General features: G+C 39.2%; 1 protein-coding gene and 2 long non-coding RNA genes across 6 annotated transcripts; all 3 read right to left on the reverse strand.

Annotated features, from left to right (window-relative positions):
* Positions 1-24973: 24973 nt before the first annotated feature.
* ZFAT (zinc finger and AT-hook domain containing) lies at positions 24974-101943 on the reverse strand. 3 transcript variants are annotated; one of them, XM_039715469.1, is made up of 16 exons: positions 101750-101943; positions 91737-91907; positions 85959-86219; positions 76396-76569; positions 68364-68508; positions 66613-68087; positions 65181-65413; positions 58802-58889; positions 54887-55036; positions 52870-53043; positions 49645-49733; positions 47078-47216; positions 41106-41224; positions 39594-39720; positions 37375-37505; positions 24974-26203 (listed from the first exon to the last, which is right to left on the reverse strand). In XM_039715469.1, exons 1-16 carry the CDS (start codon positions 101766-101768, stop codon positions 25964-25966), a joined length of 3735 nt encoding a protein of 1244 aa, XP_039571403.1. In that variant the 5' UTR covers positions 101769-101943; the 3' UTR covers positions 24974-25963. The 3 variants fall into 3 exon arrangements, with proteins under 3 accessions (XP_039571403.1, XP_039571404.1, XP_039571405.1); XM_039715470.1 differs by having other exon boundaries at positions 24974-26222; XM_039715471.1 differs by lacking the exon at positions 24974-26203 and adding an exon at positions 36583-36818.
* Positions 81816-83577, reverse strand: LOC120505188. The gene is made up of 2 exons (XR_005628181.1): positions 83447-83577; positions 81816-82160 (listed from the first exon to the last, which is right to left on the reverse strand). It is a non-coding gene; the product is annotated as an uncharacterized LOC120505188 (long non-coding RNA).
* Positions 101944-119011: 17068 nt separating the features above from the next.
* LOC120505194 lies at positions 119012-136031 on the reverse strand. 2 transcript variants are annotated; one of them, XR_005628187.1, is made up of 3 exons: positions 135057-136031; positions 130576-130754; positions 119012-120960 (listed from the first exon to the last, which is right to left on the reverse strand). It is a non-coding gene; the product is annotated as an uncharacterized LOC120505194 (long non-coding RNA). The 2 variants fall into 2 exon arrangements; XR_005628186.1 differs by having other exon boundaries at positions 135039-136031.
* Positions 136032-144179: the final 8148 nt, after the last annotated feature.

Genomic DNA, 144179 nt, shown 5'->3' on the forward strand with positions numbered 1-144179 from the left:
AGAGTGGATGAACTACCAACAGACTGTGACGGTCAAAAGCATTCTCAGTCCTGATAATGGCAAACAGAGAGGACCTGGAGGAAATACAGACCTTTCAGCTTGGCTTAAATGCACAATAGATTTCTTGATCAAATAATCAGAACAGCCATGTATAAGAATCTGGAGAATAAGGAGTGAGAGAAGAAAAAATACATATGTGCCAAGAATTAAATCATGATAGAACCTGCCTAGTTTCCTTCCAAAGCTAGACAGAAGTTCACACGTCATCAAAGAAGTTTTGGATTGGGACAACTGTATTATAAATAAGAACAAGTGCAGTATAAACAAAATCATACATAGCAGGTGCAGATATAGTGAGACACCTGCACTTCACCCTAATAGTGTTCACAGGTCAGGACTTTTATCAGTAGTTCTTGCCAATTTGAAAAAAATGCATTGGGCGTGGTCCCATCCTACTGTTCAGTGTTTAACTGCAAGACTTAATGAATTTCAAGTGGTGTGAAGGCACTGCTGAGCCTCTTTGAGAGCTGTTATGATCTCATTATTGAGAGATGCCTCTACCAGAATTAAGGTGCAAATGAGACCACATGTCGAAGTCAATAGTACAGATTTTATTTAACAGTAAATTTTAGAGGTGGTATAGATAAATCAAAAGAAATTGAAAATGCGTGGAGGGAGAAATAGAGTGTGAGAAAGAGACAGATTAGGTAGATAGATATCACAGCCTGTGGATCCAGCAGCATCCTGTTGGTCCTTCTTCTCCCTGGGCTTCTCTATTGGGGATCCTGAGGTTGCTCAAAACTTTTCAGAATTTATACATGTTAGCAAACAATGGAACTAATGCTTATTTGCTAAACAGTTCTATTGGATACATTATTCCCTCATTTCTAGCACTGATTAGCCCCTTGCTCAATTTTTCACTCGTCCTGACTGAGTTTCTTTGAGTCAGTGAGTTTTGGGAATCCCTTCCTGCTGGAATTACCTTTCACCTCCTCAGGACTGATTTCAGCACAGTTGCTGAGCTGCTTCCCTTGTGGGATCATTGTGCCCACTACCAGTGCTCCCCTAGGCCTGAGGTAGCACTGGGACAACAGCAGCACCTTTGTCTTATTCCCAACAGGTGGCTTAATTTACTGTCCCAGTTCCAGGAATCCACAGAGGCAGATTTGAGGGGAAGGGGTGGGAGCGGGGAGGGTTCCCATGGTGGCAGGTGCCATCTGGCCACAGCTTGGGGTGATACCAGCAACATGTGCACACACAGTTTGGCACAGTGGGAACCCTTGCCTGGATGCACCACCCGGGATGTGCCAGGCCCAGAGCCAGCACCACCCTCCTGCTCCATTCTGCAAAGTCCTTCTGTGGCCCTAGCAGTGTTTGAGACAGGCAACTGTGATTTTTTGAAGTCCTCACAGAACAAGGTCAAATTTGCAGATGATCTTGATCTTTGAAATATGCAGGGTGTAGTTCAATATGAACACATGCAGGACGGGAAGAATTGACTGTACAAACACACCATATGGACCAAGGCCCCAGGGAGCAGCTTTCAGAAAAGGGGATGGGGATGTGGTGAGTCACAAGCTGGAGATGAGTCAACAATGTCCTGGTGTGTGAAAAAGCAAAAATTATCGTGGGCTTTGTGCAAAGCAGCATGCAGCCTACAGAGGATGTGAGGCTGTAGACCCTGCTGAAGATATTGATTAGTATTTGTAATCATATAAGTGCTGGCTACCAGGTAGTAAGAGCAGCTCTTGCAGAGGATGTGATCACAGTTTGCCTAAGATAATGCCATGGAGATCAGGAGGATGTCACAGGGAGAACAGTTCTGCAAAACCAGGGTAAGGGAAACAAATTTATTAAACACGGGGTGTGCAGCACCCTTTGCCAGGAATGGAATGTGTATTTTTCTAAATTATTCAAAATAACATGGGATTGTTTTTACTGGTATAGAATATGAGGTTATAGGATAAAAGGCTTTTCTGCACATGCAGAGAGGACCCCAGGTGCACAAGGGCAATGGGAGAGCCCCAGTACATGTCTTGGTCAGAGGCACGATCTGCACAACATGTGATGAACTGACCACAGTGCCCATTCCCTGTCCCCTGTGCAGTGCAGGGGAGGAGGAAGAGAATTTTGGAGTGAATTTGAACCTGTGGAGAAAGGAGGAATTGGGAGGAAGGTGTTTTAAAATTTCATTTTTATTTCTCATTATCCTACTCTAAATGGATTCATAATAAATTATTTTCCCCAAGAAAAATATGTTTTGCACATGATGGTATTTGGAAAGTGTTCCTCACTCCCTGCCCTTATCTTGACCCTCAAGCCTGTTGTTATATTTTCTCCCCCATCCAGCTGAGGAGGGCAGTGACAGAGAACCTTTGGTGGCCACCTGCAGTCCAGCCAGAGTCAACCTCCCAAACCCATAAACCATGTTTTTTTGCACCAAACCATGCCTGTGGCCATGCTGTGAAAAGTAAGACCATGGGTCAATGAACACAGAACACTGACAGCAGATGACAAGAGCCACAAGAGGACATCTTTCCTCATGCAGCCCTTGTAGGACCTCAGCTGGTGACTGCTTTGGGTAATTTAGGAAAGAAATAGGTCTGATGGGGGAAGGAAAAGGAATGCTGGGTTTTTAATTTCAGCACGAGCTGTTCTGGCGAGAACACTGCCTGTGAGAATTGTAAAGCCCATATTGCTCAGAGATGTCTACAAGCAGGTTAGATCATCATCTGCCAGGATGGCTTAGCTAAAGCTGATCTTGTCTTTGGTGAGTCAAAACATGCTAAAAAGTTGATAAGATTCCCAGTCACTGACAGACTGCAGTGAAGACAGACACCAATTCCCTGCAACAGCTTTCACAGAGAATGATGATACAAAAACAGTCATGCAAGGAGCCAGGGCAGGCTTGTCCTGATGGGAAACATTCCTAATTGCATCTGGTTTCAGACCTATGCGAGGCAGGCTGCCTTCCTTGCCAAAAGCATTTGAGAGCTGCAGTAAATTAAAGCAGAAGTATCCAAAGTTCAAACCACACAATCTTGAAAATCATATTTCATGTACACCAAGCACGTTGCAAAATCAATGACAACCATCTAAAGCAGGCAGGAGATCATTCTAAAACTCACAACTGCAATGGATTTATTGGCTCAAAACTACACTGATATGGAAATAATGTTTCATATTGCATAATATAGTCTATCAATTTCATTTCTGAAGAAATATGTTATTTATCTCAAATCCTACATACAGTGGAACAAAATATGTGATAATAGATCTGGGCCAGCAAAAAAATGTATATAAGTAAATTTGGCTTTTTGCCTAGGATTTGAGAGGACTGTCAGAAGATGAAGTAAATGCTAGGGCAGCCAATGCTAAACCCAACAAAGAGTGCAGAGTATTTCTTGAAGAGTATTTTACACATTTAAAAACCAGAGTATTTATTGCAGAGTACTTTACACGTTTAGAAAAACAGACACACTTCTGTCTCTTTTTTGTTTAGCACCAGCCTCATGTGAAGGTACAGATGCAGCTTTAGAAAGAAAAGTATCAAAATATCAACAGTGGGGTAGGCAACACAGACTATATAGCCCAGCCTGAGCTCATGATTTCCTTACAAGGTGCTCAGGCTCTAATTTGTGAAAAGGACACTCTACTCTGTACAAAAACTAAAAGGTTGTAAAAGGTCAGACAGGCCATTAAATGTTGTCAAGGAGTACCCTGTGAAATTGTCTGTAGCATCCTATCTGATATCAGACTCTGGAAAGGTCTTTGCAGCAGGGCCCAGGGATCTGCCCACCCCACACAGCAAAGCCTCACACGTTTGCTCTCCCATGTGACTTTCACAGAAAATGCCACATGCAGGTGATGGGGATGCAGGTTTGAGTCCTCTCACCCTGGGGAGGGAATGAATGGAGCTCTCCCAGACTCTGGACATGCTGTGGAAGATGCAATGTCCAATACTGGCCCCACAGAGATGAGGCAACATAGCTGCTGCCTCTGCAAGAAGACCAAGTGCTCTGACCAACAAGGATAACATGGCATCAGCACTTTCACTTGCTTTGTTTGCCCCCAGTCAGCATTAAATCATCCTTCATCTCCAGCAGAGCTATTCCACCCCCCAAGAGAGAGAGCCTGCTCCCAGAGATGGTATTTTGTGCTATCTCTGTCCCCTGGCCATACAGATCTTAATGGATATCAAACAAACTGTTCTAAGAGAGTTTAATCACTGCAGGTAGGGAAAGAACTAGTAGGAAATAAACTTTTTTTGGCCATGCCTGGCAGTAAGTTAGGAGAAATCAAAGGTCCTCATCTCTGCTCACCTTCCCAGCAGAGATGAACAGTGAAAATACCAAACAAGACACATAAACGGTAAAAAGCAAGATTTTTAAAGCATCAGTACAGTTTTAGTAATCCCAGGTGTTATTAATAGCATCACTATGGGCATTTATTTTCCCCACACTGAAAGAAGAACTTTAATCCCCTATTGATTGAAGCTAAAGTGCAGGACACACTGCCATTTACATGATTGATTCACATACCTTGAGGGAATCAAGTCATCTGTAAACCAAATTTTTTCTTCCTTTACAGGTCCCTGTTAGATAAATGTCTCTGTAAGCAAAATATCTTTAAATTAAGGGCAAGAGGTGAAATACATTGCTAGCAAAAGCAGGCAGGGCTTCAGTGAAGTCCAAGTGGAAAATGTGACCTGATAAACACATTTCCTTGAGTTGTGAGAAGGTCTCAAGAAAAATAATCTTAAGACTGAGAAATTACGTGATTCCATGCAGAAGATACACTTGGAAGAAAGTGATATTCATGTATTATGTATATTAAAAATGCATTTCCCCAAAAGAACAGGTTATTGAAAAAGCCCAATGTAGTGTCTAATTCAAAGAGCTGGGATGTACTCTGATTTTCAGAAGGTGATAAACGTTGCCCCTACTAAAACAACTGTCTTCACTCAGACATAAAATGAGAAGCTTGAATATCCCGGTCACTTCTTGAAAGGAAGACTGGAAACCTGTTCAGAAAGTGCAGATAAATCACCTAAGGAATAAAGCCAGGAGGAGGAGAAAGCCCCAGGGGCCTCTGGTGTGTGTGTTCATGATCGACATCTCCTAAAGTGTTCTCTTTGAAACCTTCATGTCAAAGTTTCTCCAGTCTCTTGACAAACAGCGTTTTTACTACATTCAGCTCAGCAGGGAAAGTGTGATAACTTAGAAGGATGAAATTCAAAAGCATTTCTGGTTCATTTGAAATAGCAGCAGCCATGACTAGGTAATAGAAAATAAAGTTCTTTTCATTGCTGTGAATCCCAATGATGCCATCTCAGGCAGGAGCAATAATGTTTGATTTTTCTTCCACGTTTGTCATGCAGGGACTGAGTGCCTTGAGGGAGGGAATGAAACAACAGCTCCCAGCATTCAGACATATATATATTTATTTATATGCTGAACAACAAGGCTAAGGAGTTGTGGATTTAATACAAGGGGGCTTTCAACCTACAGCTCTCAAAGCCACGAGCAAAGTAATTCAATAATGTAAAGTTTTGATCTGGTTTGTGTAAAAATCAAATTTAAATTTTCTCATTGAAGGGCAAGTGGGTGACCATTGTCCACCCCAGGAGTGGACAGCAGCCTATCTGCTTCCAAGGCTGACCTGTGCTTGTCCTACCACCAATGGATCACGTCAAAGTGGTGAAGAATGGTGTCATGTTATAGAGACACCTCTTTACCAGCTGCACGTGCAAACTGGTGTGAGCAAAAGATTGCTCGTTATAGAATTTCCCCCCCACACTTTTTTATGTATTACTGATGGCAGAGGTAAAGCAATTGAGGACTGCCCTGCACACAGTATCTTCCCAACAGGGTAAATTGCAAGGAAATTATTATTATTGGAAGGCACTTGTACAAAACAAGGTAAACAAACCACTTCTTCATTTTCCTAGAGAGAACAACTTTCACTTACTACACCACTACAAAGCACTCTTGTTAAATTTAGCTACGAGATGATTTCTCTGCCTAGCCACACCAACGTTCTGGCCACTGGGCCAGGGGGTAGAAGTGGGTGAGGCAGCTTTTAGGAAACTACCCATGTTTGCAAAGCCATGCTGGAAAGAGCCTGGTTATTTCGTTCAATTCCCTTCTTCCTAAGTAAGTTTTCATTTTCATGCATTCCTGTGCATTCACGTCTCAGCTGGATATTACAGTGCCAACATTTTGAAAGGAAAATTGCTTTCTGTTTCTCATAGTCTTTAATCTGTAAAGCATCTCTTACAATCCAAAAATGCAACTCAGGTCTTCTCTGCTTTTCCAGATCTATGGTCCTTATTGTCATGTCCAAGGGATCAGGAATTACACTGGCATAGGGTAGGACTGAGAAAAGAAGGATGGCATTTCCATCTACCTTCTGCATACTCAGGAGGACTCATTTAATTTTAAAATTATTTGGAAAAAAGCAGGAAGTATCTGAAAATTTAGTGCAATTAAACTAAATTGAACAAATGAAAAAGTGTCAGGTTTTTTCCTGTAGCTGGCTGCACTGTTATGTTAATTTCTGCTTGTTTGTCACTCGGAATAAATCAAAGAAAGCTTTATTATCTACTACCAAGAATGGTTTATCATGTCTGTTTAAATGGCTGTAAAAGAGCTTTTGGAGAAGTGTGAAGCTCTATGTTATAGGCAGCCCTGCAGTAGCAAAAGGCACATTTCTGCAAACTTCTTGTAGGAGGTGAAGATTTTATTTTTCCTTTTAAAACACATCTGTACTTAACATTGTCAGAAGGCACCAGACAATGCCATGACATAAATCCTATGTTCATCTGTCCATAAAACACCCCCATGCCTGGGGACTGCTCCTCCTGGCTTGCTTGCCCTCCCTGGTGGAAGAGCTTGCAGGCAGCATCTCCTCCTCACAGAGAGATGCACTGTGCTGGTGCAGGACTGTGTGTTTTGGCCACAATTACCCCCTGCAATGTTACAGGCTGGGGACAGTGTGGCTGGACAGTGCCCAGACAGAAAGGGACCTGAGGATACTGGTGATAGCCGGCTGAACATGAGCCAGCAGTGTGCCCTGGTGGCCAAGAAGGCCAATGGCTCCTGGCCTGGATCAGGAATGGCGTGGCCAGCAGGAGCAGGGAGGTCATCCTTCCCCTGTACTCATCACCGGTGAGGGCACACCTCGAGTGCTGTGTCCAGTTCTGGCCCCTCAGTTTGGGAATGACGCTGAGACACTTGAGCACATCCTGAGGAGGCAACGGGGCTGGAGAGGGGCTGGGAACACAAACCCTGTGAGGAATGACTGAGGGAGCTGGGGGTGTTTAGCCTGGAGAAAAGGAGACTCAGAGGCGACCTTATCACTCTCTACAGCTCCCTGAAAGGTGGCTCTACTCAGGTGGGGATTGGTCTCTTTCTCCAGGCAGCAGCTGGCAGGACGAGAGGTCACAGTCTCAAGCTGCATCAAGGGAAATATGGGTTGGATATTAGGAAAATGTTTTTCATGGAAAGAATGATAAAGTACTGGAATGGCCTGCCCGGGGAGGTAGTGGAGTCACCATCCCTGAATGTGCTTAAAAAAGACTGGATGTGGCACTCAGTGCCATGGTTTATGTTATAAATAAAAAATGCGAATTAGCCAATTTTAATAAAAATATGAAAAATAAAATTTATTCCGCGACCATAAAAACAGTCTTGACAGCCACCACCGAAACGGACAGCGTACCACCCCCGGGAAGTGATACGGGTGAACGTGAAGTATGGACCAACTGGTGCCTATACTTCCCCGTCCACATTTACGCTGTTTAACCTAAAGGGAACGAAGATTCCCCCCCCCTTTTCCTCTCCCCAGTTCACATATATATTTTTATATACTGTTTATCTCCATGAATTACTACTTATATTCCTAACAGTTTAGTTCAGGTGTCAGGGAACAGGTTGGACTCGATGATCTTGAAGGTCTCTTCCAGCCTGGTGATTCTGTGATTTCCCTCTGGGTGCCTCCCCTGTGAGATAGAGCACTGCCAGCTGCTCTTTGGTTAGCACAGGTGTCTACAGCACATTTCACCTCACTCTGATTTATATCACAGCCTTTTCTTACACTCCTTTGAAGATTATCCTCACTGCTCCTAAGGGAGGTTATCCGGAGCCCAGTAAAACAAGTCCTCGGAACGAGTGTAGAGTATGAACTTAATATCAAACCATCCCACCCAGGGATCCTCTGCAACCTCCAGTGGGGCTGCTGCTGCCATTTTCTGCATTCTCCCACATGGTTACACCACAGATGTGCTCAGATGCCTGTCTGCAGCTGGATGGCACAGGAGTGAGGAGGAGATGGAATATGCAAGTTATTTTGTAAACTGAGGGTTAGAGAGGACCACGACCAAACAAATGCTTGACAGAAAACCAACTTGAACTGGAAGACAGACATACAGAACATCTCCCTTGAGGCATCCAAGATGAAACATTCACACCCCAAAAGGGTCCCCACAGTGACCCATAAATGGCAATTTTGGGAATGATGAATCAGAACTTCCATTTCCCTCGTGTTTCACTGGAAGCAGTTATAAATCATCTCCAGCATTACAAGTGCACCTCAGACACAAAGGAGGTGGAAAAGGGGCTAATTTTAACCCATTAAGAATTTTCAGGCTGCCAGACTAAAGCTGTGTGTCTTTGTGAGGGTGAAATACAAAGAAGGCACCTAAGAGTACTTGAGAAAATTAAAGGCTAGCACAAGCACATCAGAAATTCAAAGAAATCCTGCAGCTGGGATTTAGAAGAGCACTGGTATAAAGTAATAGCTTATAAATCCTTGATTCCCTGAAAAATACTAATGCCAGTCATCTCGAGCTTTTTACTTATTGTCTGACTACACAGCTGCCTTTCAGTTTGAGTATTTGAGGAGAAACTCTGGACAACAGAGTGCGATTAAACTTTAAAATCAAATTCATGACACAATCTTATGTACTTTTTGGAAAGAAAAAAAATAGTATTCCGCTTAAAATTTAAAAACAGAGCAGGCCCTTTCTTGCCAGTTTGCATAACATGAGAAATTTTTTTGAGGGGAAAGAAAAAGAGAGAAATTACATAATTGGAAGGGGCTGGCAGGGTAGGGAGAGAAAAACTTTGCTGTGTTTAGGGTTTTGTAGAGGCTTTTATAAAGGGAGAAAGATCCAAAAACCTATTTTGGGGAAAAACTGTGTAGAATTTGTTCAGAACCCAGGCTGTGCCACTCCAACCCTGCTCACTTATTAAAAGAGGTGGAAGCAACCAGGCAAGAATGCTCCATCTTCTGATTAAAAAAAAAATAAAAGAAGAGTGGAAGGAATTGTTATCACTGTATTTGCAGCACAGCAGGCTGACTTTTTTCTTCTCTTTTCCTCCTAACTTACTCGTACAAGTGCTCCATTAATAATTCATGCTGCTTCTAAACGGCAGGGCAGCCCTGCTGCTTTGTCACATCTCACAATGGCTGAGTGACAACTGGCTCTGACTCCAGGCCACTATCTTTGACTATCTGCCGGGAGAGACACATCACTGTCCTTCCTTTGTCATTCAATCCCTGACACGTGGTGACAAGTGCTGGCCTGGCCTGTCATTGCCTTCACCCTCCCACAGCAGAATCTGCCACCTTTCAAGGCAGGGTCTGCACTCCTGTGCCCCAAAGGAGGAGATGTATGTTAATGCTGCTGCTGACTGCTGGTCTGCTTCTGCTGGTTGTTTTTCCTCTGGATACAAATTTGGATTGACCATGCTTCAAAAAGCACAGAGTTTAAATGCTGCTCTGGGAGCAGCACCCAGCTAAAGCCCACAGGATAATGGTGTCCCCAGGGTGCTAAGAGCCGGGGGGGAAAGAGGCTCTTTTTTTGGGAAAAGTCCCAGGTGACAATGCCAGATTTTAGGGCAGACAATAAGGGATCACACATGGAAATAATTACATGTTTCCTCTCTGTGCCAAGGAGCTCTTGGGCCTGAGCTGGCAGAGCACAGTATTACCCTTCCAGAGTCCTCCCAAAACACGTGCAGGGCACTGCAGGCAGGACACAGCACACCCATTCCCACCGAGCTGAGCAACACAAGCTGCTTCCAAAGGTTCCCGAAGAAAACAACTCTGCTCTCTTTTTCAGATGCTTGGAAGTTGTGAGAAACAACTGCTCACTTTTTAGAATTTCTGAAGGTTTATTCAGCTTTAAAAAAAAACTCAACAAAAGGACTAAATAAGGAAAAATTACAGCCTGGGAGCTCCCCATGTGACTAACAGCCACGTGCTCATCTTCAAAGTGGATATCCACCTTTTATACTTCTAGCTCCTCCCAAAGTCTTGTCAGTGGACTCCTTCCTTGCCATCCAGTGATGGAGATCACTTCCTTACATCTTGATTGGAGGTCAGGTTACCATAGTAACAAGCCAACCCTCCCCCAATGCCCGGACTACCAAGGCCATCCCACGATAACAATGCAGGGACGTATTACAGTAACATAACTATACATCTACAAGAACTTAACATACATACAGTGTTCACCCATTAACTGTGAGGGCCAATCACTTCATTACTCATCTATAACAGAAGGGGTGGGGGTGGTTTTGACAGGCACCAGAAAACCTCTTGGGGCTCCCTCTGACTCTGCCAGCAGCAGGGCAGCAGTGATCAGCCAAAATCTGTCTGTGCACTCAGTGTGCAGCACCCCTCACAGAGCAGCCAAGCACCTGTGTGAGTGGCTGATCCCAGGAAAGGGCCACGAGCCTTAAAGAGTTTCCTCATTTCCAGCTCTTTGATCTTCCCAGATGCAGGGAGGCAGACAAGTGCAAAACAAGGATTAAGTTGTGGGCAGAGCTGCCAAAGCCAGCCTCCCAGATGCAGGGAGGCAGACAAGTGCAAAACAAGGATTAAGTTGTGGGCAGAGCTGCCAAAGCCAGTCCTTTGTCTCCACCTCTGTGCCCTCAGAGGAGGCATTCCCAGCATTCAGCCAGCACCCTCGGCAAAGGTTCACTACACACTGCTGTTACAAACACAGGGGACAAAATATTACCCAAACATCCTTTTCTCCATGGGGATCCGAATTCTGCTTCATTTATCCTTCCCTGCTGCAGCGCTGTTACCAATTACAGCCATTAAAGAACAGCTGGCGCTCGCTCGAGTAGAGAGCTCTCTCCAAAGCCCACAGAAGCTGATGAAAAAAAAAAGATTTCCTTTCTTCCACTGGATTTTGGATCAGGTTCAGAGAGACCTGACGGTTTAGAAAGCAGGGGGTTGTTATTTTTTTTCCCCCATTCCTATCTTACTTCTCCATCTCATGTTTGTGACTAGGGACCATTTCTTTTTCCAATCTATACAGCCAGTGACAGCAGGTTGGGGCTGCTTGACCCCCTCCCCTCCATTTTTTAGAGGAGATTTTAATTAAAAAACTCCACAGCAGGGCTGAAACTACTAGAAACTAGAAAGGAAGAAAGAATGAGGCAGAACAGCAAACAGCAGCAGACTTTCAATGTCCTTTGCTCATGATGTTTTTTTGCATTTAAGTCTTTCACGGCTGTTCCATGCATTGCTCAAAGCTCAATTTGTCTTGCACACAGATCTTACTGAAAGGTAATAAGCAAGTCCTAGCTAGAGAGTCAATTAACATGTAATCTTTGACATTTTGTATCAGCAGCAGCTGCCAAACGAGTTTTTTTTCTTTATACAGAATGAAATATATTCCTTATGAGTGCTTGAAATTTTGATTTATGTTACATTTTTTAGATATTCACTTAGGATGCTCTCTTCCAGTCCCATGGAAGAAGTGCACTGAGTTTTGCCTCTGAAATTATCAACCAAACTCTTCTTGAGCTCAGAGAGTAACAAATTAATCCAGCAATTACTGTGTTGGGCAAAATTACCTTTCCTTTCACCTTGTCCTTTTGGGGCCAAATTTTCATTTTCACACCTGTAAGGCTGTGACCAGTGCAATGGTGGTGTGTTTGGATGGCCACAGCAGCTGCTGACACTGCCTTCCATTAAACTGCTCCCTCTCCTACTGTACAAACAGCTCAGCTGCTCCTGGAACAAGTCCTGAACCCACCCCACAACAGCAACTTGATCTGAGATTACCTGGTGTTGTCAGAACGCAAATCAGGAGAAGTTCAGCTGCTGTTGCTTCATGAGACAAAAACCACCAGGGGAGTGTGAAAGGTTATCTTTCTGCTAAGCATACATATCTGTGAGACTTTCTTGTCAAACTTTCATCCTTCCCAACAAGGTTGGGCAGCAGAGACCTGTCCTCTCTTTCCTTCCCAAATTGCCAAGACACCAGGCCTTTATTTGCAGTGCATTAACACCTGGAGCAGCTCTGGCAGAAAACAAGACAGGTGAGGTGCTTTATTGAACCATGCAGCAACCTCAGAATTCAACTTGCTGACTGGTTGGACAGGGACTGTAATTTCTCAGATAACTGTGAAAGAATCCAGCTGAGGTTTCAATGCTGCAGCTACAGAAATATTTAATAATGGTAATTATATTACTATCACCGCTCTGTAATTTCATAATGTGTAATAAAATGGTGTCTGTTAGTTTAAAATATGCAGGTAACTAAATGTAGCAGCTGCAATAAGCTCCATCTTGCTCACCTGTCTGTATCACTGTTGAATCCCCACCAGTCACAACATGTCTGAGATTCCACATCAGTTCAAAAAGCTGTAATTATCTGTCTTTGAAAGACTAACAAGTAAGCAGGATTATATAAAAGGATTAAGCACACACATAAAAATAACATACTAGAAACTGTAGGTGGACTAATCTCTGAATCACCTGAGAAGGTTGAAATTTCCTCTTTTATAGAGCTGCATGTTTTCTACATCTTGTTTAGCTCTGTAGAATGATTGAAATAAACTGCCACCTGTGCCCAGCAGAAAGGCTGCAAGAATGTTGTCATCAGAGCTCCAGTTCTGGGCCACTTGCCTGAAACAGTCACAGCCCTGCAAGAGGCCCTGTCCATCTGAAGGTCACGCAGACATGGGTCAGTTTCACATCAAGGGCTACCTTCACTGTTTTCTCTTAATACTTGTGAAAATCAGATAATAGCAAAGCTCAGAAAGAGTGATTATCATCATTGTGTTAATGATGGTCACGGAAGAAAGGCTCCAGCTCAATGAGCTCTGGCATGGAAACAAATATTGCAAAAAAAAATTTAAAAATAGGCATAAATGGGAGAATCTGAAACCCAAATCCACAAGGAAGTGATTCACTGCAGTGCTGTGTAGACTGTGTAATCCTCAAGCAGAGTGGAGTTCAAGCCTGTAAAGAGAGATTCCTGCCACTTGAATGTTTGGTGCATCCCCAGCACGAAGGGGCCGAGCCCACTGAACCTGCTGCCCTCCCACCAGCAGAATGGCTCCACCCCAGGTTCACTTCACAAGATGGACAATTAAATCAAGCTGATGAAGCAGACAAATCCAGCCAAAGGACAAATTAAGCTGCACAGAATGTCTCGTTGCCAAGGCAGAAATGTAACACAGGGAACAGATGCAGAGGGGCTGCTGGACTCCCAGCGCCAGGAAATGCTACCAGGAATTAATGGCAATATGGTCTCCATGCTGAAAGGAAAGCCATGCCATGGGATGCATGATCCAAACACTGAGGCTGATTGTCTTAGGTTGCAAAGGCTGGGGTTGTGTATTCTTGCCATCTGTTAGAGGTGGGGCAGTTATCTTCTGCTAATTGGGCCACCTGTTAAAGCCAGGTGGGGCAGTTTTCTTTGTCTTTTCCAGGATCCATCCTCCCTCCTGGGAGATCTCTTCTGTTAATGGGCCATTGAGTCTCACTGCATGACTGATAAAATTACATCATCCCATTGTGAAAAGCCCTGCCCAGAGGGAGGAGCCAAGCATTCCTACCTGGATATAATCTGAGATTTGGAACACCACAGCAGCTTTTTCCCACTGTATTCACAGAGAAGCAGCTTTCTTCTCTGCTGGATTCCCAGAGGAAGACCAGGCCCATCTACAGCACCACTGGACCTTCAGAGGAAAACTCCGCCCTTCTCCAGGATCCCTGCTCCAACAGAACCACAGCTGACACTGCAGGAGGGCTGCAGCCACCATTTCAATTGGATTCCTACCAACACCCTGACCCACAGGGTGTCAGGTTGTATTCTGACTCTGTATTCTGTCCCTGTGTTTTTGTATCACTGTGTTTTTATTTTTCCTAATAAAGAACTGTTATTCTTACTCCCATATCTTTGCATGAGAGCCCCTTAATTTCAACATTGTAATAATTCAGTTGTCTTAGGTTGCAAAGGCTGGGGTTGTGTATTCTTGCCATCTGTTAGAGGTGGGGCAGTTATCTTCTGCTAATTGGGCCACATGTTAAAGCCAGGTGGGGCAGTTTTCTTTGTCTTTTCCAGGATCCATCCTCCCTCCTGGAAGATCTCTTCTGTTAATGGGCCATTGAGTCTCACTGCATGACTGATAAAATTACATCATCCCATTGTGAAAAGCCCTACCCAGAGGGAGGAGCCAAACATTCCTACCTGGATATAATCTGAGATTTGGAACACCACAGCAGCTTTTTCCCACTGTATTCACAGAGAAGCAGCTTTCTTCTCTGCTGGATTCCCAGAGGAAGACCAGGCCCATCTACAGCACCACTGGACCTTCAGAGGAAAACTCCGCCCTTCTCCAGGATCCCTGCTCCAACAGAACCACAGCTGACACTGCAGGAGGGCTGCAGCCACCATTTCAATTGGATTCCTACCAACACCCTGACCCACAGGGTGTCAGGTTGTATTCTGACTCTGTATTCTGTCCCTGTGTTTTTGTATCACTGTGTTTTTATTTTTCCTAATAAAGAACTGTTATTCTTACTCCCATATCTTTGCATGAGAGCCCCTTAATTTCAACATTGTAATAATTCAGAGGGAGAGGGTTTACATTTTTTACTTTAAGAGAGGCTCCTGCCTTCCTTAGCAGAAACCTGTCTTTTCAAACCAAGCCACTGATAAAAGCAAAAATTAGAGAGAGAAAGAGATTATTCAAAGAATGGTCCAGCAGGTAACAGTTTACCATCTTTTATGAAGAATGGATCAATACAAGAATGTTCCCAATGAGAGAAGAAATTAATTCCAGTCAGTGTTGCTGGTTTCAGAGCAGAAAGGTCACCAAGGGTCTGGAGCAGGAGCTGAACAGATTGAAGTTTGCATTACACGGTGTTAGATGGAAATGCAGAATAATTACTTTTGCAAGCTTGCAAAGGATTAAACTGACTTAAATGGGATGAATCTAGCTGCAGCCCACTCCATCAGCTGTGTGACAGTAATTAATATGCAGATTAGAAAAAAAAGCCCAAAACCCAGACATTTACTCTGCACTAAGGCAACATCCTTCTTTCAAAGCTTCAGTGACATCTCAGGCTTTACCACAATAGTGGCCAGATGTCTTCCAATGCACAAAGATATTAATGTACAGATTAATTAATTTTTCAGGCTTTTTTTTTAATGCCAAACAAGTTAATTTGGGACTGTAAACTGAAGTTCTAGTTTCATGCTACAAGTTTAAAAAGTATGTAGGAAAACAATATTGAATTTACTTACAGCCATACATAATAAGGTTCATAGAATCATAGATTGGTTTGGGTTTGGAAGTGACCTTAAAGATCATCCAGTTCCAATGCTCCTGCTATGGACAGGTATCCCAGGTTGCTCAGAGCCCCCATCCAGCCTGGCCCTGAACACATCCAGGGATGGGGCAGCCACAGCTTCTCTGGGAAGCCGGAGCCAGGACCCATCCTCACAGGGAAGAATTTTTTCCTAACATCCAATATAAACCCTCATCTTTCAGCTCAAGGTTATTCTCTCTTGTCCTATCACCCTCTAATTTTAAAAAAAGTCCCTCTCCAGCTTTCTTGTACCACCTTTAGGAACCTGAACATGCTATAAGGTCTCCACATATACTTCTCTTTTCCAGGCTGAACAATCTCAATTCTCAGAACCTGTCTTTATACAAAAGGTGCTCTAGCTCATTGATCATCTCTGTGGACGTGCTCCAACAAATCCATGAATGACAAAGGATGGCAGGAATAACTCTGTAGGATTGTGACTCCATTTGCACTCAGTAGACAATTCTATCATAGACACCCTCACAAGTTTTGTGTAGCCAGATGTAAGAGAGAGCTGCAGCTAGGGAGAAATGCTTCATTGTTAGCTGTGTGTTTCTGCTAGGATCAGTACGTATTACAGGTGAAAGTTTTAAATTTGTAAAAGTTTTACAACTCCTGTATGTGCCTCTTTCTCTGGACTGACTTCTTCCGTGCTCCCCTCCTGCCTGCAGCACCATAACCCCAAGGGCTCTTGGCTCAGTCACCACAGCAGGCTGGAACCTTTGTGAGCCATTACCTGCCCAAAGAGCTGCTGCAATGCTGTGGTTTGTGCAAACCAGGCTTGACCTTTGGATGCTGTGGATTGCGGGTGCAGCTCTTCAGCAAGTACTGAGCAGCTCTTGTGCATCTGTTTTCACGGCAGCTTCATCTCCTGTTCCACATACTGCAAGATTTCCCCAGCCACCCACATGTCAGGAGTGCTCCCCACCCATCTCCATCCACATCCAGCTGGATGCTCATTTAGTTGCAATGAACTCCCAGCCATTGGCAGAGGAGAATTAGTTCTGTTGTTTGTCTGCTGATGCTTTATAATGTCTACATATGCACAACTAAATTTGTTTTTAACCATACTTGCTGTTCCTCTCAATCTCAAAACCTCCTGAGAAGTGGTATAATCCCATTGGTTCCCGTTTCCATGACACATGCTCCTAAGCACACTCAATTACTGCGTGCATAATTGCCAGCTCACATAGGCTTAATCATTAGTTTCTAAATCAGGTATTTAACTAACCCTTCTAAATCACTGGGAGGGTGATTTAAACCAAATTCATATACCCTTGTGATGTCAGGCTCAGTGAAATGGTTTGGGTTTGCAGTAAATCACACAGTATCCAAGCCTTAGTGCCTTCTGTTTTATAGGCAGGATCTAGAACAAGCACAATCCTCTAATACACAGAATCCTGTTACATTTCTGAGAATGGGGATAAGGCAAACTGCCTTCAACAGCAGTAGAAAACTGGACAAAACAAAGCATTCAGCATAACAAAGGAGCACCAAGGGATCTGAAAGCAGAGTGAGAGAGGCAAGGCATTCTTCTGAATATAGAGCACCAGGGAAAAAGTGTGAAAGTCCAATTCAGACGGACCTGGCTCAACTGGGAAATATGCAATTAAATGACAATCTGGCTTCATGTTGAGCTGTGACATGGGACATCCTGACATCCAGCCTAGAAACTTTATTGGTGCCTCACAGTACTCAGTGTCCTCAAATCTCTGTGAACCAACATAAGCATAAAGTACAGACTCTAACAGCTGGTGAACAAGGGTGTGGAAAGAGAGAAAAAAGTCAAAACCACAGTTTATAGCCTAAGACAAAACACTTTCTCTGCTTTTAGGTGTGGTCAGGAGGAAAGAAGTCCCAGTGGCTTCCCTATAGGAAATTATAAATATAGAATTTTGCTGATAAACACATTAATATTATTAATTCAAGACAGACTTCTAGTTTGCAACACTACCAAATCAGACTTTTCAAGAATATCCCTTGTGCATGTTTTTGAAAGCTGTGTTTATGCTTACCCTGGTGTCACACTGGTCCCTGCCAAAGCATCTACAAAGTCTCTCATTTGGGGCTGGACTTTAGTTATATGACAAGACAGCTAAAATCAGTGTATCTAAAATTCAAGATGTTCCCATGCGGAATCTTATGCTGAAAATACCAAGCAAAGCCATAACTGCTTGAAAAACAGCAAAACTGAAATCATGTTGCCATCACTCAGCCAATGTCTGTCCTTTTGTGCTTCCACTCATCTGCCAAGGAAATACCAGTTTCTAGAATTTATGAAACTTTTTTTCAAGAGGAAAGACAACATGAAGCTACCCAGCTTCTCTTGGCCCTATCACAGAATTACAGCTACCCCCTACTCTAATTCTCCATTTACACACATGGAAAAACCCTGTATTTTAAGAACTCATATCAATCCCACCTACTTGGAGGTGATAGAAATTAAGACCTTCAGGGCAAGGATTTTTGTTGAGATTTTACAGTACCTACTACAACCACTGACTAAATTTTGAATTCTATTACATATGAATAGTAAAATAAAAAGGCCAGAATGTGACATAGTAAAATATATTTTTTTAAGTATTTGTCATAACTTCTGTTATACTTGGCTTTCTTTTGTAACCGTTTTTAAGGTAATGATTAAAAAAATCATACCAAATCAACCAACCAGTCAAAAAAACCAAAACCAAAACACACCAAAACAACAACAACAAAAAAAAAACCAAACCAAACCAATGAAAAACCCCACAAAACCTTAAATCCTTAATAAGCTTTACTCATGGTGCATCCTCATCCTCCATCCTCCTTAGAATAAAATACCAGGGATTGCATTCCATGCTGAGTGCCTGTTTAAAGTAAGACTAAAGAAATATTAGGTTCACTCAAAAGTAACAGCAACTTTACACAAAAGTCTAAGGTTTACTTTTTTCCCTCACTTCAGACGAAGCTGTGGAGAGGCTCTGTAGCTAAAATCATGGTGGTGCAGCTTCAGGTAAAGTAAAATAAAAATATCATTAGACTAATCCCCAAAAGGTGGAATATAATAATTGTGGCAGTCCCTTTATTTTCTGCTAAGTTACATAGAAATTTAAATTTTCTGTCAGCTTGTTGGTTTGGTTATTTTTTTTTAATTCTGACCCAGGAAAATTAAAGCATGAGAGTGGCTAAAGTACACCATCTACAGCTTTGTCCATGTTTTCAGTTTAAACAACCCTTAAGAGGCAGAGAGAGAACTACAGCAGGCCACATTTCTCATGCAGATGCATTATGTTAGCAAAAACCTTTTGCCAGAAAAAAATAATCTACTTATGCAAGTGGGAAAAGAATTTAAATAAATATATTCAAGTAATATAAAATTAAAACATAGAATCAGGATATCCCAGCATTAGCCATACCAGTGTAAGGAGTTTTATCCTGTCACTGTTGTGCTCTTTTCCAAAGACATAAATCCCATATTGGCTGATATCAGTGAAGTCCCCAAAATGCTCGTGCCCAGCTGGCTCCTTGAGCTTGCCCAAGAGCTCTGGGAGCAGAAGGCTTGGGTGAAACTCCCCAATGTGCTTCAAGGGAAGTGTAAGGCATTAAGTTAATGCTCCAGTTCCCTTGGGGTATATTAGGAAGCTCCTACATGACCTCTTGTTCTGGTTTGACCCTGGCTGGACACCAGGTGCCCCCCGGAGCTGTTCTGTCACTTCCCTTCCTAGCTGGACAGGGAAGAGAAAATACAACACAAGGGACACTGAGCTGAAATAAAGGCAGGGATGATCACTCACCACTTACTGTCACAGGTAAAACAGACCACACATGGGGAAATTAATTGGATTAATTACTAAGGTTAGTGAGAAGTAAAACAAAACACCTTTGCCCCCATGTCTCCCTCCGTGCTGGGCTCTACCTTCTCCCCCTCAGAGCTCAGGGGGGTGGAAATGGGGGCTGAGGGGGGAATGGGGGCTGAGGTCAGTTCATCACACCTTGTTTTGTCTCTGCTGCTGCTTCCTTCTCCAGCTCAGCTCCAGCACAGGGTCCTTCCCATGGCAAAATCCTCCATGGATTTCTCCAGCCTGGGTCCCACCCCTGGGCTGCAGCTCTGCACAAACTGCTCCAGCCTGGGCTCCTCTCTCCACAGGGACACAGCTCCTGCCAGGAGCCCAATAGGCAAGGGCTTCCCATGGGATCACATCCTGCTTTGGGCTTCTCCCTGCTCTGGTGTGGGCTACAGGATCTCTGTGTCCTGATGGATGTCCCTGGGCTGCAGGGACACAGCTGGCTCACCATGGGCTGCACCAGGGGAACCTCAGCCCTGGCACCTGCAGCACCTCCTCCCCCTCCTTCTTCACTGACCTTGGTGGCTGCAGAGAGGTTTCTCTTGCATATTCTCAGTCTGCCTGCATTTCCTTCTGCACAGTAGGTTCCCCTTTATTAAATATATTATCCCAGAAAAACAATTATTTCCCCCTTATTGAATATTTTATCCCAGAGGATTTACAGCCATCACTGCTGGGCTCAGTCTTGGCCAGTGGCAGGTCTGTCTTGGAGCTGGCTGGCACTGGCTCTGTCAGATATGGCGAGAAGTTTCTCACAGAAGCCAAATTGTGGCCCCCCTGCTACCAAAACCTGGCCAAGCAAAGCCAACACATCCATTCTGCTGGCAAAGCTTTGAGTCAATGCTGGGAAATGGAGAGAGCAGCTCCTGAGGATGACACAGTCCTGGTGAACATTTCTAGGTTCAAAAGTAGACAACATTTCTCTAGCACTTCAGTGAGTAATTTTTGTAGCATCACAAGTTCTGACCTCACAAAAGAGCACAGCTATGCCATAAGAATTGTAAGTACTACAACTGGTAGTAAAAAGCTCTTGTGCTGTGGCACTCAAACTCAGGAGTTCAAGTCAACACCCAGCACAGGGGAATGACCTGAACAGAAATGGAAAACATCTCTGAGTGAGCAGGACTACACTCTACAGAGACAAGGCTTCACGTGCAATTCATTTAAGGCTTGAAAATGCAACCTGAATAGCTAAATCCAAATTCTAAATAGAATGTCACTGTCTAGACAAACTCTGTGGCAAGTGAAGGGTGGTTGCTTCTGCTGCAGAAACTGGCCTTTGACCAAGAGGTAAGAAAGAGGTATGTACAAAGCATAGAGATTTTCTGATTTGGACCTTTTTATCATATCTTGCATTTGAACTCAATCAGGCACCATTAGATGAAAGGAATATTTGACCAATACTATCTGAACATGTATTTGAACAAGCTATCCATCCCTAAAATATTCTGTACTCTACTTTTAATACCCTGGGCCAATTCAGCTCCCAGAAAGTATTTTCACTCCAAATGGCAGTAGCAAAATAAATGCTATAAAAGCTAATCAAAAAGGGGAACCATTTCCAGAGCAAAGTGTAAAAACACTGACTGTCTCTGTAATCCACTGTGATATTTTGTCCCTTATTTCACTGCTTGCCCATAAAGAATATTACCAATGCAGAGCTCCTGTGGTCTCATTCTCATATATCTTTATGTGTTCCTCTAAAACACACTTGCAGTGTGTTTCATTTGGGTACACAACACAAAATGATCCCCTATCTTCCAGAAGATAACATTCCTTGAACTGAAGAAAAACCTGAAGCAAGGCTTGCTCTATAAATTCCCATTGTTTGTTTTCATTCCAAGACAGTGAAGACTTTTTGATCACTTTCAATTTACCTAGGCTGATAGTTATTTCCACTTTTCAGGAAAATTTGCAACATTTCAAAAACCAGGAAAAGCGCTGTGAAACATATTGACTGTGATTTCTCTCTTTAACCCCCTTTAGCAAACCAACCTGTAAAAATACTTTTATAGGGAATATAAAGGTCATTTATAGTGTTGTCAGAAACATTTATTTTGTTTTTCTGCTTTACTGGCAGCCACTACTCACTTCAAGCTTTGCACTGAACTTTTTATGAAGAATATGTGACCTAAGAATAAGGAAATGTAAGTGATGATTTTGCTCTCATTTAAGATCCCATGAAAGCCCATCCCATCAATTCCTTCAGAGTGAGCTCTGACAAGCATTCTTGTTAGGTGTGGTTCTGAATATAAAAAAGGTAGTTTGTCAGTTTTTTCTCTTTTGCTGTTATTAAATGCCCAGAAACCTGAGGTGTCAGAGAAATTTTGAGGTCAGCTGCCCTGTTCTTCCCACCAGGCTCATTCCCATTGTTTGGCTGTATTTTACTCAGTGCAAAAACAGAGCAACTCAAGATAAGCTTTAGGTATTACTTTCTAGGCTAATAGATCTTCCCAACAGGATGTTAATTCCGTTAATTTACCTTATATTTCTTTTCCTTGATGATTTTATTCCAAGGTTTTGTTTCACACTGAGCTCTGCTCCTTCCCCCCGGTGAAATCCTTAAACATTGCTATCAGGGTTACACAGGCACTTCACAGAATCTCAGGTCAGGGTGGAAAACACCACATTGGGGCACCTGGTCCAACCTCTCTGCTCCAGAAGGATCATCCCAGAGCACAGGGCATGGAATTGGACCAGACCTGGTATCAGACACAGACACAGCATTTTTGTCCATCAGTGTTTATCAAGAGAGAAACATGCCAGCTTCCTTTCTCTGCTTCAACCATTTTGAAGGTTGACAGGATGGGGAACACAATGGACTTGAACAGGATATTTTGTTTGGCAGATATGAGAGATCTGTAATTTGCACTGTCCTTTGAAATGTGTGTTTTTAATCACTGTTTTCAAGCACTGTTTTAATCACCTAAACCACAATACAGGCAAATTGAGAACAGGAACTCATAAAAGATCACCTTAATCACTTACCTGGTGGAACTATAGCAGGAATGGAGATGATACTGCATATTTATGTCTAATAGCAAGTCTGATCTTCAGGATGAGCCAAAACACATCTCTGTAACTGAGTGAACATGAAAGTCTTCCCAGATTAAAGTTGCCCTCATTTCAAGGAAGAAAAAAGACAAATGGAGTAGTGCTGCTATTGATGGAAATAATGTCTGCTATGATGGAAAAGCTGAAAATGCAAATTGAGAAGCTGTCAAGGCACGTGCAGCACCACTCAGTAACCTCACTGTCATTGTATCACAAAAGGGAACAGAACATCTGCAGTTCACACAGAATTGGCATTACCTAAACAAGCCACACTTTTGTTAATGATGCCATCTGCAAATGAGCTCATGTCACCCCCTGTTCAAACTTTCAGATACAGCTCAAACGTACCTGCAAATAGCAAAAATTGTGATCTGGTGTAAAGAAATCCAACCATCAACACAAACCCAAATATAACCATCCATAAACTATGACTTTGTGCACACTATCTGTTTCACAAAGCTCTGCTCTGTGAGTGCTGATAGCAGTCATCCTTATTAACAGATCAAAAGAATTACAAAATAAAAATGAACCTTATTTTTATTCAATACTAGTAGCAGAGTCCTCAATTGAGTCTCACTGCTCTTACATAAATACAACCCTAGGTGTAGGCAAGGCAAGACAGGCTTGCAGTCTTTTAGGGCATAATATGGGTTGATAATTCTACCTCCATAAAATATTAGGTGGGACTTGGGAAAGAAGTTCTCCCTGAGTGGTCAGTCTCAAACATTCAGTATGCTTTTGTCACAAGAGTTAGATTTTTACAAGGGTCAGAAAGGTAAAACTTCCTCACTGGGTCAATTTCCGCATTTCCATTGACACTTCACTGAACCTTCTGTGATCAGACTCTTCCACAGGTGAAGAATTCAAGTCAAATATCCTGATCCTGCAAGTCCTGATCATGCAAACACAGCTCCAAAAGATTCCCTCATACACCAGATTTTCTGCCCACTTGGATCTTAAATCATTTGAAGAATTGAATATCTTGCAGTATGATTTTTGCTACATTCTTCCTTTCTCTACTAACTGTGCTAACAGGACTGCTCATTCTTGAGATGCAAGAGGTTTTTTTCTGTGTTTTGGGTCTGGCTTCAGTTTTTTAAAATTTGTAAAGCACATGTCCATGTTGTAAGCAAATTATTGGAATGTGAAATCATTTTCCTTTATTAATATTGAATGGTTGTAGTTCATTTTCTATACAGCAGTGCTAAGATGCTGTGTGGACTAAGAAATCTATAACTTCAGAAGAATTAAAAATATTGTTTTGAAACTCTGAATTGTATCAATGTCACTTCTGTAATCTTGTTGGAAAACATGCCATTAAAAGTAAAAACAATTTGTTCTGTTTAGGTCATGGGAGGCAGAGCTGGGGAAAAAAGACCTGAATTGAAAAGTATTTTTAAGACAATAATAAAAAGGAAACAGAAAATTCACGTGTTTATGATTTAGTATAGGAAAATGTAATATAACTCATCAATTAGATATCAAGCCTTTAATTACATAGGTATGTATGGCTGTGATATACTGGAATTAAAACAAACCCCCCAAGCTCTTTGTCCAAATACAGCCACACCTCTTCCAGACACAATTACTCAGTCTATCTGAAACAATGGACTTCAGAATTCTTGAGTGATGCATAGAAAAATATTTCTGTCCACTTTTCAGAGATGTTTTACACTAAGTTCACCACTTATGTAAACCACTTACATACCACCATATGGAATCAAGAGGCTCTAACATGGTTTTAACAGTAAATGGGCTGTTTCAAGAAATTGTAAGTTTTTTGAGACCGCTTTCTTCTCTTCTAGATAACAGCATTTTTCTTGTAAACCAACACTGAATTTCAAGCAATAATTACAAAAACACAGTTTCTTATTAATCATACTGATACACTTGATGCATTGGTTTCTATCACCTTTCAAATGTTACTAAACATTTCATGGCTCGCTCTTGCCAAGTTTACTGAACATACACAGAATCAACCCTGACACTTGTGACCAGCTCTGGTCAGTGACACAAAATGGCAAAAAGGTCTCCACCCTACAAACCCAGCATCCCTTGGGCTCCTGGTGCACCCTCAGGATGAAACCAGAGGAAACAAAGCTGCCATCCAAGTCAAGCAAGTCTCAGTTCTTTTCCATTAACAAATTTAAACTCCCCATTGCCAGAGCTAAGGGAGAAAAAGTCACTACAGGTTTACACTCTGATTTTGCCCAGCACCAAGAGAACCCAGCAGACTCAAAAGATGCTGACAACCAACATTACATCCACTTAGTAAAAGCTTTTTTCCACTTTTTTACCCAGGACACCCATAAGTAAGTTAAATCACATAGAAAGGTCTGCCTGTATTTCATGGTGGTACTTGCTTGATAAGAGACCACTAACTGGAGGAATAACTTGTCACAGTGAATGCACACCAGCACTTTTTAATTAGCTACAGAAGGGAAACCAACACTTAAGAAATTGAAGCATTAGAAGAAAACATTAGACAATTTTTAATTTATTAATAATTTTTATAGCTCAAATTTAAAAATATTAAACCAGAAACAATTCAAGATTCATGAAGAAAAATCTGGAACTATATACATGCATAATTAAGAATATCTTGATTCTCATCAATATTTACTTAAGCTTTTTGTACAAATTTTTTCACACAGTCATATTTACAAGCATGTCTGTTTAAAACATAAGAACATACATCTCTTATAGCATTTACAAATCTTTTGAATATATTTTTTTCTTTAAAACAAAAGAATATTTCCTTGATTTGACAGTTTTGGTTTCACCTTATATATACCAGATAGGTATTTATTCAGTGGGATGGAAACAGTTATCATTATTCAAATAGCTAAATAACAGTCATCCCTACTGATACCCAGAATTATCACATATGGCTTTAAATACCTCCCAAACTGAAAGGATCATCTCACAGGTATAAACTACAGTCCATCTGTGGTGTGTTTCTAATTAAAACTCAAGCCCTTGTTTGGGCTAGATCCACAACTCAGCAGACACTTTCTAAGCATGTACTCAGAGCTAAGAGGCCCTTTTAAATTATAGAAAAAAAACCTCTGCTTCCAGCCAAGTCAAGAACATATGAAGCATGTATAAAATGGGAGGTATGGACTTTTCCAGACACTCTAGCTACCTTTACAGATGGTTTTTATCATGGGATACCACAGTTTTGAACAGACAATATTTGTGCAAATTTACAGGAATCAAGTGAGAGATCTTCTAAGAAGGGGAAGAACACTTTTTCCTTAAAAGCATTTTCTAGAAAAAAAACAAGTCTGAGAAGGTTTTGCACATAATACATCTAAGCTACTGATACTATCCAACCAGTGAGATCACTTCACAAATCAACTGAAAATCCATCAGCTTGCTCACTTTTGGCTGGGACAAAAAGCCCCAAACCTCTGGCTTTGGCAAATCAAGAAATCATCTCCTTTGAGCATTGTTCTCTAGAGCTCCTGCACTGATTCTTCCACAGCTTGCTCCTCCACAGGCTGCACAGCTTCCTGAACATAAACAATGAATTCTGAGGCCTCCCCTCCCTGGGTATAGACAGTGACTGTCTCGATGCCCTCCACCTCATCCGAGGACACCACCAGGTGATGTTGCTCCGACAGCTCCACCGACGCCTGCTGCAGCGTCTCCTGGATCATCAGCGTGTGGTTGGCTGACTGCTCCTCTTCCTTCACCTGAGGAGACAGTGGAGAGCTTACAGAAATTTCACCTTCCCAAGAAGTACCTGGTGTTGTGATGATTAATGGAAATACAGCACACAAATCAGCAATCGCGCAGTTTTGAAAGAAAACGTCAGTTTTGCAGAAAATGCGGGCACTGTTGATTAATGAGTGTGTAGCTAGGCAGAATACTGAAAGCACCAACACAGCATCTCGGTTCTGGGCACAGAGAGCTGCAAAGTTTCAGGAACACTGGTCTTTAGAGATAGCTTTAATCTCTCAGAGTCACTCCTTCAAAACTGCTTTTATTTAAATAATCTGAAGTCAATTCCTCTAGTAGCACTGAGTTGAGAACCCATCCAAAGCCATGTGAAAAAACACCTACTGTACCCACTTTTCTTTTTCTCCCTAGTCAATGGCTGCTCTTAGAAGTGCAAATTTCACGGTAAACCTTAAGGGATTTTATTAGAAAAATGTGAAATATAAATATCACTGAAATAGGTTCCTTAGGCCTACTGTTTGTGCGGCAGCAATGTTTACATTATTGAAAGGAGAGTGACAGAAACAAGTAAAAATAAAGGATTTTTTACTGAACATTTTGTTTCTTGTCAAAATTTAAAAAAGCAACACAATCTGGTGCTGAATTCCAAATTCATACAAGTGCCTGTCAATTACTGAAATACACTACATACTAGAATGCAAAACCAAATCTTAATCCTCTAGCAGACCCATATAAAATTCCTATGCAAAGTACTCCCATCCCGACAAATATAAATAAATCAGGAAACTGTAAGTCATAAGGAAGAAATGCATTCTCTCATGTATTACTGATAAAATAATCTACTTTTAAGGAGAGAATGGAACAGCAATTTTTCAGTATGCAGGACATATGCAAAAGCATTTGTTAGGGGAAGTGTCCCTATCCATGGCAGGAAGGTTGGACTGAGATGATCTTTACAGTCCTTTCCAATCCAAACCATTCTAGGAATCAATGGTTCTGTCTGCTGGAGCACAGTGTGCTCCTGCAGCACTGAACTCTTGGGTGATCTTAGAAAGAAGATGTCAGACATGGTAGATTCCGTGAATTGTGGAATCTAAGTTACAGAAGTTAGAAAGAGTTAGAAAGGGCTTTTGCTTTTTTTTTTTTTTTTTTTGTTAGAAGCTGGCTCAAAAGTAAACAGAGGTAGCACAACTGAATTCAAGTAAATAAAGTTAAGATCATTAATGCTGTTTAAGAAGGGGGTGGGAACAGAAGGGAAGAACTACCGTGGAGATTCTAAGGATTATTTGGTCCCTTAGAGACAAGCAAGGAGAAAAATAGGCCCTATATGTTTGTTTTCCTGATGGTCTTTGCTCATTTAATTTTTTTCCCTAAGCAACCATTCTCTTTGTTATACAGTGACTTTGCTTATGACTTTTCTATTTCATGTTAAAAATACCTGTCAGAAGAAGATTTCAGAGATTCACAAGCCCCTTAGGACTTCACAGCACTCTGAACTTTCACTCAATGAATAAGGCTATAGAAAGCTTTTTCTTGAACAATAACGAGTATGTCCAGCTGTTAAATTATTCAGAGGGCCCAAAGTCAGTATGGCTGTAATATACTAATGAAATAAATGTGGATTTTATCTGGTGAAAGATTTAACATCTAAAGGGAATCTGGCCATTGTCACTGATCTTAATGCAACAGCACAGTCATACCCACCAATGCCCACTCTGGCTTCATGCACAGGATTCTGTTTATGGGGATAAAAAATACAGGAGCAGAATTAAGTCCTTTTCACATTCTTTTATCAACATATCTTAATGTTGTATTTGAAATACAGTTTAAACAGCTCCTGCTGAAGTTCATGCTCAGCACAAGAGGATGATGCTGGATGTTTTCTTGACACAGTAAAATTTGCAACCAGCCTCAGAAAGAACAATTTATATTGTCTCAAAATGCAGGTATCATAGAACTAAAGAACAATAGACTCAGAATGGTTTGGTTGGAGATGATCTAGTTCCAACCCTTCTGCCTTGGGCAGGGACACCTCCCATTAGATCTATCCAGCTTGGCCTCAAACACACCCAGGGATGGGGCATCCACAACTTCTCTGGGCAATCTGTTCCCATGCCTCACTACCCTCTGAGCAAAGAATTTTTTCCTAACATCTAATCTAAGTCTCTCTTTTTTGAGTTTATAAACAAGCCCCCATGTCCTTTCCCTATCTGTCAAAAATCACTTGCTCTTTTTATAAGGCCCTTGCACCCCTCACTAAAGGAAGCATGAGCCTCTCTTTGAAAAGCAAGAAGCTAAATCATGAAAAAAACCTATAGAAATGTAAATTTTTGTCTCTTGCTGCTCTTAATGCACCCTTTTTTATTTTTTAATTATTAAAGAATGCCTAAATCCTATTGAAAGCAACTGAGCTTTAGTGAATTCTTATACCAAACTCTCTTTTCAAAACTGTCCTCTCCTCTTTCCTGAGGGTACTTGCTCCACTGTCAGCTCTATAGAAGTTAAGGACATATACAAGATCTACCCATGAATATTGCAACAGGCCATGAGAAGTCTAATCACCATTGAATTCAGATAGGAAGCTGCAGTTAAAAATGTTAGATAATTAGAATCTTACAGCCTGTTATGAATCAGCTCACAATTACAGCCCCTTGATCTAGAGATGCTGAAACAAATACAGAAACAGGGGTGTCTAAAATGTGGCCCTATAATTATGCAATATACACTAATCCCTCTTGTTTTAGTGTACTACACATAACCCTCTGACAACATGCCTCAGACCAGAAAAATTACACTACATTTGCTACGAGCTGCAAGAATGCACAGCACAGTATGAGATGGATCTCACTGTTGTCACTCCAAATAAAAGCCCATAAATAATTTTAAATATAGGTCTGTGAATGTACATAAATAATGAAGAGAGGAAAATAAATAAAGCATAGTTGACACAAAAATGAAATGAAAGCAGAATCTCATTCAATTCAATAGCAGCAATCTAATACTTATTTAGTTTTATATCCTTTTGAAATGAAAATGGCCAATAAAGAAAGTTAATTTAAACTCCCTACCTGAGTTTATTGATGTGGGTTTATTACCCTTGTCATGCAGGGTAAAGAAAACTAATGCCTTTATTTCTGGTGTTTCTAGCTTCCAGTATCTTTTTTTGGACAGCTATCTGTAATCCCTTTAGTTTGACAAATCACCACATTATTTGGGATATTTACATTTCAAATCAGTTCAATGTTTACATGCTTCTGCTTGGTTCCTATTAGATTGTTCCACAGGGAATAATCTCAAAATGTTAATTTACATCCCTCAAATTGATGAAACAGTGGGACAGCTGCCATCTGAATGAACGAAGTCACCACACTCAATTCTCTTTATTGGCTTCTGAAATCTTTTGAAGAGCAGCATCCAAGACCTCTTTTCTGTTTGAGAGTCAGCTGAAAAGCATCTGTCTGCTTATCCTTCATTAAAGAATGACAGCAAGGAGCTGAAGCCACACACAGCTGGCACATTAAATCAAGTCAGTACCTGCATAAATATTCTTTATTAACTAAATCTGTCTCTCGCAAAAGCCAATAGGACTTTCTCCACCATGCTTTCGGAAGAAGCTCAACATCTCTAAATTCCAAATGTTCTTAATTTACATATCCAAGGATCATCCAAATACATGGAAGTATTCATTACAAATGGGTCTCTCTTAGAAGAATCTCTTTCTCTCAAAACAAAGTATTTTTAAATTTGAAATAAATGAATCCAAGCCATTAAGGAAAACATATGTCTTCCCTTTCCTGAAAAGGAGTAAGAAAAAATATTTGCAGTAAGATGCTAAAGCCTTTTCCTTACTCTAGAGCTCATTTTGTGAAATACTGTAGTATCTTCAATTTTACTTGAAGTCAGCAGGACTTCCAGATCCATTGTGCTCAAAACAGTTTTGGTGGGCCTGTCCCCAAATCCTCAGTGGGATTGCTCTCTTGATTTCAGATTGAACACTGCTTTTCAGTTCACCATGAAGCAGAAAAGTTAATCACAGAGATCTTTCAGATTTTCAAAACTTTAGACTAGGCTGCAGATGCTCCTATTTATATCATAAAACATTAGTAAGAAAATATACAAAATATCTGCAGAAAGGATTAAAATTAAAGCATTTTAGATCACAGAGAGCACCTGGATATGTGATGTGTCAGCTTACATTGGTGCCTACAAGCTTTGTTCAGCATCATTTGAATAATTTCAGCTCTTTCTCAGTTCTGGTTTACATACAGTTATATTGTGTGAAAAAGACACAAAGAAAACTCTGTAATTTGATCATTTGAATCTCTATAATGAGCTACAAAACAAAGACAATCTGGTGCATAATGGTTTTGGAATAATAAGAGGCTTGAATATGAAAGAGTTGCTTTGCATAAAATAAAAACAGCAAGAGGACAAACAAATCTTCATACTGTTGATGCAGATTTTTTAAAAGTTTTAGCAATTGGCTGGTTGAATATATCCTGACAGAGGAACTGTGGCTGGACATGGCACTCATCTGGCAAAATGCTGAATCACCCCACCTCCTTTTGAGGCAGAATGGCAACACTGCTATTGTTTTAGGAGCTCTCACAGGACAGGGATCTTGACTGAGATTTTATCTATACCTTACAGAGATGAGAACTCCTCAGCCCCATCTGCCCCATTTAAAACTTTCCATTGCTGTTACTGCCACAGGAAGCATCAGACTGCTCTGTGTTCTAAAGCAACTACAAAATTGACAATCAACATGTACATAGGCCAATTTTCTAGATTACCACCAGGATTACCACCAACACCCATCATCACATCAGGACCAATCCAAGCAGACTGAATACAAGGTGTGCTGCTGAAGCACAATGCTCAGCAGCTTCTGATGTGACAGCCATGCTAATAATAGGTATTTACTTTTGAAGATGTGCTATGCTATAAAATTATTTTCTGTGATCTGCTTTGAGCTGATGTATAATCTTTGCTCTGCCTTCCTACTGCTGTCACTTTGAAGAAAGTGACTTATCATGGTAGGCTTTTACTGGAGCCTGAAGAGATCACAGAATAAAAGGATGAAAGCAACTAAAATAAAGGGTGAAACACATAGAAATCCAATATTTTCTGGTTATCTTCTGATAGAGATCTGTTTAGTTATTGTAATAGCTGATATACTTATTCTCCAGAACATATTATGTCTAAATTAAAAATAGATTACTATCCTTTTCAGAAATAGATTTAACCTTTCTCTTCAGTGTACAGAAGTAGTAAAAACGTCAGTCCTGTCTCATCTTTCTGAGTGGAAGGAAAAGAAAGAGAATTCAGCAGCCAACTCCTGCACTTTATTGTTAATATTTACGTAGTGCTTTGGATCAGGACTTGGATTGCATCAGCTATGCTACATGAAAAGAGTAGTTCATGCCCCAAAGGCCTTATAATTTCAGTATCATTTCAGCATAAAACAAGACAAAGTAAGCAGACCTAGGAAAAGGGAGGTGAGAGAGTAAAGCATAAATGAGACAGTGGTAGTTCAGTGTACCAGGCATTAGTGTCAATATACAACAGCCTATTCACAGGTAATTGCTGCCATCACATTTTTGACAAATATTTGAGAGAAGACAATGAGGTACAAATTGCTCCTCATTAAAAATCCACACAACTAAGCACAATATGGAAGAAGGCATTAGAAATATGTTTGAAAAAAGCAATAAGCAACTACACCTTCATGGACTGAGCAAAGGTAGGAGACAAAATCTTTACAGCTAATGAGAAATGGGACTCTAAGTCGGAAAGGAGTAAAAAATTCAGGAAAGGAAAACAAGATTTTGTTTGATGTGGGATAAAAAGGAACATCAAGTAAACAGGATAAGAGAAGGCAATGACAGGAAGAGAGAAAGTAATCTTTGAGGTTTTTTCTGAAAGCATACAAAAGGGACAAAACATAAAACTCTGAATGTCAGAAAAAGCATTATCAGAGTCAACTGAAGCATAAAATAATGATGGCTTGGACGACCATTGTAGATAAAAGGTTGAAATGAGAAACCATAGAGGAGTCATCATTCAGAACAAATTGGCACCATTTAGGTATGCACCTGCAGGCAAGGCCCCAGAATGGTCCTGAGGAGGAAATCAGCTCTCTGGCTTGAAAAATAGCAAAGACATCCTAGAGAGTTGAGAAATAAAGTGGACTTCTGATGAACAACTGTGCAGAACGGCTGATACAATCACCTTAGTGATTAATAAAGACTAGTGATTTAACACAAACTTCTCAGCCATCTTCAGAGTGAGCTGTAAGTGATGGTTCTAGAGCACACAAACCCAGTGCAGTATCACAGGTGTAAGAAAGAAACAAATTAGCAGCAAATTTGTCTATCACTGTTTAAATGAGGAAAACCCTAAAAAACAGATCACATGCAACTAAATTTAACTGGTTACAACAGTGCATACCAGTGTAAACCTTTGGTTTGCAATTCAAAATTCTACTGCTCTGTAGTAGTAATTTGAGGCAAAAATAAAACCTCACATTTGGATAGAGAACCCTACATGCTTTCAACTCTTTGCTTCAAAGGGATCTGATACAAGAAATAAACTGCACTTATGAAAAAATATTAATTATATCAGGTAGCATCTTGCTACCATTAAACATTCCTGCTAACAAACATTGGAAATGGAAGAGCAACAACTAGAAGAGAAACTGGAGCTGATGGACACAGACCAAGACGAGGAAACACTTCTGATGTTCTGGTCAATGCAGTGAGGGATTCAGGAATTAAGCTTTTAAGGATATTCTTCATATATTGTGAAACCAAGAATATGCACTTTGAATATTGTTTCCTTGGAGTTACTTACAGCACTAAACACTGAAAGAATCTCCTCTGCAAAAAATAACCTATCAGGGCTGTTCATTTCTGAGGGTAATGTTTCCTCATAAGAAATTCAGTATTTAAATCAAACAAATGTTTAACTTGGAAGAAACTTTTTATGGAACAATTAATATCCTTGTTTGATGTACATTCTGACAGAAACAACTAAACATCAAGGCAGTTTGTAGTGAAACACTATCTCTAGTCTACTTAGCACACAGATTTTGTGTGAAAAACCAGTCTTTGAAGACAGGCCTGCAGAGACTGTAAATCAAGGGTGTGTGTGATACTGGCCTGACTGCTTATGCTTTGCATGTAAGCCAGGAAAATAGTCCACCCCTATAAATAATGGATTGAACAGCCTCTTCTAGCAAAATAAACAAAAAAAACCCCAAACAAATGAATCAATCTCCACCCTAAGGCACAGGGGCAAAAGTACATGTGTAATGGGACACAGAGAGTTGAATGTGCAGAAAGTGTCTCGTTTTACCCTTCCAGTCCCTTCATCTTCCCATGTGCTGTTCCCACAAGTCTCTTGCCTATATTCACCATCCATTAGAAGAGTATTTCCTGGCTTTTCTAAGCGTTTATTAGCCTCTTTCCTAGTTGTTCTTCAAACTTAGCACTCTTTCCTCTCTCCTTTTTTACCTTTAAGCAGAGCAGAACAACTCAAATGTCCTGCCATGAAGAAATACCTTCATCAGCTCTTTTACAGAGAAATCCAGAGTGGATCCCTAGTAACTGAACAAGGATGGACTTCTCCTGCCACGCTGTGATCAAACCGTCAAAGGGGATTTCTGCCAGTCTCAGATCACACTGGTAAAAATTAATATTACTAAATTTTTTCCTCAGGCATTTGATGAGATATTTATATTACACTCCTTAGCAGCTGCACATTTTCAGAGCTCACACAACTGGATTTATCCCAAATTAGAAAAACTTTAATAACAGATTAGTATATTGACTCACAGGCAAAATTAAGATAAAATTATTTCAGGCTCCAGACAAAAACCTTGGAATGGTCTCATACATGTGACACTAACAGAGCCAACAACTATTCCTATTTACCAAACATAATCCAAGTTAAGCAGGGCTAACTTTGCATTTTTGGGGTTTAAAATAGTAAGTTAAATCCCAATTCTGGCTGGAATTGGTTGCAACTATATGCAACTATATGCATTTTCTTTAATATAATCATTCAGACAAACAAGAAATATGAAGTTTCCTAAGTCAGAATTGAAATTTTGTTCTTGACATGCAATTCAGGAGCTGTGAAGGACAATCTGATCTTTATTTCACCTCCATTATAATGTGCACTTATAATTTAGTGTACTTGCAGTAAGACTACAAGCAGAACAATAATTTAACAGAAGAACCCTCAAACATGATATCCTTTATGTCCTGTGACCTAGTAGAAAACAATTTTAAAATTACACCAGTTAGACCTATATAATACACCAGATACTAATTAATACACCAAGATGCTGAAAAGGACTTAGGGATAAATACAGAGCGTGACCTAGTAGAAAACAATTTTAAAATTACACCAGTTGGACCTAATTAATACAACAGATATCTTCCAAGATACTGAAAAGGACTTAGGGATAAATACAGAGTTTGTTTCTGGAGGCAAAATTCTTGCATTAACCTGAAGCTCTACAAGCACAGCACACTGAAGGTATGTGAGCACACAGTAACGAGCTTAGCAGCATTACTGAGAGTTTGTTTCTGGAGGCAAAATTCTTGCATTAACCTGAAGCTCTACAAGCACAGCACACTGAAGGTATGTGAGCACACAGGTTAGGGAAGTGCTAAAGCATGAGCAGCATTACTGAGATACAGCTGGATTTATACAGGATTTTAAGGATAAACTGTAAATGGGAATTTTATGAGTTAAAGTAAGGACGAGGACAGCTGTGGGAGAAAAAATTTCCAGAGAGAAAAGAGGAGACAAAATAGGAACACCATAGTGTAACACTTAGAGCAAAAAAAAAAATCCTTTCGAAACATTCTAGTAGTTTAGAATTAGAAGAGATTTCTTGGTGCAAATAGAGAAATATGAAGGAAAGTTGCCAAAAATGAGATTTGCAAGTAAGAACTGATGTAAGAAATGGGTAATGTATGTCCTTAGAGAAAAAGAAAAAAACAAATAGCATAAAAATCAGGACAACTACAATAAATGTTGTTAAGGAAAGAAAAATGGATCCAAGCTGCTAAGCAAGGACTCTGTGAGGCCATTAAAGAACAGGAGTGGAAATTCAGTGACAGATGATGTCGATAGATTGCTGACACCCTGAATGAATTCTTTGTCTCACAATCCACAGGAGAAGCTGAAGGTCACAGAAGAAAGTGTGGAATACATTTTCCAGCAGGAAAGTGAGATATGAACATATCTAAAGGTCACTTCAAGGTTGACAATTAGGAACCTATGATAATTAAAACCCAACCAAGTCATAGCTACAAATGAGGGGTATCCCACAGAAAGCAACTCAGTATTAAAGGAAAAAATCCTGACTGTTTCTAATAGGGGAGAATTAAAGTCAAGCTAATAACATTTAAAGACCTCATTCCCTCAGATTAAAATTAGGTGTTCTTGTAACTCTGGAGCAATTTTATGGTGGGAAGACAAGAGCTGGAAAGTAACTACAGCTGTATAACACACCAGACTATGATAAAAAACCCAATTTCTACAGAAAAAAAAATAGAAAAATGAAAAGAAAAATTTTAAAAACATAAAAGATTCTAAAGAGAGGGGGATAGGGGGCAAAAAAAGAAAAGTAACAAAGAGATTCTGTGCTCTGAGAATTCAATATTTCATTTAATATAGGAGTGGCGCTTGTAAGAGTTTGATATCAGTAAGAATCACTGAATGTATACAGGGAAGAAGAAATGAATAAGGCTTGGCAGTCTGCAAACTCAAAAGGCTAGAAATATGGATTGAAAAGTGAAGAAGAAAATTAATTTGGAATATAAATATTTACTTAGCAAAAGTTACCAGTAAATTCAGAGGGTCCAACAAAGAAGTTAATAGATTTTATGATGACTCAGATATTGATCAGAGTTAATACCCGTATATTTAAAGCTTAACACTCAGATATCAAAACATTCTCTAGGCAGCTCTCCCTCAGAAGCCACTTCCTCATAGTCCTTTAGTACAACAGCCTCAAAAGATTAATTTCTTTAGGGAAGAACTAATTTCAATAATATTGACAAACACCAATTGCTAATACTGCATTCAACCCCTAAACAGGTCATCTCTATAGCACAGCATGCACGTTGGTAGTGGCTGTACTATAAAAGGCATAACTGGACCACACTGTCTCTTCTCTTTAATGACTGAATTTAGTTTTCAAGTTTGGGTATGTTATTCTACAAAAAAAGCCCTAAACTCTTACATAGTTTCTAGTCAACATACCTGTTAAGTATTGCAAAGGAACATCTGAAAATGCTCTGACTTCAAATTCTGCCTTGTCTTTGTGACATTTGGGCAGCAAGCTTAGGAACTATCCAAGCACTTCAGAGACCATGAACTTCACACTTCTGTGGAACTCTCATGAACTCAATGTCCAAAACACTACCAAAAATGCTGAACTCAAAAGTTAGTTTTAGCACTCAGAATAATCAGTTCTGGTTCATTTAAATAAAAAGAGTTACTTCAACTCTTTGAGAAGTTAAAACTTCTCATGTACTTTCCTCACCTGTCAACCACTGAGTGCAGAGACCCCAGTGAATCAGTGGGGAAAGGGAAAAGCAAAGAGCTGTGCTGAAAGAGAAGGAACAAACATAATTTAAAGAACACTGAGAGGAGAATGAAAAATGGCAGTTAGCAGACACCTGTGATGAGGAAATACTGAGCAGAAGTCTTGACGTTTGAACCCAACAGGCACCTCAAATTGAAAATTATTTACTTCTGCTTGCTGCACCAAGGACCACCTGAATCCTTTAGATGACGATGGCATTAAGTGTCAATGCACAAAATAGAAGTACATTATTTTATAAAGCCTGAAAACACCTGCTAGAAAAAAGTTGTATTTTCACACACATACCTACATACACATACAGGTGTATTTATTCACTCATATTTTAGATACATACAAAACTATATGCATTTTTAGATGTATAAAGATATATGTGTATATATGTATAAACATGTACCTCTGTGTGGGCATGTAAACACAACACCCAGTGAAAAATCAGGAAAAATTCTCTATGCGTCTTGAATGATCATTTAAGATTTGTCCCGTGCAGAGTAACCCCCATTTCACAGTAAATATATGAAAATGAAATGTGGCTGGTTTAGAGAAGAAGAGAGCCCTTACCTGCTTCACCACTGTCACCGTGCCAGGCGCCATGGTAACGACAGAAGCCACTGCGGTGGCATCGTGGGACTCCGAACCCAACTCAATGATCTGCTGCAGGATGTTTACAGCTGTTGGATCCAGTCTTTCACCTTATCAGAAAGACAGCAGCCATAAGATCATCACAGGAGAACAGTTCTGGGGCTATGTGAATCAAACAGCGCAGCCCTGACTCACAGAGCTGTTGGTACAATTCAAAAAGCTCAATAATGTGACATTTTAATAACAGATCTATGGCAGGGAAGTATTCACAAAATAAATTTGCCCAGGGAATGCATGAATCAGCAAGTGCACTCACACTGATCACTTCTATGCCTATTTGAAAGAGATCTAAAAGAGTACATTGAATAAAGAAACAACAGCCACAAGTCATAGCAGGAATTGCAAATTAGGAAGCTGCAAGACTTTACAAATCCAATGTGTATTTACTAGACATTCACCTTCACAGAACCTGCCAGTATAGCTATAACCATAGCAGCCACTTGGTGTTTTAGAAATCTGTGGTTACCCTCTGTCTGATCCTCTGCAATACCCCTCAACCTAAATGAAGAAGTTTTATCACTAATCTGCTGAAGGAAAAGGTTAATTGCTTGGGAAAACTCATACTGATCATTTTATAAACACTGGATCAGAACATGTCTGTCCTTTTTAAAACATTCTCTGATGTGTGTAGCCCTGCCAAAGGAAAGGGATGTTTACAAAAAAACCCAAACAAAACATTTATAGCTGTACTCTCACTTCTCCTAAGGCGTGAAAGACCTGAATGCAGAAAAATGTTTTTTGTTATGCAATACAATACAAATTCCCACCAATGGCCCACTATTCCTACATGCCCACTGTCAGCATGAGGGAGATGTCAGACAAGGAAAGAAACTGTCAGAGCCAAGCAAAGCTGCCTTTTATTTGCTTTAATCACTGTCAGAGATAGAAAAAAGATAGAAAATAAAATAAATCTAATTTCCTAAGTTAAACTCTTTTAAACTGAGGTTGATAGTGTGATAGTATAGGTAGTCTAGGTGAGATAATTAAATTTCAAACAGAAAGTAGTTATATCTTGTAATTTATGTAAGAATCAAGTGTATCTGAGTACTGAAAAAGGTTTGCTTGCCTTGGGTTTTTTTTAACTATAAAACTGCCTTTAGACAAGATACTACTGTTTTTATGCTAAGAGGAATATGCTGGAAGAGTACCTGAAGTTGGATGCTCCAAAAGAAGATTACTCAAAAAATTATAGCTTCATGCTTCAAATAAAGACTGCTATGTACAGTACATTCCGTGACAATATTTATTTTAATTTAGATATACAGAAGTTTAAGAAAAGTTTTCAAGAAATTTTCACTTATTCAGAATCTCAACTCATTACATTAATATAGAAAAACTGGCAATAATGGAATTTAATTGCAACATGCTTGGAAAATCCATAAAAACTGAGAGGTTTTGACATGTATCTGCATTGTGAACTATTAAGACTACAATGGTAAACCATTGTAAAATGTTGTCTTCTCATAACCAGGGCATTTATTCATATGTATTAAATATTTAAAAAAAAACCCAAAACACATAGGAGCACCTACTCTAGTCTCTGGTGTTTTAACACTCTCAGAAATCTAGGCATTTTTTTATTTTCTCCTGGTTTTTGTTATTTCCCACTTGGCAGACATTATCTAATGCTACTCTTTTCCTTCTCAATCTGATACAGAATAGCTCACTTAGTTTTGTGTACCACCAAAATGGAGATTATTACTGCTGTCTTGGGAATGTGGTAAATGAGCTATTCCACCACGTCACTGCTGCAGTCTTGCTGACTAAAGCCAGAGAGGGAGAAAAATAATAGCCAGAGAACTGTCATTAGATACACACCATCTACTCTGCCAAGATAGCTAATTTCACAGCATATTTGATAATATAGGCAGGCAATTCCACACAGCTAATAATAAAGTGCAAAACAGGCAGTGATAAGTATTAATGACTTCAGGATATGGGAATTTATAATGAATTATAATTTCTCATTTATACTTAAAGAAAATATAACCCCCCAGACGTAAATTTGGGACTACTTATTTCATAATTTCTAATAGGAGATTACAGGAGGTCATATATTGCCCAGTACACTCAAAACAATTGGATATTTTGGAAGAAAAGGTGTATTTGTGTTCCAACCCAGGAAAAAGGTAACTTACTGTTCTCAGAAGTGTATCTGAGGTTCTGTAATGCAGTCACAGCAGCTTGAGTGCCTTGGACATCTTCTCCAGCCTCTGTGATATGGAGGTACTGAGTGGATGCTTCTTCAGAAACCTCAGCAGTTAGCTTGGAAACAAAACCCAGCCAAGGCATGAATAATCTCATTTCAGTGATTTAACACAATAAGGAATGAGTTTGGACAACAAATACTGTAACAAGAGCTATACTGAGTGAAACAGAATTCAAGGAGAGTGTTACATGGGAGACAGGATAATCATTCCACAGTGTTCTTCTAGATTCTAATTCAAAAGTTGTTTCAAGGATGCAAAGTCATCCTGACCTTATTTTTGTTGCACAGTTATCTCAGAACTAACACCAGAATTGTACTGTACCAGGGTTTAGCAAAGACCTTTTGAGCAAAATTAATTTATAAGGCAGATCTGCTAAAACACCTGAGAAACTTGAAAAAATGGCATTTTGTTTCAGAAAAGTTATCCTTTCCATAAACTAAGTTTTTTTCAAGACAAGCTGTCAAAATACATTCGTTCTCTGATGGGATTCTTTCTTTGTAGCCAATTCAGCAACTGAGTCCTTCTTGCACCCAGGATGTCCCCTTATTTTTCCAGCTTTGGGCAGCTACTGGGAAAGTGTACAGATCATTTGGAATATGGATAAAGGACTCTGAAGGGTTACATTTCAAAATGCTTGTCCTGCTTCTTTGAACAAATAGAACCTACTCCAGTGTTTTTCAAAGATTTATCCTTCTGTGTGTGGATACTCAAAAACTGCTAGACAAGACCTGCAGGTCAGCTCTTCCAAATCAGGCATTGGATTTGTGAGGGGGGCCAGACTGAAATTTAGCAAAAGAGGCCTAAAACTGTGGGGGTCAGCCACCTGCAATTGACTCCTGACTTTTTCCTCTCACTGGATATCAAAATCAGCCTCCTTGGGCAGCAGAAGACACTCCACTGGCCAAAATAATAAAAGTGTCTAAATCTGTGGTTTTCCCATTGATTCTGCATCTCCAGGATTAAAGCTGAAAACACAGAACATATTGTAGAAGACTTACTCTGCATAACATTATCATTTTTTCAGCTGGTCAATTAAAAAATTCATTTTTTTAGATTCTAGCCTTCTCTGGACCAAGACATAAGCTTTTTTCTGCAGCTTTGCTCATCTTACAGTTAACACCAGTGAATATTCAGCATATTACAAAATGCAGTAAATTTTTCAATTTCACATTATTTTGCTAAAGCTTTCATCCTTTCTGCTGCAGAAGACTAGAAACCTAAAAGGCAAAAATAAGCATTTACAAGGTTGTTAACCTTACCATATATTAAAATCTAACAGACATACCAAGGCATGCATTCAAGCAAAGATAAGATCCCATGACCTTCTGATCTTATATAAAGTCAGAGCCACATTTTTTCACACTTCTTATTTTTATCCTTACTTTTCTCCCCAGAATTTAAAAAAATCTTAGGGTCAAAGCCATTGTTATTTTGCTTTACCTCCCATTTGGTCTCCCCATCATTCTCCACCAACTTCATTCCATGCTTGTTTTTAAGATGTCTGTTGAACTCCCATTTTGTACCGTACACAAAGCTGCAAACAGGACACTTAATGCCACCTACAAGGAAACACAAATAAATTATTTGAGTTATTTTAATATAAAATCTTTTTCAACACAGGAACAACCTGTTTAAATTGACCCCATCTCAACCAAGCCATATAACTGTAAAATGTTTTCTTTTAGCCATTTGTCCAATATGAAATATGCTAATATTTAGCATACACATCAGTGGCATATTTTAGTAATATTTTTTAAATATGTCTTCTCTAATACAGCTGTTCTAGTTTTCTCAAGCTTCAAAACAAATTTTTTTCTTTTTTTACATTAGCAAAGTAAACTAGGAAGCATTAACAAAGTAATATTCTCTTTACCCGAATATCTTTGCTCTTGAGATTTATGTTAACGTGCAAACTGTAAATAAAGTTTTCTGTCTACAAAGTGATGCACAGCAAGAAGTTAGCACAATGTTTAATATGTGAGCGTGCAGCATTACAGGTAAAAATCTAAGCATGATAAAATCATGAGAATCCAATTTTTTTATACAAGACTAAAGAGCTTTTACTTCTTTTGCTTATGAAAGTAATTTAGTAAAAAGTCAGATCTCACTTGTAATTATGTATGTAAGTACGTCTCTTTTTTCCCCTCTATTGACTAAAGAGAACAATAATAACCTGCATGTGATAAATTGTTGCATTAGGTGACCAGAACTCACTGTAACAAATCTAATAGCAGGAACTGTGCTACCACACATTTCCTGACTTCACCACATCATGGCAAAAGATGATTCTCAACCATCACGTTCCAAGGTATCAAACAGACCCACAGAAGCTGGTTATAACCCAAGTCCTGGCTGCACAGTCCTTTATAAACAAGGCAATTAGGAAAAAAACATCCCATTTTACATTAATGGAAAGTGACCATATGGTAACCAGGTAGAAAGAAACAAAATTTTTATTTTGATAAAACAGAAGGTAACTACACCCAGTCTCTGTCTAGGGTGAGAGACTTACTTTCACTGACACTTACTTTCATTATTCCTATACTAACCCTCTTCTTTGCTAAGTCTTTACCAAACATCACTGTTAGAGCAGATGCTCAAAATTCCCTCTCTAAGCAAAACTGAAGCAGTTTGACTAAGGGAAACAAAAAGTTCAGATTAGAATAGATTATATTAGATAATATTATCAGTTACAGAAAATGAAATTACACATTAATTTCACACCAATCTGTAGTATTAGGAAAAACACATTGCTGTGAAGCAGTGAACATTTTTCTGCATTACTTTGATATCAAAATTATTATAACAACACACCAGGTAAATTAAATCTGTAAGTTTTGTCATTATGACTTTAATTAAATAGTAAGTAATAGAAGCATAGAATTCAACTGGTAATATATAACTCCATATCAGTGACTTGATATGGAAGCTCAGAAAAATTAATTTGTAGGTAATTTTTTAGAATAATGGGTAACATACAGAGAGTGTCAATGAATTACACATCTTTACTACTTTCAATAACAGAACTGATGTTTGGAACAAAACACTGCAGGCATATCTTACATAGCTCCACAACTTCTTTCCATTGACATGTGCTCTTTTTAATTTATTGGCCTAAAATCTCCACAAGACAACTCTCATTTTTGTACAAAGAGAGCATGTGATGAGAGCTGTAACACTGAGGCCACAACTGGATCCTCACACATGGCCTGTACAAGCAGCTGCACAAACACAAACCAAACTCTGTCTCCCAGACATGTAAACAAAATGTTCATGGATGGGAGGGAGTATCAGCGAGGAGAAAAGAAACAAATTTGGGAAAAATTCTATGTGACTTGCCCAGCACAAAGCAAATGAAACTATAAAATAAGCCATCAAATGAGCACATAGACAGGGTCTTGAAGAAAAACTAGTGGGTGATGCATAATATTCTTGCAACCTTTGCAGAATCTATCAAATTCCTATGCTGTTTGTTTTCCTTTATTACTTTATAATACTAAAATAAATGTCAGATCATAGACTTGTACTTAAACAAAGAAACACACACATACCCTGCAAAATCCCAAGCATTTCTCTGATCCTGGGTGATTCCAATTTCTAACCACAAGCCCAGAAATTAAATACTGCTGTCTATCCTTGGCAATGCAGTTGCTCCAATGAACACAGTCCCTCTTCTATGAATCATTCATTTATTTATAAGCTCATTCTAGGAATCTTGAGTACAGTCCAGCAGTCTACATTCATATAAATATTTCCAATTAAGTTTATTTGCAGTGCCTGCAATGCAGTCAAAAACCAACTGAGAGGAGAGGAGATGAGCAAGTGTGAGGCAATTCACTCTGGGCTCAGTAGGTAACTTAGAAAAAGCAGAATACAATACAAATAGATATAGACAGCTTTTATTAGATATTAATCTTTGTTACATTCCCCTCTCAATTTCTTTTTACTCAGCTACTCTTTCCTTTTCCTTGTCATCTATAGTCCCTTCATTTCAAAGGATTTGTTTAATATCAGGCCTGAAAGGTCTTTTTCCTTTATATGAATACATGAATAATTTTCCAAAATTGCTTTTCAGATCTATGAATACAGTAATGGAAACTAAACAGAAGCTTGTCAGACAGCAAGGTGCAACTCCTGGCCCAAGCAGCTCAGAAACCCACAGAATCATCCAAGGATTTGGGTTGGAAGGGACCTTAAAGAGCATCTTGTTCTGTCCCTCTGCCAGCTGGCAGAGAAACCTTCCACTAGACCAGGTTGCCCAGGGCCCCATCCAACCTGGCCTTGAGCACTTCCAGGCATGGGGCATCCACAATTTATCTGGGTAATTTGTTCCAGTACCTCACAGTAAAACATTTCTTCCTAACATCTATTACCTTGTATGACATCCAGGTGTCATAAATGACAAATATGACTTACTTGTCATACTGCATAATGTGTAATCTGTTTGTGCTGTGTGAACCAAATACAGAAAACATTTTGATTTCCAAATCAGGAAAACTTTTATTAACTACAATAGGATTCATGTTTATCACTTCCAAATGCAAATGTCTCCCACCAGGAACAATTCTTCCCCCAGTGAGATACCAACACACTGAGAAAAATTGATGTTTCTATAGCATGATAAAGAATCTCTGGTCTTATTTGGAGCCCAGGTGCAAGACATATTTGATGCATTGCAGAACAGGAAATTGAGTTGGCAAAGGAAGCTGCATGTGGGAAAATCACACCTATTAATACAGCTCAGGGCTTCATTACAGAGCCCTGAGAAGAGACACTGACTTCATAGCTCCTGCATGGATTTGATGCCTCATTACAACTCTAAAATGCCTGATTTTTCCACAGGTGAATGTGGAAAACAGGCACAGCACTACTGTCAGCACAGGAAATATAAATGCTGTATAAGGAGAGGAAAAGAAATAAGGATGCAAAGCCAGAGATGGAAAGAACAGAAAAGGCTGTTTCAGTTGTGAGGGACCTACAAGGACCATCCAGTCCAACTGCCTGACCAGATCAGGGGTGACCAAAAGTTAAAGCTGTTGCTAAGGGCATTGCCCAAATGCCCCTTAAACACTGACAGCCTTCAGGCATTGATCACCTCTCTGGGAAGCCTCTTCCACTGTTTCACCACCCTCTCAGTAAAGAAATGCTTCCTAATATCCAGTCTAAACCTCTCAGGAATGCTTTTGAACCATCCCAACATGTTCCACCACTGGATCCCAAGGAGAAGAGCTCAGCACCTCCCTCTCCCTTTCCTCCCTCAGGAAGCTGTCAGAGAGCAGTGAGGTTGTTGTTCAGCCTCCTCCAAACCAGACAAGCCCTGAGCCCTCAGGAGCTCCTCACAGGACATGACTCCCAGCCCCATCACCATCTTTGTTACCCTCTGGATACAGTCATGAACCTTCACATCCTCACCTGGTGGTCCCAGCCCGGCACTCAGGGCTCCCACCCTGAGCACAGCAGGATCATCCTCTCTTTCTCCTGCTGCTCATGCTGTGTTTAATGCACCCCAGGATGGGATTTGCCCTCTGGGCTGCCAGGGCTCACTGCTGGCTCCTGGAGAGCTGCTGCCAACCAGATCCCTGTCTGCAGGGCTGATCTCCCCACTCAGACTAGTGCCAGGCATTGCTCCACCCTGGGGGCAGAAGTTGACATTTGACCTTGTTAAATTTCATCCTGTCCAATGTTCCAGTGTGGTGGGAAAAGGATATCCACCACAGCAAAAGGTTAGTCTCCTCACTCTCATCTCACTCCAATGTCTCCATTTTAAGGCTACTCTTGCATCAGTTCTTTTGTTTCAGTGGAAAAGAATTACCTTCAGAAATGCATTTATCTGGCTCCCAAAGGGGAAGGAAAGCCTAATCAGTGTAAGATTAATTTTCTTTGTTCCAAACATTGCAAATATGATCCCTAATTTATACTAGGATAAATCATTCTTTCATATCAATCCCTAAAAGAAGCTACAGACAAATAATCCCTTGCAGTGCTCAGATATTTGGAAAGTTAAACAAAACTCCCCATAGTGAAGAGTGTTTTCTTCATTTGGGTGACTGCAAAATAGAGGCTCTGAGCAAGCAAATATTACTTCATTAAAATAACTGCAGGTTCCCCATGGACTTCTACTGCTTGTGAAAATAATAATAAAATTATACTATATATTCCTACTCTGTTATAGATATTTACTGTTTAAATTACTTGGTTGTTTGGGGTTTTTTTTGACAAAAGGAAACAAAGAAATGTTATATAAAACCAAGACAGACTCAGATTACTTATTGTAGCTAAACATTTTCCCCTTGTAGAGCAAGTTTAAAGGGAGAGTCCCCAACTGCGTTATCTTCCTCTGTGTCACGATTTCAGTATTTTAACATGGATTAATGCTTTCAATAGATAAATGTAATGTGTAAGACTAATGATTTGGAAATAGCATTTAGAAATAATTACATTTAAGAAGAATTACATTTAATTGATTGTCTAATACAACAGCATTATTTTGGTCTCTGTTCTTCTTCAACAAAATCAGAAACTGAAGATTCCAAAAGATGAAGCTGTTGGTAGTTTCTATTAAAAAATAGGGAAAACACTTTCTAAAATTATGACTAACAAAGACAGAAACTTAATTTTACCGAGAATTAAAATATTTTCCACACAATTTAATATTCAATCTGGCTTTCTCCTCTTCTTGGTCAATATTCCTCACACCAGGCACTAGAACTGAAGGAGCTTTACACCCATAAATGTACCTGACTGTATCATCTGTTGTTTGCTTTGGTTCATCTACCCAGTGTGTAACAGCAAAGCTACTTATGGGAGTCAGACTAATCCTAAATTAGACTGTTGTGATTTCTGTTACACTACTGATAAATTCTTGGCTTACTTACACAGACAAGGTGTGCTTCCTTTGCACATAAACAACATTCTGAGCATAATAATTCCTAACCTGTTTTACCTGTACTCTCTTTTCTCCCCAGATTTTTCTAGTGGGGGAATAATTTGCTGTCATTTACTCTTCATTCTCTTTCCTTATGTTTGCTCAACCTTACCTGGAGTTCAACCTTGCAGAATTGTCACAGAAATTTATCAGCAGAATGGTAGAAATTTATCATTCATTTCAACATGCAGTGATACTTGACTTACAAAAAGAGACAAGTGTAAATGATAAATGTATGCAGTAGCAAATAGCACAGTCAAGGTCAAACAAAACTTTGGTTTCCACACCCTTAAAAACCAAGAACAAAGGACACTGAATGACGGGTAAAAGGTGGCCATTTCAGAATTACAAAAAAGGAATTATGATTTACTACATAGCACCCAATAAACTGAAGAAGACATATTGCACAGAAGTTTAGCTTCACACCAAAATTGCTTCAAGAAAAAAAACCAAACAATTCAACAAATCTTATTTGGTGGAGATGTACCTTGTTGGATAAGAGCTTCAGCTGCAGGCTCCCCAGACCCTGCATTGACATACTCTTCATTTGGATGCTTCCTGTTGTAATGCCTCTTCAGGGAACCAGATATATTGCAGGAATAGTGGCAGTGTGCACAGCGGAAGGGCTGGGAGCAAAAAGGAAAATGTTGGACTGTATTTCCTCACCTCCTCAGAATACTGGACTAAGCTGCAATGTTTTGATCTCAAGAAACCATGTTCATTTCTGGCTTGGGCATCTTTCAAGGAAACCCTCGAAAATTCAAAATAAATTGAAGTTTTAACTAAACATTACCTAAAGTTGGTACTTTTTATTACATGCAAGACAACAAATATTCTCACTATATAAGATTATTATTATAAGATTATTACGCAGTTTTTGTAATTCATTAAGTTGTGTGTTTCCATAATTGATGATAACGGGACCATGTGGAGACTCTCTACTATGAAATGACTCAGCTGCTGTGAGCTTTGGTCTGAAAAAGGGCAGCAAAACAACTAAAATAACTAAAAATACAACATGATTGTACAGCCAATCTAATTTTCCTCTTCTGTTTTCCTTTCACCACTCCCTGGCATTTTCATTTCTCTGACCATTTGGTGAGCTGATTTTGGTAACTAAATTAATTATTTTTTAAGAACACATCTCTCTTCAACTGACAGGGAGAAAAATTCCTAAAGAAAAAAAAATAGGAAAACAAACATTTGAGTCTAAAGGTAAGCTTTGGTAATAACTTTCTGACTGAGATATATCACAGTTATAGGGAGCTTGACACAACCATTAGGTCCTGTAAAAGCATGCAGATGTTGACTGAAATCCTCAGGGAAAAGTCAAATACCTCAGAATAGGATGGAAAATGTTTCCTGCACAGCAGTCCCACCTAAAGCTCCTCAGCAGAAAATAGTTGGTACAAAAATGCTCATCCAGGAGCTGAATTTAAAGCAGGGAAATGTCTGCAGTCAGGGTACATTGATTAGAGCACTCTCCTAAGCTCATTGCTCATGATCTTCCTTCAGGTTCCACACAGCAAAAATAAGGAAGAAAAGTGATGTTCAGACTCGCCTAACCTTATGCTTCAGAGGGTACTGTAAAATTCAGCTACTCAATATTTCAGAGATGGGTATTCTCTTTCTATTGCTAAAACTGTCATTTTTAAAAGAAAATAATCCAGACAGAGTGCTGCGCTCTTGCAGCACTCACTTGTGCAAGTCATGCATGTTATCTGCTATTGGATGGCAGGATTACAAATTCATGGGGCTGGGAAATATGATGGATCCTAAAGGATCATTAGGTCACATAAATAGTGACATTTCTCTGAGTCTAATAAGCATTAGAAAAACTGTCCTAGAAAGAAACAAACATTTTTTGAACTCCTCTAAACAAATACTGATTGATCTAATCCAGTGTTCAGTTCTCTTGACAATGTCCTGAATTACCACACTTATGTGTAGGCAGATCCCAAGGTCAGAACCAGCTGCATTTTAAGAACTGCACTGTGAGTACATTCATCACTTTAGCCATCAAAAAGGAAAATTATGTCTTTCCATTTACAAAAAAAAAAAAAAATTCAAAAAAATGTTAAGTCCGGAGCAAAACCACATACTTAAGCCAGAAAAATTATTTGTTCAAAATGTATAATCTCTTTAGATGACTTCTTTTGTCTTCCAAAACTTAAACCATCGTTGAAGAGACTGCTTGCCTTGCTGCTTTATGGTATTTGTTAAGAATGCCTGCAGTTTACTCTTTATAGAAGTAAAATGATCTGTTAGATAATGAAAGATGCTACATATGAAAATAGTATCATGTTTTCAAAAAGAAGTATGTTCACTGTTAAGATAAAGTCTCACATTAAAATGAACATTTTATTATATAAAAAATACTATTTTCTGGAAAAGGAATACAATTCTTATTTACTGAATATAACATTTTACAATACATTACATTAGGGCCTATCACACTGAGAACCAATGTGAAATTTAGAAATAAAAACATACTACCAATTATTAAAATAAACTGTATCTCTAATCTAAATATTTCATATAAACATTAACAATTTTCAAAACTCTTTGCAATGCATGTTTCAGATAAATGTTTTAAGGTAAGTGTTTTAAAATTAATTCTCTTCAATCTTCTTCAAGTATATGAACTCATCTGTAGTACAAAAGACTGGCAAATTTCAGGGAAAATTTAGGTGGGCAATGAACAGTGATAGAGAGGATTTGCTTTCATACCTCCCTAGGACATTTTAAGGTACATATTACATTCACTCACTCAAGGACTGATAATCAAACCAAATAAATTTGTTTCATATTGCAACATACAGATATTTTTGTCAAGTAAAAACTACTAATTACAAATTGGTCATGAACAAAATAACCGTATCTCAAAAGGTCAAAATATAAGGTCAAAATACAATAGAAGGTCAAAATTTCCAAAATATGAAAATGTTTATATACTGTTTTCATCAAACAAGAAAATGTGCCAGTTTTTATACTGTTATCCAAAGTTCTGTGTATTTCCTAATAACTTTAAGCATGATTTATATGTTTTCTTACCTTGAAAGAGACATGTTGTTCCATATGACGTAGGAGCTGTGGTTTCTGGGCAGCTGTATAGTCACATACTGTGCATTTAAACTGCTTTCCTGCAATGGCAATAGCAAATGGAATAATTTTTCTATTTAAGTTCAGAAAACTACTGATTCTATTTCCTCATAAATATAAATTCCCAAATGCTAAGAATGAACAATGAACAATACAAGAAGTCTGGCACTTGGTCTGCAAAATTTTGGTTAAATAGAGCTAAGAACAGAATAAGGGAGGAAAAAAAGCTCGAGTGCAATCTTTAAATTATAAGCATTAAATGCTGGATTCTCCTGGGACAGTCACTTGGGAAAGAAGAAAAAGAATTGTTATACTGCACCCTAAATGGAAGAAGGAAATCCATTATTTACAACTGCAGGCACAGCTACTTTAATATTTGTAAAGCACACTTGGAAATCCTTAAAACATGGATGTTTGATCATGTTCACACAGGTTTAATTATTTCTGTCCCAGGCACTGAATTGCTATGATTCAAATACATTTTCCCCTCAAAGCAGTCGCTCTCACTAATTTATTTTTCCCCTTATGATTTAAATGAACACAATTTCCTTCCTTTAATTCTCTGGCTTTCACACTCTCTTTCTCCTTTTTTGCCTCTAAGATTCTATCAGTCCTGCTACCTGCAGCAAAATTACAAAGTACATTAAATACTGAAGGACTTCATTTCTGAATTAAATGTGCACAGCTGGCAAATTGTATTTGACTGATGTGGAATAAGGATATGCTAAAAACTACTCTAAAAGTAAAAGAACCAAAAGGTAAAGTAGAAGTAGAATAGATAATGTTCTGTAGTATCACAAAGAGGGTTGGGGTTTCTTTACATTCCAGATGCTGATGAAAAAGGTAAAAGCATTTTATACCAAGTGTGAAAGTTTCTATAAAGCACAGCTAAGACGCGCCTTCTGGTATCTAAATAAAATAATGAAAATCAGGCTTTCTGGTTTACTTCTACCCACAAGCAGTAATGACCCTGGACTACAGAATTGCTTTCTATCATGTCACTCTTGAGAAGTCTGTCTTGTGGAAAAGAATAAATCAGACACAAAACTACTTTATATTCCACGACTTAAATTGACCTTGCAGGGCTCTGATATTTGAACAAAAATTGCTTGGATTCATAAGTCAGGAAGACAAGACTCATAAACAGTGAAACAGCTTTCAAATTCACTTATTTGTGAAACAACTGAAGAACACTAGATGTGTGCTGCTAAGAACTTCTGCAGTGCTGTAACTACAGGAAGGGACAATGGGCAAAGACAAACCACATTCCTGGTGACAAATGTCCTCTTCTTTTTCACAAGAGTTTGAAATGCATGGGGTGGACTTAGTGAGGATTAAGACTCCACATACAGTGAGATACTGCTTCTACTACGGGAAATTTCTTGGAACAGTTTTGGAAGTGTGAAAAGCAAGGCAAAAGAGCCTAAGTCTTGGATTTATTTGTACCAGTCAAAAATGGAGGTTTACCAAAAACGAACACAGAGTCATGGAATGGTTTGGGTTGGAAGGGACCTGAAAGGTCATCTTGTTCCAACCCACATCACCCTGTGATGGGCTGGGACACCTTCCATTAGAAGTCACTGGAGTTATTCCAGAAGATTATGAGTTTGAAGCCAGATAAAGAAGGCTCCTGGTACTAACAATGCCCCTAGAGCCAAGGTTTCAGCCTGACCTAGCAGTAACTTATAAAAGAAAACATTTCTTCACATGGATTTAAATGTTTAAAGCTAACTTCACACTTTTAAATCAAATCCAGACATGGCTAGATCTTGCTCAACTCTAGTGCTTTTCTTAACACTAAATTTCAAAGCAGCCTCAGATGATTTGCAGTAATGACTTACACATACATTAATTTGCTCAAGAAATCTAACTAACACACAGGTGAAAACAAATTCAACTTTCATTGCTGAATTTCCCTATTTGATTGTGCCAGATGATGAAAACAAAACAGAAAATTTTGAAATGAAACCCCATGAAGTGATTTTTTTTTACAGGACCATACAAAGAGACCTTTTTATTTTTCTTTATACACTGCTCATTCTTTTGATTCAAATACAACAACTTGCCTCCTTCTCTTAGCAAGGAATCAGCTGAGATTTGTGTTTGGTGAGTAAAATCTTGATTCTCAATGTGAAGCTTAGATGCATATGCCAGACCTACTTGGTACTATCAAGTTACTTCAAAGTACTGGAAAGTAGTTTTTGAATAACAGGTGATTTATCAACACATAGCATTTCTGCAATAACTTTGGCAACAAAACAATAACAATAATCTTCCTGTAAGATGTAGCATACTGATGTAAAAAGGATTGTTTCTTCCACTTGAACACACAGACATAAGCATCAAAAATATCTCTGATACAGAAACTTCAAATATAGTCTAAAAATATAACAGAGCATTGTGTGCTTTCTCTGAAAATGCAATTTGAAAAAAAAAAGAATATAAATGAAATGGTCAATAAAAAGTGGAATGAGGTTTCAGACAATTGCATGAGTAACAAAGATCAAGCTACTAAGTCATAATGAAGGTCTGTAGAACTTTTTCTGCTAAATATGATTATTACTTCAATATTACTCAATTACTTCAATATGATAATCAGAGAATAATAAAGTACTGTTGTTCTCTCAACTTTGATATAAAATGTGATACTTCTCTGGATGTGCATCTTGATTTTTTCAGTTATCACCAAAAAAATTATAAAATTGCAGGGCAAATGAGGTGCTGATTGTGAGACTGCAGAGAGTAAGTGCCCAGGTTTGCCACTGGCTGATTAGATACCAGGATCCTAATAATATTTTCACAGAATAAAACAGTGAGAGACTTAACTTAATAGTAAGAGACAGAACTATTGGCAATTTCAAATTTCTGTTGAAATAAACAATTTTCTCAGAACAAGGAAGGCATACAAAGCCAGCATGAATTTCAGAGAAAGCTAATATTTCAGAGACAGCTGTCTTTCACAGAAATTAATTTCGCAAAGTTTTGATTTGCCAAATGGTGTCTCCTGGGAATAAACAAAATCTGTAAATCACACTTAAGTGGTCAACTGAAAAAGCACTTTTTAATAAGGCCTGTGGTACAGCCAATATTTATTCTAAATATTGGCTGTACCAATATTTAGAATATTAATATTAACATTATTTGTTCTAAAATAGATAACAGATTTAATGCACTTACCATCAGCAGTATGAAGGAGTTTATGGCTCTTCAAAGTGCCTTTTGATTTGAACTTTTTCCCACACATATCACAAAGGTGGGTTTTCTCCGTGCTGTGACGATTCATGTGAGCTTTCAAGTTGCTCTTGCTGCGAGTGGCGTACTCACAGAGGGAACATTTGAAGGGTTTGACACCTAAAAATGGAAAAAATATACAACTAAACAACCAGGCTGTGCCTTTCCAGGCTGGACATTTGCTTGAAAGAAATTTCAGATCATGTGAGCAACAAGGACAAAGAAAAACATTTCAGAATTTGGATCTCTACAAATAAGAAGTTTCATCTACAGCTTCTTTGTAAATGATGCTGAGCTCATGACAGCATCATGAGCTAATGACTTAACTTGCTAAGAGAAAAGAGTTCTTTCACAACTGAATATTGCCCTACTGAGTTTGACCAGGAAAATACTGATATTTGGGCATTGCTATGCCTATCCTCCATTTAGAAGTAAAATCCAGGCTGCCTATGTTTGTGCTGAGCTGGTGTACATGCCTCCCTCTAGAAGTCTTCAGATAACTCCCATTCTCTGTTTACTACAATCAATCGTGAGGAAATTTGTTGTAAGGAGGACTGCTTCATTAGGCAGTTAACATGAAAGCAGAAGTTAAATGTGCAAGCTGTGTTTTATGGTTAATTAGTGTTAGATTTGCTAATGGTTCAGGCAGATTCAAGCACTTAAACTTCTCTTCCCTCAAATTGTCCAAAACACACAGAGAGATACCCAGTGGGTCATCTAACAGAAGGTCTATAAGAACAAAGTAAATCTTTCAAAGAAAATCTGAATAAATTTGAACTGGCAGAGCAGTTCAACAGTTTCATGAGGGTCTGCATATTTTAGATTGATACTTGTGACCTTAAAACTAGATTTACAAGCATGAAGAATTACAGTCTGCTTTAAGCAGACTTGATTGCACACTTTGATTTGGGAAGAAATTTCTATTCTCCTCTTTCTCCTGCCAGGTAGATGACATGGGTTCCCAGTTCCAGTCAGAATAAAAGAACTCTGTCTATGGAATACATAAGGAATTTCTCTACCCTAAATTCTGCCTTACCTAAACTCCTTAAAGGAGGAAAGGCCACTGGAGAGGAGCCCTGCTCTGCTACACAGGCAGGAAAGCTCAGAGTTAGAGCATTCACACAAATAGGCTTAATTACCTATATAGGAACATTTTGGAAACAAGATACCAGTTTGAGAGCACCAAATCCCATTATCCCCCTTATGCAGAGGGATGGCTAAAGAACCTAAAATCACAGACAAACTGTTCCATAGATTACTAATGTGGCTAAGGAGCATGTAAGCTTGTTTTCAACCTTTTATAAAAATGCACAGAGGGGTAGACCCATGATTGTACTGTCTAAAGGTTTTAAATTCAAGGCATTCTTTACCCATGTGTTGCCATATTACTGGAATTTCACCCTAAAAAAAGTCATAAATATGATGAGCATTATCTTAGGAGATTTTGATCTCTGTCTGTGTCTGTGGCAGCTAGCTGCCATGCTCTGCAGGATTTAATTAAAATATTCACAGAATTTTATGTATACATCAAAGCAACTGGATTTCAATTGGTTTACTAACAGATTTCCAGACCAAGGATTTTTGGACAAATGTAGAAGGAGCAGCAGAGACTTATAAGAAGATACAGAAAATTACTTGTTTCAAAATACTGAGCATGTATTTAATTTACTCCTCCTTACTCACATAGAATACTTTATAGATGTTTATGAATGTGTTTTGGAAAAAAATTGCTTCAGAATTTTATTAATTTTTATAAAACATTTAAACTGTCTGTTCATGCTCTGAGTGTGAAGTTCCATAGGTGATCCAGAATGCATTAAACTGATTAATTAACCTCCAGTGTAGCTTAAAGTTTTACATTCTAGTATAGAAATAAATTTAAATATGTTTTTTTTATGTCAGCAAAGTTTCAGGGGAATATGAGACTCATTACATGCCCAAAAACTTAAAACTAGAGTTTTACCTTCATGAGCCCAAATATGACGTTGAAGGTCTGATCCATTCTTCATAAAATAAAAATCACAGTGGGGACATTTCACAGCTCGTTTTCCAATAAGTCCTTTCAGCTGAACTCTTCTGCCAAGAATCTCAGAAATAGTAGTCATTGAAACCTCTGAGAGAAATGCAAAAGGTAGTAAGAACCAGAAGGACATGAGGGAATTTATTTTGTAAGTACTATTGAAGAGCTAGATCCTGATTCAGTCCAACTTTTAAAAAGTTGTACTTCCCTTACTCCCACTCAAAACTGACTTGAGCAAAGACCACAATGACCTTTTTTCCTTTAGGCCTTCTAGGATGCTCTGTCCTTTCTCTCCTGATCTTTGAACTCACTGTCCTCACTGCCTGTTTAAAAAAGAAAAGTAATATTTTAAATATAAAAAAACTTGTTTGGGCCACTGGCACAAAAGATCATTTTATTACTGTGACCCTTCCCCATAAACTAAATTGGCAATTTTTTATTCAATAATTTCAAAAGCTTTATTCACATTTTCACCCCAGATTTCCAGATGTCAAGGATCTGAAGACAATTCACTTCAGCCACAGCTACAATGGTCAGAATTCTGATAATCAGGCACTTTAAAGGGAAAACCAGGCTCATGGAATAAATGTGACTGGAAGGGACCTCTAAGGTCACCTACTCCAAGCACAGTCAACTCTACAGTTCCATTTTCAAAGTTACATCTAGTAACTTTGGGGTCATATCCAGTCCTGTCCTGAGCATATCCAAGGATGCAGATTCTATAGCCTCTCTTGGCCCGTTGCAGTGTTTAACCATCTTTACAGACACAACTGTTTTCCTAGTTCTAGTCAGAATCTTGTTTCAACTGACATCCCTTCACTGTACAGCTCCAAGAAAAATCTCCCTCTGTCTTCTTTTTAATTAGATTGCTGAAGACAGCAATTAAGATTCCTCTCCTGGTCTTTCTTATTCAAGCTAGACACACTCAATTCTGTGTATTTCTTTCATATGAGATAATGTTTTGGTTGTCACAGTGAAAAAGTTCAAAATAATGAAGTTTAAATTAAAGTGGCCCAGACACATAATGAAAACACTGCCAGATGCTTTTAAAAATAAATCAAATTGCTCAATGCACGTCAGATGAATGAAATGCTATCTCTTGACTTAATGAAAGTACAACACTCATGCAATCTAAACCTCAAGACATGAAAGCTGGTGACATATTATGCCCCAAATCTTACAAATTTGAAAGTTCCTGTCTAAACTTCGATTTCTACCAAAAATCACCTTGTCTCCTGATGATTGGTCCCAGAATGGAATCACAAAAATCCTGCCTGAACTCATATGCACAGGGAAAATAACCTCAAAAGGAACTATAAAAGCCCATGAACTGAGGAGAGATAAGTTCTAAGGTACCAAAAAATGAAAAATACAGCCATAAGTCTGAACCCTCATTCTGCCTTTCATGGCTTAGATCCTTCATTCATGACTGCAGGCTAGGATGTCTGCTCAGTGGGGAGCTATGGAAGCTGATGCCTCTCATGCCTCAGAACTATTAAGAAATATATTAAATCAGACAGTGGATGAAAGGTAGATAATTCTGAGAGCTGGGACCAGAACCCAAGACTCCCCCTTCACTGCTGAGTACAAAAATCATTGGGCAATAAAGCCAAGCTCTCTTATCTCTTTGGTTTGAAATACTGCTCTGCCAAAGTCTATGGAGATTTTTGTCTCACTGCCTTCATGGGACCAAAATTCAACTCCCCTGCAAATACAGAAGAGGAAGGACTGCTTTTAAATTTCATACTTTATACCTGATGAAACAGAACAGACAAGGGAGCAGGACATGCTAAGAAAGGAAGGAGCGGGGGGCTTCTTGAACAGTTTAATGATAAATATGAAAGCATTTCAGTTTAAATTAATTTTTGAGATGTTGTTTTAAAATTCAATTCCTCTTAAACAGTACCCATCTTTCCTTTAATCTTCATTTATATTTTTGAAAACAACTGCACTCATGCCACTGCAGTATTTAATAGCTTATACCAACAGACCCCTCACATTTATATGGCTTGCAATTAAGTGTGGTGTACAAATAAAGAATTTCTTCCTGATTACAAGGAGAAAATTCACAGAAATAAAACAGATTTGTGCATGAATTCTCCCCCATATATTAAAAGAGGGTTTTTGCATAACTGTTGCATAGGCAACAGTTATGCAACTCAGATGTAGTGTTTTTTTAGTGCCATAGAGATACATCTAATAAATCTGCTCTTCTGCCTTTAAGCTCTATTCGCCCATGATACAAGTATGAAAAATGAAAACACAAAATAATAGTGCAGATTTTCTTTTTAAACCTTACTTCTACAGTAAGAGTTTAAAAGACCCACTTGAATTTAAAAAAAATGGAATTACACTATACATTTTTTAGAGGGATTCAGATACCAAATGATTGTTCCGGAGTATTTAAATCCTGAGTTTAGTACTTCAGGGCTCCAGAATTAACTGGTATTTCTGGACCTCAGACATAGCACACACAGATCATTCAGAAGCCAGTGGACCAGTACAGGCTAATGACAACATGTAAGGTCAGAGAACATCATGGCCCTGCCAGTTCTCAGGTCCTGTTATTTAGGGAAGTCTCCTATGCTCCCTGCCTGAGGCAGCACAAAGGCTTTAAAGGCACACTTCTTGAGATTCAATTTCTATGCTTACTGGAGTTATACCTCCTGACTACAGTACAGTTCAGAAGCCTTTTCTCATCTCAATTTCCTGCATCAGACATGTCCTCTGACGTACGACAACCACACTGCTCTGGAGTGGTCTGCAAATAAAGAGGTTTAGTAACTAAAGAGCTGAAGTGGGAGTTAAGGATGAAATTAAAGTGAAGGAAATTGTTTAAAATACGGGTCTAGCACTATCTAGTGGCAGTAGGAAGATAAACTACTACTTTACCTATTATGCTGTACAAGGAAAGTTACATCATTTTAATTGGATTTTTTTCCCTTAGACTCAGTCTGAGCATGACCAGTGTTTTCCTTCCTTGTATCCAATTATGTCAGGTGATAAGGAGCACTGTAGATGAATTAATGCAAGTGTCACCTCTCACTCCTCTGCAGTAGAAGCAGGGCTTTCTATCCAATGTAACACAGATCCTGAGAAGCAAGAAATGAGGGACATGCCAGTGTGACTCTGCTGAGTTCACATCAGTGGGGTTTAAATCAGTCCCCACACCAGCATTCTGGCATTGAATTCCCAAAATCTGAGAAAGGATTTTTTACTCAGGCACTGCACATTGACTCACCATATTCATGTTATCTTGTACTCACACTGATAAATCAGGGCATCAGAACGCAAGGCAAGAACAGAGTTTGGAGCAGTTTGCTGCATCCAGCCAGGCTTGCCAGCTCCATTACTACTGGCCACACCACATCCCAGCTGGTTCTAGCAGGAGCCCTGCTGCAGACTCCAGCTGGCCCTGGGGGTCCAGCCCAGCCCATGGGACCTGGGCATGCACAGGGCCAGCCCTGCATTCCCATCAGGCACCTACAGACAAATCCTGAGCCCTGAACACATTCCTGGCAGTTCATGTAAGGCCAGTGGGAATTTTACTTCTCCTGGGCTGCTACAGGATGTCTGTCTGCCTGAGCCCAAACTTCCAGTGCTTAATTTGATTTCACCCTTTGTCAGATTTCTTAGCAAAATTATCTAACATATTCCACAACACACATGCTCACACGGGAACACTTTTTACTCTAAATTCTAACATCTGCAAAACCAACACAATTCTTACTCTAAACCAGCTGAATTAGAAATAGACTCTTCTCTTTCTTAGGAATATAATCACATTATACTGCTCATTCTAAACCCTTATCCATTTATTGCAATAGACTGAGAAATCTTCCTTGATTTTTTTCTTACCAGGGTGATTTGTCTTGATGTGAGATTTTATAAGTCGATCTTCAGAAAATGACTTCTCACACACAGGACAGGAATAACTCTTTTTATCCTTAAGTGAGAAAGAAAGAGATTGCATTTTCAGTCTACTGGTATAATCACTGTAGTCATTATTCAGTAATACATGGTTCTCAACAAAGTTATAATTCAAGATTTGGTTTTTAAGGAAAAAATGAATGTATTTATAGTGAAGTAAGTGAAGGAGAAATATTAAAAGACTCTAAGCACATCATTAATCTTCATGAATACAGGGCTCCAAGTTACAGCAGATGAGAATATGCACAATAAATGTAAGCATTATCTTCTGACTGACTCTGTAGAAAATCAAAAGTCAAAAGATCAAGTCACATAACAGAAGAAAATGTATTTGATGTAAGCAGTAATATTTAGGGCTTTTTCTTCTTTTTTGTCAGAAGTCTACCCTTCTGAAACCAGGATCAGATCTTACCCTTCTGAAGACAACCACCACTGTGTGGATTTATAAAATGTCCTGAAATTGAGCAGCAGAGTTAACAATGACAGATGCCATCACTTATTCAGTGTCTGAATTTCTAGCTATTTTATAAATGTTCAGCATTTTATGTACTACTGATAAAGTCTTATTCTAGTATTTTGATTGAAAGACTGCTGTGGATTTTCTCAGTGTCACTCATGTTATAACAGATTTAACATTATCAATCAAGTTCAACTGAAGAGTTTTGATGTTATCTCTTCCTATATGTACTTTTAGTCTAATTGTAATTTTCCTGTTTTTACAAATGCAACTAACTCCTAAAAATGTAGAAATTTTCTCCATTACACTTTAAATTAAACCTCGACAGTCACAATATAAATTGGAGAGACTGATCTTTCCAGAAGTACCTGCTGGCACTGGATGCTCAATCAAATGAGTGGGTCATAGTCACCTCTGCACTGAGTAGATTAATTTAAGAGTGGATTATCAAAACCACAGATGGAGGGAGTCTAGTTAGTCCTGACAGCTGGGCAGGTGCCCAGGTAACACAGTACTTGGTTGGAGAGATGCAGCAGCCCACCAAGCAGAGATCTCTGAAAAGGTGAGCTGAAGGCACAGAACAGACACTTCACTACTTATTCCAGGACAGAAATACTTCCTGAAGAGTGTGGAAGGAAGATTATTGATCAAAACGGGACAGACCTGTGTTATGAAGGAGAAATCTGGAGATCACAGGAGGCTAAGGGTGCTGGACTCTAAGGGTGTCTGACCTTTGGCCAAAGAGCATCTTTGAATAGCAAGGACTGTACAAAGAGGTCATTATTGTCCAGGTGTTGCAGTTGTACAGCTGTAAATTAACACTTCTCTTGAAAGGAAAGCAAAAATTGATGGGTTTTCATGGCAGACAGGTTTTGGAATATGATGCAGGATTTGCAGTCAGTCTCATGTACCTCTGAGAAACAAATCCCTGTGTTGAAGTACTTACAAGTTAAAACCAGCAGTAGCCCTAGAACACTTTGGGCTGAAATAGCAATAAACACTCCCACGACTGTAGGATATGGAGCTCTCACTGCCATTAATGTGGCAGTGGCACAAGGAGAATTCTGCTGAGCTGACAGCCATTTGCTCCTGTGAGAAAACCTGCACCAGGGACTGGGGATGGCAGCAACACAAGGATTACCACCCTGAGGGCAGTACCTTGCTATGATGGAGTTGGGGCTGTCATCATTTTAAGCCCTAAGAATCTTAAGGGAAAAAAAGGAACATCAGAAAGTACTAGCTGAGTTTTGGAAGAGATCCAAGGAGCCTACAAAGCTGACAAAACCTTGAAAAAGAGCTGTTAGTTTGTGGAATTAGGGTCTCTTAAATGATATAACCTAAATCTGCTACTATGGTTTTGGATTTCTACCTGAACATGTTACTCCAACAAAGATTGGTAGATTAATCATAACAAAACTCCATAGCAATGTTTGCACCTTTTCAAAGATGTAGTTGCATGATCACATTCATAATTTGGCACATATAAGAAAAACAGCACAAAATCATTTAGAGCCTCTTGAGCTGAAATGTGTTGACAGATTTCAGTGTGTTCTTCAAGCTTGCTATATATCTGATTTCAAAATATACAATAAATAAAGGGAAACAAACAGTACACTTTTAGTGGACAGTTGGGTGTCACTGGTCTCTAATACTCGCTAAATTAAGTATTTCTCAGTATGACCAGAACATTGAGACAAATATTAAATAAGAAAATAAAAATTCAATACTCCACTACACACACCCTACTTCAGCTGGAAGTGCTGTTAACTGTGACAACTTCACATTCTTATTAATATTCTTGAGGAAGGCAAGGCTATAAGCCTATATCTTACAGGAAAAATTAAAATAATCAGTAAATGCATCAAGAACTACAGACCAACATGAATGGATGGGTGCTGAGAACTCATCTTTCCACAAGATGATGGTAAAAAAATTCTTCAATAATGAAATAATGCCAACAGCTTTTTTCAAGCTGTTAGAAAGTTATCTACACCAAGATCTGCAGAAGTGATCTTCAAAAGGGTTATCTTTTGTAGTGTAACAGAGCATGCCTAGGAGCACTGAGTCCCTTCAAAGTGTGTCTGTCAAGCTCCAGTTTCTCACAGAGAGCACCCAGCTGCAGCCAAACCTTTCCTTGCAGAATATCCAGGCCAGTGCCAGAGTACTGGAGCTTATGCTGTCAGCTTGGAATGCTTAAGTGTTCCTCTGTAGCTGCCCTGAGAGTTTGTGTGAGTCCTTCAGCGCAATCCCATCACTCTCAAAACAGCCTTTAAAGACCCCCTGTTGTAAATGAAGTATTTCAGAGCACCCAGACCACAGAACAGAGCCCCAGAGGAGCTCCCCTGCTCTGCAGCCCCTCAGGTTCAGGAGCCCTGGCTGCAGGTGATCACAGAAACCCTTTGAAGGCTGAGGTTGCAGTAATACCTGAACCACATTCTCAGCAAGTCAGTTCTCCTCTGGTAAGAATGAAAGTTATTTTTCCTATGCCCTATTGAAATATCTGCCTTTTAAATGCCTTTGAAGGTTTTTTTGAAGGGCATGAACAGAAACAAAGCATGGAGAGAACTGCATCTACCTTTGTTAGAGACCAGCTGCAAAGTCCAATCAGCTATTTAAATTTCAAAGACAATCACTGCCTGATATCTGCTCAGCACCCTTATTAGCCAATTTGAGAAAATATAAGAAACTTAAATAATTCCTAAATAAAGATAGTTTTTGACTGAAAGTGTTTACATTCCATAAAACAGGAATTTAATTAGGTATGTAAGTATTCTTAAACCTAGTGAAAATACATTAGCCTAATACTATCACAATTTTTCTTGTTTATACTATTTCTTTATTAAATAAGGCCACTTACATAATAATCACAATGCATTTCTCTTTATATAAATGAATTAAAATTGTGCTAAGAAAGCATTAGCTATATTGCATTATCCATTTATAGTGCTCTGAAGAGAATTTTAATTCTCTGAGGCATGTGTTTCAAGATATTTCTAGGGGTAGGTATACAACTATATTGTCACAAAAATAAAAATTAAAACCTTCTACTAAATATTGGCACTCACAGAACATTTCCAGGAAAAGTTCCCACAACTCAATTAACAGAACATTTGATTGCATAATTTTGTAGAGGAATAGAGGGCTAAAGTCTGCTCCCACATCTATCCAGATCAACAGAAATTTAATTTCTAACACCCATGAGATCAGAATTACACCTCCAAGTTACACTTCTGAGGAGTGAAGAACTCCAGAAATCTTCACCACAGTTGTCACGATGTTCAAATAAAAATTTTCCCAAAAGATTCCTGCATTAAAATGCAACTCAGCTAAAAGGATGTGATGTACCTAGGAGACAGCTGTGTACACACGTGAAGGAGGCTACAGAAGAATGTGCAGATGTTTAGACAGATTTTTCTGAAGTCTGGCAAGAAGCAGAACTCAGCTCACAAAATGACAAGCACCTGCATACAGTACTTAAGCTTTTTTTTTTTTGTGAAATAACTATCAGTAAAAAAAATGCCAAGCAGACATTCATTATGGAAGTCAAGACTAAGAGCAAAAGCTGCTTTCCAACTGAGTGCCCGATCATTAGATCAGAGATGCTTTTGTTAACTGCTTCCCTTTGCAGTACCTTGCATTATTGACTGCACAGCAGCACTGCTCCAAAGACAGGGGCAACACAGCCAGAGCAGTGAAATGTGAAAATTTACTTTCCTCAGGGAAGGGCAAATAAGCAATCAGAGCTTGAGCATCTCACATCCTACCAACAGCGACGCTATTACATAAAAGGTCAACAACATAATGGAATTTCTAAGCATCCTTCCAAAGACAAGAATTATTTACATCCCAAAATGTGCATGTAGGCACCTAAAAATGTGTGGTGGTTCTGGGTCTGAAGTGCAGTTTTATACAGGTGCTGATGTTGCAGTATCAGTTACATACATAGACTTAAAATATGTTCGAGACAAACCTCTCTGTGATGTTTATCTGCTCAGCAGAGTGAGCATGGCAAAAGCCACTGGGGGTTGTAAAGAAACTCTGGTACCTACATCAGCATTTTTTAATTCCACACCCTGCCCTTTAATGTTACCATGAGCTCACTCATAATATAAATTGCACTAAAGCAATTTGAAACTGCCCAGCCCTTTCCTAAGTCCCATGACACTGAAGTGATTGGTCATGTCACAGTTTGAACTTTGGAGGAGCTCAATAAATGCCAACAATCATCAAAAATCTAAAGCCCTAGGAGCAAAAGGATGAGTACTGAAAATCAGAGAATATAGACAAAGTTTTGGCTTTGAATCAAGCCCCGCCTCAATTCCCAGGCTTCAAAAGTAAAAATCTCTGTAACAAGAATGTGTAGCAAACACAGAAGGCAAAGAGGCATCACATTCACACTCCCCATCATCATCTGCCAGGGAATACCCAATCCCAAATTCAGTGCAAGACTTGGGTACTGCATAGAGAGTAAAGTGGGTAGCTATACAGTGATATATACAAGGATGAAGGGAAAGCTCCTTTTCAATACCCATAATTTATCTTCCACAAATAATGCAAGGACCCAGCTGAAATGCAGCCAGCAAAGAGGTGATGTAGGATACACATCCACACAAGAAACTGAACTGAGACTTCACTATCTTCAGTCTCCAGAGAAGTTGAATTTTAATATTTATTAAGAATTGATTTTTCCAATTAAAATTACAGTAGATTTCCACATTTAACTCTGCATAGACATATATTTGAAGAAGTGGTCCTTTTCACTGAGATATGCATGGAGTAAATATACCAAGCAGTGGGCACAAGGACCAATATGAGAATTGCCAAAATCTAATACATGAAATCTTTTATCCATTTAAATAAATACATTTGACAGTAAGCATCAGTAAGTATGTTTCTGAAAGATCTCGCTGTCACAATGCTTTTAATTATGAAATCCATTTTCTCAGTTCTATTTAGAATTATGAAAATGATCTTCCTGGTGGGAGCTGCTGGACATTCATCACACTTGAAAACCAGGTACTTACAGAAGGATTCAGGAGAGCTAATTGTAGACTCTTTTTTCTTAAGTGTTCTTAGACATCAATTACACAGATTTTTGCTATCAGGTGGGCATTGCAAACACCATGAATTTAAAAACATTCAAAGAGTGTCTATTATGTGAATTTTCTGCATCTTTCACAACAAATTCAGATTCCATTTGAAATATTTACAGAATGGGAGGACATAAGGGGGAAAAATTTTCCTTTTTGTGTCATCTCTTCTGTTTGGTTTTAAAATTCTTCAGAAGTAAATGCTTAAGAGGAGTAGGAGGTGAAGTGTTCTTCTGTTCCAAATATCCAAATATCTTTAAAGTAACTTCAGCTGTTGGGAATACTGACCAATAGCCTACCAATACCTGGTTTTTGCACATGGCACTCTGAGCTGGAGGGTTTTCTGAGCAAGATAGGAACCTTTAAAATAATTTTCAATAACTTAAATATCTTATGTCTGTAGTAATCAAAAAGAACATATTTTAATTTTACCCAAGTCATGTATTTTTGAAGGGAATTCAGGTTTACAGAATGAAGTAATGTAATAATAGTACCAACATTATTCTACTCGCTCAAAGGATCTGAAAATACTTGGAAAACCAAAGAGAGAAAATGGATACAGACATAATCCCCCGGAAACAGCTCTGAGAAGGTCCAAATATCCAGTTACTCTAAGTCAGGTATTCCCACAAGTGTGCAGAGAACACACAGGTTAGAACCCTGAGCTATTTAAGCTCTACTCTTCAAGTATTACCACAGAATTACAAACACTGAAGAAGACACTGAATTCAGGCAAACACACATTTGGTTTGCTACTCACCAGATCTGAGTGAACTTTAAGGTGTGCCTGGAGCTTGTATTTATCTGGAGTGGAGTAGTCACAATGTTCTGTGGGACATTTCAGCAAAATATTGCTGTGTTTCTGGATGACGTGACGCTTAAGGCAGTTCTTGGTGATGGAAGAATAATTGCACTGGGAGCAGTAATATAAATGTTCTCGAGTGTGCGTACGGACATGCATGTCATAGTGCACCTGGTACCAAAACAACTTGCCTGAAAATTAAATTAGACATGAAGAAAGTAATTCCTAAACAATTGTTTGAAAATTCAAAAAAATAACCAATTTTCTTTCAGGACAAAACACACTGGTTGAATCCTGTCCCTTTTGTCTTTAATGAAAGGTTGTCTACAGACCCTTCGCTACTGAAAATATATTTACAAATCCACCTTTGCCTAACACCTATAACACCTTTGTTATATGTCCTGAAACAGCCTAACAAGATCAACTCTAGTACTAATCAAAGATCTTTTTCCTAAAGAAAAAGTCCTTTACATTTGTTCTCTTATTCAAAGAATTTGAATGCAACTGTACACTAAAAGAGATTGTCAAAATATTTTTTGTTACTTTCTTTCATGTTGCTCCTTCTTAAAATCCTTTTTGGCATAATGGCACCAAATACTTCATAGCAATTCATCTAAAGTACAATGTTACATGATGTGATGTTTCAAAAACTTGTTTTTTCAGACTTTGGGTCCTTTCCCTTTTTAAGAATGAAAACTACAAAATATATCCCAAATATATTTTGCTTCCTTTCCAGTTACATAAACACAAAAATTTTCAGTTAGAATTAGTGGAAATTGTGTGTTATTCCCACTTCCATAAATTAAAAAAGCCAAACAATTACAATGAGGATAGTCTTGATCTGATACCATGTAATTAAAATTTTCTCTCAAAGAACCTGGTTCAAAACATGATACAAAATTATGCCAGTATATATGTATCTATTGTATAGAATGTATATTACTATACATCCTCCTACACCATATGAAAAAAAATGGATTTTTTTACTAAGCTGATAATGAAGCTCAAGCATTAAAGCATGGACTGAACTCATGTTGATCACATGCCTAAATCTGCTGTGCTTGGCCCCAATGAAAGTTGTGACTTGGGAGACACATGTGGACAGAAATAATCTAATTCTATCAAATTTCACATCAACAGAAAATTGAGCCTTGCAATGTACTGCTTTGCTATATTCTACTAGTGGGGGTTTTTTTGAGGAGATTTGACTCACTTCACATTCTTTACAGCAAAAAATAAATCCCACTAGACCCCAGAATCCATACTGAACTACAAAATGAATGCTGCTGCAAAGATGTACAATTATATCACTGTAAACTGGAGGAGCAGGAAAGTGAAACTCACTGCACAGGATTTTAAAAACCCCAAACACAATTCCACTGCTTCTTACCACAGTATTCACATTCCAAGTCTCCATAAACCTTCCTTATCCTCTCCCGCAGCTCAGTGTTCATTTGTCTCTTCTGCAAGCTGTCCAGGATCTGCATGAAGGCCACAGATCCATTCCCCCCACTGGCTGCAGCTGTGTTAGAAGGGGCTGCCTGTGGGCTGGTGGCTGCACCAGTTTCTGCTGCTGCCAAAGGGTCCGTGGGCTCTGCTGAATTTGGAATGGGTGGGTTGCTTGTTTCTGATTCACCAGGAGGAACAGACTGGATTCTCTCTTCAAGAACTGGAAGGTTCTCAGTCATTGCATTGTTCTGACTCACATTCAAACTTTTGTCTTCAGATATTAGAAGATTAATTTCTTCACCCTGCTCGTTTACAGAACTGCATTGAGTAACTTCCTCTTCATTTGGAGAAGAATCTTTTAACTCCTCAGGGCCAGCAGTACCATTTTTTAGGAGGAAGCAATCTGATGCTACACAGGGCTGAATGTCTGGGACTGCTACGTCTGTTGTCTGACACAGTGTCTCTTCTACATTCTTCGCCAGAGGATTTTCTAATTCTAAGGAAAGGACTGCATCGACTTTTAAGTCACCATTATGCTGACCACCATGGTTTACACTTACATCTGCAGCTGTTGATTCACCTTCAGAAGCAGATAGCTGTGGGGTGTTAACTGCATCAGTACTTGTGACAGTCGATTCACCTGCAGCTTGTGTCTGCTGTTCACCAAGGGCTTCTGGCTGGATGTCACCTCCTGGCTCAAGCAGGCAGAAGCTTTGGTTGATGGAACTATTAAAAACAAAATCCTCCTGCAGATCTGAATGCACATCTTTGATGTGAGCACGGAGCCTCACAGAACTGACAAACTTCTTCAGGCACACAGAACACACATACACAAAAGGGTGCTTTCGAACGTGAAGCTCAAGGGCTTGGTATTTAGTGGCTCCATGCCCACAGAGCTCACAAGCAAAGGGTCTTTCATCACCATGGACGAGCATGTGACGGTCGCGGTCCAGCTCGTTTTTGAATTTGCGCTCACAGATATGGCAGTCATAGAGAAGCTGCCTTTTGCCCTCTCGTGTCATCAAGCGAAGCTCATCAAAAACATCCTTCACCTTTTTGTCTTGAAGGTCGTGAGTTTCCTTCATATGCTTGATCAAATTTTTAACATCTGAGTATTTCTTTTTGCAGAAACGACAGTGCTGCTTAATCTTCTTGTGGACCCTTTCGATATGGACTTTGAGATGGCCTTTGCTGAGACAGGTGAAGGTACAATAATCACAGCTGAACTTCTCCCCGGTGTGCTTCCGCAGGTGAACGTTCAGGTTGGCTTTGATGGCACTGGCATAACTGCAGTAAGAACACTTGTAAGGTTTCTCATTTGTATGAATCCTCAGATGTGCTTGGAGGGAGTGTTTGAATTTGAACACCTTGTTACAGTATTCACATGTAAAAATTTTCAGTTGAGTTGGACCCAACCTAAAAAAACCCAAACAAGCAGTTATACTTACAGTAGTGAACCTTGGTAACATAATGTGTTAAAATTTCCCTAGACATTTATAATGGACAGAAATGCTTAGTTTTTAAAAATGTGTTCTCCAAAGACATTTTAAATTATACAGCTTATTCATAGTTAATTTTCAGCTCTTCCTTTACTTAAAGGTCTCAAAAAAATACCCCAGTTTCATGAAAATGGATGGGGAAGCATTTAATTAATATTCTGCATGAACACACATATAAGCACTTCAAAACTACCTGCTTGTTTTCATTGCCTGTTCATATGGGGTTTGCTGAATGGCATATTCTTGATATCCTTTTCGTTGTGATGGGTCTGTTGTGTCTGGAGTTTTGGGCTCACTTTCATGAGGAGAAGCCTCAAGAGGAACAATTTTTCTGGCTCCTAAAGGAAGAATTAAAAGAATGTTCATTAAAAATCTCACACTAGAAACATGCATTGTCTATAGTATAAAAGTGTTAACTAAACAATAAAATCTGCAATCATTAGTTTGACTGGTTTTTTTTCTGTTGTTAATGATGGATACTCTTCCAGAAGCCATCAGTACTTACACCACAGTTCTGCTTAAATAACTTGCCAGGACTTAGCTCAGAGAATTATTCATAGTGCTTGATGCCTGCTACAAGGAGATCCTACATCCAAATATTTCCACCTTCAAAAGACTGTAAATCTTCTAAATAAAATTTGAATTTTTCGGTTTCTGCTTCATACCACATCCCTTGAAAAATTACACCAAGCTGTTGAATCAGTTCCACAAAAAAGGCTGGGGAAAATTTACTCTAAAAGAAAGTTTAGTCTATATTTAAAGCTATGTACATATTTTCCTTAAACTCCTTATAGTTTGGGGCATATTGCCATCCCTCAGAATGAAAGAACATGTTTGGAAGAGGATCCCCAGGGCAGTGGTCACAGCTCCAAGCCTGACAGAGCCCAAAATTGTTTGGACAATTGCCAGTGTGATTCTTGGGGCTGTTCTGTGCTGGGCCAGGAGATGGACTCAGTCTTTCTTGAGCCTTTCCAACTCAGGACATTCTGATCCTGTGTTCCATGTGGACTTCTCAGTCTCCATTGGGAGCAGAAGGGGCTTTACTGAATGCATTTAGCCCAGATTCCTGGAGATATTATTTATAAAATATAGGCAGTACTAACATAAAGTCTCTGAAACCACAGTGGGGGTTACCCCACAATAGGTGTGAAAGACTGGGTGATATTACATGGACAAAAGAAGTGCTGTAGATAACAAGGAGAAAAAAAGAGATTCTGTGGGTCCTTCAGAGCGATTTTAAGTGGGAAATTGAGATATTTTGAGAAGAGGCCATATGGGAGTACCTAAAGCTATTGAAGCTTTTCCTATCAGACTGGACATCAGGCAACTCTGTAACTAAACAGAATAACTAAACTGCAATAGCTCTGTTGGTCACTAAACTGGTTGCACCTAAAACCAGTTTTTTTGGAGTACTGTTTTTTAATAATGTTTTCAGTTCTCTACCAACGATTCTGCAGGTTCAACAGAACTGATCTTCTAAGTTTCCACCCTAAATGTTACCAGAACATTACAACTTCTATTCTTCCTGTTCCTCCCTTTCCCAAAAATGTCAGGTTGTCCACAGGATTGCATCTCCCAAACTGCACTGTCCCAGTGAGATGGGACCTTGTCATTACAGCATAGGAGCCATGGTTCAGTCTGTGGGTTCAGTACAAAGGTAACAGAATACACATCAGACACCAGAAAAGTGTTCTGATACTTCAATACTTAAAATAGAAGCAAATTCCATATTTAGAATGACTCAGTTAAAAGAAAATAGGTCTTAAACTGCTTTATATGCATGACTGCCTCTTCTAGGCCTCCCATTCCTTGACTGTGAGACAAAAATTCTCATTAAATGCTCCACACTAACTCTCCTCTGTGCCCTTCTGCATTTCAGGATGTTTGAGCATTTCCTAAAAGGACTACCAAACTGTTTAATAGACTTTCATACTACCACTATAAAAATTTAATCACCTAAATTGGGTGAACTGAATATATACTCACTAAATAAATACCAGTATTTTGCATACTTTGAGTGGAAAGAATGCTCCAAGGTTATCCTCATGTTACTGCCTCTAAATTACCTATGCATTTCACAGAGAGACAAATGTCTTTAAAAACTTGAAGAGGGAGATTCAGCTTTTCTGTCATGCTGATGAAGTACCTGCTCACAAAAGGCAATCATGTCCCCTAGTGGGAGGTTGCTACTTCCCACCCTTAGAAGACAGGGAAGCATTAAGAAACATTAGATGCCTCCATCCACTTGGGATGCTGACTGAGGGTGCCAACAGACCAGCAGCCACAGCAACCTCCACTAAATCACAAACTAATGACTACAGCCCATGCCCAGGAAGTGAGAAAATTGGTTCCTAGGCTCTACCCAGCCTAGTCCCCAGATGTTCCAAATCCCAAAAGAATGCCCTCAGTATTCAGGTTAGGGAAATGCCTAAGAACAAGGCAAACACATACAAGGTCTTATTTTTCATTAAAAACATCAAATGCCACTAAAGAAGATAAAGGTTTTCCTGCTTCCCTAGGCAATCATTTCAAGAAGTCAAAGCATATAAATATCAGGGTAAAAAAGTTTACTGTACTGATAATTTCTTTCAGAAAAATCCTTCCTCCAGCACTATCATATCTCTATTTTAAAGGCAGAATCGACTTTAGTTTACTAGACTTTATTTATGCCTTTTGCTTTCCTCTTTTCAGTCAATATCACCTAAGTAAATCTGCCTTCAGAAGAATAAGATTTGAGTTCTTCATGGCATTCTGACAGCAGCTTCTACAGATAAGCATTACCCAGTGAGCCTCATCTCTGGCTCAAACTCAGAGATGGCCTCCAGTGTCTTACAGTCTGTCCCTTAGAAAAACAGCCTGACCTTCACTACAGAGTTCTCCAATACTTATCAACAGTCTAAAAAGTAATAGAATTATTAGGAATGGATCAGAAATAAACCAGGAAAGAACATCAACCTAATTTCTATTAATTAACTAAATTCTGCAAACGTCTTAAAGCTTCAAGTAGAGATCACAAAAAATTATAAAGAAGAACCAGAAAACAGTAACAAAGACAAAATCACAAGTATTTTGTTTGGGAAAGGGATACAGAATTCGGAGACCTTCAGCTTGAAAAAGACGCAACTGGAAGTTAAATATCAGAAAAAACTCTGTAATTAGCAATACTGTGAAAAAAAGTGCGAAAAATCATTATCTTGCAACCCACAAAAAACAGTTCAATGAAGACTTAAACTAAAAGAATATGCACTTTCACCCCACATGTAATTAAGTTATAGAACAATTACTGCATAATGCCACAGAGACTGAAAATATAAATGCATTCAAAATGGGGCTTAGACAAATTAATTGATATATATTAAATGTAATAATCTAATGCAAACACCAGCTCGACAACTGTCAGAATCCATGAGACTTTACATAGTAAGTGCCTTTTTTCTTTCCTATAGAGATGCTGCATGCTGCCTTTAGACCAACATTTATTGTTTTAAAAAAGAACTTTAGCTGAAATTAAAGTATATAAAAAAAGTCTTCATAATGTAAGTATATGTAACAGATTTTAACTGCACAGACCATAACTTTGGTCTGTACAGTTAAAATAATGTGCTATGGATATGAAGTGAATATTTGTTTCTTTCAGTCTCTTTTTGAAGGAATGTGTTTTTCCAGCTTGCACAATATCCTGCGAAATGTGCTCCAAATATGTGTGATCCATAATAAGTAGTCCTGAAAGTCAAATAATCAGAAACCAACCCTACCAATAATCCCAAAGCTCTCCAAGTAAAGGTATCTCTAACCCCAAAATAAAGCTAAAAAAAAGCAAAAGGACCATTTATCATTTGTGTAGGTTAGGTCACCCAGAGACTGAACCCATTTAGACAAAAATAGAAACACAGACCCATGTATGTGAGTATGAAGATTCCTCTTTTCACCAGAGCTGGACATTAGATTGGCTGAGCTAATTCAATCTGTAAACCCACAATAACATGCACACCTGCTCACATTCAGAGGGGAAAGGTTTCATTTTCCTAACCTTGCCTAATTCAACGTTTGCTTTAAGTCAGCATAAGGACAGCATCTTTTCTCTGGCCCTCCATGCAACTACATGTTGGTGATGCCTGAAAAGAACCAGCCCAGGAGCTCATGAATAGGGTTAGAGAGGGGATCCACCTAAAATCTACACCATATCTCTCCTTCTGCAAATACATTATTAATTTTCTAGTGTGCTTCACTACAGAAGTGCATAAACAGGCACAAAACTGGGGCTGGAGAACAACACTTGCTTGTGACAGCAGTCTGTACTTAGTGACCAAGATACTCTGAAAAGGGGCAGTCCCAGTCCTCCTCCTTTCCTCAGGAGGATCATTTTGCCTGATACTAAATCCATTCAGATGTGCCATAAACCCACAACCATCATTCCATGAGCTACACAACAGAAATTATCTTAAACAAAAAAGACTGTTATCAGTTAAGAAGACTGCCACCAGTTAAACTAATCCAGTTCCAAATAATAGGCAAAATTATATTCTTCCACTTCTTCCCCACTGCCCAAAAATTTCAATGGAAGAAGGAACTAGGTGTTCGTAGATTACAGACAGAATCTTCTCACACAGTAGCACAAGAACTCAGGTGAGAACTCAGGATTTTTATGAACAGTGGAAATCAGGGAGAGAAAAGCCTTCATGGTGTTGTATTAAGAATTTCTAGATGAAAAAAAATCCAACTCCTTTAGAAAACAAAAAATAATTATTCTCAAAAAACTGAATACTTCATGATATTTTTGTATTTCTTGAAAACAAACAAACAAAAAAATAATCTACCACTGGCCATCTTCACAGGAACTTAAAACTAATCTCCTAGTAACAAGCTGAGTCTTTAAAATATTACAGAATTTACACAGAATAGTAATTTAAATGCTCACATCTCTCCTGAATCAAACTAACTGAGCATGAATAATAAATTGGTTTTTGACACCTTGATAATTTACAGAATTTAAACTTGGGAAACAAAAGACATTAAACCCCAGAAGATGGAATATTTGGACAATTTTATTCACTTGTTCTTAAAAACAGACTTAAAAAAAAAGTGTCTGCCATTCAAAACAATTTTCAGATATGCATATCATTGTAGTTATTCCCTCTCTTAATTGTGATGCTTACAAAAAACTGTCCTGTGTTTGATCTGATGCCTTGGTGTGCTCAGGAACTCAGCACTCCTTCTCTTGAAGGTCTCCACATGCCTCCAGTTATAAAACCATGGAGTGGTTTGGGTAGGAAGGGACCTCAAAGGTCACCTAATTCCAATCTGCCTGCTGTGAGCAGAGCCACCTTCCACTAGACCAGACTGCTCAAAGTCCCATCCAACCTGGCCTTGAGCACTTCCAGGGATGAGGCACCCACAAATTCTCTGAGCAAACTTTTCCATGCCTCATCACCCTCACAGTGAAGAAATTCTTCCTATAACCTGTAGCCATGATGTTTTATGAAAAATCCTTTGCTAGGATTTTTCTCCTATTCTAGTTGAGAAGCCTCAGAGAAGAAATGAAAACAATTAACTATCTGATGGCCGTGGAATGTGGTCTGGACATTGTTTACCAACAGGTGCACCTGTGATTGGGGCACGTTGGTTGTTTCTAATTAATGGCCAATCACAGTCAGCTCGGACTCTGAGTGTCACAAGCCTTTGTTATCATTCCATTCTTGTTCTCTCTAGCCTTCTGATGAATCCTTCTCTCTCTGTTCTTTTTAGTATAGTTTTTAATGTAGCATTGTAATATAACATATATCATAATATAATAAATCAGCCTTCTGAAACATGGAGTCAAGATTTGTGTCTCCTCACACAAAGCATCGACCATAATAACCTAATCTAAAACTACCCTTTTCCAGTTTGAGGCTATTTTCCCTTATGCAATCACTCCACGTCCAGGGACAGGACCCTGTGCTTGGCCTTGCCCTGCAGGAGCTTTGCCCAGGCTCACTTCTCAAGCCTGTCAAAGAACTTCAAGGCCTGCACTGAAAAAAATCTACAAATTTTATTCAAACTGTATTTACTCTGGGTTAATGCCAGCTTTCAGATTTCTATAGCTGTAAATCCATTACCTTTCATATGCCTCCCAGGAAAAAAATACAGAAGAGGAACAGTAGGGAAAATCAAAGCTGCCCAAATGTCCTTTCTGGGAAGTTAAAAACTGACTGATCCTGTTTGTTCAAAGGGATTTTGAAAACATCCATTTAGTCATAATCTGAATTATACAAAGCATTGTCCCAAACCTCATTAGTGTTTAGCAAAGTTACAGCAAAGTGTCAATGCAATACTTCTAAAAGAATCTTTTATTTAATAGGAGAAAAATACAGTCTAAGTAGTCCCTTAGTACTGGGAATAAAATACAGCTAATTCTCAAGGCCTTCTCTATTTTTCTAATTGCCATTTGAAATCTTCCAACAGAATTTTACTGTAATGGACACAAAAAGGGATATTTCCATGCACCCTCAAAACTAGGTAACAGATTGTTAATGCCTGCAGAGAAAGGACTTAAGTTTAGATAGTGCTTAAGGAACTCTATGTTTAACTTAACTTTACAGATGTCTAGTACAAAGAAAGCAGAAGAGAAGGGAGAACTATTTTATCTATTTATATTCTTCAACAGCAGTGTACAGCAGTAAATCTCTTCAGCACAAGATAAATCTCCACAAAATTGACTATGTAAAAGTCTGTGAAAGATCTTTATTAAAAACTCCAGACATTTAAGTATTACTGAGCAAGGGGAACTGTCTAAGAATTGCTAGTGACATTAAGATATAGTTAGATTGTAGAAATTAATGGAAAAAATAAAAGGAAAATAAATGAAAAATAAATTATATAATAATTGCATTAAGTATTTTTCTTTTGAATCTTTAATCACTTATATAGTTTCTTCTACAATTTCCAAATTCTGAAAAGTTGCATGACAATTCATAACTTTTTGAAGAGTACTGACTTTTTATTACACGTAATTTAGCTGGGAACTTGAATGTAATAAGATTATTAATTGTCAGTCAAAGAGATAAGAAGATCTTCAAAAACTGCTGTAGCTTCATACTTGACCATAAATCCCTTTGGTTCATTAAAGCCTTCTGAATGTTTGATGTAATATGCCCAAGGGCCTCCAAAGTTTGAGTTGAGTACCTCAAAAATTTTGATTTTTCAAAGAAAAATTTTACTAGGCAGTAATTAAGGCAACAACACCTACTAGATTTACATTCCTCTTCTACATTACTTGCTTCCTACATTTGCTTCATTATCTGTATTTATTATTATTTCACTTGCCTTTTTAGGCCAGTTTTGTAAGGAAATGGATCTTTGATTGCATTATCCACCATGTCTTTCCTTCCCCTCTTGGAAATTCTTCTAGTCCTAGTCTAGAAATGCAAAGGTCTAAGATAAAAACTCTTATAAAGTGCATAAAATTTACACCAGGAAAGGGGAATTTCCAGTTATGGGTCTTTCCAAAAGCCCTGAGGAAGGGAGGTTTGTCTATATCCATAAATTAACACCTAAAGGTGTTAATTTACTTAAACCTCCATGAGTCCCTGAATCAGCATATCACATATCTCAATATCAAAAGACATTAAGAACACAGAGAATCCTGCTAGCTTCCCACCCACAACAACAAAATGAAGACCTTAAAGTTCTTCTGATAGTTATAAGCAAAACAAATGCTCAGAAATGTCAGCAATAACGAAAAGGAGAACAAAACTGCAAAGCTGAAAATAATACACAAAACTATAAAAAAGGGATTCTGACAGTCAGTCAGAATGGTTAATGGTTTGTAACCAGTTAATGGTTTATATAAACAGTCAAATGCAAATCTAGGTTTAACTAAATTGTTTGAATCCTTTAATCATTATACAGAACTTGATTTTCAAATATATATGCACTTTTCTGTTCTCTGGTCAGTGTTTTAGCATTTTCTTTAAAACTATTGAGGGACTAAACATAACTGATGTTAATTCAGTAACTGAGGTTAACTACAGCCAGGTCCAGCTTTTATTGTACCTACATAGAAATGTGACTGAAGTTCTACAATTATATAGCTGCCAGAGGTGGACACTATCAAGATAAACAAATAATGCTAAATATTTTTCATACACTAAATATTCTAAACAATTTTGTCTTAGACCAGTGAGTGTTTCATAGAGTGTCAGCATAATTAAAAAAAAAATTATATAATTGGTGATTTTGATTACCTGGAATAGTTTCATGGGCTGTCAAAACCACACTTATAATAGGATTTTTAGCTCCTGAAACCTGCTCAGTCTCCTTAGTTGATGCTGTTTTCTCTGTTTTCTGAGCTCTGGGCCTCTTGGGAGTTTTTTCTCGCTCATCTTCCTTCCTGTCAAGGTCAACGTCAGAATCATTACCTAAAGAGCAAACATCAAAAAGAAGGTAACTATGTACAAAAGCAATGCAGGTAAAACATTGCAAGAACAAATGGGGAGAAAATTTAGGCTCCAGTAGAAAGAAGGATGTTATCAAAACAAGATGTGCTGCATGATCCCTAAAGAAGAACTTTTTTCCCCTCTATTTAATAAAACTAGTATGATACTTTTACAAACAAAGAAAATAAGAGAAAAAAAAAATCAAAATTAAAAATGAACACTCAGAAACATGTGTCTAAATTCATTCACATTATTGTGGATTTCTGTGAAAATGCTATAAACTTCACTGAAGTTCTCACGATTTTGCAATTAATGAACAATTTCTTTTTATATTTTCCATATTTAATTGTTCTGACAATCTTAGGATTCTTTTTTCTAGTACTGGATTCATTATCCATCTTATTTAAGGGAAAGTCTTTTGACAATCTCTTTGGATTAGACTTTCTTTTGCTCTTGTTATTGTAAATCAACAGCCAGAAACATAATTTTCTTTTTAGTGTTGATTCAAGAATAATTAGGGTTCAAAATAGTTCTTTGGTTCAACCTAACTCTCGACATGTAACTCCTCATTTTGAAGGCCTGAACTTCCAAATCATTCCCTGCTGCTGTTCAGAATGTCTTCAACCTCTTAAATAGGACAAGTTTTCAACCTGTTAACTAGAAAGCCACACAACAGTTGTATACAAAACATTCTTCGGAGATAACAATGAATAGCCAGTAATCAGCTGATTTCTTTTTTAAAGCAAATGATTAATTCCTTTACTGAAATTTTAAATAATAAAAATAAAAGTTAAAAAAACCCAACAGTGTCTTTGTAGATAAATAATTAGCAGAATAGATGAAAAAACAGAGAACTCTTAAGCATATACAAATGAAATTTCTTATATTAGATGAAGTGGTAGAAGATGCAGACAAGAAAAAAACAAAGTTGGCAAATTAAGGCATTATGCAAATGTTCCAAAGGCAATGAACAAGGAAAGAAGAAACTAGTGGAAGAAAATGATAAATAAACCCAGTGATTTTTTTCTTTTTTTTTTTCCTCTCTCAATCTACATCAGTTGATTCAATCTCCAGAGTGAGAAATTCCATTGCTCTATATGCTGTATCTGCCATAATGAGATAGGAAAACAAAATATAAATAAAAAAACAACAACCACAAAGCTGTAGTGTGTCCAGACTTGTTTCTGTCATGCAAACAGCAGAAGGAGTGAAAAGATATGCAACATGGAAGCAGCTGTTTTAATTCCAGTAATATTTTGTAAATACTCAGCTGAGATGGAAACAAAGACTCTCTGTGGCCTGACTCTAATGGAACAAAGGTTTAAAGTGTCCTGGCTGCTCCTTACAAAAATCAAGGTCACAAGCAGAAGCTGAAGCAGCATGGGTAAAGCTGATCACATAACTTGTATAAACCATAATTTCTTTGCTAGACACAGAACCAGAAGGAAACAAGGTGTGCAAGAAGAAGTTTAGCTTTCTCAGGAATCCTAAGACAGAAGTCTGTACGCTGACAACTGGCACTGATTTAATACCAAACTCTATGCCTGAAATTAGTATTTAGAGTCTCCAGAATGAGGAACAATGAAAAAGCAAACTGAATTCAAACACAGCCAGCCATGGTTGTGCCCAGCTTCCAGCTCCTCTGTCCAGGGAGCCCCCAGCTTTTCAACACCTACTAATGATTTTTCCAATTTCATTACAAAAAATTCCTTGATCTATGCTTCTTCTCAACTAGGTTCTTCTCTGTGGGCTTCTATGATTTTGGAAAATATTGCTGCTTTAGAGGTATAAAGAGTTTTATAATGTCCCCATTTAACTCCTTAATATAGTTGTAAATTATTCATTTATACTAAAAGCACACAGTTCTAACACTGATATTTTTCTGCAATACTTGAAAGGGATATTTGAAGATAAAGACAAATCCCCTTCAAACAGAACCTGCTTGTGCAGTGGTTTCTTTAGGTGTGCTGAGCAGGGGTGGAAGAAAACAGTTGGACTCTATCTTACAGTTCTTTTCCAACCTTAGCGATTCTATGAAACAAACACATATTTTCACATTTTCTTCATTAAACAGCCTCTGTTAGTTTATTAGCAAGAATAAAATGAATCATCACAAATTTCTCAGCAGGACTAGGTTACCAACACAAAAAAGTTTTCTCATAAAGAATCAGAATACACAGAACCACAGAATAAACTGAGTTGGAAGGGACCCACAAGGATCATGGAGTCCAACTCCTGGCCCTGCACAGGACTGTTCCCAAGAGCCACACCATGTGCCTGAGAATGTAATCTGCTTATTGAAATGTTTCCCTGAGGGTGCTTCACATACTGGCTTAACTAATTAATTAATTAATTACTCTGCTTTTGTTCAGTAGACGGTAAGCAAAACTGAAAAGCATTAGGAAAAAAAACCCAAATGATTTTATATGCCTATGGACAAAACATGCTCTAGCTAAAAGAAAGCCAGAAGCATATATTGGAATGAAAGCTCTGATGAGGGGAATGGAATTTTCTCCACATGCTAGGATCATGTAATTCCTAGCAGCTACATGAATAGAATCCAAGCACTTTACTCCTAAACTCTTCTTTCTAACCATTAGAAATATTCTAACCATTAATCAGGTTAATGATGAAGTAAAGTGGCTGAAGACAAATAACAAAACCATTTATTATCTTTTCATGGTAATATGCAACTCTATAAACTTTTGAGTATTGGAATTCTACTAATTTCTACTAAAAAAAGGAGAACCACACATTTGAGTTTGTGATCCATATTAGTGAACAACTAGGACCACAGTAGCCAACAAATGTTTCACATTGTTTTTCTTTCCTGACTTGCCTCTGTCAGGCAGATCAGTTTGGCAGTTCTTCCAGTCCAACCAAGGGCCAAGCTGAAGAGATGTATTACAATAAACATTGCTGACTGTCTCCCTGCTTTCAAACCAGACCACAAATACTATTTTAAAAGACTTAAAAACAACATACAGAATTGCAGTATCAAAATATTTATTTGTTAAAATGGTGTTGTTTCATATGCATAGAATATTTGTGCAGGTAGGCTAAGCACTAAAAATTATGGCCATAAAAAATTTTTTCCTGGAAAACCCAAAGATGGTAAGTACTTCAAACAAAGAACTCAATCTCAACTGCCTATATGACAAAAAATATCTCAGCTTTTTCAATACGAGTTGAAAACACCCATCCCCTAACAGGAGGAGTACATTCAGTAGGAGCAAAGGTGTGAGGAATCTACTGAGTGTTGTGCAATCTCAGTTAACACAAAAAAAGCCCACAGAGATTGGTAAGAAACAGCAGTGAGAAAACTCCACTCATTTCCTAATTGTACATCTGCTACTAGTGCTGAGGATCTGTAAGAACATTCTCACCCTCACATGATACCTGATTTACAAAAAAAATTTCTCTTTCTACAATGATCTAGTTCTTATATTTAAATATTAAAATTATTCACTAATTTGATGCCTGCTGATGGCATCTACCCCTGTCTGAGAGGAAGAAACATCTTCCAGAAACAATTTGTTGATAAGGAGCTGGGGTGTACATATTTACAACACTTTTTGCTACAAAGAGAACTATTTTGTGGTCTGTGTGTAACCTGAGACTTAAAAATCCTTCAAACCAACACTCCCTATAAAATCCCCAAATGAACAAACACCTTAATTCTCAATGGCAGCTGTTTTGTCCCTGAACTCTGTACACCAAAAAAAAACAAAACCCTGAAGTGGAAGGTGTGCTTTAGAAAAGAATTGAAAGGCACACAAAAATATGTTTTAATGAAACAGAGCTTCAACTTTGACCACAGGGCTCAAACAGCCTTTCTATAATATGTGGCCATGTCATCAGTATTTAGCTGCCTTCATGGAAAAAATTCCTTCACTGTTAGGGTCATGGATTAGAGTGTCAAATAAATGCTTTGTCCATCTTAACTAGGAGAGTTCTACTCTATAATAACTACCATGGGTTATAAAGGAACACCATTTTAAGATGATTTATGAGAAAATGGAGTATATGCCACTTGGAACAGCTAAGCTGAGCTTCCCCAGGCAGCAAAAGCCTTTGCTTGCTCCTGAAGGGGTTTGTTTAGACAAACTGTCTCACTGTGCACCTCCCTTGCTGAGCAGCCAGCTCAGCACTCAGTCAGCTGGCACCTGGATCCAACAGACAGACAGACGGACGGACGGACAGGGTGCCCTCCTCTCCCCGGCGCCTCAAACACAATCCAGGAATGGTCAGGGCTGCTGATCAGCAGAGCTACTGCTAGCTCTGACTTCATCAGGGCTTCCTGAGTCCCATCAAACTGCATCCTTCATCTGTCCCAGGATTCTCTTGGAGTCATTAATTGAAGGGATTGCTCTCCGCATTTTTAATTGGATGTATGACATTTCACAGGCATAGCTACACAGACTTAACTGGCATGTTTTTAAACTACTCTTCATTCAAATTACTATTTTTTAGCCTCTAAGAAGTGATACTTTATAGCAGCAGGAAAGCATCTTGGAAAGAAAAAAGTGAACTGGCCATTTGAAATTAACACAGGCATTTGTTTCTCCTGCGGAGAATGACATTCTACTTGCAGGAAGAATTAATTTAAATTAGAAGCCAGCTGATGGCAAAACCATTTTAAACTAAGGCCAAAAGTGACATCTTTAAGATATACAGGCTCCCACTTCAGGAGGATTGAATGGTTCACTCCAGAGAAGGGACTAATCTGTCTTCCACCGAAATGCCATCCCCCAGCCATCAAATGTCCTTGCCAGCCAGATCCAAAATAATTAGTCAGAATTGTTAATTTTGTTTAAAACAGAAATAGGTGTACACACAGTCTGGCTTACAAAACAGCAACTTGCTCAGGCACATATAAAAGTAAGTTTATTAAGCATGTACAAGGGGAAATTGGAAATACAGTAGACATTTTTTAATCCTGTGCTGTATTGGCTTTGTGTGGCCATGTTTTGGTAGCAGAGGAGATACAGTTTGGCTTCTCTGATGGAGATTTGGGCTCATTCCTCATTATCCTGCTCTCGTTTGATTGGTAATAAGCTAATTTCACCAGGTTGTGTCTGTTTTTCCTGTGATGGTAACTGGTGAGCGATCTCTCCCCACAAGCCTTTTGTTGTATTTTCCCTTTCCAGTCCAGCTGAGGAGCTGCTTCCTGGGCACCCAGGAGTCCAGGCAGGGTCAACTCTTTCAGATTTGAAAAAAATACAGCCTTTTTTTTTTTTTTTCCTTAGTGAATGGGCCCACAAGGTGAAGGCAATCATTATGCTTTAAAGCATCAAATTAGAGGCACAGAGGGTGTCAGTAACCAGCAGGGCCTGGTGACTCTGGAAAGAGCAGGAGAACTACCAGTGAGTCACCGATCTCAGAGATCAGTGCAGATCACTAATTACAGAAGCAAGGAACAGCAGAGGCCCCCTGCATCACCCGCTATTCCTCTGACCAATACATGTGCAGTTTCAATGAAGTTTCAAGTCCAGTTTCAACTAGAGTTTTCTAGTGATTTATTTGTTTTTAATGCTGGTCATGTTAGGGATTTCAGCACTTTTCTTGCCAACCTATAAAAGACAGCAAAACATTTTATTACTTGGAAACCTCTATGAATACTTCAGCTCCAGCTCAAAACATATATTAGATTTCTTTGAGTAGAGAATATCACACTGAAGAACTAAATATATATATTTTTAATATTTTCATGCTTAGCATATTTTAGCAATAGCCAAAACATTATTTTAGTAAAAAATATAAAACACTGCATCATATGAGCTGCTATGAAGAAGTTAACTCCATTGCAGCCAGACACAGTGCAAAGTGAAAACATCTGACTACTAACCAGATGTCCACAGAGTGCTAAGTTTTGCAAGAAATTAAAAGCATGAGAAGGTGGTATAAACTTTAAAACTATAGAAATATCTCAGAAGCATTAAAAAAAAACAGATTAGTAATTTCAAGTAGGAAAATACAAGGATAAAAAGAAAAAAAACAACCCTATGTACTAGGTAAAATGTCAAACACTAAGTGAGAAGAGCCTGCAGCCAAATCTGCTTGTGAATTTTAGCCATCTATTTTGAACTGTCTCTGACATGCAGAAGCAGGTATTATATTTCTGGAAGATTCAAAGACCTTCAATAAAATCTTCCATCTAGCTCTAGGAAAACTGGCAACAGTGGATTCAAGAAAAAAAATTACTAATAAAATGATGGGTTCTAAATTGACTCAGAGTACAAGAAAGATCTGTCTGTATTTCTAAATACTCACCTGAAAACCTAAGTTTAATGGTAAGCAGGAGTCAGAAAAATCTACCATAATATAAAGGAAACATTAAGAAAAGAGCAGAACAACAAAAAAAGCCACCTCATGCCATGCTATGAAGCAGGAGGGCTCTGCAGAGGGATCTGCACAGGCTGGATCAATGGACTGAGGCCAACTGTGTGAAGTTCCATAAGGCAAAGTGCCAGGTCCTGCCCTTGGGTCACAATTGCTCCATGCTGTGCTCCAGACTGGGGGCAGAGGGGCTGGAAAACTGCCTGGCAGAAAGGGACCTGGAGCTGTGGGTCAACAGTGGCTGAACATGAGCCAGAAATGTGCCCAGGCGGGCAAGAAGGCAAATGGCACCTTGACACATTATTAAAATTAATGTAGCCAGCAGGACCAGGGCAGGGACTGTCCCCCTGTACTCAGTAATGGTGAGGTCACACCTCAAATCCTGTGCTCAGTTTTGGGCTCTTCACTGCAAGAAGGACATTCAGGGGCTGGAGCAGGTCCAGAGAAGGGCAATGGAGCTGGGGAAGGGTCTGGAGCACAAGTCTGGTGAGGAGCAGCTGAGGGAGCTGGGGGTGCTCACCCTGGAGCAGAGGTTCCATGGGGACTTTATCACTCCCTACAACTGCCAGACAGGAGGCTGTAGCCAGGTGCAGTTTGCCTCTTCTCCCAGGTAACAAGAGACAGGATGAGAGGAAATGGCTTCAAGTTGTGCTAGAGGAGGTTTAGATTGGATATTAGGAAAGTTTCTTTATTGAAAAGGTGATCAACCATCAGAACAGGCTGTGCAAGGAAGCAGTGGACTCAACATCCCTGGAAGTGTTCACAAGGTCTGTGGATGTGACACTTGGGGACATGGTTTAGTGGTGAACATGATCATGCTGAGTTAACAGTTGGACTCGATGACCTTGGATGTCTTTTTCAAACTTAGTGATTCTGTGACTATGCAAAAGTGATTATAGAAACTATTACAGAGAACCCTAGGCAGAGAACACACTGTTTCTTGCCCATTCCAAGTGTTTCCAGCTACTGACTGTACTCACACTTTCTCTGAAGAAAATCATAATGCACATGCTACTTTCATCTACATATTCAGAAACTGAAAAGTTGTCTCAAACCAGTTCATATGCTAAAGCCAGAAGTGAAGTTTTCCTGTGATGGAACAGTAATCAGCAGACAGCTGAAGACTGAATTTTACAAATGTATTCCAAGGAAGAATTATGTTTTCAGGATAAAACCAGCCCCCAATCGCTTCACAGTTTGCAGTCACGATAGAAAGCTTCAAAAAACTGGAACACTTTGTTTTGGTGACCCCAAGCGATTTGTTGCTTGACCATTTTTTTTTTACCAGGGAATAAACAAAAAATGTTTCATCTGCCCAAAACTGAGGCAATTTTCTTTATGAAGAAGGAAAAGGATGAGCAATTTAGTTTGGAAAATTTGAAGTGTATTTTATAGAGAAACCAAAGAAGATAAGATTTAGGAGCTCTAATGAGCTAACAGGTCAAGAACAGGTAATTTGAGTTTATAATTTGACCTGAGAGTTTATTTTAAAAGGACATTAGAAAAGGTGACATTTCTAAAATAATGCAAATATTAACACTGGAGCTAGCACATACAAACAGCAGAGGGCATGGACACTTGGGATGTCAGAGGTGAGACAGCTGCAGTAATTGTCATTTTGCATAGTTGAAAAATTCTACCACTGATGACAGTAAAATAGAGCCAGGTACTTTATGAAAGCAAGAGTTTCTCAGCTCTATCAACATATTTCAAGCTCATTTTAATTAAGCTTTGCCACAGAAGTTAAATTCTACATATATGTGAAAGTAAAACTGTCATACTAATGGAGTATAATCACAACAGACTGGAAAAATAACAGAAAACTGCAAAAAAAAATCAGTGGCAAATTTTGTCTACAAGCAGAATCCACAATGTCATAGTGAGCAACTGTAAAAAAGGCAAAACCTGAATTTTACCATTAACTCAAAACTCACATAAAGTTAAGGTAATGTGGACTAAGCCATTACTTTGCATGTGTGTGACATTGACCTTAGGGAAAAGTTAAATAGGCAGGTTAAATAGAGGAGATATTACTGTACATCCCTTCAACTGCTCTATTCTGAACAAATATCATAAAGTTAAGGTAATTTGGACTAAGCCATTACTTTGCATATGTGTGACATTGACCTTAGGGAAAAGTTAAATAGGCAGGTAGAGGAGATATTACTGTACATCCCTACAACTGCTCTATTCTGAACAAATACTCACTGTTGTCTTTTTAAGCAGATTAGGGTTCAATGCCCCAGGCCAATGAGTGTTTAAGAAACCATATGGACAATGCCCTTAGCAGCAGCTTCAACTGCTGCTCAGCCCTGAATTGGTCAGGCAGTTGGATGAGATGGTCATTGTAGGTCCCTTACAACTGAAAATAACTCCATTCTGCTCTGTTCTATGCTAAAAATTTGAGAGGTTAAATATATCCAAATCAATCTTAAAGCTAAATTTAAACACTGGACTCTCCTATGCCAAAGACAATCATTCACATAAAGCTTTGTTTGAGTTTGACATTATTTTTTATACAGTGAAAGAAGCCATCCAGAAAAGCAAACTCTGTCAAAAGAAGAGAGCAGAACTCATGTTTTTAAAGACACAGGACAGAAACACCTGTACAGGATCATCCTTCCTCACCCAAAGCAAACTCTGTCAAAAGAAGAGAGCAGAACTCATGTTTACACAGGACAGAAACACCTGTACAGGATTATCCTTCCTCACCAATGTGTGATACTCACCTGCAGGGCCTATACCACTTCTCACTGAAAAACTACAGTCCACTTTGTGAGAAACAGAATAGTTGCTATGAAGAACAAGCATTTCAGGTAGTTGTAAGACAATCATTACTGTAATAAACATTTTGACCATTTTGAAAGAAGTTTAAATACCTCGTCTAAGTTCAATTTTGCTTTTTTGTGTTACAAGGAACAGACAACTCCCCTCCATTTAAAGCCAGCACTGGGGATTCCAAGCCAGGTCTCATGGTGGGAACACACTGTCCCACAACCTGCTTCAGATATTTTTGCTGGATGTTTTCTTACCTCCATCTCCTTCTTCTTCTCCTTCATTTAGAACAATAATGCAGATGTGTTTAGTCAGCTGACGTGTGTTGGAGAATTTCCGATTGCACTTCCTGCACTCCAGGCTGCTTGGTGAGACTTCAGATGGTTCTGGGCCTTCTTCTGTCCCAGCTGGAGTCTCCTTGCTTGGAACAGGGTTATTTTCTGCCACATCTTCATCCACACAAAACTTCTTAGTGGACCCTTTTGGTCTGCCCCTTTTCCTCTTCGCTACAAGAAACTCTAGAAAAGAAAATTGAAGTTTAAAGTAAACTACAATTGAACTCCACGGCTAATTAGCTAATATGCCTCTGATCTTTGAAAAATAGGTGCCTTAAATGAAGTTTGAGGGGAGGTATCCCAAAAGCTTAAAAAAGGTTAGCAACACAAAAACTTATTTCAAGCAGTGGTATTTGCTGGCATTTCTGGTAGCTGCAAAGCAATAACATTTGTGTTATTGAGATCAGCAGATGTCAAAGTGCCACAGTTTTACTTAATTACACTCCAAGCACTGTATCAGCACATGTATTCTACAAAATTGCTCTACTGTGTTTCAACACTACAAAAGCCTTTTAATTTCAATAATTTTCAAATAAATTATCCAGTTATTGAGATGTAATCAGATAACCAAAATTTCATTGTCCTTTTAATAGAGAGAACAATTATTCCCTAATATTTTCTGTGGTTCTTGATTGTCAGCACTTTCTAGCCAAAAGCTGGCATAAAAAATTGTTGGTAACAAATTAATTCCAGAAGTTCATGCAAAAAATATTTCCTGAATTAAAATTGGAAGTCATCCACAGCTCCTAATAAATACAATTCAATTTAAAATTTCCATATTTCTGTGGAGAAACATTGATGAAACCTATGACATGCAGTACACAGAAATGCATGTCAATTATATTGCCTGCTCAAGATTTCCCTCATCACTGCTGTACTGATAAATTGAGATCGACAATGTAGAAGTCTGAAAAACCACGAAAAGAGAGAATATTAAAAAAAAAGCCGAGCCACAAAAATTTTACAAGTTCAGGTGCTGAAAGACCTTATTGAATTGGTTGATTTAGACGATATGGAAAAATAAATTACTTAAGGAATCTTAAAGGAAGATGATGCAGGAGAACAGAAGAAGGTTATTTATAACCATGTTATTTATAACCTAAACAGCATTCCCCTAAAACATACCAGGCAAACAAAACCCCACACTCAGAGACCACAGCTTTGAGATAACCATGTAATTACTATCAGATGAAAAAAGAAAGCATTCTGTCTTCTTATAGGAGTGACTGAATACCTGTCTGCTTAAATAAATGTAATAAAACTTCCAAAAAAAACTTACTATGAATAGGAAAAAAACAACTGTTTCCCATAACTTTTTGCAACTCTCCATCAGTCCTGAACTTTCATGCTACTCTAAGAAAAGTAGTTTTGTCAATTTCAGCCAAAAAGAAAGGGGTGATTTCAGTGCTCTCAAAACTTCTCTTTGTTACCGTTCATGTTATTTTGATATCCATCCATCACAGCAATCAGTATTTAAATTGAAGAAATTAACAAACAATTAAAAGAAACTAAACAACAATGATCTTTACATTAACCCATCAAAAGGCCACAGTTTGCTAACTGGCCCACGTGAGGGATACACATATGGATGCTGGTCAGACTACTATAAAATAGTTAAATCCAAAGCTTGGAAGAATGCAACCACCATATTCTCTGTGTATTATATTATTTTCATTCCTTTAGAATGCAATCATCAGATTACCCAACAAAAAGAAATTAAGAAAAACCAGGTCAAAAAGATGCCGCTTCCTGACTGTTTTAGTGAAAATTTAATGAAAAACAGAATAGCACTTTCCCATTAAGACAGACGTTGAAATAAAATCTTGCATGCAAGTAGAAATATGAAAGTGCTGCTTTAGATGGCTGGTGAGAGACCCTCTGCTATGACTTACAAAATTGCAGTTCTCATTACTGTGATTACTAATGGTGTAGCAAATAAAGAATGTGCAAATATTTGAATGTTTGTAAATGTGTTCAGCAGCAGAAGAATTACAGCAGTTCTCTACCATGTAAAAGGTTTGGTGGCAAGAGGCAGGCAGCAATGACACAGGAACAGGAGGGCTCATGTGGGCAACTGAAACATCACCAGAACTTCTGAGGTTTATTACAGTAATTTCTTTCCTTGCTCCTTGGTTTCCTTTTTCCAAGACAGAACTTATCTCAAGTTACTTTGAGTTAACAATGTCAGAATTAATTTTTTAATGATGCACAAAACCATAAATTCCAGCTGTCTCTCTACCCAGCTTGCCCCCTGTGAGCTCTTCACGCTGCAGTATACAAATTCCAGCTCAAACCACATAGGATCAACAGCATACATTAATTTAATAGCAGAACATTGTCATTCATCTGCCACTACATAACCAAGTTAATCAAATATTGCTTGTTAGAAAAAAGAACCTATTTAACTGCTAAAAATAAAGTAGTATATTAAATAAATAATAACCCCCCCCAATACTTATTTCAAGGATGCTTAGTCATAAACGGAAGTTTTAAATTGGTCATTAAAATATTTTGAATTAAGATCCTGTTCCCTCAAGAACAACTCAGCTGTTTCTGGGGATTTTGCACTCATTATAGACTGACTGAAACCAGTCTTTATGCTGACTGCTATTGGATGAGGAATGGCAATATCCAGGGAAGACATTATGTGCTATGCTGTATAATTATGTACTCAAAGGCATAAAAAAGACACTTTAAAAAGAGAGTAATGAAATAAACTGTGTGTCTATTTTTATACTGTTCCTTCATAGGAATTGTTCACATAAGCTTGTCCAAATTAATCTATTTAATACAAAAAGTTTATCAGAGGTCACAAAACGCTTGTGCAAACGTCACTTAAACCTTCTGACCATATTTTAACAGGCTGATACAACAGGAATCCTTCCTCAAATGTCAGTATAAAAAGCTTGCATTTCATCAGTTACAACAGAACAACATATTCAGACTCTTCTGCACACAGTGCCACATAAATGCACCCATATAAATCTCACCCCCAGCCTTATTTTATTAGAGTTCTGTGTTTGTATCACAGCACCTGCAACAGCAAGGATGAGGCTGATGCACACACTGTGGCTCTAAGTGACCTTAATGGCTGCACTCCCTGGAGGAAATTATGATACTCAGACTGTAACTTTCTTTGAGGTTTCATAACAGACAGAGACATGCATCCCATAATCCAGATACAGCCCAAGCCAAACAACATTCCATCAGGTAATAACAGTATGAATAGATGCTGTCCCACAAATCCTCAGCAGTCTGACTAAGCAGAAGCAAAAGAAAGCTGAGTTTTGACAAGCACTGTGATGGAAATGGAGATCACTGGGAAGAATTATAAAAAGCCCTAGGCTAAACTGGACTATGAGTGACTACAGCTACCAGGTAAATACCTGTCATTTCCCAAAACAAAGATGCCACATTCCAGTGCTGGACAAAATGGGACCTGTGCACAGATCTATAACAGCAACATCTCCCTGGTATCCTTGGTCCCACTTGATAAAAAAATTTTAACATCATTGTGCCAAAATATTTAGAACAAATCAACTCTAAATAGATCATGGCTTAATGATGGGAAAGTGCTATGACAAAACAAAATTCAGCAGAGAGCACTGTACATAAAATAACGTCAGAGTAATAAACACATATGCCCAGCACTTTACTTGTCCCCAGTACTTATAAAATCATTAATTCATTACTCAGGCAGAACAAAGAGCTCCATTAGCAACTCAGCATTTTCTCTTCTGTACCAGTTGTGGGGTAGCTACAGTATTTATCAATAATTGGATGAGAAATTACACTTTCAAAGGACAAAAAGATGTTCATCTATTAGTCACCAAGTACTAAAAGTTGTAATTTCTAAGACTGTCATTCACCAATTACTTCTCCTTTCAGTGACAATACTGAATTACTACCAAGACTGTTTCACTAAGAAATAATTGCATACTACAAACTTTCTAAGTTTTATTTCCTGCAGATTCCATAGTAGGAAGGAATAATTGATGCTTTGAAAGAAGAATTCTTTCTAAATCCTATGTTCAATTGTAGAATACTGTATTTTTTTAAAACAAAACACAGAAAATATTTCAATGGGACTTCAGAACCCTCTTCTCCAATCAATGTGTCTGATGGGAAAGGAGAAATGCTAAAGAATGCCTAGAACATGAAAAATGTGGAGAAGTAATTTATCTTGACATTCTTACTGACAGCAGATGTCAAAGAGTTGGGCTACATAACCTGAAAAAGGTGGCACCATATAAGCTTATCAGATGAATAAAACTATTCACCAAGAATAATGAAAAAGGTAAATTATGAATATACAACTTAAGAATTTTATATTTTACATAAGATTTACAAAGTTGTTTTCTTAAAAGCTAATTATGTCTAATTTCTGTTGCTTCAGATTATAATGGTAATTATGGACTACCCTCATAAATGTACAATGCATGCTGAACACATGCAATACAGAAAGTGCAGATACTCCTGACAAAAATGCAAACAGATGTTTACAGAAGATCATTTTTACTAAAATTAATAAGAATATGTTACAAGGTACCAGTCTCACTGTGCTCAGAAACATATGTAGTGGAGGGATAACAGGAAACAAAGATTTGAGAAAGGAAAATGCTGCATGCCCAAGGAATTCATTCTGTGCTACAAAAATAAACTCAGAATGACATTTTGAAAACTGATTTGAAATTTATTCATCATCTTCTGATACACTGGTAATTTTGGGCATTATATGGAATAATACTCTGGTGATATCTTTCCTCACCAGCCACCTGAGGAGGCAGCAGCTCTAGTGAAATACTCAATGACCATTATTAGAAATATCTTCTTACATTGAAGTTAATATTACTACTGAATTGCTGCTGGTAAATAAGCAAAGAAACATCATATACATATGTTAACAACAACAAAAAAATTCTTGAATGTATGATATTAGAGGGCGGTTGATTTGCAAGTACATAGGTTTTAAAATCCAGAAATCATAATGACTGAAAAATCCTAGTATTTGTGTTAAATAAGAGGTTTGCCAGCAATATACATCCATTACTCAGTAAGGACATAAAAGAAGATAAAAAGTCTGAATTATTTTGAACCCATTGCTATTATTCCAAAGGATGGAAATTATGATCAGTTAAAAATGGAATGGAATGAATGTAACTTCTTCCATTGCACAATAAAACTTTTATGTGCAACTAATTCAACCTCTGATTGCTTTATTTACCAGCATCTCTATCAAAACAGAGTTATAAATTATGAATTGTGCTACTTCCTTTTTGGAATAGAACTATTAACATTACCTGAATCACAACAAACAAGTTAGACTACTCAAAAAGGACACCTAAGCCTCAAGACACATCTTCATCCATGTGTCCTGATTGCTGTTCACTGCTGCTAGACAATCTTCCCACTGCTACTACAGAGCTCAAATTAAAGCCATAGGAAGCAAACTCTGCTATAGTTGCCACTGAAAATTAATGAACCAATGCCATCATTGCCTAAGACACGTTGAGTTTATCCATATCTGCCATGAGACCTATTCTGTGCTGAATGAAATTTGGGGTGACAGTTGCACAGTGCTTATTGTAAAAACCAACTATGGAAACCATTCTATACACAATGCAGAGTCATTGCACCTGAGGTTTTCCTAAAAAAATATGTAACACTGAAAATTACATTCCCCTCAATTTCTGAACATACCTTCTCCATCTTTGCTTGTGTTTGTGGGTACTGTTAGAGGCTGCAGAGGAATAATGATGTCATCCACACTGGTGCCTTCTTCTGTGTGTTTCTCTGAGACGTGAGACAACAGCTCGGACTTATTTGGTGAAAACAAGTTACAAAGCTTACACATGAAGATGGAATTGATCCCTGAAAAAACAAGTTTAAAAACAAGGAATTAGTGTTTTCAAATGTAAATTATTTATGTTACCAGGAATTATTGGGATTTCAGTTCAGTCAACACAGTAACTAAAATAGTTACTTAAGACACATAACAGGCAGCAATGAGGTGAAATTACAAATGTTTTACCACTAAATAAACATATCCATAATATATCCCCAAATGAATTAATTTAAAAAACGGGTAAACCCCTAGCTAGATCCTCACAGGCCAAAAATTTTCTTCTGGCTAAAAGCTTAGAAATGTTTCAACATGACACAAAAGCAAGAACAATTTAAGACCTTTTTCCTCTTTCAGCCTGAAGCATCATTATAATTTTATATATTTTCAAACATATGGTAAAATTATACATAAGATATGACATCCTCTTCAAGTTCCATGTAAAATTCCTGTTGATTTAAGAAAAACAAACAAACAAAACCAAAAATAAACTAAAAACCTTCACAGCAGCAGGAGCAAATGAAGAATGTCATTAAAATGCCCCCTGGTCAATGCTTTAAACAGAAATTTGACAAAACTTTTTAGGCAAAGCTTCATGTTTTTTGTTTTTTTTTTAATTCACAGGTACTTGAAGTATGATGTGAAAGCAAAGTGTCAAGAAAGTAAATAACACTAAAGAAGGATTAATATAATCCCAGATTTAAAAAAGCCAGAGATTTTAGCCAGAGAAATTCAGAGGACTTCTCTTTTCTAACACTGCAATCTTTTGGTTTAATGGTTGATTTTTGAAGGGTCCCTATCCCCTTCAGGTTCCAATGGAACAAAAAAACAACCAAGAACCAACTTTAACAGCACATTTGTTCTCCAGCTAATGTATGAAGCTGTGGTCCAGAGACTGGTTTCTATTGCTACTCTCCCTACACATCCCTATGGAAAATTAGGGACATAAACCCACTGAAACCAAACTGGAACAAGCAGCACTTCTGAGGTACAAGTCAAACCAGAGATCACTGGGTAAGTACAGAAATAAAGCGCTAGTTTGTGAATTTTGGGATGAATATGGGGTAAGAGAACAGGGAAGCTGTATTTTGGGACTTATTTTTAAAACAAACCTAAGCACTCCCCTATTGAACCTTATTCTATCTCTTTCATGACACACTAATTATATAGTTCACCCCCCTAAAAAAAAAAATTTATTTAAGGTGTCCTGAAAGTTAAGAGCAGCAGAGATATCTCTTTTACAGGTATTTTCCCTAGAAATGTAACAAAAGCACAGCTCAAAACTAACAGGCAACCTGTGCTTTCCAAAACATCTCTGAAAAAACAACTCCAATACTACTCCTGTTGCTCAAAATATCCTCTTATTACACACAAGTGTACGGTACAATCAACGTGTTCTTGGGAGCTCAGCTGGGCTCCTTCTCAGGCATTCTGCTGTCTTGAGCACACAGATATTTCTGTTTTGATTGCAGTATGTTGAAATGTTCCTTTGAACTAGTTCTGCCCTAATTAGCATTATTGTTTTGTTGTTGGTTTGTTTTTTTTTTAAAGGGCATGGAGCCTGTTACTGACCCAGCAGATAACAACTTTTCTCTTTAAATGCAAATACAAAATAAAACCTATGAACATTTATCTAAACATTTAACCAATCCAAATTCCACGATTTAGCTGACATTTCTGTTTTGAGGTTTTATCTGTCACTGTTTCTGCTTCCTGACCTGCTGGCTGTTTTCCCTAGAAGTTTAGGCTCAGTGTTTTCTCTCTTGTCTCTTCATTCAACAGCTGCAATCAGCACTCACACACCACTTTATCTCTCACTCCTCCCAGGGAGGACTTGGGGAGGGGCAGAAGAGCAAGGAGAGTGCCCAGAAGCCTCTGTGGGTGTTTAAGGTGTTTGATGAGCACGGCCACCCAAAGCCAGGAGGGCACAGCCCAGCGGGCAGAGCACACTGAGTGTCACTGAAGGTGCAGGAAGCACCAGGAGGACACACAGAAGATGCACAAGCTTTACTCAGAGGTGAGATGGAAACCAGAGTAAAGAAATAATTCTTTTAGGAAGAATGCCTGGAAAAGGAGGTCAGAGAGCAGAGAATAAACTCTGCTGATCACCAGACTAAGCAAGTATGGAATAAGCAAACAATAATTGATTATGCAGTTGCTAATTAGGCAGTGTAGCGATAAAGCAATGAATTATAGTCAATTAAGTATAAAAATCAAATAAGGAGTTAATTAACTATGCATGGAATCAATGACTAATTAGTGAATAATTAATTATGTAGGAAATCAACTGAGCAATTAATTAGGCAGCAATTAAATATGCAGGGAAAGAAAAGAACAGTAATCAAGTATGCAGGTACACAAACATCAGGAAATTCAGCCAAAATCAATCTGGGACATTCTGTTCACTAAACATGTTTGTGGTAATTCATTATCTTCAGTTTCCCCCTATAAACTTTGCTAAATATACACTGAAATAAATAATACAAATAATTTTCTCCTTAATTGACTATGTGGAAAATTGAGCTATAATGTAAGCAAAGCTTTTTTTTTTCTAATTCTTCCAAAACCCTCAGCGTATTGCTTAATTAGTAGGGTTTTTCTCCTTCACACTAAGCATATCTACAGCAAAAGGAGTTTAAAAAATGGATTACTAAAAACAAAGAGCAAGTTGCAGACTAGGGAGCAGATTCCCTGATTCCCAATCCCCTTCACAAAGCATAAAACAATATCGGTCCTGTTTTGCTTTAAAGCTGGAGTGGGGAAGGGGAAAGGAGCAAGAAAGAAGCACTTATGTTGGAAAGATCATTGAAATTAACAGTACCTAAGAGAATCAAGAAATGTATTATTGTCATATGTACTTTTAACCAGTGTATGACAAAATCTAGCACAAAATCAATTTTACCTAACCAAAAAATTTAATTTTACATAAAAGGAAGTCTCAGCCTTGGGTATTGTTTTATTTTTAATACCTACTTTTACAAGACACACAGGGCAAGGACAAATCTGTATTTATGTACCCTAAATCATTCTAATGGATCCAAAACTTTCCCCTTTCCTTTCAAAGCAGGCAAGAGTTAACAACTTCTGGAAGTGCCTTTAAAGTTCGGGAGCTGTTAAAAGGAATTAGAACTCCACAATTAAATACAAAAAATAAAACATCACTGGATATTTGTTGGCTTGTGTAAAAAGTTGATAGGATCAATAATTATCCGTCTGGTCAACCTTTCCAAAATATGCAGCAATTAAGTTCTAAATATGAATAATTACTTCTTTCTTTCTAAACTTACTACAGAGCTGAAACAAACTTTGTTGCCGCATCACCATCAAATTCTTAACAGGAACTTTTTGCAATTAAAAATCACATTCATCAGACTGGGCTTGACCTTGTTGGGCTTTTTGTTTTGTTTGTTGGTGTTTTTTCCCCTTTCTGCTGTTTCTGTACAGATATAAAGTACAATAAAAAGTGGAAAAAGTGGGCACAACTATTCCAATAAAATTATTTGTTTTGTAAAAGAACTTTTCGCACATAAATGTTGAGCATGTAAGATATTAAGTGCCTAAGAACAATAAACAAGACTTTTTCTGTTTAGGTAGAAGCAATGAAATGTGAGGTAGCAGTTAATATAAAGCAGCATGTAAAAAGCCAATAACTTTTGTTTAAGACAAGCAACATTATTTCCTAGTAATAAAACGTTTCAACTGAACAAAAAGAATAGGTAAATACAGGAGAAGAAATTATGATATCCTGTACTACTGTCAAATACTTTAAAAATATTTTACTTATCAGATCTTACTCCTCTGAGCATGTTACAGGGTTTCCATTTTCAAAGCCATTTCAAACATCCAAAATTTTCACACACGTTACAGTATCTCTGATTTTTATTGCTTCACCTCCAGGCTACTTGTTTGTTGGTTTTGTGATTTTTTTGTAGGGTTTCTTTTGCTGCTGTTGTTGTTTTACTTAAAATATACTTTCTATAGACCACACAATATTTTAATCATTATTATCACAAAGATGCTGATATGAACTGATTTTATTTCTTAAAGAAAAAACTACATAAATCAATGCTGGTTTCTGGCTATTTTCTCTAATTTGATTAATCAAGAAATTAATATCCAGTATTACAGCACATCTCTGAATCAAAAGCATTGTCCTTGGTAAATGTTAAAGAAAAAAGAAGTATATAAAGTCTATAAAACAAACTATTTTCTGCCATTAAAAGAGCAGCACCACACAAACCCTGTGCTCAAAACTAACAAATCAACCATACTAGAAGTGGCAGCTGGAGAATCAAAAGCTATTTTAGGGCTTCCTTAATCTGAATTTGGGCAATTCTAAACAGTAAGCAACAGTTTTTTACTTCACCAGCACAAAATGACTGGTGAGACAAAACCAGCCATGCAGAAAGCATTCAATCAAAGAGAAGCCCCTGATCATGACTGTTCTCACTCCCAGCTGCTAACTAAAATCAGGGCAATTTAATTATCATTAGTTAAGTGCCACAGACTTGATTTTGACATTAAGGAAGACTGCTATAGCAATGTCAGTACAGGATGCATTCCTGCAAACACTAAAAAATGATGGCTATAATCGATCTCATTTAATATGGTTTTAGGAAAACTCAGTCACTTACATTCGCCATATTTCCGAGTCAGGGTGTAAATTAATTTCACTCAATAACCTACAACTGTAGAGGCTCTCAGATACTGCAACAAGACTAAATTACATTGAAGCTTGTGAATGTTTATGATTAAGAAATAATATACTTTAAAATCTCTACCATTCCCTCGAAGGTGGTGAGGCACTGGCACAGGTTGCCCAGAGAAGCTGAGGATGCCTGATCCCTGGAAGTGTGCAAGGCCAGGCTGGATGGGGCCCTGAGCAATTTGGTCTGGTGGAAGGTGTCCCTGGCCACGGCAGGGTGGTGGACTTGAGTGATGTTTAAGGTCCCTTCCCACCCAAACCATTCTGTAATTCTATGATCTATATAGTACAAATATACTAGGACTGAAAAACAAAAGCACACTAGTCAAGGTGCCTGGGGTATGAATTCAACATGGTGCCACTGTGAGCAGAACTAAGCTGGCAGCTCTGTATCTAACTAAGGGAAAATTACAAGTTGAAAAATAAAAATGGAGGAGCATCAGGTGTATCCAAGCAAAAATTTAAGGAAGTATGAAAATGGTTTTAAATTAAGACTGAAGGATAGGTAATAAGTGCAAAAGACTACAAAAAATGAAGGTGATTCACTTTGCAGCAGGAAAAATCAGAGACTACTTGCAAATGAAAGGCAACATAGAAATTAGTACTTTTTTTACAGGAAATAAAACAATGTGTTAGGTTTGTTTTTGTAGTTGCTTTGCAAAAAATAAACCTAACTGGCTTAAACACAGATTACTGACATTCATGCACTCAAACAAGTTTCTGATACCCGCTGCTGTAATGCCAGTGGGCTACTACCATTACCAAAATATTGAGGACAAAGTAGGATGCATTATTTTTAAAAATAAGGTATTTTAGAAGCAGCTTAGGGTCAAATCTGATTAAAAGACTATTTTACAAGTAGCAAAATTCCTGAGGAATTTAAATACAGTGCACAGAAAAGTACAGTGTAACGACTACACAGAAACAACAACCTTGACCATAGGGGTACCAATGACTGTGGCACACTGGAGGGGATAAAAGAGGTTACAAAGCCAGAAACAATATATTGGAGGCTTTAATTAGCCTTATGCAGAGTGGTTAAATGTCAGGTATGGACAGGACGCCAAGATTACACATTTGGACACCATTAATGACTGTTTCACCCAGCAAGCAGACAGAGAAACCACATGAGAAGAAACAGTTCTTGACTTTATCAGAAGTAAAACACAGGACCCTTTTCAAAGTGACATTACTTGAGAGTTACTCTATGACTATGATTAAAGCACTACTCAAAAGCCCTCTTAAAAGTGTGATAAAGAGCCAAATGTTTATGCTTCACTTCAACAATGCAAACTATACAAAGATAAAAAGCATCTTTAACAAAACAAACCACAAAAAGGACTAAAAAGTTCCAAGACAAGTTAAATCCTTGAAAGCAGCGTGAAGGCTATTTAAAAGCATCATATTTGATGCTAATCATCAAAGAAGGGTTTAGAAACAGGAAGGAAAAATCTAGCACAGCTAAATAGCAGTGAAATGAAATTTCAGTAGAAGAAAACATCTTCATGGAAGTTTCATAAAATGAGGAAAGCAAAAGAAAATTTAAATTGTGTCCAATTTAAGGTAAAAAAAACAGTGAGGCAGGTCATTAAGGGTAATTTTAGCAACTTAAAAATAAAAAGCAGAATGCAGCAACATTTTAAAAACATCTCAACAGTAACAGGCCTGCTCAAGAGCCTGTGCAATAAAAAGCAATCTGTATAGGGACAAGACCCTTCAAAGAAGTTGAGCCCATAGCAAAATAATTTTTTCAATTTGCTGTCATTTTCTAATGGTTTGGAGAGGTTTCCTATGAAAGATCTCTCAATTATAGTAAACACTTCAACGACAGCCTCAAAACAAGGCCAGTAACTGCACTCCTCAGAAACAAAACCTTAGAGCTAAAACAGACAGACCTATAAAAGAGATGGTCCTATAATACAAAGGCCTATTAAAAAATAGAAAAGGTTCATATTGGGCTTACATCTTTGGATATTGTTCCTCTGCTGAAATAATAATAATCATTATCATTATCCTTAAAAGGTACAGAAATAAGGAAGAACAATAACACAGCATGGTTCCATACATGAGTAGTTAAATAAATCAGATTTTTATTTTATTTTATTGGCCTGGAAGGATGAAACTGAAGACTGGAGAAAAGGCAAAGTGTAAAATGAAGAAAAAAACAGGTGTCATGAAGGACATGACCCCTCTGAAACTACTGCCTGCCTTGCAGCTCATCTCTCCCTGCTGCTGCAGCTCCAAGGTGGGCACACATCCACTTGGTGTCCAGAATCCTTAGAAGTTGACCAGGAAGCACCAGGTTGATAGAGACTGGCTGGCTCAGCAAAGCCTGTAAGAAAGTCTAAGTCCATATTCTGGACAAGTATCACCATGTGCCTGCCCTGTTCTTACTCTTCTCTGTTTAAACATCCATTGTGTGCTGTCAGGCACATGAAATGTCAGGAGTGAAACAAAATTAAGATCCAAATCATTCAGTACTGTCTGACATTTCATTTTGTGCATTGCAGTAAGAACACTGCATAATGTAGACTTTAATGTAGCTGAGTTGTTCCAGCATTCAGAGCTTCCTTGCCCTGCCTGGGGTCCCAGAGGTGGGCACAGCCCTGCAGGTGGGGTCTCAGCAGGGCAGAATCCCCTCCCTCACCTGCTCTGGGTGCAGCCCAGGCCACGTTTGGTTTCTGGGCTGCCTGAGCACATTGCTGGGTCATGTCCAGCCTCCCACCCACCAGCACCCCAAGTCCTCCCATCCTTTCCCTGCCCAGTCTGGGTTTGTGCTTGGGATTGCCCCAGCCCCGGACATGGAGCCTTGCTGAGCTCCTCAGGTTTCACCCAGGCCACCTCAGGCACTCTCACCTAACCCAGACACATTGTATTTACCCACTCTGATACTGTATTTGTGAAATGAAACTTGCATTTGAAACTACTGGAGTTTAGCTGATGATGGCAAATAAAAGCACGTGTATTTTTTTCTGTTTTACACACACCATCTTCACAAATGCTCCTAGAAAAAAGGTAAATAAAGTTATTTAAAAGAAGACAACTGTCTCCACATATTTCTGTTGGCTAAAATATATAAAATTCATAACTTGGATATAACATGGATTTAATAGGATATGCAAATAACTAGGAAATTATTTTCTGTTTAGAATAATGACTTCATCAAACACAGAAACAGGATAGCTTTTCTATCATTAAGGAAAAAAAAAGCCATAGCAGATACGTTTATAGCAAGACATTTTTATTTTCATGTTCTAAGATCTCCCTCATGTGGCTAAACACAACACTGCTTAAGGTTCCACACTAAAGCACAATATAAAAATGTGTAAGGTGCACTACCAGACACCAAAGCCACTCAGAACCCCTCAAAGTAGAAGCACAAACTACATGATCAGTCAGCAACTTCAGGATGCACCATATGAAACACTCTGAACCAAATTTTTGGAAGCAGCCATAATGGAAAAGCATCTGAGATCAGATACACCTCAGCAGCAGCAAAATCAAAAAATACTGAGCACTCACAATAGTTCTGGGTTCAATCACACTCAGAACACTTTTTATTAAGACAAATGTGCTTGAATGAATATGAATTTATTAGTAGCACTAGCTCAATCACACTCAGAACACTTTTTATTAAGACAAATGTGCTTGAATGAATTTATTAGTAGCACTAGTAGTAAGATAATTATTTCTCACTGAAAGTTGGATCCCAGGATAGCAAGCAGTCCTGAAATGTTTTAACAATATAATTACCACAGCACCTGTTAGCTATTCTGCAACTGAGTTATCCTCCTGATAGTGCAATTCTCCTTGGCATGAAATCCTGTTTCACAGAATCACAGAATGGACGGGGTTGGAAGGGACCTCTGCAGATCATCTAGATCCACCCTCCCACCAAAGCTGGATCACCTGGAGCAGGTGACACAGGAATGTATCCAGGTGGGTTTTGAATGTCTCCGGAAAAGGAGACTCCACAACCACCCTGGGCAACCTGTTCCAGCATCATCCTCAGCATAAAGAGGTTCTTCATGTTGCAGTTGAACTTTCTGAATTTTGGAGTATGGCCGTTACCCCTTAGTGGTGGTTTGAGCTGTAAACTATCTATCCAACAATACTTCACAGAACAGGTAGAAAATAACTCAGGATTCTAAAAATTAAGAACTCAACTTGTGGAACGACAACCAGAAGCCAAATTTGAGTATACAGGGTAATTAACAGGCATCAAATTATTGTGACATCACAAACTTGTACTGCAACAGCCCAGAGGGATTGTGAAAGGCAGAAAGCACACACACAGCACTCCCAGGGCTGCCACCTCTGAGTGACTTTGTTCACTGCCCCAATGAAAGCCGGGCCAGTACAAGGCACACAAAGACCTGAGATTACAGCGCAGTGGAAACACCTTTAACACATCTCAAACATCTGCCTTCTGCAGCTGACTGTGGGGACCTTGCGCTGTTAACACTATTTACAGCGGCTGCCAGAGGAGCTCACGAGTGTTTCAAACCCAGGTGAGCACAGAACCATGGGATCAGAGCAGGGAAAGGGGTTGGAACACACCTGAAAGATCATCCCGTCCCCTCCTCCCTGCCATGGCCAAGGACACGTCCCCTCAAGGATTGCTCAAGGCTTTACCCAGCCTGGCTCTGAACACCGCCAGGCTTGGGGCAGCCACAACTTTCCTCGTTACCCTGTTCCGGTGTCTCACTACCGTCACAGTAAAGAATTTCTTCCTAATATCCAGACTAAAATTCCCCTCCTTCACTCCGTACCCATTACTCCCTGTCCTATCGCTACACTTCCTGAGGAAGATCCCTCTCCGCCTTCCCTGCAGGGCCCTTCACACGCTCTGAGGTTGCTGTGGGGTCTCCACGCTTCCATTCGGCACCAGCAGCTGCTCCCGACTCGGGGCTAAACGGCGGCAGCCGGGGCACAGCAGGACTCTCAGGCTCGGGCTGCCCGAGCCCTCCGGCGGCTTTTGGAGCCCCCCACAGCCCCCAGCCCGCCGGGCAGCGCGGGGCGATGGGCGCTGGGACGGCCGCCACCGCGGGAACTACTCCTCGTGCGGAAGGAGCGTTTTCGCAATACCGCCGGAACTACTTCACCCCGCCCGCCGCGCGGGGATCCGTGCGCGCTCCCCCGCCCGCCCGGCCCCGCTCCGCTCACCTGCAGCCGCCACATCCATGGCCGCGGGGGCTCAGCGGGACAGCGCGCCGGGGCCCGAGCACGGCCCGCTTGGTAAACAGAGCGAGGGAAAAGGGAAGAAAAAAAAAAAAAACCAACACCGAAAATCAGGTTCCCGTGAGGCGCTTTATGGCGAATCTGCCGCGGCCGACACGGCAGTGGTGGCTCGGCCCGGCTCCGCGGGGCGGGGTGGCGCCTGCGCAGTGGCGGCCGCGCGGGGCCGCGTCCCCTGAGGCGCCGCCCGCGGGCTGAGGGAGCGGCGGGAGGAGGATCGGGGACAGGGGGACACCGGGACAGGAGACACCCAGGACTGCCTCTCCCCGTGCCCCTCTGAGAACCCGCCGCCCGCCCCTGGACTCCCAGAGGCCGGGGCTGCACAACTCAGGCGGGCACAGCCTCGGGATGCCGAAGGCGTTTTAATTCACCACCTGTGGGTAAAATGTGTTTTAATGAGCCTGGTACCTTAGCACATACGAGGTGGTCCTAGAATGGACTGGGTGGAAGGGTCTCTAAAGACCGTCTTGTTCAAACCCCTTTCTCCAAACCAGGTTGTTCCGAGCCCCATCCCACTTGAACACTTCCAGTAATGGGACATCCACAGCTTTCCTGTGAATCTTGAGTCTAATTGACTCAAGAGTCTGCAGTCTTGCCACCCTCACAGCAAAGGATTTCTTCCTAATTAAACCTACCCTCTGAGGTGAGAGCTGAGATCATGGGGAACCAGGGTGTGCGTTCCTGGTACTCTGTGTCACCACAGGTCACTCTGGCAGGACTATCTGAACAAACACCCTTGGTGCTTATGGGCATGAAAGGGCAAGTGTGAAGAGGAAGACTCATTTGTGTGTAAAGGTCACCTCTCCTCGCTGGTGTCACAACTTCTACCAGCTTTACATGGAGCTTTGCTTGATCACTTTACCCATCAATGCTTCCCTTACTGAGAATGACTTAGATGAGACAACTCTTACGAAAACATGTTCCTTGGAGTTTAGAGAGACCCAAGTAGAAGGCAGAAGGGAAAGACCAGACCTTTCCAGAGGCTGTGGTTGCTCCTGTGCAAAAATTTTTTGTCTCCTCTGACCAAATGCAAATAACAGAGCATCATTATAGCAGAGTCATCACTGGGTGTTCTGAACTCATGGGAAGCAATACTGGGAACCCATCTTAGCCTGCTGCCTTGACCTGTCCTCTTTCCCTTCTGGACTCCTTGTGCCCATTTCTGCCCCTCTTCCCACCCCCTGCACATATCTTCTGGAGAACATTTCATACTTCTAGGAGCAATAAAGATGAAAGCACAGTTGTGCTCAGGCAAATACTGCCCATGAAAGGAAAGGACTGTGCTCTTTTTTGGACATGAAGAATATTCATCCTTACCTTGGCATTGAAAGAACATTCTCTGGTCTTTGAGTCACTGAGCCTCACTACAGCAAGTGGGGTGGATTGTCCTGCCAAGAAAAGCACTTGTCTTCACATAGAACCATTGCCTGAGCATCCACGTGCCACGTGGTTTACTTTTTACATACAGCTCTGCTTTGCACAATCACGAGCCTCTTTAAAAAGCTACATTAATGAAGCCTTGTTCTTTACCTAAGACAACAAATCAGAGTTGGAATCGCTGAGCTTTGCTGCCTGGCCCAGTCAAAATGTTTGGAGGGGTCAGTCTGTTGGATGTCAGAAAAGAAAGAAAAGCTGTCACTGTTGAGGTGCCTGGACAGGTCACAGGGCCACAGGAAGCAAAGTTTTTGCAGCTCTGAATCAACAATTTCACAGCTTAAATAAAAATACCCTTACGTTCTTCGAAGTGGCATCATGTCAAAAGCCACCAGCAGAGTTCAGCTTCACCTCACACAACACAGATCCAGGCACTGGATTCACATCATTGATTGTGAGGCCCTCTCAACACAGAGAGCAGTGATTCCTGGGGCTGTCCTGTGCAGGACCTGGACTTCAGTGATCCTCCATGGTCCCTTCCAGCTCAGGGTATTCTGTGATTCCATTAACAGATCCAATCTAAAGCAGGACACTGATCCCAGTCTGTTCATCTCATTCTGTCACAGTTTCCTTATTGACAAAACTCAGCCTGTGATTTCCCTGTCCCTCCTGCACGTCCCCTTGGCTGACCTCTTTTGTTGTTTTTCAGGTGCCAGTGCCAGTTTTCATTCACAGGAATGTCTTTCCTGTTTTTCTCAAGTGCTCTTTCCAGATACTTTCTGCACTTTCTCTCTCACCCCTGACATCTCTCTAGCACTTGCAGATAAGCTCCTGCACACACAAGTGTTTATCAAATACAGCCCCCAGTTCCTTTCTTCAGCCCACTGATTAGCTCCCTCTCATAGCCTCCATGCCTGGCTGGTATGAGCTGGCTTCTCCTGAACCAACTTTTGTATAGTAATAATAAAGAAACAACAAAAATCTCTACCAAGTGCTAGAGAATGCACAGTTCAAATACAGAGCAAGTTCAGTATTGCACAGGGCTTCAGCCTGCATCTGGAGCTGGAATCCATGAAGAGAGTGTGGATGCCCTTATTGAGGGCACAGCAGATGCTGACTTCTCCTTTTCCAAGTTATATGGTTTTATTCACAAATGGGAAAAGCATTTCACTGAAGATGTGTATTCCCAAGTGTGAAATGAGAGTACAGCTTGTTTGGCTGTTCCATTAGAGCAGCCCCACAGAATTAAGGTGATAAAATCAATCAAAAGTTAGAATTAGTACTGCTTTGTACAGTTTTCATTTCCATTTGCATAAGCTATTTCTGGGAATCTTTCACATCCCACAGTCATACACTGCATTTGTTCAGAATCTCTGACTCATTCAGCGTTGCTGACGTACCTGACCTAGATATGAATGAGGGCTACACAGCACAGGGGCTCATCTGTAACACAAGACTCTGCTTGGTTTGTTACAGAAGCTGCAAAATGTTGAGAGGTAAACATGAGGTTTATGAAGGGAGATTAGGAACAGATTTTTCTCTGAGTTCATTTATGATATAAAAATAGCATTCATTAATTGCATCTTCCTCCTTTTCTGCTTCCTCATTGTGGCATTTGCAATGTGCTGTGAAAAGCTTTATGTATTTCTGTAGTTTAAAATTATAGCATCTGTGCTTAAATGTGATAATTACTTTTAAATCCCCTTATCCTAGATGTCATATATTGAAGATATTCGCTTAGGGAAGCTTTACCTAAACTTCAGTGTGTCACTTTTCTTTTTCCATGACCATTTCAGAAAATAAAGTAATTTCTGTTGAAATAGCAAATCAATAAATGTCCCATAAGCACCCAAACAAAATGAGGCACAGCTCTGTAGAGGGAAGATAAAATAACTGGCTAAATGAGGCAGTTATCCAGTGAGAGAAAGCAGTAAATTATATGATTGTGACCTAAGGATCTGCAACAAAAAATCCCAACAGAGGATAAAAAGAGACATGCCAACATCTTTGATTTAGACACTTAACAACATTCCAATGCTTGAATTTCCAACCTGACTGATTTTTATTATAATACCAATATTTTAAGACAAAAATTCTTTAGCATTTTATGAAGTAGAGTGCATAAAGCATTCTAACAAGACAGCAGAACTCAGGTATACCTAACAAGCTAAGTATTGTAAGAAACGGTGTAAAATAAAAATCTCCAACTTTGTGTGCACTTGCTATAGAATGGAAAAAGCCCAAAATATGTGTCTGGGCTTTTTTAATAATTACACAATACACATACACTCTACTGCATTTGAGTTTCCTGTGCTTGCTTGCAAACAATTCCCTGGGCAGTTCCAATGCGTGACAACCCTTTCTGTGAATATAAAATAATATCAGACCTAAACTTTCCCTGGTGCAACTTGAGGCCTTTACGTCTTGTTACTTGGGAGAAGAAGCCAACTCCCATCTGGATACACCTTCCTTTCAGGTGGCTGAAAAGAGCAATTAAGTGTCCCCAAGCCTCCTTTTCTCCAGGCTGAGCACCCCCAGCTCCCTCTGCTGCTCCTCATCAGATTTGTGCTCCAGACCCTTCCCCAGCTCCACTGCTCTTATCTGGGCACGCTCCTGCACCTCAATCTCTTTCTTGTAGTGGGGGACCTGGAACTGGATACAGCACTTGAGGTGTGTCCTCACCTGTGCCAAGTGACAAGGGACAGCCAGTGCCTGGTCCTGCTGGCCACCCCATTCCTGACAGAGATGGCCAGGATGTCACTGGCCTTCTTGCCCACCTGGGCACACAGCAGCTCATGTACAGCTGCTGTTGGCCAGCACCCCCAGGGCCTTTCCTGCTGGGCAGTTTTCCAGCCACTCTGTCCCCAGCCTGGAGCACTGCAGGGCTTTGTTGGGACACGAGGGCAGGACTCAGCACTTGTCCTTGTTGAATCTCATACAACTGGTCTGGGTCTGTCAATCCTGCCTGTCTAGATCACTCTGCAGAACCTTCCTACCCTCCAGCAGACCAGTATTCCCTCTCAGTTTGGTGTCCTTAATGTCCTTTGGTGTACCTTAATGAAAGTACATTTAATCCCCTCATCCAGGTCATCAATAAAGATCTTAATCAGGGCTGGACCGAGTACTGAGCCTTGGGAAACAGCACTAGTGACCGGCCACCAACTGGACGTGTCACCACTCACCAGCACTCTGGGCTCAGGCATTCAGCCAGGTTTTTAGCCAGCAAACAGTGCACCTGCCCAAGCTGTGGGATGCCAGATTCTCCAGGAGAATGCTGTGGGAAAAGGTGTCAAAGGCTTTGCTGAAGTCTGGGTAGACAACAGACACAGCCTTTCCCTCACCCACTACTTCATCACCTGGTCATAGAAGGTCAGGTTGGTCAAGCAGCACCTGCCTTGCATGACCCCGTGCTGGCTGGGACTGCTCCCCGGATTGCTCTTTATGTGGTGACACACACAAGGATTTGCACCATGACTTCTCCTGGCACCACGCTCAGGCTGTAACTGCCCACGTTCTCCTGCCAGCCCTTCACGTAGGTGGGTGCTGCATTTGCCAGCCTCAAGTCGTCTGAGACCTCCCCACTTAGCCAGGACTGCTGCAAAATGATGGAGAGTGCCAGGGCAGCTCTTCCTCCGTTCCGTCACTGCCCTGGGGTGGATCCCATCCGGCCCCATGGACGTGTTGCATTATTTTTAAAAGAAAAGGGACCATTGTTTAGTGGGACCAAAGACTAAACTTTGTAAAGTAATTAAGCAGTTCTTCCTGGGTTTTGTAAACTGTTTTTCCACTAAGGGAAAACTTGAGCTGTATTTACAGCTGTGGAGGTAATCAACAGTATCCATTTAATATAGATTCTGGGGGAGGACACAGAAGAGAGCATTCTCAAAAGCTACACAGGTTTAAGAATTTTTTAAAAGTTAATTAGCACATATTTTTTATCAGATTTTTATTTTCTCATTGATTTCAAAGGGAAAATAATTTGAGCTTATGCTCTGCACTTTTGGAAGTTCAACTTGAAAATGCAAAGATGAATGCTCAGAAATTATAGGGGGTTATTCGGCAACCAGCTTTATGCTTAAGGAAGAAAAGTTACAATTGCCTTCCTGTAAATGTTACATTATTTTTTTCCACATTATCTGTCTGCAGTAACTGTATCTGCTTGTTATTTTTATCTGCCATGTTTAATGTTGAGTTCTTGTTTAGGACTGCATAATTGCTGTTTTCTTGTTACAGAACATTAACTTTATGCTTCCAGTAACAACTTTATAATGAAAATGCTAATAAAAATGGGGCAGTGCAAACTACGCAGTTACAAATCTCTCCAGAGCTTAGTATGAGGCTTATCATAATTCTTGACATCTCAGGATTGTATAGTCTACTGATACTGATTACACTGCACAGTTAATTTAAAAATTATCTCCTGCAGGTCTGAGAGAAAAGCAACAATTATAAATAACTTCAGAAAAATATATACATACTGAAAATGCTTCTAATAAACATTCTGTTTTTCTCAGTGTAGAAATATAGTCACTGCAGGACTCAGAAATACCCTGTATTAATCACATTTCTGCTTGCAGGTTTATACTGTTTAATCCTATTACAACTGTACAGCATGTTTTTCCTTTGGTAGGTGGTGTCAGACTAGCGGGAGACAGCAGCACAGGATGAAACACTGTGCAGGTTTAAATGGCAGTTTTCCTTGCTCTTTTAAGTACTTTTGGATTGGGGGTTGTTTTCTTACACAGGGACCTCTAAGACAAGAAATTATATTAGAAAAATGAAAGTTAAGAAATGCTATTATGTGCTGCTTCTTCAGTCTAGTACAAAATGAACACGGTGTAGCTGGACTGAGATAGAAATGCATGTGAGAAAGCAAACTTTGCCTTAAGCTTTTCAAAATGTAGGACTGTCAAAACAGAAGATTATTTATATTTATGATCATATATAAAAAGTGCAGCACAATATCCAAACAGCACCTTGATTTCATTCTTTTCACATTTGCTGTAATTCAGGGCAAAAGGAAATATATATACGCACCAAATAAAAAGGTAAATTCATAGTACAAATAGAATATTCTCTACACCACTGCGTGGTACTGAAAAAGGCACAAAGAGAGGTGTAGAGGATAGACATCTTTGTTATCATATTTCTGCTGGGAAAGTTGCCACTGCTCTCATGGAACAGGGAGCTATTTATAGGATAGTGGAACAGAGAGGAAAAACAGCACCAGTCATGCTGGGTTTGATTTATTAGCTCTACAGGAGGAATTTGACAGGCATGATATGACAGCTCCTCCATGATTTGTATGATGGTAATTTGATTAGACATTGCATCGTATGTTTGACTTCAGCAGATTGCTGTATCTCAATTCTCAATCTTCATCAATTTTATGCAAGATTATCATGTCATTAAATACTTCATACCTTAAGTTCCCTCCCAGAAAAATGAGAACCACCACCACTACCTACTGACATCATGGACCTGGACTTAAGGAGATGGAAAAGCATTGGAGACTGTCCCACACAACATCCTTGTCTCCAAACTGGACACATGGATTGGATGGATGGATGGATGGATGGATGGATGGATGGATGGACTGGATAAAAGCAGGAGGTTTGGAACCAGATAACCTTTAAGGTCCCTTCTGACCCAAACCCTTCTGTGATGCCATGATCTAGGTCTGTCTGCCTAAAGATTCTGGAGGGTCAGAAGCATCCAGAATTCCCCAGTGACTACAGAAGGAGGTTGATGGGACCACTGTGACTATATAAACAAGACTCTAAAGGAGCACATTCCTCCTTATGAAAGAAAAGCTAAGGGATCTCTGTCATATCAATGCCATTGATTTGCTCATTAATCTTCACATCTTCCACATTATCACAGCCCTCTTTGACATAATTAATAGTGCTGATAGAATGAAAATCCATTAACAGGGGAAAGCTGTAAATACATCCTTTTTCAGAGTAATATTGCTTGACTGACAAAACGTCCAGTCACCACCTATTAAATCTTTGCTCCTTACAAGGAGGAAAACACATGTACTGCACATTTTAACTCCTCCTTCCCCTCTCTCTTACAGAGGAATTTTGAAAGTAGTATAGAGAATACACCACAAAATGTTTTAAGGAACATTTTCAGTTTTACAGTTTTCCTAAAAATCACTAATACTGCTTATCTTTTGAATATTGTAGCTACTGAAATGTGATAACACCACTGAATTGTGTAGTCTACAGGCAGTCTCTGTAAGAGAAGGTGACTTCACTTCTCTAAATACCATTTACTAAGGCTGACAGAGACTCCAGTTGTACTCCTTAATTGGAATAAGCTGTTTGAATTTCTTTTTTTATTACTCCCCCAGTATAAGCTCTCATCTTCAGGATTCATTGGGCAGTATCTCAAACCCAAGCAATTCTGTATTCTGGCTTTGTTCTCTTGGCCATGCTGCAAGGTTTTTTCCTCATTCAAGAATAATTTATTATTCCTTTTCCCTTCCTCCTTGATAAAAACATGTTGAGGGTGCTTAATTTGTAACTCCACTGCTCTAATGAGATAATTGTTCAAACTGGAGGGTAAAAGCTAATAAATTTTGTAGCTTGCATACCTGAATACTCTCTCAATTTTGGAGCATTCTTCAGTCATTTTCTGTGTTAACAGTGAGTGGAAGTTTAAGCATTAAAGGTTTAGCTAGACTTCTTTCTGCTTCACTTCTCTTTCTCTGGAAGAACAGCACAGTTGCATAACACGTGAACCATCTGCTCAGTCTCCTTTCATTAGCACACCATGGCAAGGGTTTGGGTTTGGTTATTTTTGTAACACAGACACCACTACTTAAACATCCAATAAAACTGTAAGAGTTCTGGTTTTATGTTCGTACAAGGAAACTCTGCTGAGAAATTACTCATCCCTGTTATAGCTCAGCCATCAATTTTGCAAAACTCATTTATGATTAAACCCATGCATGTGTTGTGGACACTTCACGTGCTTTATGACAGTTTACATTTGGTCATATCTATTATCTTCTGATATATTCTGAACCATAACTGAAGCCTGATTACAATCTCATTCATATTAATGAGAGCCAGAAAAAAAACAACCTTAGAAATCAGTGAAGTCACTCAGATGTTATGGAATTTTATGGAGTCAGAATCTGGCTTTCAGTCACAACAATTTTAGATAGATTACACGGTCCCACATTAGCAGCACTATTCTGCCATAAAAACAACCATCAAATGTAATTAACAGATGTGAGCTGTCATTGAGATCAAGCCTTTGGAAGTTGCTACTTTAGTGTGACCTTACTTACCTATTTTTCTAGCAGAAATGCTGCAGCTCAAACAAAAATTCAGGGAAGTTTGGTATTCCAGGATTTCTTAATATCCCATCTGGAGGACATCCAGCCAAGGACCAGCAGAACCTTGACATCCCTTGTGGTTCCCATGCATGCAGGCCATGTCTGCAAGAGCTCCAGAACCAGAGCTGCCAGTGAATGGGCAGAGCCTGGCACAGTGCAATCCTCCACATGGTCACTGTCACACAGCAGCACACATGGATGTTAATGAAAATGGCATCTACATCAAAAAGGGTGTTTTGGATGGAAGGAATTGCAGCCTTCTTTCTGCATCTCACAATATTAACTATTGCCTTACCAGTTGAAGCATTAATAAGCAAACATTCTTATTAGCATTGCCCTGGGAAAAACTTCACTAGATCTTGATTGTTCTTACAATAATATATATGTGTGTGTGTGTGTGTGTTTATACACAGTTTTTATGGTAAATCTGCACTTTAAGCAGTTTAAATAAATAGAAAAAAATAGTTTAAAGATGAGCATCTATACGGAAACTATTTCTGATTGTTCAACATGCAATTGTTTTTTCTACTATTAAAAAAAAAGAAAAAACTGTATCAAAACCTTTATTCTTAACATGAAAGACCATCCAAGATTATTTAAATATTTATTTTCTCTACTAAGCATGTGAAGTGGCTAAATTTTCTATTTCCTGAATTCACTGATTACAAATAGGAAAAAAAACTTTATACAGCAACAAGTCCAGAAAGGAGAAATCTGGGAAATTTGTGCTTCAAAATCCTACAAAACACCTATCAATTTAGTTGACCAAGAAGCATCACAGCATAAAGAACATAGACAGAAGAGATTCCTCACAACTTCTTAACTTAGTTTTCCCTAAGTTTTCGGATGTGTGGATGCCTGAGCTAAACACAGATATAAATACATTTACTAGTGGGAGATGTAACATCACTGTTGAAATTCCTGCAGAACAGAAAGAAACAACATTACTGTTTCTCATCTGATAACTCTACAGAATTATCTTCCCTCTCCTTTGCCCCTCAAAGATTTCATCTTTTGATAAGACAAGAGTTTGCTTCTTGCTTTCTTGCCTCTATCCTATAACACCAGCTTTTTAATAAGACCAATTTAAACAGGAAGGGGTCGGGGCCATTTCTTTGTTTCATAGCAGAAGCCAGATTTTATTAACACTTCTCTGAAGGTACAAAGTTTGTGTCTGCAGCTGACAGAGACAGACCAATGTCAACCCCTTGGTTGCATCCAAGAAGTGCCTCTGCCTGGAGAACCAGAGTAGCTGTGACAGTGGAAAACCTGGGTGTGTCATGTCTCCATGACAGGCAGGAAGCAGCCCACAGCAGCTATGGCAGGCTGGGATGAACAAGACTTCGTGTCTAGTGCGACATCCCACACAGTTAAAAAGCTTCTGTGGACTGCCAACACTGGACTGTGATCCAGGTTAGAGATTTGCTATCTTATAAATTCCTTAGAATAAGTGTGAAACATATCCGGGAGAAGAGATGGTTAATAGATCTCATTTTCCACTAGATGGTAGTTAGTCAATTCAACTAATTTAATAATATGTGGGGAAATGTGTTTATTAAAAAAATGCATTAAGCTATGCACTTAATGTATATGCTTTCAGCATGTTTTCCATAGCCTTAAGTAAACATAGCTCAGTTCACAAAGCATCTTTCATCCCTGCCGCTTCCCTTTTTCCTGTCAGACAAAGATAAGGCTTCTGTGAAGCTTGGAAAAATAATTTTTCACTTTATTAAAATAGCAGATTTTTCAGATAAAGCCATATTGTTTACAGGAAATGATTTCCCTGCTGAGACAGTGATGTTATCAGACAACAAACAATTCTGACTGACATAAACTGCATTTCCTTCGTTCTGCTTCCAGGGCCCATGTACAGTTCCATGGATCAGGCTTTCCTTGGCTGCAAAAGTGAGGGATCTGCTGCTCCTTAACAGAAAGAGAAACCCAGTGCCAGAGATAAGACCCTCACTACTCATACTCACCTACTATAAAATCGTGTTTTAAGTTCAAGTTTTTAGCAGTTTTGCCTTTGTCTGTACTTTCCCCAGATACAGAACCTCTATAAAACATGAATTAAGCTGGTCAGAACTGGCACAGCTGGTTAAAAGGAAGTGAGCTGAATTTTGGAAGAGTCTTAGTAAACACAAGAGACCAGTAAAGCAAATATCAATAAACATCTATTGAACTACTTCTATTTTTAGCAGAAGACAAATCCAGGAAGAATAAAACATATGAATAAATGTATTTTCAAAATTACTGTGAAAAAAATCCACATTAACTGTGCCTCTGTGTTTTTCAAGAGAAATTTAATTTTTAAGTGACTTACCATTGATGTCATATCTATAAAAAACTTCCAGACAATCTTATAAATCATTCACACTCTATCTTTGCCCAAGATATTTATCCCATTTTGGTTTAGGCCATCACTGGCACCATGGAATTATCAATGTTTACCTAAAAAGCATCAACAGAATGGAAGAAAAAAGTAAACTACACTATTTAAAACAGTGTCAAATTCTGCAGGGTTATTTTATGCTTGGAATCCTTGAACACATACTCTAGAATTTTAGTTTTAGTTTAGCACAAACCAGAATGCCAAACATTACCTCAACAAGGAGGAGCAGTACCAAAATCAGTGTCTGATTCTCAAATGAAGATTTTCACAAAAAAAAAGTCAGCACTCACAACACTCACAAGTGCAGCCAAGCCCATGGAAGGGTACACACAGGCACAGTACTCATTCTCCTATCAAATCCTCACTTAAAAACTCCAAAAACAAACAACCCCTTCTTTCCCCCACCAAATACTGGTCCTGACACTCTTCAGTGAGTGTGTTTGCTCCCTTAGGAGAAGCCAAACTGTTTGAAATCATTTGATACAGTATCATTGTAACCTACTCTACTGCCTATATAACCAAGAAGTAGATAAACAAAATCCACAAACCTGGAGCCACAAAAGAACTCTAACTCTTACTCTTCAGTGAGTGTGTTTGCTCCCTTAGGAGAAGCCAAACTGTTTGAAATCTTTTGATACAGTATCTTTATAACCTACACTACTGCCTATGTAACCAAGGAGTAAATAAAAAAATCCACAAAGCTAGAACCACAAAGAACTCTAACTCTTGAAAAACCCAACTATTCAAATACTTACATTAATGAAAGCTGCAACAGTCTCATTGGTTTACTATATTTACATTTTACTCCTAATGAGTTTTCAAGCACTGCATCAGAAGCAGTCAGAACTGTTCTTTAATAAAACAACAGTTAAGTGTCTAGTTGGATCATACTTGAGTTTCTGCAATATGAATTCTAGATTTCAAATGCATTAAAAAAAAATAATCAAAAACCTGCTGAAATACCAAATATGCCTCCACATTTGATATGCTCAGATTTACTCACTGTCCATGCTACCAAGGAAATTAGCTCCACACAGTGAATTCTAGATTTCAAATGCATTAAAAAAAAATAATCAAAAACCTGCTGAAATACAAATGTGCCTCCACATTTGATGTGCTCAGATTTACTCACTGTCCATACTACCAAGGATATTAGCTCCACACACAGGCACTGGCTGAAAAGATGAATCTCAGACATTTTGGTTGCAGTAACTGTCGATTTGAGGATTCCTTCTTGCCATTTTTTTTTCCTTTTTTTGCCACTGTACTTATTGTGTGGCTCCATGAGCTTGTGGTGCACACAGTACACAAAGTGAGGACATGAATCATTCTGAGGAAGGACAGTGAGAGCCTTTCACTGCTCCTTGAGACATCAGAGAGCTGTGCTGGTTGCAGAGCGTGCTCCCTCCTGGGAGCAAGGGCAGAAATCACAGTGGGATGGGTCAGGAGTGTGTGTCAGCACTCACCACCACATAACAAGTGACAGCAAAGCTGCAAGATGTCACAGCCTCACAGGGAAATCCTTCTGTCTTGGCACTTTCCTCCTGCTTCAGCCCAGCTGTCAAAACCCGGCATTCCCAGAGCACGGCAACCCACAGCAGCATGGGTGAAGCAAAGACAGCAGAACTTGAGGAGAGTTCTCTCAGGCAGAGTCAGGGACACCATGAGGCACCTGATTCTGGGAAATGGAATAGAATAGACAAACATGCAGATTCTTTCTGGAGATAAGGTTGTTTTTAATTACATCATCTCTCCTGAGGAGCAGAGCTTGCATCCCTCGTTCTTCCCTAGTTCATCCCAGCTGGAGATATGTGTTTTGTTAAACAGATGCACTGAATAAAAATCTAAAACAGTTTTGTACATGCAGAAGTGCACACACAGCAAACACACGGTTGCAGTGCAGTGTTCACACAGGTGATCTTCAGATACAGTATTTGATGTTATCTCTTCCATGCAATATCCTCCAGTGCCATATATTGCATAACACCTGCCCCCAAGGACTTCTATGTATTAAAAAGACCTCTTCAGTTTGTAAGCAAAAATAGAAGCACAACAAAAAGTTCAGTTATAGCAAAATGGAGCTCATGTGTGTGAATTTCAATGAGGACAAATCCTCGTACTGATTTTTATAATGTATTTGGCCTCATAAGTAAAAAGTATTAAATTTTAGAGTCTGAGTGTTTTGAATATTAACATGGGTACTAGATTGTAAAAGTAACCCTCAATAAGCCTGTTTATACTTTATGAAGATGAGGAATTCCATGTACCCCATTCTTCCATTTGAATAAAAATATTTATTTAAGATCTTTCTTTAAATCTTTTGGTACCTAAGAATGCCCAAATGCTGAAGCCATATTTCATTTAACAACACACCCATCAGCAGAATCATCAGTGCTTCTAAGACATGATACAAGAGAGTTACTAGAAAAACAAGAGATGCTTGTCTTTATTCTCTTATGCAGATTTCCCCTATCAAAGACATTTATAATTTTTTTAAGATAAAAGGGCAACCGAAATTGTTAAAACTTAGTAGTTTTACTACTTTAATGATCTCTTGGTTTGGGAATTGATTTTACAGTACCCTGTAAATCTATTCCTTTTTTGACAATGATCAAGTAGATAGCAAGCAATAAATCACTGCTGCAACTAAGAATTGTACATTCAAGATAAGGTTTTAGATTATTTCTGTCATCTGGGTATGAGATGTTGCTTTTCAAGCAAAGATATATTGTCACAGTTTATTCACAATTAGAAAGATACAGATCCCATCAGTTAAAGACTGTTTCCCAACAAACATGTAGGCCTTTATACAGCCAGAATCATAACTTCAATATGAATAGATTTCTAGAAATACACACTGCTTCCATAGAAATTAGTGCTTACAATACTAAATACTACTGAAAAATAGGATTCCCTGCTTGCCAATGTCACTTGGTCATTGAGGAAAGCTGCCTTTCCAAATCAGTTGAAGAAAACATCCACTCCCCCATCCCCACCACTTATTATAGCTGAGTGTAGGATGTTTACAGGATCTAAAAATTAGCTGAACTATACAAATACAGCAGTGCCTTTCAGGATATCAAAAAATAAATCTGCACAGACATGCTCTGGTTATTTGCACCACTCATACAGTACATGTAACTCTTATTAACCTTCACTAACATTATGAAGTCAATCCATGCATTTTAACATTTAATCTTCTGAAAATCAGAACACAGTAATATCCATGTACAGTCCCTGATGTTGTAGAGATCCAAAAGCAAAAATCTTTCTCTCTCACAGCCCCTGTAGAAGACAAGGCCCTTGATGATCAGTATAGGCACCTTCTAGAAATCCCAATTTTTAAAACTGAAACTCAACTTTAAAATACATATGGGAGATAAATGGGGTGGTACAAACTGGGAGTCCTCAAAAATGTCCATCTCAAATTCTATGCAAAACCAACCCTTTGTTTATATTTCCAGTTTCCTTAGTATGCTAAATTTTACAGCACTTGTTGCAACACTTGTACATCTTATTTTTATGTTCTTAAAATAATTCCCATTTCTCCTCTAGAACTTTTTAAAGGTACTTCTACTATTTCAACTATTTTCATTCTTATTTTCACCTCCAGTTTCAGCTACTCAGAAATACAAGTCATTTTAATAGCAGAAGAGCAAAACACTCCTCAGCCTCAGCATCTTAACTTGCATTTTACATGTTTGTTTAATTTGATGTCCAGTCTTGAACAAACAAGACCTTAGCAGTGCAGGAAGACAAAACTTTGATGAACCCAGTCAGCCAAGAGGCCAAGCCTCAGCCTTCTCCAAGTTCTTCTCTGAACAGGTGTTTGCAGCTTTACTGGGTAAAAGGAATCACAGATGCAGATTATTTCATGCATAGAGGAGGGGGGAAGCCCTCCAAATATTTTAACAGTTGTTCTTTGTATGAAGGAAAACATGAACTCAAGCAATTCTGCAGAATGCAGCTGTGAGTTCTGAGCAAGGAAAGACAGCGTCGAGCAGGCCAGTGCAGAGTCACCAAGGACTTTGGGGTGTTGCTCACAAGTGGTCACAAAAAGTGCTCAGAGGAACACCACAGGCAAGCCAAACTGGACTTCACAGGCACTCCACCTACTCAGCAAGGGGTGGCCTTGGTATTCATCACAAGCTTTTATCACTGTGGTAAATAGGTATGATTCCTGCTGATAAAATTGTAACAGTAATCAATATTGATGCAGTAATTCATATTTGGAAATAATAAAACAGTTAAAGGTGTAATGCCAAGAAAGAAAGGGAGAGGAGGGGTTCCCCCCCCCACTTCCTGCAGATGTTCAGAACAGGAAGAAGCAAGAGATAACAATTACTAAAATTAACAGAAGGAATGGAAAATTTGGTTGGGTCCCAGGAAAATGCTAATTATATGACATTTATTGCTTTGATGCTAGAACATCATATTGGCTTATATTATATTAGCTTTGGCTTACATTATACCAGTTTGGTTCACATGTGTAATCCAAAAGGTGAATCAAAGGACATCGAGGAAGAGGAGAGGCCTTCATCAGGGATGACCCCTAAAGAGTGGGGGACCACCTAGAAGAGTGGTGGAGGTGGTGATGAGGGTGGAGATACAAGTGGGATGAATAAAAAATAGGAGGAGATGGTGATGACATACAACATAAAAAGGGAATTTTGAGCTTGGCAATTCATACATGATGTGACAGGGGTCAAGCCCTGCACTTCGTACCCCACACGGTTATTTTTGCTTATGCGCTATTATCAGAACCAAATTAGTCCTTATTTTAACCAAATTATATTGTCAGTATTTCAAGTATATTCAATTTTATATCTTTTAAGTTACTTGATTAAAATTGCTGTTACATTTAATTTTGTTTGGGTTTTTTTGATGGGCAAATATAACACCAGGAACTGATCCATGTCACACAACACTGGCTTCACATGAACAAGATGAGGTCATTTGCTTGCTGGGCATCAGGCTGATGTGTCAAATCTGCCTCTTCTGTTCCCAAATTTCACTGCTGTGTTTGTGAGCTTTGTGGCAGTGTGTTTCTGTGAGTTTTATAATTATTTCAATTGCAATATTTAGTGGTTCAGTGTTAGTTAAGCAAAATGGTGTGATCCTTGTACCCCCGTTTAACCCCTCAGGACGGTTTCTCCAAGTTATTTACCCCGAAGTTTTCCCACCATTTGGCTGCTGCTCAATGCGCCTGTCCCCCTGCTCCTCCCTTCCCTCCCTTGTGTGCACTTGTCAATCCAAGATGTGCTGTCCCCTTCCCCTGCCCATCAACCTAGATCCACCCCTTTTGCTCTCGAATGCTCGATGTCAATTACCCTGATGCTAACAGCTGGTTTGTCCCAGAGGCTTCTCCCCTCCCCTGTGTTTGCCTCATTGGTCTTGTTAGTTCCTTACTCCTCCCCAAGTGTTTCCCCATTGGATTTGTTATGCTCCCACCCCCTAGACCAAACCCCCTTTAAAAACCCCAGCTGCTGCTCCCTTGTCACTCGTCCTTGACTCATTCTTTGAACAAAGCTTCCTTGGACTGCACATGAGTGTCCCCTCTCCTTCTCTTCACCCCAGGATCCTCATGGTGTCCTGCTGCAGTGTCACCCACGCTGCTGCACCCACTGCCACCTGACAATCCTCGGCAGAGGCTCAGGGCAGCCTCTCTTGTGTGTCCCTCTGGTCACCCAGGGAGCTTCCTAGCTGGCATTCCAGCGCTCCGTGACCGCAGGAGAGCCACGGAGCCCGTCCTGCCTCATTCTGCAGCAGCTGCTTCAACTCCTCATCCCCACCAGAACTGCCCAGCTGCCAGGCCAAATCCCCATCACCCCTTCCCAGACATCCCAGTGCTGCAAAGCTCACCTGGGATTGTGGCATAAATACACACTTGGACAACACACAACACCCACCTTCTTCAGCTGCAAACAACAGCCACGTTTGGGACATGTTAAGATGTTAGGACTTGGTATTTCATGACCAGAGAAAGCAGATCCTTTCATTTCAAACGCATGGCAAAAAAAAACAAAACAAGAAAACCCCCAAAAAACCCAAAAAACAAAACCTCAAACAAAAGTAGAACGTGGATTTTTAAATTTATTTATTTATTGCAATTACAAGCCACTCCAAATAATTTTCATGTACTGATATGAAACAGCTGTGTTTGAGTACATGAATTAGACACCAGTTCAATATGAAGGTATGCACAAGTTTAGCTCCACAAGACAGGACTGACTAACTGCACATGAACTAGGCTTGTAAATAAAACCCAAAAACCAGCACTTTTGTGGCATGTGGAATGGCTAAGACAGAACTAAACAAAATGAACACTAGATTAATTATAATACGTTTACTTTGAACTAAGAAGTTTGTTAACAAAAATAATTTCCTTTCTTCTAAGTCCAAATACTGTCTAGAACTAGGAAATGCTAAATGTTTACAGCAAAGAAAGCTTGGAAAATAACTACCAGCATTTTTTTAAGGCATCAAGCTCTGTAGCTTATGCATCAAAGTCTTTTTTATAAATATACAGCCATGACATATCAAACCAAATAAAACCGATGTTTTTAAAAAAGCTATTTTAACTGAGGCTATGTTAGGTGTGCAAGTTACTTTAAAAATCCTTGTAGAGGTGCTAGCAATGTATTAGATCAACAAATAAGTTCACAACCTTCATCACCACACATGTTCCTCTGTCACCAGGGAGGACACAGGGTAAGGAAAAAGGGGTTACAGCAATGGGACGATGACAGAAAAATGGCTGTCCTTGGTTCACCATTGGTCAGCCACTGACAGCTTCAAAACTATCACCTTTCCAATGCTTATTAATCCAGCTTTCCCAGGACTAAGAAATCCTTCTAGTTTTAATTCTGACGAGTTGAGGAGAAAATATTTTACTTTTTAAAAGTATCTGTATTTTTGGTCATAATCATCTTTTACAGAACCACTATAGTGAACCTAAACAAATAAATACCTAGGTTTGGAATACTAACATTTAAATTCAACAAAGTATTTCATTAAGTGTTAGGGAATAAAAAAATAACATTTTGGAGGGGCTAGAAGAGAGAGCTGGATTATTGCAAGAATATTTTTTCTATTAGCAGCAGTTACTCTCATTGGCCATCCCTTTAAAAATAGAAGACTAGAGTGAAACAAAGAAGGAAAGAAATCCCAGGCAAGATCCAGGCAACAGCATGTGCAGATCCCACTAGGGAAAAATGGAAAGCTGAAGCTTTTCTGCAGATACTGTTCCTGATACCATGACTTTTAAGTTGTTCAGGAACTGAACCAGTGAAGACTTCTGAAGGAATACTTTCAAAAGCTGTTATTTCCATGAAAAGCAAACCATGGTGGGGGCAGCACAAACCACACCACAGACAAGGCTATACACTGTGGATTGGGAGACCAGCAAAACAGACTGGGTGATACGTTTTTAACCTTTATTTTGGGCTTGGGTTATGCCCATCTAACAATTAGGAGAACAACCTTCTTACAAGGAGACTTGGAATACAGAATTCCAGAGAAAACAACAAAAAGCAAAGCGCAGCAGATATGAGGCCTGCTAAGTATTGGGCAGCACTGATAATATTCTTTCCCCACAGCCCTAAGTAACAGAAGCTGCTAAAACTGACCATTGATGAAGCAATGAAGGGTTCATGGGTAACTGCAGAAGTTCACCACCACTGGTCATTCCAAGGAAGCCTAATCCTGTAGTTTATAACACAAAGCAGCAAAGAGCTCAGCTTGGGATCTCCATTTCAGCTCAGATTTCAGGAGATCACACCTACCAGACAGGGTAATTCACAGGGAGGCAATCCATCTCTGTCTGCAGAAACACTGCTTGACAAATATAAATGCACATACGTATTCATGACAGCTCCTCCTTCTGCTGTTGTCCAAGCATAGCCAGGTGCAGCAAACATCTGACTGAAAGCTGGAGCAGGTACAGCTTCCAGTCGGGGATGTTTACAGCAACAGACTACCATACCTCACTGCAGGGCCTTGGTGCAGAGCAGCTGGTCACCTCTAGGAGAGGGAAATAAAAAAAGAAAGGATTTAAGACTAACTTCTGTAGCATTCCAGCCAATTACTGTGCAGCTAATATTGAAGAAAACATGTTTTTACATTCAGTGGCAAAAATAGTTTTAGATTCACACACAACTTACATTAAATTAACATTTCTAAATGTAGCAACTAGATGAAAAATTCTCAATTTCAATATATATTTTGAGATGTCTCTAGGTTCAAACAGATTCATTCTTATTTATGTATTTTTTTATATTTATTTATAAATATATATTTAATTTATACATTTAAAATGGACATAAAATAATTATTATTTTAAAGATACATTGACTTTACTTCCCTATTCCTGGAGCTCTCAAAAACAGACTTTGGCTTTGAACTTTCCCATGAATTTTGAAAATGGCTATTCTCTCATAAATATTTATGGTTTTAAATACAGCTCTATGCAAAATTAAAGACAGAAGCAAAAACAAGCCATGTTTTTAATGAAGAAATAACAGAAACAGAAACTAGACAGAATTCTGAAAATATTTACCCTCAAGGTCAGAATCCTGCCTGATCAGTTTAAAGCTCTATTACAACAAACTGATTAAAATAAACCCAAACCAAACCTATTCTCTTTGGGTAAGCATTAAAGGAGAGGGAAAGCAACCTCAGGATGGAACCATTTCACTTCCCATCTTCAAGCTCCTATCAAAACTCCCACAACACTTGCACTCAATTTCTCTACGTTAAAAGAACCTTTATAATATTAAAATTCAGTATTTATACTGTATAATACTCAAAGAAGAAATAGTGCAACAACTAACTGGGTGAAATGCTTTTAGTAAAATACTTTCATGTAATGTACACTTTGTCCTAATGCTCTGATTTCACGCCATGGAATTGGGAGCATTCAACCATTCTGGCTTGATCATATTCACATACTACTTAGAAGCCTTAATTTTGTAGTTTATAGCAGAATGCCTTCCTCCCACTAACAGAGCTGCAAGCAGAATGATATATTCCCCACTTAGCAGTCCTTATCACTTCCAAATGGAAATAATTTTTCAAGTCACAAGTTTTTCAGTGCCAGATTATACATAAATTACAGCAATTCAAGGTTGCTTTTTCTCTGTTTAGATCTCCACAACAACTCATACAACCAGAAGTTATGACAAGGAGTTTGAAACTGAAAAAAAAACTACAGTAGTCAAGATTTCTTGTTACAGAAACCCAATCACATCCAGTTTTCAAAGAAAGGTTTCCCTCTGGAACACGAGAAATTGTTACCAGTAAGTGAATTTCATTATTACAGCAGCATGCCAAGATTAACGAGGAAGCTGCATGCAGTCACTATGGATACCATGCTGACCTTCATTATTTTTGAGAATAAATAACTAAAAAGCCAGTGGTCATTTGCAACAAAGGCCTCTTCAGGCTGTTCCAAAACTGAAAATTCCTATTTTACATTGGAAAGAAATAGGCTATTTCATGCAGAGGTAGGCACATGGTATTTGACTAATTAGGCTGCTGAGCATTAAATTGCAATGAGCCATTTCTTTGGTTCCTTTCTTTAACATTTCTTAAGGAATAATGAAGGTTACTACAATGTTACCTGCCCAAAGAGAACAAACTCTCCACAACTTTGTTTTGTTTTACCATATACATCATCACAAAAATGCCAATCTACATGACATCTCTTGCTGCTTTATTGGATTCACTATCTACTATAAATACCTGCATGACATCTTACCAAGTAATTATATTTGTTTAAAAGGAGTTGAAATTTTAATTTTCAAATGTGGTGTTGGAAAAGGCAGAGGCATTACAGGTGACAGTACAACTACATGCCTGAAAGACACAAATTTCTAGAAAAGTTCAGTCAAAACTGAAACCATACATTCATTAAGAAGCCTCTTCAGAGATTTTCCCAACCACTTCTTTTCAAACAAAGTAGAGAGCATGCTCCAATTTTTCTTAATGATACAGCCCTTTTGTTTTTGTAAAGACTAGAAGGTCTGAAAATAACCAGGATTTTTTCTAATATCATCACTAGCTGAAGAGCATTGGCTGCTGGCTTCTGTTAATGTCTTTAACTGTTTCTCTTGAGAACACTGACAAAATATATCATTCTTTGAAGTGTGAAATTCCCGCCTAACTCCACACATAGAGAACACAAGGAATAATGCAGATCTTCAGTAATACATGAAGTCCTTCTGACACCTGAAATTTACCTATTTGTTATTAGCAGCCATGTAAGATCACCCGCCTAGGAACTGTTCTTCAGCTGTCCATACTCCAGAATAACAACAAAAACAAATTAAAATCCTTATTTAACTACCAGAAAACTTGTGAATGCTGGCTGTTGACTTCCATTGTGAAGTTCTTCCTACTGTATTTAGATTTGTGTGCAGTTCAAGAATCCCTTTGATAGTTAGGATTTAATGTTTAATTCTCAATTCTCTTCTGGTCAATATGCATGACTAAAAAAAACCCTCATGGGATTTACTTCATGGAAAATTCAGGATTTAGAAGAGACACCATTACAACACTGTGTCGATTCACCAGTTCCAAATCAAAGCCATGCAGATCACCAAGACTTACTGCAATTTACCCAAGCCTCCATCAATAATTTACCAGTCACACAGAACTTCTATTGCACCTTTCATGAGCACCTTGAGCAAAAGGTCCAGCAAGACAGGAAGGAGGAGAAAGAAGAAAGGAAGAGGGTGAGGAAGCAAACAGCCCAAGAGCTTCCTCCTTCTCTTCTCCCACATCTTAAGACTTCCTCGCTCTACAACCACCATCACTCACCACTGAAACTCATTGTATTTGGGGCCTCAGTTGCCACATAAAAATATTGAAATGTGAATGGAGCCAAGGAGCCTGTGTGTGCATGCTCGTGTGTGTGTTTGGAGCCAAGATCTTGTCAGTCAAAGCAATTTAGCCTCAGATGCCTGATGCAAGCACAGGGTGATGAGAAATGACAGAGGCAGACAGATGCTCACTGTTGCCATGAGGGCTTTTTTTTTGAAGTGATGCATATTTACCAGAAGAGAACTGAGAATTAAACATTAAAACCTAACTAGGAATTCCTAAAGGAATTCTTGAACTGCACACAAATTGAAATACAGTAGGAAGAACTTCACAGTGGAAATCAAGAGCTTCCACTGTGAACTGCAGTGAACTTCTGACACCCACACAGAGTTCACTGCAGCACTACAAGTTAACAATACCCATCATGAGGAATTACGGTGAAGTAGGAAGTGAACACAAGTAGTTTTAACACTGAATTTCCTGTGTATTTTCAGAAAATCACATTCAGCTTCTTTTGACCACTAATACTTACACAGTGCAACGAATATAAGAGGGAGAAAGACCTCTTAAACTGGGACACGAATTCTAACACAATGATAGAGATTGAATCTAACATTACCAATTGGCAATAAAGAGGGGAAAAAAGTGCCTTTGTATTTTAAAAATGTCTGGGAAACCATGAAAGTAGAATATTACTAGCACACCTCAGATGGAATTTCAGTGAGGGCTGGATGCATATACCATATGAAATTATTTCTGTAAAACAAACAACTAGAAGCCTATGTGGTAAATTAATTTTCATCTGACAAAAGGGGTTGTAAGGAGAACAAACTACTGAAAAAGGATAATGGTGTGAGACAAAATAAAATTCAGATTCTGATTCAAGATTGCTCCACATCTTAGTCTGAACAAAGTTCGAGAAAGTCATAAATTTAGTGTGCTCTGCCTAACAATGATGGCAGCAGTTACATACCCCCTTCTTCCCCACCAGAGTCTCATTTTTCTGGCTCAGCAACACAGCTCAGCCTAAAGAAACCATATGGTTATTTAGGGAACAGCATCTTGGCTCTCCACGGGGTGGAGTACCATACCCAAAATGTCATTCAGGCCAACTGAAGTCTTTATTTCAGGGAAGTTCTGCAGTAACTGGTTATCTCCACAGTCACCACAGGAGGTAGGAAGTGGCTAATTCAAGGTCATTTTGCTTTAAAAATGAGCTGAAAAAATTTAAAGTTCATCTACCACACTAAAAAGTTATCATAATGAGTTACCCTCATAAATCCCAACCTGAAAATTAACCTGCAATCAAGAACAGAAAAAAGAAGAAACAGTATTACTACCCTTACTTGTATTTCTCTTCCTCAGTACACAGTCATCCAGCTGTTTATATTGCTACAGGACATACAGCAACATGTACTGTTATTTTCACTTTCTAGATTTTAAACTTTTCCAGCAGGACAGCCTCATCCCAATTCACAAGAAACACGTGAACAACCAGAACTACAAAATTAGAGCAGAAATATGAATACTATGAATGTATTAGGCCAGATTTCACATAAATATTCCCTCAAGTTTTCATTGAACAATTCCTTTCTCAGTGTCAGCAAGAAATTTTGATTATACAACCTAAGTAGGTTTGACATTGTACCTCATTACTGCTACCCATGGCATAGTTTCAATTTCATAGTTTCAGCTATTTACCTCCTTTGCTCCCTCTTACAGGAAAGGAACTTTTGCCTCATTCCTGGTAAAGATCTACAGGGAAACCAGATGGCTCAATGTGGGTCAGATTATTGTAGATATTTAATAATAAACTATTAAAACAAACTACAGCTCCCTCTACCTGACATATCTCCCTGTTATACTGAAGAATCTTCCAACTCCTAATATGGGCCCACAATATGTCTTTTCTTCTTTCAAGGTAACCAATCTCACTGATCCAAGATGACAAAACTGCCTGTAAATCTGGCCTCTTTCATTTTAAAGGCATCTTTAAAGCATAAAATTCAGAAGATGCTCCAATCTGAAAAAATACAAAAGAAGTTCATACCAGTGATCTGATTAGTCTGACTGGAAGACAGAAGTACAAGGACAAAAAAACCACTTAAACTTGACAAGAAACAGAAATTAAGAATACACCTAACAGATGTTCATTGCAGTGCCCTCTAAAAAAAAATCTAAATATCAGGAATGGTAAAGATTGAATTATTTGTAGTAAGTTCACTACTGAAGGTCTCCACACCTGCCAACTCAAACATGGCTGAGCACAGATGGAAAAACCTCCCTAAAAAGACAGAAACCAAAAAAATCTATACAAATATGTCGTTTGTTAAGTAGGTTGTTGGTTGTTTGGGGGTTCTTTTGAGTGGATATCAATTGAGTCTGGTGTCCCAGACTCCAATCAATGACACATTTAGCACACTCCTTCACTTAATGACTTTTCACTCACATTTGCAATTATAATTCTCTGGTGATATCAGCTGCCAACAATAGTTCTCTCTAACACTGTGAGGGAACGAGTAGAGAACTGCAAGCAGACATTCCAAGTCCCTTTGCTTACCTTGCTGAACAAGGGCACATTTGGACAGTCTGCTAACAGCAGGGTCCAACAACCAAGTCTGCAGCAATTACTAAACTGCTGCAGAAGCCGGTAAGGGCCAGGCCACCAAGAGATCCACAGAGAATGTTCCCATTTTAAGGATAATCCTCTGTGAATGTATTCCAATCCTTCCAAATGAGTATAGCTGCAAATATGACAAGTCCTGGCATCATCACACTGAATTTTGAAAGCAGAGTCTGGAGGCTGCTGCTGCAGCCTGCAGGCTCTGCTGAAAGTACAGTGTCACAACCACCTATTTTCCCTGCTGTATATTTAATTGCTCCACTGCAATTAAATAATATATAAAGGATATCAGACTGAGAACCAATCTATACACTGGTATCAATCCTAACCTTGCTCCCAGAGCATATACACTTTTTTAAATTACTTCAAAGAAAATAAGCTCAACCCAGCAAGCATGCAACTCACAAACACCAGATAAGTGCACAGCTCTTGGGTTTACAAAACATCTTTGTTCTTATGCAAAAGTTTTTCTTTTTTTTTTTTAAGAAAGTCAATTACTTGTTTTGCAATAATACTCAGGAGATCCATTCTTTTAAGCATATTTGTAATCCTGCTTCCACAGAGGAAACAGTGCACGCCAGAACAGCACAGTCATGGCATCCACTTCAGAATCAACAACCTCAAAACCAAAACCATACAGCATGAAATACTACTAAACTCCTTTCAGCTACTTTCATACTGATTATCTCTATTTAAAATGCAGATTTCACCAAGTCTGCCTCAGAAAATAATTTTCAAGATTTACTGACAGTAATTGGAACCAGACACAGTGCGCTGGCCAAGCAGCTCATTTTGAAAACATTAACTCCATATTATAGAATCAATCTTACATCAGATCTGACAAATAGACTTGGAAAATTACTGCTTTCAGAGCCTCTCAAACACCATCTCCCCCAGCATTAAGCCACCTCCTTCAATAATTTATAACAAACAAGAATTAAAATAGACTTTCCTAGTTTGTAAATTTTCCGGGCATATAACTGATAAATTTGAGTTATATTTCCCTACTTGAAACAACTTAAGAGTTGAAATTTAGTTACTGGACTTATATAATAAGGCATAAAACTTTCTGAAGAAGACAGAAGTAACTTTTAGGAAGATTTTTTTTCCTATATAATGAAAATAATTTTTGTTTTTCATACTGACTGCTAAAAATTTTGCTTACCAACTACTAAATTAGTTGGGTTTTTTTCTGTATTCTGTGCTGCATTATGCCAAGATTCATCAAATCACAGAATATCCTGATTTGGAAGGGACCCATAAGGATCATGAAGTCCAACATCTGGCCCTGCACAGGACACCCCATGAATCACACCATGTGTCTGTGAGTGTTGTCACCTACTAAAGCATCATGGCATTCGCAGGAGGTTCCCACCATCCTCATGCCTGAGAACTCCAAAGTATAGAGTCCCATCAGCTTCTGGAAGAACTATGGAAAAAGTCTGGATGAAATTAATGTTGATAATCTTAAGGAATTAACAAATATTTACCAAAGGCAGAGCATAGCTGACTCCTGGGGGGCTCTGATTTAAGTTGAATGGCCCAGAGAACATTCTTTGACTTCAGGACAACTTTCAGGACAGGTCTCCCACCGCAGGCTCATGTGGAGTCTGAGGTGCCCAGAGCTCCAGGAAGAGAAGGGAAGCTGGCCAGATTTCTGGATCACACAGCTGCAAGCAGAAAACCAGCTGCATCTTGGCCAGGTAGGACTCCAGGGGCCATCCCAGAGCCCCAAACACTCACCAGGATCCAGAAAGCTGAGGCAGAGCACACCCTCAGCAAACTGGCAGAGGACTGGAAAGTGGAGAAGAGAGGTCTCACACAGGGAAGGGCAGCACTTCCACAAACATAAACATACATGGATAAGCCCAAGGATGGGGCCAAACCAAACCTCATCAGGCCCAGGGCAGGAAAGCAAAGCTGTGCCCCAGGGCAGAAGAACCCCACAGGCCCAGCACAGGCTGGGGAGGGCTGGCACAGCACCAGCCCTGCAGGAAAGGGCCCAGGCACTGGGGCAGATGCCAGAGGGAACAGGAGCCAGCGGGAAGAGGGTGATCCCTGCCTGGCCAGACCCTGGCAAGGCCACTCTGCACACATCTGGTGCCCAGGTGGGGACCCCACTCCAGCAGGAGCCTGAGGAACCAAGGAGGGTCCAGCCATGGGTACCCAGGGGGTCAAGGGCCTCAGGGGCATCATCCACAGGGAGAGGCACAGGGAGACCGGCCTGTTTTCTCTGGCACACAGAGGACTGAGACCTTCTGAGAGCTGCCTACAGCTACACCAGGATGGGAGCTGTAAAAACAGTGCACACAAACACTCTCAGCCCTGGCAGACAGGGTAAGGAAGAGCAATGGCCACAAAAGGCACCATGGAATATTCAGGTTGGACACAATGACAATCTTTTTCACTAGGAGGGTGGTGAAGAGCAGGCACAAGTTTCACACGGAGGCCGTGAGTTTGCTGTTAGTGGGGGTTTTCACAGCTTCAGGGGTCAAAGCCATGACTTCTCACCCAGTGCTACTTCTATCCCTCCTTTGAATGAGTGGTTGGACCAGAGACCCCCAGCAGCCTCTTCTGACCATTACACCTGCAATTCCATGATCTCATTAATTCCTGTGATATGCTTCCAGCAACTACAGTCTTGTTTATATAATTGTCCTCAGACATAATGAAGTCAATATTGGATATAGAACTATCCATAGATTACATCAGTACAGTCTTTTCTATAAATAACCAGGTGTTATCAATAGATTCCACTGCCAGCAGGTCCAACAGTTCTGAAATCACAAATACTTGATGTTAACACTATTTTTATCAGGTGAGGCCAAATATTTAAAAAAATAAATTGCAGAGAAAATAGAAGTTGCATACCTAAGGCTACTGTACTTAAATATGCTGCCAAACACAATCCCATGGTCACTTCTGTAGATGATTCAATGTTCTTCCAGGAAAAGAACCCTTCAAGATTATAATTTTATGCCAGTATATTAAAGAACATGCAATATGAAAGATATTTTTACTTAGCTTGTATGCAGGGACTCCCTCAAATTTGAAAAAGGCAGCAGAATGTTTCCTACAATACACTCTTCTGAACACGAAAACTATAAAATGTTATTCTGAAGCAATACACAGGGATGCCTTACATTTAAGGACTGACTACTGATTTTCAGTCTCTTTTTTTCCCAGCAAATCTCACTTTTGTGTTCTGCCAGTACTGAATACAGCTTTTCAAACTATCATAAACTAAATAGTGAAGGTGGACAGTATGATCCAAACTATTTCTCAGTCACTACAAGTGCAGAGCTTCCGTAAAAATCAGAATTAAACCATTTACAGTAAACAAACAGTTTAGAAGTAACTCAGGAGTAGGACTGGTTTCTACAACTCATTCCCACGACAGTGCAGTTTAAGAAACAATTCAATGCAACCAACAAAACAGCTTGGTGAAGGGGAAACCTAGATAATTGCCTGATATTAAAATCTGGGGGTTTGGGTACTTCTGGTGCAGCAACCCTGAAATTCCCACACTGTCACCAAGTTTCAAACTAACAATGAGCTACTCAATTTTATCAGATTAGTAGCTAAAATGAACTCTCTTGCTTGCGTTGACTGATGCTTTTCATACCTTTTGGTTAGCTAACTAAAGCAACCCTCTTAAAAAACACAAACCTCAACCTTCTGCCCACATCAGTGGGTAGTGTACTGCCATGGGAGGAGATCTGAGAAACCACAGTTTGTGCTGAAGACAGTATTTAAATTACACATACCCCAGGGCAGCTCACTTCAGAACAGGCTCTAATCCTGCCTAAGGTCTAAATATCCACAAACTAAACCCATCAGTGAAGTCTGGAAGCACATGTTTCAATTCTCATTCTTCCAAAACATGACTTGCATGTTCAGCAGGATCAGCAGCAAAGAATGCCAGTACCCAGCCTACAGTGACAGGCATTCTGGGGATAACAACACACAGTTGTTCTCACGTTAATCTTAAAGCATTTTTTATTAGCTCTGCAAAATACAGAGTAATACAAGAATATAACAACTACGTGCAGCTGAATTTTGTGTCGTACTTCAAACAAAACAACTGCGCAACAAGAACATCATTTAATGCAACTTAGCATTGCTTTATAATTATCTTAATGAGAGAGGCTGTTGCACAATGACTGTTCCAAAACCATGAAAAGAATACTCACACCACAGAGCCTGACTGCTGGTACATTTTCAGGATGGCTTAAACTGAACATGTCAAAAGCACTGTGACAGAAGGGTAGTCAAGTTCTCTGTCTTCCAGCTGAGGGATTCCTACTTCCTCTACCACTCCAGGAATTTTTGGATTTCATGATGCAGTTTACTTGGACAACCACTATATTAGCTGCAAAATAATAATGGGGAAAAAATAGAGGAAAAACCATGAGTTTTCTGCAACAGAAGGCAGATGATCTCAATTACTGGAGAGCAGTTTGATCCTCAGCACTGACAGGAAGGCACTGCATGGGCCAGGACTGCCTGTTTTGGTGGCGATGCAGTGCTAAACCAAGATAGGTGAATTGTTTAACCACAACAGAACCTTCCCTTCCCCTGGCTCCCTAAAAAGACAGAAATACTTAAGACATTTGGTATCAACATGTTGAGTGGGGAACAGTACCATGAGCAAGATGTAGATCTCAGAGAAAGAGTAAACAAGAAAAAATTAATTTGGCAAAACCACACTTCCTCAAAGGGAGTATTAACTTTGCGACCATTAGATGCAGCTTCAATATTTCCCTGCCTTGCAAGAGGAACATGACATTTGGAAAAAAAAAAATCAGCAGAGGAACATCAAGTTGCTTTTCACTCTCCACATTGAAGTTCACCCCCACTGCAAGTCTGAACACTGTCCTTCAGCCTCTTTTGTTAACACTGCACATTAACATGGAGCTCTTCCCACAGGCTTCTGTGCCAAACACAGTCAGCAGACTCCACCTCCATGGAAATCAGCTGAGCAATTCCACAGCAATCACTTCTCCTAAATGCTGGAAGGAGTCCCAAGTCTGTTTTCTGTTCCCAATGCTCCACTTGCCAGTTCTTGGTACAGTGCAGGTTAGTCCCGAAAGCACGTGGCCCTTGGGGAGGCCAAGGCAAAGCAAAAGAGCACAAGAAGACACAGAAACCTTTCCGAGTAGTCAGAAGCATCTTAAAGCACCTCAGGCAAAAATACCCTTGAAGACTTTGCTGGTATAAAACGTTGCTGAATACTAATATTCCCGAAAAATATCTGTGAAAACCTCCACCCAAGGATGTGGTTCTGTCCTCCTTCACTGACTGGAAATGACACATGTGCTGCTGACACATAAGCATCAGTTACTTCATTAGGTCAAGGGTACAACTGTGCAGAATTACCATGAGTGATGAAAGCCAAGCCCAAGAGTAGAGCTCCCACACAAAAATGTCATTAAATCTGGACTTTCTGCACTGCAGATTTTATTTTCTATACAAGAGCCTGAAATAAAGCTCATTAAAGCTAGGCATTAACCATAATAAATCAGCTAAAAAAAATAATTAAAACTGCTCACCTAATTTCACCATATTTGCATATGAAAAATGTTTACAAAAATATAAAAATAAGCAAAAAATATGGCTCTCCATAGGAATCCTGCCATACTCAGTTTATGAACCAGATGATGTCCCCTGAAAGAGGTCTGAAGTGCAAGGATGCAACAGTCCTTAAAACTTACTCTGCCTGTTGAAAGAGCTACAACCACATGAGCTCAACAGAAATGCTGTAGAAACATGCAAAAAGTCCATCTGAGCAATCGATTTCATGTGCAGTTTGTAGCTTTCTTTCAATGTGAAGCATTCAAATATAGCTGGTGTTAGAGCAAAAAGCATCAGCAGTAGCATTTCTAGAACACAGAGGTTTTGTGAAAATTGCTAAAAGATAACCTGTACAATGGGACCTACAAATGCACACTTTAGGAAATGCTGTAAACACACACTTCCAGTCATTTGTGTACAATAAACTCAAGCACCAAAACTCACCACTCTTGCACAAAGCCATGGTCAGCTGCCTCAGGCTCCACTTAAATGCAGGAAACAGAATCATAGTTGGCAAAATCTGACAAGCTCCGAACGCAAGTGAAAGCTAATATTTAATCTTGCAAATACCAACTTAACTAAAATACTACTTAGAAGTACAACACCTCAAGCTAATTATATTTAACAACTTAAACCAGTAGCTTCAAAGACAGGAAACACCACAGAGTTATCAATAGCCTGTACACCACAGTGCTTCAGCCTCCAATGATCTGCAAGTTCCATCTGTGCAAAGATTAACCAGACGGCCAAAATAACTTGATTCTACAGAGGGGGAATAAATGACTAAAGCAAACAGCCATAGTTCAACTTACCTGCACATTATAAACTGTCTAAATTATTAAGAAATAGATTTGTAGCATACCAGTAAACTGACAGAAAACTAACAGTCACCTCTTTTAAAGAAGGCAAATTAAGCAAACTTTACCCCTTCTTCCCCCCTGCCAAAAATAAATTAATGATTAAGAGTCTTTGAGAATTGCAGCAGAGGTTTGGTTTTACTGGGATGTCTGATGCTTTCAGGAGAAATTTAAAAGTAGTATTACACATTACAGTGATTCAAGCTGTGCAAATAAAGGTTGTTTCTCAATTTCTATATAAGCAAGAAGTCAGGAATCATTAACTACAACAAGAAGGAACTTCACACTGAAGTTCATGTTGTGTAAGAAAGAACAACAAAGACACCAAACTTCTCCCTGATCTTGCAATATGCAACTTCACATTATCATACAGAATCACAGCTTCCATCAGTTCATTAGAACCAAGGAATGTTTAAGTACAGAGATTCATTATACTTACATGAGATTTTACTGCTTCTAGTTAATATTTGGCATAACCTGACTCTTAACTGAAACATCAGCTTAGCAGACCCTGATCTAACTAGTGTGTTTATCAAGACAAGTCATTCAGTTACCATATTCAAAGCAAAAACCTCACCATAAAATTTTAATTAGGTTTCTGAACTCAAAGCAGTCATGCAGGCTGAAATCAAATGAAGAATGCAAGACAAAACAATCGTGCCTAATCATATAATATTTGAGGATATCAACTACTACATTTATTTTGTAATTAATAATAATAAATCATTGGATCAGACATGGGAACGCTTTTTTCAAGTTAGAGTAATCATAAAAAGACAGGAAGTCAAAATGGACAAATGAGTAGTTTAAGAAAATATCACAGATTTCCTTGTTAAAGAATCTGTCTTGCATCACAGCTAAGTCAAGTTTGAACACTGCAAGTTCTTTTCAGCTAGAGATATGCACACCAATCTTCAGAAAGCCCTAGATGTCACCTTCACCTTCCTTAGCATTTTCATTGAAATACTCCCTCAATATATTCAGAACAGATGAGAGACAGGTTGCACAAAAACTGGCTGCCCTAATACCAGAACATTTCCAATGTTCCAGTGACCTGAAAGTACCTGATCCTGTCAGCAGACAGCTTAGTTATCCCACTGCAAAGGGCTGTGTGAAATTTGTCCTTGACCTACAGGGAGATCCAAGGGCTATGCTCACAGAGCCACCACCAAGAAAAACATTCCTGAACACTGCCTTTGTTGCACTGGGAGAAAGTATACACCTGTCAAACTAATATTAAAAATTAGTTAGCTGTAGTATTTCTTATCTTAACCTAATTTGATAGGAAAAAATGTGTTTACTTATCCTTCTGCAAGTGAAATATTGATTGTTCTTAAGTTAAAGTTTTACTGGGTAAGTTTACTGAACAGTAATTTAAGATAAGCAAAACTCCAAAAGAAGCAGACTAGGGAGAAGATGTGAAAGAATATTTATTTACAAGCATGATCTGTATATAATCAGATAATTTAGTTAAAGTTTATCAGCAGGGCTAAAAATCTATCACGAGATCTCTATAACATGCTCAAGATACTCCCAGAAAACATAGAGTTAACAAAACACACTACACGAATCATATGAGCATGTTGCAAGCGTGTTCATTAAAGTACTGATGCATATCAAATATGGACCAGTCAGCCAGGAAAATGAATACAGATAGAATGGAAAAGCAACTCTTTCAACACAAAGGTGCCCATCTCCAGCCAGAGCCCAAGTGAGGATGAGGTAAAAGACAGGAAGATGTGATGGAAAACTCAGCAACTTTAACTTTGAATACTTAAAGCTAACATTAATGAGAGACTGTTACTGTCTTGTCAAGCCCAAGAGCAGAGACCTGCTTTAGAACTCTAGGTAAGAACAGCCAGATGTGTCACCATATATATATACCAGAACACAATTTTCTGTCTGTTCTGCTTTTACCCTTTTGTCTCCCATTTCAATCTTATTTAATAAGTCTGCCTTCTGCTTTACTATTTTGTTTGCCTGGTACTGAGGATATGGGGAAAGGAGACAGTTTGGTGAAGGCTAAAAAACCTGCTCTGTGCCAGCAGCTCCAAGAAGTACCCTGAGAGAGGTGCTTTGGAAGCTCATGCGCCGAGGAACATTTTCTGCCAAGCTGCAGAGGGTCAGCAGGGCATCTTCTGTTGCCAAAAAGCACTTTCCAGAAGCTACAAATCTGAGCCTTTTCTGGGAGTTATCAACAGTACACAACACAGCTCCCCACTCACCCAAAACTGCAAACTCACGCTGTGATTTCTGCATGTGAAAGTCCCCATGGAAGTCAGAGCACGGCCACTTGGAGCGGTGAAGGGAGCAGTGTGGACAACACACAGACACCAGCTCAGTCCTCAGAACACTGGGAAACACTCTGAACATCTGCAGAATGACAGCCCTGCGTTTGGCTGAACCCTGCTGTAGCTGCAGAGAGAACAATGAAGTGCATGAATAAAGCCCTCTGAGGCTCAGCTGGCAGTTTGATTTATTATACTCACGTTAAGCCTCCAATGTTCATTCTCTGCGTAGCTCAGATACAGCAAAGGATTTGATTTGGACTAACTTACTTTATTTCTATATTCTTTACATAAAATGTCCATGTTCTTACAAATTTCACTAATACCACTTTGATAGCTAACATGTTGATTCAGTGTGAAACATCAGAATTAAACAGCCTTTTAGCTTCCTCATTCCCACAGGATTCATCATGCCCTCAGACACGAAACAATCTTATCTAGGGCACTTCTTGGGAATATTTTAATCATTTTCCCTTTATCTTTCTAACCTTCACATCTGCAGAAATACAGATCACATTTGCTCTACCTTCTCATGCTGTTAAACTCTTTCCTGCTGTTGTTCAGACTGAGGCAGTGTATAAGGAGCCAACTGGTATTACTAAAGGATAACTGCAGGCATGCAAAATTATCTGTACTAAATAAATTTTAAACTGAAAGGTATGTTGTGATCCTTCCATTCAAATGCCAGCTCAGACACTGCCTCTTTTTTGGGAAGTAGGACATTCTCCAGTTAGACCAGTTCACTACTCTATGGAACTTCCTGAGTAAGAAAAAAGCAAGAACATTTTGAAACAAATACAAACAGAACCAAGTTACTATTGATCAACTGTACCTCAATACACTCTCTTCCATACGTATATCTTATTGTTATTATAAATTGATATTATAACCTTTTCCAAGTAAGAATCAGTATGGAAGGAGGGTTTGTTTTTTTTTGTTATATTTCTGGGTTTATTTTTTTTCTACACTTTCCAAGTAAGAATTATGGAAGGAGGGCTTGTTTTTTTTTTTTGTTATATTTCTGGGTTTTTTTTCTACAACCCTTATCATTGCCCAGGAGGTTACAGGATCAAACATTCACCAGTGCAGCCATCCCTCCTGCTCTTCTTTCCATTCCACACTGCAACAGGACATCCAACCAACAATCTGGAAAAGACCACTGAGCCAGGCAATGAACACTCAGGCCAGACAACTACCCAAAGTGTTTTCCAATAAATTAGATAAAGTAAATTATGCAAACAATTTATCACAACTAATTCATACATACGATTTATCACAACTAAGTCATACTACCTTCCAGATCTTTTCAGAAAAAGAAACAGATCTATCATCTCACATGTTCAGGCACTAAGATTTTGGATCATTTTAATATTATTCCATATCATGCATGCCAAAGGTAGATCTGAAAAAACTTGCAGAGGAAGTCTATAACAAACTGAACAGATTTTTTTAAATGTTTTCCAGTCCTGATAGTTCTGAAAGCACTGACCTTTCCCTCATCCCAGAAGTTCCCTTCACTCTGGTGGGCATGCCTTCACCCTCAGACACACTTGTACCTTGAAGTACCTTGAAGATTTTTACCTCTCTGGAGTATGGAACACTGATCACAACAGAAAAAAATCCCCAGCCTGTTCACCAAACCCAAAATGCAGCAGCATGCAACAGCATACTGACAGTCTATTCAGCTTGTTCTCAATCTGATTATTCACGTGTTCTGTACTGACTGCCATCTGCCCACTCCTCCTCCTGTCTGTATCTGACACAGACTTTGTGCCATCTCATAAGCCTTTTTTTTGGCACTTTTCTGCATACTTCCTTCAGGACACTGCTACACAGAGGGAATACACTTCATTTTAAGATTGTTTCCTGGAGCACCCCAGGCATGACATTTCTAATCAACTCAAATTTAGAAAAGGTTTTGCCATGTAACACTCAAAAAAGCCCTATATATTTATATTTTGCTTTTAAAACATTTATATGTATATAATATGCATGCAGATAAAAATTATACATATTAAATACACATATAAATATATATACATACATATTTAAGACAGGAGATAGATTCAAAAAAAAGTCAGCCACACACTCTTTTTTTCCCCATTTAAACTGCAATTTGAGCACTAATCACCAGAAGTAATACCAGCGTAAGCGCACAGGTATTTTTATTTTAAGCAAACAATCCACTGCTTCACAGGACTTGACAGTTGTCTCTATTAACTCCATGGCTGTTGTAGCCAAATCTTATCATGCACTGAAAAGGACGTTGGGATTAATTACGCAGCTCCAATCTGGCCCTTTTATTAGTACCAGGAATGTTCATTCCCCAAGTTGTACATGACAGTCACTTAAAACTCCATCTGGCTTTTATGACTTACACCAGGAACTTCCGTACTAAGAGTTCATGAATGTATTAACTGCACCAGGGGTTTTGGATTTTTTTCCTCTCTCTCAAATAAAGAAGCTCGCAACAAACAGCTGAAGTATGAACAAACCTCCAAGTGCCTGTTAGCACTTGGAAATTTAGGAAGCAAGAAAGATTCTTTGCTTCTTTACACAATGCTTGTTTGAAAAATGTGGAGAAAAATAAATGCAGAAGATCATTCTCTTTACTCTCTCTGCTGCTGACCTTTAGACCTGACACCCACCGCATCCGGTGGGAAACTTTTTCCAAGAGCCTTCTTATAAATATTTTAGCAGATTTAAGCATCCAGACCGCATTTTATTTGCCCACATCTACTAAAAAAAGCTACTGATTCATGACAACATATATGTGGACCTTTATATTTATATAAGTATCTGTCACACAATAAGATATTGTGAAATATTGAACATGCCACGTGAAGATACTTTTGAAGCTTGGGGTTTTTTGGAGGAGTTTGCTTTTTTTACAGTATTTATTCTTACAGCTGCTACAAGGCTCTAAAATACAACTTCATTGCTGCCTGTTCTCCTGTATATGGTTTTAAAACAGATTTGCATATCCTCCATAAATAACAAAAGCACTAGGAAAAGTCCATGCACCCCTATCTTTGGTCAATAAACGTAACAGTGATAACTCGATTTCCTTCTCAAAATATAATTTCAAGTTTCTCTTAGATGTTTTGCCAATAAATGTCCTTAAACTTGCAAGAACAGCTTACTTAAAGGAATCTGTTCAGCTTTTCAGCATCTAAGGACTGCACCTGTTCCTTTTTAGATAACCAGCCCCCTTGTCAAGTCTTGCATTCCTCTTGTTTCTCCACTACAACAAGAAACTGTTTTGTGCAGTACAGAGCAAGTCACTCTAGAAAGTCACAGGAAAGATTTCTGTTACTTCCATAGGGAACATCAGCACTCCTCTCCAGGTGCACTTTTCCTCCAGGTCAACCCTTCTTCCCTCCGTAGATGGTTTCCCTAGAGAGCTACAGATTTCACAGTCTTGTAGACGGCTGTGCCAGATTAGTGCTCATAAGGAAACTTTCTAGCTGCTCCTAACAAGCCATGGAGTCAGACAAGGACAACCACATTCACCAAGACAGGTAATCAGGAATTTGGCTCCCTCACACTGCTACGGCACTAACAAAAGAGACAGAAGTATGAAACATTAGACACTGTTCAAAGAAGGTGCTGTTTACTTAGAACTAGATTATGCACATTGCTTTACTGCAAGATTTTATGCCAGCAAAGTTCAGCTAGATTTAGCAAGCAAGAAAAACAGAAGAAATGTTTGGATTTAGTGCTTATAATGGAGGGTTTGTTTCAATTTCACCCATCAAGTGGCAGTCCTTTCATTACACATGATAAAATGCTAACTGCAAGGACAAGTTTGAAGGGTCAGTATCTGAAGACACAATTCCTCCCAAAGACCTTGTAACAAGAAGTGTGCACTGACAGTATAATAAAAGCCTTTATTTTCCAGTCTTAGCATTATCGAGGCTTCTGTTGACACTGAAGTCCTTTGGGTTTTATGGCTGTTTTATCACCAGCCATCAAAACTGCATTAGTGGCCCATCTACATATGATACAGATCAAGGCTTCAGTCCAGTAAAACCTCTGTCACATGGCTTCATAGTGGTTACAGCTCTGTTACCAAAAGGGGCAGGGGACAAGCTGTGTCTCACTCCAAGTTATTCCTCAGATGTCTCCCAGGACACTGTTATGCTCCTGGCTCATAGGAAACTTGCATGCAGACATTTGAGACAAGCAGCAGCTCCCAACCCCTCCCGTAAGATAACGCCAGTAAATTATCATGCATGAGAACAGCAGGACAGGATGTACAGTGTGAGCTTACATAAGACACAAGGCACTGCTGGGAACCAGCACAAGTGAACAGCATAAATGGCTCAGAAAATGCTGATGTCACTCGTGTACGTTCGGCTTGCGCGGGCCAAGTTTCTCTGAACCCAACACTGGCCTTTCTGGCTGTTTGCAAATCCTCACAGTCTGCTCTGCTAGGGCCACATCTTGAAAAGGAACTTGTTTTCAAAAACCTGTGTTCCTTCCTAATGACAGCTTTCTTTAAGATGAGCAAGAATCTAAAGAAAAACAGAAAATGTAATGGAGAACTGGAAAAAGTATGTAATTGTGTAAACAAACACTTGCTCCTAATACTTACTGAGAAAACAGTTCAAGCACAACTTACCCATTTTAAAACATGACCTCTGCAAACCTACTAAGGTCAATGAGACTTACAGTAGTTACCCAGTGAGCCCTGCTTGCATAAATTAAAGATGCCTAAGGGTAGCTATGAAACCAGGTATTTAATTTTTCCAGGGCACCTACATATTAAGAATTAACAATAAACTGCCATTCTACCAGAGCAGCTTTCAGGTTCATTAAAAAAAAAAAAAAAAAAAAAAAAAAACAAACACAAACTCCAAACCAAACCCAGCTGGGTTGTGCTTACCCTCCTCTTCAACACAAAAGCTTTCCTACTTACTGTTAATCTGATTATGGAAGTTTCATATTAAATTGAGTAGGTAAGTGAGACACAATATATCAAATTACTTTCAAAAAATTCCCAGTGTATGAGGCAAGCATTGCTTCTTCCTGGTGTATCTTTATACAATATATTTAAAAAAAAAAATAGAAAAAACCATGACTAATCTAACTGCAAAAATCAGGATTAAGCAAAACTGTACAGAGAGAAAACTTATTTCACTCAGGTCAGGATTTGCAGCAGCAACTCCCAGCTCTGTGCTTGGCTGCTTCCATTTGTTATTGCAGTGGCTGCACTTCAGAGCAGTGTGTGAACCACAACAGTCAAGTCCTTCAGCTTCAGAACTCCTGTAGTTAGGTTTTTACCTATGAAATACTGAAGTATTCTCATCTTCCACAGAGAGCATCCTATAAGGTGAGGGGGGAAATACCGTTCCTAAAACTAACATTGCCTTTTATTACAGCTATAATGAACTTATTGTCACTCCCTTAAGTACTTCCTTTCAAAAGCACCATGTAGTTCAGAGATGTCAACTATAAGGGATAATCTGCTACATTAGAAATTCACAGGGCTTCCTTAGCAGTGGAAGAGGACACCACACAGGTTTGTTCCAAACAGAAATGGAAAAAAAAGCCATCCATAAAGTATTCTCAGTGTGGAACAGCAGCTCTTTGAAAGCACACACTACATCAAAATATGAAATACAAGATGACCACAGTGCAAATCATACAATATCGCAGGTTATTAAATGTCTTTTTAAGCAAGCTCTTACTTCCATCAAAGCGTGGCTACTACAGTTCACATCCTGCCTAGAGCCTTTCTGCTTCTGTGATAGAAATAGCATCGCTATCTACCCTTTATTACTACAGCAGATAAGCATTTCACAGTCATTAGTATGTTTATCCACAGAACGTTTTTGGAAAGCACCGCTATTCCCAATTCACAAGCAAACGGAGGACTGGCTGGTGCAGAAAGACTGATCCAAGGTCACAGAGTAAGTCTGTGGTAAAGTAAGAAACTTCACCTGGTTTTGCCTTCCTGCAACTAATACTTTCTATTAATGAGTCACTGCTGCTCCTCTAAATTATTCTTTCAGCAGGAAGAGACAACAGACTGCCTGTGGCATTCAAACTATACATGCTAATAGCAGCTCTGCTCCAGGGTTTGCTAAAAAAAAAAAAATCACACCCAAGGGCCTTGTTCTGTACTGTCACAGAATCCTGCCTGTATACTGGGCTGCTGTGGGGGAAAAAATGAATATATATATACATATATATATATTTTATTAGATAGCCTGCCTCGTTTGTGACCCAGCTCTTTCCCTGGAGAAACAAAACCCAGTCCTTGAATAGTTTTACTCCCTCACGCCGCAGACCACCGGGCAAGGGCAAAGTGCAGCGAGGAAGGGACAAGCAACTGGGAGGCAAGTTATGCAAAGCTGGGGGCCGGGGCGGGGAGCAGCGCTCCCTAAGGCCCACAGGGAAAAAAGAAGGAAAAAAAGGCACAAAACCCAAAAAACCCAACTTCTGCTGGCGAGTCACCGGGGTCGCAGTGCCGGGGTCGCAGCCCCGGGGGCTCCGCGGGGGAAGGACCCGGGCACGGGGGGAACACCGGGCGGGCGCGGGGCTCCCGTCCGGCCCCGCACAGCACACGGAGCCCCGTCCCAGCTCCCCCACCCGCGGGGACGGCCGGCCGCCACCCCACACCCCGGGGTCCTCCACCAGGCGCTCACCGCCCCAGCCCCGGCGCCCTCCTCGCCGCCTGCCCCCCGCCCCAAGCTCGGCCCCGGAGCGCCGCTCCTGCCGTACCTGCGCGCGCGGCCAATGAGCGCGCGGCGGGGGCGGCCTGGCCCCGCCCCCCCCGGAGTCACCCACAGGGCACGGAACCGATAATAAATATATAATATTGTTATTACATGTATTTATATTATACATTTATGTTTATATATGTGTGTGCCTATATCTCTGTGCCTATATATATACACACATACGTATATATATACACACATATACATACATATATATATATGTATGTGTGTATATATATGTATGTATATGTGTATATATATATACATATACATACATATATATATATATATATATATACACTTGTGTATGTATATGTATATTCTTTTTGCCGCCCCCAGCAGCCTAGTACACAAGCAGGATTCTGAGACACTCACAGAACAAGGCCCTTGGGAGTATTTTTTTTTAACTTTTTTTTTTTAACAAACCCTGGGGCAGAGCTGCTGTCGGCAGCAGGGTTTGAGTGCCGGGGACAGCCTGGTGTCCCTGTGGGCAGCTGTGCCCGGCGAGCGCGGGATGTGGCAGCCTGAGCACTCAGTCCTTCATGGAGTCAGTGCTTCCCTCCTCCCTGCAGGGAGGGAGGGAATGCGGGTCCTGGTCGGTGCCAAGTTGAACATGAGTGCCCTGGCAAGTTGAACCGGAGTGCCCTGGCAGCCAGGAGGGACATCGGTGTCCTGGGGTGTCAGGGACAGCATGGCCAGCCAGGCGACGGGATTGTCCCGCTCTGCTCTGCGCTGGGCCGGCCTCACCTCCAGTGCTGGGGCCAGTCTTGGGTGCCACAATATAAAGACATTAAGCCATTAGGAAGTGTCTGTAGGAGAGCCATGAGGGTGGTGAAGGGTCTGGAGGAGAAGCCATACGAGATGTGGCCGAGGTTATTTGCTCTGTTCAGCCTGGAGGATACCGAGAGGAGACCTCATTGTGCAGCTTCCTCACAAGGAGCAGCATCAATCTCCCCTCTCAGGTACCAGCGACAGGACCCAAGGAATGGCCTGAAGCTGTGTCAGTGCGGGTTTAGGTTGGATGTCAGGAAAAGGTTCTTCACCCAGAGGGTGGCTGGGCACTGGGACAGGCTCTCCAGGAAAGTGCTCACAGCACCAGGCCTGACAGAGTTCAAGAAGAGTTTGGACAATGCTCTCAGGCACATGCTGTGACTCTTGGGGATTGTGCTGTGCAGGGCCAGGAGTTGGACTCCGTGGTCCTTGGTGTTCCCTTCCAACTCAGGATGTTCTCTTTGATTCTCTCCTGTTCTGTTCTGTGAATTTAAATGCTGCCTTTTCTATGCACACATTTACATGAACCCAGCTTGTGCCATCACAGTTTACATGCTCCTTTCCATCTCCAGTGTTCTTCCACATCCCATGGCACTTAAGTCTTCCCTGGGGATCAAGCTGCCTCTCCAGTGCCACAACTTACAGCACGTTCCCATTGTTTAGAGAACATATGGGTAATTGCTTTTTCTTTTCCCAAAATACTTGGCATAGAAATCATATATGTAATATGTATAACATATGGAAGGCTGCATATTTCAATGCCTCAGTGCACAATGTGTGCATAAATGTTTTATGTGTAAATGCTTTGCTTCAAACACTTGTCAGCTGTGAGCACATGCAGCTTGCAACGTGTGTAAGGTCAGTGTTTGACTCTGGGTTTGTACTTTGTTTCATGAAAGGTGTGTGCATTATCAGCATGTTACATATTTCAGGCTTTAAGTCAAGATAAGTACACAGGCATGATATTTAAATATGCTATCAATTAGCAATTACACTGCCTTTCATCTGCCCGACATGCAGAACACACTGCATACTTTATGTGTGCCACTTGCTGTCATTTCTGGAGCTGTGACAAATTTCAAATTATTTTAACCATGATATTCATTCAGAAATACAGTCCTATATTCATCAAAAATACAAGCTGAGATATGTTCATCAAACCTTTCCTGAAGGTGGATAAAAAGGCATGGATACAGTTTCCCTGCCTTTGAAATGCACAATGCCTTTCTTCTAGAGAATTAAAAAAACAGTTTAAATCCTATCACGGCATGACCAGGATCTGCGGTGTGAATTCATGCATGATCTGGCTCTTGCTCATTTAAAGTCAGGGTTTCAATAAGGAAATAATTTTAAAGAGGCATTTTTAACTATCACTGAGTTTGTGACATGGCTTATTTCTTATTAGCTCATGTAGATTTAGTGTTGTATTACTGACTGGTAATTCCATGGTGGTGGGTTTGATACCTATACAGGCCATTCAATTAAGAGTTGAACTTGGTGATCCTTGTGGGTCCCTTCCAACTCAGAATATTCCGTGATTCTGTGAAACCACTGCAACTGGCTGCTGTCCAGAGCAGGA

This window comes from Passer montanus, unplaced genomic scaffold (assembly GCF_014805655.1).
Source record: "Passer montanus isolate IOZ18808 unplaced genomic scaffold, ASM1480565v1 scaffold33, whole genome shotgun sequence".
NCBI lineage: Eukaryota > Metazoa > Chordata > Aves > Passeriformes > Passeridae > Passer > Passer montanus.

Bases quoted from the DNA above. Each gene is read 5' to 3' on its own strand.
- ZFAT (XM_039715469.1), bottom strand. The intron at 65,414-66,612 runs GTAAGAAGCAGT...TTTAATTTTCAG, and splicing joins CTTGGAATGTGAATACTGTG to GCAAGTTGTTTTGGTACCAG. The intron at 53,044-54,886 runs GTAAAACTCTAG...TTCCATTTTTAG, and splicing joins TCATATTTGGGCTCATGAAG to GTGTCAAACCCTTCAAATGT.